The 144,179-nt window shown below is 42.5% G+C and overlaps 1 protein-coding gene across 2 annotated transcripts; it reads left to right on the top strand.

Moving 5' to 3' along the window:
• Window positions 1–65,881: 65,881 nt before the first annotated feature.
• On the top strand, window positions 65,882–138,071 carry Tnfrsf19 (TNF receptor superfamily member 19). 2 transcript variants are annotated; one of them, XM_070003109.1, is made up of 10 exons: window positions 65,882–66,346; window positions 87,643–87,745; window positions 88,826–88,936; window positions 99,934–100,112; window positions 101,697–101,782; window positions 127,371–127,535; window positions 128,643–128,768; window positions 129,668–129,770; window positions 131,362–131,761; window positions 134,420–138,071. In XM_070003109.1, exons 2-10 carry the CDS (start codon window positions 87,677–87,679, stop codon window positions 134,426–134,428), a joined length of 1,248 nt encoding a protein of 415 aa, XP_069859210.1. In that variant the 5' UTR covers window positions 65,882–66,346; window positions 87,643–87,676; the 3' UTR covers window positions 134,429–138,071. The 2 variants fall into 2 exon arrangements, with proteins under 2 accessions (XP_069859210.1, XP_069859212.1); XM_070003111.1 differs by lacking the exon at window positions 65,882–66,346 and adding an exon at window positions 77,326–77,469.
• Window positions 138,072–144,179: the final 6,108 nt, after the last annotated feature.

Genomic DNA, 144,179 nt, shown 5'->3' with positions numbered 1-144,179 from the left:
TCATTAAAGAGTGATGTCCTACTGTATTGAAAGGGTTATAATCTCCATATTAGTGATAGTCTAAGATGGCATTGTGATAAAGGGGCCCTTAAGGTAGCCGAGAAACACAGGCCAGCCTCTACTTCCGGTGAGTGGGTAAGAAACTTCCCCAGAATGCAACTAGAGCTGCAGAGCCTTCAGTGGCAGACAGCATTATCTTACCACTGCATTAAACCCTGGCCCTCCACCCAGTCCACGCTGCCCTAACCCCATGAGCATCTCACTGCTGCCCCTCCCAGCATGCTGTACTCTGGGCTTCTCTCATTCTGCAGTGTTGAACTCCTCTCCCACCCAAAATGCCCTGTGGGCATCTCCAGCTCCTTCTCTTACTCCTAATGCCCTCTTCATTTCTGCTCCTCTTCCCTCCTTTTCTTCTTGTTTCTGGCCTTGGCTGATGCTCCTCCCTTTGACTTGTGGCCTCTGACCTCTGGAGATTCCTGACCTCTATTTGCACCAAGGCCATGCTGTGCCTCTCTCTCCTGTCCCTTAGCATCTCATGGAACCCGAGCCCTCTCCCCTTCCCCCCCCACGCCCCCCTCCACCACCACCACCACAGTGATAGACAGGAATCAGAGACCTTGACAATACCCAGGACTCTGTAACTGAGTATAACTGAATGCTGCCAGTGGCAATGACTCAGGAGACAGTGACAGGAACTTTTTATTCAATGTCAAAAAAGAAAGGAGAAGTGGGAGCTTTGTTTGCAAATCAGCTTCTCAGCTCCAGAGAAGTACTCGAGGAGAAAACAAAAACAGCAACAAAGGCAAGGGGAGGGGGAGGAAGAGGGGTAGAAGCCTCTTGTTTCCATTTCTAGGAGTTTATTTCAATAAACACCATTTTATATGATCATACACGCATAGTTATTGAGCCTTTGTGATGATCCTCTTCTAAGGATATCCTCCTTTGGTCTCACTGTATGAATATCTAGAGTCCTGAATAATTTATTATGCCCAAATGTATTTTTTGTCTTTTTACCCTCCAGTGTGCTTACCTGGAGATTTATAGGCACATTCTAGTCACAAAAAAAGTCTTGTTTGTGAGTTGATCTATTTTGGAAAGGATAAGGAGGAGTACAGAGATGGAGGGACAATGTTGAAAATGAACTGTACAACTTGAGGTAGTGGGGACAGAAGGGTAAAACTGGGAGAGAGCGAGGGAAGGTGTAAGGTTTGCTGAAAGGAAACTGCCATGCAGTCTGTGAGTCAGCAAGGACCCCAGACTCTGCAGTCTCTTCCTCATCTACTGAAGTCACTTCATGAACTGCCCTGGTCCTACCACCGTCAGACAGTGAGAGGTTCCACCGGCTCTGAGATCACTTCCACATCTGCTGTGGTCACACCTCCTCCCCTCCTGTTCCTATATAATCCCCTCAACTGTAAGTCCTACCCTCTTCTCTCCCTCTCTTCTCTGCACACATCCATCTTATGCAGGCCAGCAGTTTGCTCCCCCCGCCTGCCCTTAATAAACTCTTTTCTGCCTGAATTATATGTCAGCCTCCCTTCAGCCAACCTTGCACTTGTATCTTTAGCCTAAAGTTAAAGGCACAGAGGAGAGAAACAATGTGAAGACAAAGATGCCCATCTTCTCATCTTGTTCTAGTCACACTATCAGGCTAGCTGCAGGTCTAGGTGAGGAGTCAGTGTTTTCAGCAAAAGTGACCTTCTGGTCTCTGAAAAGTAGCTTAGACAGCTGTAATGGTGACCCACAGAGCACAGGAGTTACCTGTAGCAAAGCGCATGGGAGACTAATAAAGCTTTGCAGTATGGTAACCTCCAAAACCATTACTTTTTTTTTTTAATTTAATTTTATTTTATTTGAGAACATACTGTACAGAGGGGCTACAATTACATGGGCAGGATAATGCATACATTTCTTACCAAGCATTGCAGCCTCCTCCTTTGTTTACCCTTTACCTCCCTTCCCAGCCTCCCCCCTCCCCCCACCCAATTATACCCCCTTCCCCCCCCCCACACCGACATTGTAAAGCTGGTTTTGACATGACATTTTGTACTTCTCATTGTTGTAACAGGTCCACCTGAATCCTTAAACGACTTGTTTGTCCCCATCTCCTCCACATGTTATACTGACATCAAATATAGTGAAAGCGGGGGTTACACTGTGGGAGAGGGACATACAAAGCAACAAAGAAATAATCTTATAAATGCGTTAGAAACACATGCATGAAAGAAACGAAAACATTAAAATACATATTTAAGGATTCATTTTCCTAACATCACATTATCTGACCTTTTCCACTTGACTCATACCTATACTAGATATTGCAAATAAGGGAAACCATGGGACCTATGCTTTTTTGGGCCTGGCTTACTTCACTTAATATAATTTTTTCCAAACCTTTCCATTTCCTAACAAATGGGGAAATGTCATTCTTTCTGATGGAGGCATAGAATTCCATTGTGTATATATACCACATTTTCTTGATCCATTCATCTACTGAGGGGCATCTGGGTTGGTTCCATATCTTAGCTATGGTAAATAATGCTGCAATAAACATAGTTGTGCTGGTAGCTTTAGTGTGGTCTTGTTTGTAAACATTTGGGTAAATGCCCAAAAGTGGGATTGCTGGATCATAGGGGAGATCTATGTGAAGTCTTTTGAGGAACCTCCATACTGCTTTCCAAAGTGGTTGGACAAAAAACCATTACTTTTTATGTCAGCTAAGAGCAAGTGAAGTTAGCAGACTAGGGCTCAACAAGAAGAAGTATAAGTAGCTTTTTAAAATTATATTAATCATACTTATATTAATTATATTTATTACAATTATTTGATCTATTATGTAGCTATTAACTATATTTTTATTTATATCAATATCAAAATTTTGAGTTTTCACTTAAGTAATTTTGCAAATAGAATGGCATAACTTCATGCTTCATGACTTACAATGTCATAAGTTTGGGTAGAAAATAAAAAAGTAGAAAGTAGAAAGCAATTAAATGCCCCAATACAGCAGGGTCTCCAAAATCTACTTTTTGTGTTTTCAAGGGGATAGCAGGGATTTTTTAATTAAAGTAAAAAGCTGTGTGTTCTACCTGGCACCATGTAGGAACTTGGTAGTTCAATATAAGCCAATTTTTTTTCCATATTTCTATTAGAGTTTTCAAAGAAACAAAACCAAAGGGACATGATAGGTATGGCAGGTAGGTAGGTTGGTAGGTAGGTAAGTAGGTAGGTAGGTAGGTAGGTAGGTAGATGTTGCTAACTGCAACCAGGGATAGCACAACAGGATAACAGAACTGGATACCAGAAATGAGAAAGGAGACAGAAGATAGAAGAGCCGGGTACTAGAGGATCCAGCACTCACGGGCTTCTGAACCCTTGCTCCTATAAGTTAGTTATCTAGTTCAGTACAGGGAAAATTATCACTGGTACAGGCAGAAAGCAAGGTGTTAATCTATCTTGTGGTTACAATCATTAGCGTAAGACATAAATTGTGTACACTGTCATAACTCCTAATAGCTAGGGAGCATAGAGAAGCTATGCCTGTAACACAAACATTCATTTTATTCCCATTGTCTCAAGCATTATAGGGCCAATCAACTGTGACTTAGACACCATCAGGTCCAATTAGTTGTAACTTATACATTTTCTTTCCTTGCCTGTTTTGACCTTACTGAAGTCCAGTTCTCAGCCTTCTAAGTACTGAGGAGGTGGCTTTCCAACCTGTTAACCCTTTCCTGATCTCACAGCTTGGCTCCATAGTTCCCTAAGATGGATAGACAGACAGACAGTAGATAGATAGATAGATAGATAGATAGATAGATAGATAGATAGATAGATAGATAGATAGATAGATAATAAAAGATAGATAGATAGATTGGATAGATCATAGATACATTTATTATTCCTACCATCTGCTTTCTGCAAGCTGAAGAATCAGGAAAGCTTGTGATACAACTTAGTGCAGGTCCAATGGCCTGGGATCCCAAATAGTCAAGGATACAATTTCTAGCCTAAGGCTGAAGACCTGAGAACCATAGGGGTAGAAATGTGAGGAAACGAATGTTAGAATCCTAGAGTCCAAAGGCCTATGTAACCCAGTGCTCTGGTATCTGAGAGCAGAGGATGGTAGCTTCCTCAGTTCTAACACAGAGAAAGAGAATTCATCCTTCCTCCATCTTTCTAATCTAGGTGGGCCTTCAATGAGCTGGATGATAGCCATCCACATTGGCGAGAACAGTCTACCAATTCAAATGCCTATCTCTTCTAGAAACACTCTTACAGACATAGAAATAATGCTTTCTGGGCATCTCTCAGTCCAGTCAAATTGATCCATTCAAATGAATCAGGATAATAGCATGATAATGGTGATTTTTTAAGGCAGAATATAATCATCACCTGTAACTCTGTATGCAATATGAGAAACCCTGGCTACCTTAGAATTGGCCAAACCTAGGACCATTCAGCTGCCTTTACTGACTTATTCCAGATCAATCTCCTTCCTTCTTCTCAGGCTTACTGTAGCTCAATACCCTTTGATAAGGATCATTTAAAGCACACACACACACACACACACACACACACACACACACACACACACATACACCAAATAACACAACACAATGAATACCAATTGCAAGGCGACTATAAGCTTCTCCCCTAGTTTAGTGATTAGCTCTATTGGTGACTCCTCAGAACCACTTGCCGGTGGACGGCACCTGCTTCTGATGTAGTGGTGGCAGTGAATAAATGATTTAAAAAACAGAAAATAATCAAACTGCCTTCACACTTTGTAAGCCTTGAGTATGCTAATGATAATATAGCATCAAAATGTCTGGTATGTGGAAAGCACTCAATATGTGCACTATTATTCACATTATTGTTGCCCATTTGTAAGAACTCTTTCTTTTCAAGGAGACTACCTCAAATTACTAAAACATGAATTTAAAATGCCACTGGGATTTGTCGTGTGTGTGTGTGTGTGTGTGTGTGTGTGTGTGTGTTTGTGTGTGTGTGTGTTTGTGTGTGTGTGTGTTTGTGTGTGTGTGTGTGTGTGTGTATAAGAGAGAGCGAGTGTGTGTGTGTTTCTGGTCCTGAAGCTTGAACTCAGGGCCTAGGAACTGTCTCTAAACTTCTTCACTCAAAGCTAGTGCTTTATTACTTGAGCCACCAATCCACTTCCAGCTTTTGGCCCTTAATTGGAGATTAACTTTCTTGCCCAGGCTGGCTTTGAATCTCAATCTTCAGAACTCAGCCTCCTGAGTAGGTAAGACTATACGTGTCAGCCATCAGTGTCTGGCTTCTCTCTGTCTTCTATCTGTTTTTTTTTCCCTCTCTCTCTTTGGCCAGCTCTTCACTGGAAGCTCTGAACGACAAAGGCCCCTGGCTAAAAAGGGCATCCAGAAACTTCTTGGATTGACTCATGCTGGCTCAGGTTACCCAGCTCTGTCCAAGCCCCAAGCTCAAGACTTGAGGAAAGGAACAGCTCCTACTCAGATTTAAGTAAAGGAACTCCTGAAGAAGAAGGGCCTCTCTTAGAAACCGGAAGAAAGAGAGGTCAGCTACCACCTTGGCCACCATCTAACAATAGTATCTTTATTACATGCAACTCTTTACCATAAGACAGGCCGTCCTTATTCATCCATATTCATTTCTCCACATAACAAGTGATTAATTTCTCATCTACTCTGGGCCAGTCATCTCTGCAATGCCATTCAAGGTAGAATCTCAACCTCCTGAATTTTCTTATATTCTTTGTTGTGTATGTGTGTGCTGGTACTGGGGCTTGAACTTAGGGCCTGTAAACTGTCCCTTAGCTTTTTCATCAAGGCTTTATATTCTAGCACTTGAGCTACAGACTCCATTTCTGAATTTGGTAGTTAACTGGAAATAAGAGTCATATGGACTTTCCTGCCTGGGCTGGCTTTGAACCTTAATTCTCAGCTCTAAGCCTCCTGAGTAGCTAGGATTACAGAGATAAGCCACCAGCACCTGACACAATTTTATTTTATTCTTAAGTCACCTACCTGACCAAACAAATACACTTAATAAAAAATTATTTGCCTTTAAATATTGACAGCTGATTTGACTTCCTGCAGTCTTTGCCAAAATTCTACTTAAAATTTAATCTCCATTCGAGTAGTAAGAACATACAACCTTAACCTAATTACAGTATTTGGAGGTGGGAAGAGACTAAGGTTTCATAAAATCTTAAGGATGAGACCTAAATTCATGGAACTGTGGTGTATGGAACTGTGTGTGTGTGTGTGTGTGTGTGTGTGTGTGTGTGTGTGTGTGTGTGTGTGTGTGTGTGTGTGTGTGTGTGTGTGTGTGTGTGTGTGTGTGTGTGTGTGTGTGTGTGTGTGTGTGTGTGTGTGTTGGTCCTGGGCTTGAACTCAAGGCCTGGGCACTGTCCTGTAGCTTTTTTACTCCAAGCTGGTGCTCTACCATTTGAGTCACATCTCTACTTCCGGATTTTGGGTGGTTCATTCAAAATAAGTCTCAGGAACTTTCCAGTCTGGGCTAGCTTTGAACTATGATCCTCAGATCTCAGCCTCTTTAGTAGCTAGGATTACAGGTATCCCACTGGACAGTAGCTCTTAGAAAGATGGAGAAAGATATGAGCTAGGCTCTCGGTCTTTCTCTCACCCAGTGAGGGTGTGCACTGCCTTTAGGACCCTCAAGAGAGCCCCCACAAGCAACAAAAACCTCACCCACGTGTGACTTCCCCATCTAGAATTCCTCAGCCTTCAGGTCATGAACAAGTAAATCTTTATCCTTTCAGTTACTCAGTTTATGACCCTCAACTATAACTCTGACTTGCTGAAAGAAGCAGATATTGCTTTGTGAAGGCCACTTTGTCAAGAAGACAGTATCTTCTCTTTTGAGTATGTATTAGTCCTGGGACTTGAACTCGTGGTCTGAACACTGTCTCTGAGATTTTTATTTTTTCCTCTCATCGTTAGCACTGTATTACTTGAGACACTGCTCCACTTCTAGCTTTTTTTCAGTGGTTCATTGGAGATTAGAGTCTCAGGGACTATCCTGCCTGGGCTGGCTTTGAACAGCCATCCTCAGATCTCAACCTTCTGAGTAGTTAGGATTACAGGCATGAGCCACCTGCATCCAGCTAGAGACAGTGACTTCTGATGACCCAGGAACAGCTGCATCAGGTCATGGGGTGACATAACTCAGTAAATCTTCAACAAAGGACAGCCAGGCAAGTGTTGGCATAGCCGCACCATAAATGAGTGCTTGGAATGTGGCTAAAAGTCACTCATCAAAATGTGGAGCCAACTTGAGGCTGGGCAAACAGCTGCAGAATCACATGAAGACTGAAGGAGAACAAGCCAGCAGCAGAAGCCCTTCCACACGCCTGTCCCTGAGGTCTCCTGGGCTACTTCTTCCTTCCTAGTACTTATTCCATTAGCAACCTGTTCTCACCTTGCCCTCGCCTTGCACTGGTCCTTGGACTAGAGGGTGAAATAAGAAGCACAGTAAGGGGAATTAATCTCTCAAGCGAACATGGTGGCTACGGACTGTATGTAACTAGATGTATTGGCCAAAGGTTAGGGAACATAAGCACAGAGATGCAGAAAATAACTCTGCCTGTGGAAGTCAAGTGATGATGAGAGATTGTAGAAAACACTCCCTCCCCCACCATGGGTGGTCAAATACACCAAGAAAATGCTGAAAGTTTAGTTCCAACTTCAAAATTAATATTCATTTTATTGAGCTTACAAATGCTAAAATCGAATTCTTTCTTTTAGTACTGTTTAATCCAATGTACACATCTTATTATTTTATAGAATGAATAATATATATGAATAGTATGAATACTGGAATTTTAGCAGTCTCTTAGAAAGAAACACTTACAACTTAAGGATAAGTAGCTCAAATTTAGAAATGGAAAAACTCAACGCTCCTTGTAAGGGTGAAGCAATATAATAACTTAAAAAACAAAGTTTTTCTAAGAACTGAAAAAAAAAAGTACAGCTGGGAGGCAGTAGCTCATGCCTGTAATCGTAGAAAATTGGGGTGGGGTGGGGGTGGGGAGATTTGAGGTTTCAGGTTTAAAGCCAGGCTGGGCAGACAAATCTGAGAGACTCCTATCTCCAACCAGCAAAAAGCCAGAAGGGAACTGTGGCTTATGTGGTAGAGAAGCAGCCGTCATTGAAAATCCCAGGCAAGAGTTCAAGCCCTAATACCAGTGTGTGTGCTCACACACACACACTCAATTGATGAACTACATGATTACTGCATTCATAAGTTCATTGGATTTAGTAGAAGTTTTTAGTAAAGTTTCAGTATATATTAGAAAGACTTCCAAAGAAAACAAGTTAATGTAAGTTATTGAATAACGTGTTAATCGGATACCATGTTTTAAATGAGGCTGGTCTCTTCAATGTGACAATTCTTGCCTTTTTTGGTGTGTGTGTGTGTGTGTGTGTGTGTGTGTGTGTGTGTGTGTGTGTGTGTCTGTCTGTCTGTCTGTCTGTCTGTCTGTCTGTCTGCGTGTAGTGCTGGTACTGGAGCTTGAATTCATAATGGTTTTCATTTTTTACTCAAGGCTAATGCATTATTGCTTGAGCTATACTTCCACTTCTGGTTTTTGGCTGATTAGAGATGTGTTCCCAGGCTGGTTTAGAACCTCCATTCTCAGATCTCAGCCTGCTGAGTAGCTAAGATTACAGGCGTGAGCCACTGGCGCCCCTTTTGTTACTTTAAACTTTACAAATACAGTTGGTCTTTCATATTTGTGAGTTAGACATCTGTGGATTCAAACAAATGTGGATCAAAAGTACACAGGAAAAAATGCTATCTGTACTGAACAGATTTTTTTCTTGTCTTTATTCTGTAAATAATACAACCATTTACATTTACATTGTGCTAGCAGTACAGCTAGCATTGATTTATGGTAGGCAAGGAGATATGTTCAAGTCCTACGCAAATGCTAGAGTGGTTTGTATGAGAGATTTGAGCATTGGCAGATAATAGTATTTGCAGGAAACCAAATTTTCTTAAAAATGAAGGACTGACTCTATTTAACACACCAAATATGTACAATTTATTTCTCAGCACTGAAACTATAAATGCCAGAATGGTGATTTTTTTTTGGGGGGGGAGGGGGGTTGGTCATGGAGGCTGAACTCTGGGCCTGGGCGCTGTCCCTCAGCTCTTCAGCTCAAGGCTAGTGCTCTACCACTTGAACCACAGCACCACTTCTGGCTTTTTCTGCTTATGTGGTGCTGTGGAATCAAACTCAGGGCCTCTTGCATGCAAGGCAAATGCTCGACCACTGAGCCACCTTCCCAGCCCCTGTTGATGGTTTTGATCTTCATAACAATTTCTATATTAAATTTGTACTTTCTCAGAGGCAAAAGATTGTTACCCAACCAAGGAAACAAGTATTCAACTAAAAAGACAAATATGTAACTCCAAGGGTTTTGGAGTTGCTTTTCAGCTTGGGAAGATACCTAAGAAATGGAGACCTGAATTCAGAGGCCACACATAGCCAGGTCCCATTGTCCTATGACCCCAGCCCCCATTCTGAGCCACCAAAAGACCCCATCTCTCACAGAAAGAGATGGCCAGCTTGGAGCCCATGTTTTTGAGCCTTGTTTGACTCATCCCTCTAATTCTTTCTTTTCTATTTTTAAATTATCAGTCAGTAGTTGTACAAAGGGGTTATAATTCCATAAGTCAAGTTATGAGTCTAATGCTTTTTTATCAATATCACCCCTTTCCTTGTTCTCCTGTTTTCCTCCTCTTGTCACTCTCCTCAAGTTACATAGTTCATGTCTTACCTAATATACATTAAATATAATGACTACATTTGCTCACCCTTCCTCCCTCCAGCCCTGTGCCCTGTCCATTTGCCCACCTCCCAAAACAGGCTTCTACTTCCTAGCATTCATTTTGATAAATAATACATTAATTACCCACAGGTGTTATACCTCTGGATTTCTCCCCTGAGAACACCCTCTTTTAGTCACTTTTTTAATTTTTTAATTTTTTATTTTTTGCCAGTCCTGGTGCTTAAACTGTGGGCTAGGTGCTATCTCTGAGCTTTTGTGCTCAAGACTACTGCTCTACCACTTGAGCCACAGCTCCACTTCTGGCTCTTTTTGTAGTTTATTGGAGATAAGAGTCTCATGGACTTTCCTGCCTAGACTGGCTTTGAAGAGTGATCCTCAGATCTCAACCAAAGTAGCAAGGATTACAGGTGTGTGTGTGTGTTTGTGTGTGTGTGTGTGTGTGTGTGTGTGAGAGAGAGAGAGAGAGAGAGAGAGAGAGAGAGAGAGAGACTGGTGCACAGCTTACTTAACTAATCCTTTACATTGCTTTTGTTCTTTTTTTTTTTTTTTTTTTTTTTTTGGTCAGTCGTGGGGCTTGAACTCTGGGCTTGGGCACTATCCCTGATTTCTTCAGCTCAAGGAGAGCACTCTACCGCTTGAGCCACAGTGCCACGTCCAGTTTTCTAGTCGTTTATTGGAGATAAGAGTCTCATGGACTTTCCTGCCCAGGATGACTTTGAACCACGATCCTCAGATCTCAGCCTCCTGAGTAGCTAGGATTATAGGCGTGAGCCACCAGCGCCTGGCTTTTACATTGTTTTGGATGTCTAAGATTATCAAGATGGGACCAGACTTGACTGAATTTTCTGCATTGGATAATATAATTAGGGACACACCTTCTATATTTTTAGAAGGAGAAGACATTGAGGAGGTCTTATGGAGAAGGAGGCATGTGGGAGGGTTAGAAGCCCTTACTTTGGGGACAGTGAGCCCCACGGAATGCTAGAGCCATTCTTGCTTCCTGTGACATCACAATGGTAGGCTGGAATCAGCCATAGTCGGGAAGACCTTGCACAGTGGAAATGGACAGACACCATGAACAAGGGTTTTTCAGGAAGTTAATTGGCAAACACTTACCATGATGCCACTTCAGCCAGGCTCATAATGTCTCTGACCAAACTCTGAATTTCAGCAAGTCAGTTGGTTATTCTTTACTTCCCATAAAATTTAGCCTAGGCTGTCAGGGTGTTGAAGAGCTGTACTGATTCTCTGGCAGGAAAGTCTAGACTAATAGGAGATAGCCGGAGTCATCTGATGATATTAGTGGCAGGTGTTCAGGGGCAAGCTAAACAAGGAAGTGTCTTCCATAGGAAAGTGGAGAAATCAATGGCTTTTTTTCTGTTTTTTAAATATAATTTTATTGTTATTCTTGCCTCCTCCATAAGACCTTTTCAACATCTGTTCTATCAGACTATAGAAGATATGTTATTATTTCAGCCCCCTATTGTAATATTGTACCATTTTATAAGTCAGGTAATGAGTACAATTCTTTTTGGAGAATGTCACCCCTTCATGATGACTTCTTAACAATTGTCACCTTTAACTTCTTTAGTAGTCTTGATATCTAGCTTTCATTTGCTTTCTCTAATATCTTTTATATTGTTACTATTGTTCTTAATTGTTTCTTTGCTTTTCTGTGCTGGTAGTGGGGCTTGAACTCAGGGCCTGGACACTGTCCTTTAGCTTTTTTGATCAAGTCTGGTGCTCTACCACTTGAGCCACAGCTCACTTCCAGTATTTTGCTGGTTAATTGGAGATAAGAGTCTCACAGACTCTCTTGCATAGGCTGGCTTTGAACCATATCCTTTGATCTCAGCCTCCTGGGTAGCTAAGATTACAAGTCATTGCACCAGCTTTGTTGATTTTAGTTTTTAAAAACAAATGTAACTTGAGGGTAGGTATGGACTGGGGAAAGGGAGGGGGGAAGAGTGGAAGCAGACACTGATCAAGATGCATTGTATTTCATAGTCTGACTTGAATTGAAATCCCTTTGTACAGTTACACCTTAAAATAAAATAACTGGGTACCAATGGTTCATGCTACTAATCATAACTACTCAGGAAGATGATATCTGAGAATTATAGTTCAAAGCCAGCCCAGCAGGAAAGTCCATGAGACTCTTATCTTCCATTAATCACCAAAAAGCTGGAAGTGCAGTTGTGGCTCAACTGGTAGAGTGCCAACCTTGAGCCAAAAAGCTCAGGGACAGCACCTAAGCTCTGAGATTTAAGCTCCATGATTGGCACAACTGTATACATACACATACATACATACATACATACATTTATACATACATACAATACATACAGAGTATAAACCTAATATCTTCATTCCAAGAGCATCCTCCAGGGCACCCTGCTTTCTCCCAGCTCCTCCTGTGGAAGAATTGCTAAGTTAGGTATGTATCATTTGAACTTTCCTTTGGCCAGTCCAGTATTTAATAAATAACTTTAACCCTTAAAAATTTGATCAATACTTTAAAGATGGAAGATTATCCAACACAAGACCCCCACTCTCAAGTGATCCGAGCTCAGGCAAGGAAGCAGCTGCTGCTCTTTAAATGGATTGTGTTGGCTTCAGTGCAGGCAGCATGCACTCAGCCTGTTTCTCTCACTCAACCATTTTCTCCCTAGAATCAGTATTGAAACTAACCATGGCTTTCTGCTAGAATGGCAGGACAATGGGCCTGAGGCTGGCCCTGCTGACATCACTTAGCGACACTAACAGTTGTCAGGATGGCAGTCTCTACTCTTTCTAGAACTGTACTGAGTGACCTGAAGCCACAGATAACATCAACACCTGCCCAACACATCCTTCACCCGCTTGGCCCGATCCCTCCTCTAGAGCAGGTGGGCAGATGGCCGCGATGGGTGGACCCTCATGTGGATGTGGTAGAGGGGGGGCCCCTCATTGTTCAAAACCTCTCTTCTACATTCTTGCTAAAGATTTCTGGTGGTCTCCAGCCAACTTAGCTCATTACCTTTCCAGGCAGACTTTCTGAGTCTGAAGACTGTTTTCTGAAATAAGAAAGGAATCAGATGCTACATTCCCAACATCAAGATTATACTGTATTCATTTTTCATCACTAACAATGAACAGACATAGATACTGTGAGAGCCATTTTGTGTGTATGTGCGGGTCCTGGGGCTTGAACTCAGGGCCTGGGCACCATCCCTGAGCTGTTTCGCTTGAGCTTATAGCACTCTACCACTTGAGCCACAGCTTCACTTTCTGATTTTTTTGTTTGGGTTTTTGTTGTTGTTGTTGTTGTTTAGTTAGACACAAACATATCATGGACTTTCCTGCCTAAGCTGGCTTCAAAACACAATCCTCAGTTCTCAACCTCCTGAATAGCTAGGACTACAAGTATGAGCCGCCAGTGCCCAGGCCTGTGGTGGCCAATTTTGGGTGACAATTTGGAGGTTTAGAGATATGTGGATAAACTTGGTAAAACATTATTTCTGGGCATGTCTGTGAGGGTGTCTGTGAATGATTTCCCTACTTCCTCTTTCTCTCCTTTCTATCTCAACGTCTCTCTCTGTCTCTCTCCTTTCATTCCTCTCCTCTTATTCTTTCTCTCTCTCTCCCTCTCTCCACCCCTCCCTCGGCCCTCTTTATCCTTCCCCCTTTCATCTTCTTTCCTTGAGGTAGCTTATTCATCTTCTCCCAACCCACAGACATCTGATCTACTCATTGTATCTTTGAACTCTTGAGACTTACTGCCACAGGCTACCATGTCCACCCGTCTTCTCAGGCCTTCAGCTTCTGACATGGAACTGTACCATTAGCTCCTCTGATTGTCAGACTCTCAGACTTGAGACTTAACTATACTGTTGCTTTTCTGGTTACATGGCTGGCAGATGGTAAACAGGGCAGCTCCTTAGCCTCCACAATTGCACAAGCCAATTCTCATCTCTCTTCGGTAGTTTTATATAATCTATTGGTTCTATTTCTCTGGATAACCCTTACTATCACTGGCACAACTTTCTTGTAATCTACATTATCAGATCAGAGTCATTTACATTGCTGTTCCTAATACTTTTTTCTTTTTTCCTTTTTTATTGTGTGCCAGTATTGGGGCTTAAGCACAGGGATTTTTGCTCTTGCTTGCCTCTTCTGCTCAAGGCTGGTACTCTACCACTTGAACCATAGCTCCACTTACAGCTTTTTGGTGGTTAATTGGAGATAAGAGTCTCATGGCCATTCCTGCCTGGGCTGGTTTTGAATTGTGATCCTCAGATAAATCGTCCTTATTTCTTCAATCAAGTTTTTTTTTTTTTTTTTTTTTTTGTTGGTCGTCGGGCTTGAACTCTGGGACTGAGTGCTGTCCCTTAGCTCTTCAGCTCAAGGCGAGTGCTCTACCACTTGAGCTACAGCGCCACTTCCGGTTTTCTGGTGGTTTATTGGAGATAGGAGTCTCACGGTCTTTCCTGCCAGGGCTGGCTTTGAACCGCAATCCTCAGATCTCAGCCTCCTGAGTAGCTAGGATTACAGGCATGAGCCACCAGCACCCGGCTCTATTCAATCAGGTTTTATTAGTGGGCCAGGCACTGGTGTAGTGGCTCACATGTATAATAATCCTCACTATTCAGAAGGCTGAGATCTAAGGATTGTGGCTCAAAGCCAACCCAATCAGGAAAGTCAGTGAGACTCATCTCCAATTAACCACCAGAAATCCAGAAATGGAACTGTGGCTCAAGTGATAGAGTGCTAGATTTGAGCAAAACAGTCAGAGACAGTACCTAGGCCCTAAATTCAAAACCCAGGACTCACACAGAAAAAAGAAAAAAATATATATATTGATAGGAGGTGTGACCAGATGGTGGATTTGAAATATGTGCCATTTTTTACTCCATAAATGAGAAGAATCTGGTGACACAGAAGAGACTAGATTCTGAACAGAAAAAAGAGGAAGAGAACCAGGAACCTTGAAAGAGGTGGCAGAGAGGCAGAAAACCACAGTGGAAACCCAGCAGAAGAAAAGCAATGAAGAGATGTAAGCTTGTCTCTTGCTCCCCAGAAGGGACAAGGGGAGTCGAACACTTTGTTACAATGTAAAATAGATGCTCCATTGTAAAACAGCTGAGATGTAGCTTAGTGTCAAAGCACTTGCCATGGGAATGCCATGTCCTGGGCTTAATCCCCAGAGCCAAAAGTAAAAAGAGAAAATAGGCTGTCCAACCTGCAAGGCTTAAGCCCAGCCCAGAGTTCACAAAGGACAGTCCAACTTGCAAGGCTTAAGCCCAGTCCAGAGTTCACAAAGCATGGGTGACTCAGTGCAGGAGTGGATTCTGAGCTCCTAGCATAACTCAGACTCCACCTATTGCTGGAGTCCTCTCTCAAGATGGCGGCTCTCCTTATCTCAGAGGGTGACAATAGGCATCATGGAGATCACAATCCTCCTGCCCCTGGTTCCATGCCTTGGCCTAATAATATCTATTGTAACTAAATGGTCTGCTCAAAGAATGTGAATAATCACTCTCAATCTATGTTGTTTCTCGAAGGTTCTAGAATTTCTCCCTAAACCCTAACCTACTCAAGAGCATAAAAAGTCATGTGTGTGTGTGTGTGTGTGTGTGTATGTGTGTGTGTGTGTGTGAGAGAGAGAGAGAGAGAGAGAGAGAGAGAGAGAGAGAGAGAGAGAAAGAGAGAGAGAGAGAGAGAGAGAGTATAGGCACTGGGGGGTAAACTCAAGGTCTGGACACTGTCCCTGAGCTGCTTTTGCTCTACCACTTGAGCTATAGCTCCACTTCTGGTGTCTTACTGGTATTTTTTTCCAGTCCTGACACTTGAACTCTGGGCCTGGGCACTGTCCCTTAGCTCCTTTTGTTCAAGGCTAGTATTCTACCATTTGAACCATAGCTCCACTTCCAGCTTTTTCTGTGATTAATTGAAGCTAAAAGTCTCACAGACTTTCCTGCCCTGGCTGGTTTCAAACCATGAACTTGAGATCTCAGCCTCTTGAATACTTAAGATTACAGGATGTGTTGTACCAGGCTTTGCTGGTAATTTGGAGATAAAAGTTCTGTGGATTCTCCTGCCTGGAATCATGATCCTCAGATCTCATCCTCTTAACCTAGGATTCTAGCCATGAGCCATCAGTACCAGGCTCACTTAAATTCCTTCTGGTGGAGTTGTTGGCTTTTAAGAGAGACATGATGCCTCTTTTATTTGTAAATTTAGTGATGCCCCAGAAACACACTCTACATACTGTGATTTATGCATCTGGGCTCAAATTTTTGGTAAAAGTTCCATCTCCTACGTCTTCAGACAAGTGCATTTCCAAGCCTTTATTATCCCCTCTGCCTATGTTGGAAGTTCAAGGCCAATCTAAGAGAGAGAGAAAGACTGAGAGAGACCCTATTAAAAAGTGTATACATCTTTATTAAATGCTATTTACAAAGCTCTGTGTGTGTGTGTGTGTGTGTGTGTATGTGTGTGTGTGTGTGTGTGCGCGCGCGTGCGTACTTTGCTTGGGTTTGGATTTGAATTCAGGACCCCATGCTTGCTAGGCAAGCTCTTCACTACTTGACTTAGGCCCCAATCCTTTTGCTTTTAGTTTGCTTTTCAAATACATTCTTGTGCTTTTGCCTCAGCCCTTGAGCCTTCTACTTCTGCCTCTCAACAGGGACTATAGGACTGCACCACCACATCTGGCTGCAAGACCCTGACTTTAGTATGTGACACTATTTATTATCTCATTTATGTCTTCCTAATGAGGACACGGGTGAACATGTAGTTACAGAGGGGACCATCTCACACAATAGGTGAAGAGCCTGGCCTCGCCCTCCTTCAACAGGACTTAACGCCTCACTCTAGCCTCTTTTTCTTTTTTTGGGGGGGGGGGTCTGATCATGGGGCCTGAACTCTGGGCCTGGGCGCTGTCCCTCAGCTCTTCAGCTCAAGGCTAGCGCTCTACCACTTGAGCCACAGCGCCACTTCTGGCTTTTTTTTTTTTTTTTGCTTATGTGGTGCTGAGGAATCGAACCCAGGGCCTCAGGCATGCAAGGCAAGCGCTCTACCACTGAGCCATCTTCCCAGCCCTATCCTCTTTTTCTATAGCCTCTTTGTTCCTAACCCACAACACTGTGCAGATCTTAGAAGGTCTTGGCAATATCACTACCCAGAAAAGTCAGCATGATATAAATAAAGGGAGTGCAAGATGTGAAGGTAGGAACAAACAGGAGCTTAATCTAAGCTCCAGCACTGAGCCATGTGACCCAGGCCACCCACATCATCTCTCTGCTCTTTGCAAGGGATAAAAGGAAGACAGAAGCTGGGAATGCAGCTCAGTGGTGAGCATTTGCCTAGCAGAGATAGACAGACACATACATACATACATACATACATACATACATACATACACATTTACATAGAGATGATAGAGGAATGGATGATAGAGTGATTGATATGGTCATTAGATTGATATATGTATGTAGAAACATAGATACATAGGTGATGGACACATACATAGATACATAGATAGATTGATACATATAGAGAGCGATGGTGGATAATGGATAGATATGATAATTAGACACAAATACATAGATGTATACACAAGTAGATACATAGATGATACATAGATAAGATAGATACATAGATACATAGACACATAGATGATGATGATGATCAATAAACAACAGATAGATAGATACATAGATACAAAGATACATAGATGACCAATAGATATGATAGACTGATAGACGGATAAACAGAAAAACAGCCTCATAAATCCACGCTGTCATCTTCCTCTTAGACACAGGATTGGCCTGCATCTCCGTGCTGGGCTGTAGGAGCATGCAGAAGCGCGGGTCTTCCCTCCTTCACTCGCCTGATGATGTTTTGTGCCTTTGAGAAATAAGTCTCTCATATGAAACTGATTACAACAAATTCTGATTGTTCAGGTCATTATCTCCAAAAAGAGAATCTAATTGCTCCTCAAGTTGAACATTTAAACCAAACATTTCAAGAACGTTAACTAGCAGAGGAGGAATGGAAAACTTATTTTCTAATTTTGGAAAGCAGTCTTGTCACTTTGACTTTAAATTTAGAAGCCATCTCAACAGTGGGACAGGTAGATTTAAAGAAGGTCTGATCAGGACAAGTTCTGAGTGATTGCCTGGGACCAGATTAAGGTAGATAAAGAAGACAAGCACAAAGGGTATCTTGGAAAATTGCAGACAGGCTCATTCATTGGGAGACCCTGGTCAGATTGATTGACTGATGGATTGTGTGTGTGTGTGGGGGGAGAAGATGTAAGGAAAAGAGAAGAAGAGAAGAAGAGAGGAAAGGGGAGAGAAGGAGAGGGGAGGAGTAGCAGAAGAGTGGAGAAGAGAAGTAGAAGAGAGGAGGGGAGAGGAGAAGGGAGGAGAGGAGACGCAGAAGAGAGGAGGAGAGAAGAGAAGCAGAAGAGAGGAGAGGGGAGGGGAGGGGAGGGGAGGGAAGGGGAGGGGAAAGGAGAGGAGGAGAGGAGAAGAGAAGAGAAGCAGAAGAGAAGTAGAAGAGGGGAGAGGAGAGAAGAGAAGGGAAGGGAAAGGAAGAGAAGAGAAGAGAAGAGAAGAGAAGAGAAGAGAAGAGAAGAGAAGAGAAGAGAAGAGAAGAGAAGAGAAGAGATATCAAGGAGAAGAGATGAAGACCAAGCCTAGAGCCTCACACGTGGCAGACAAATGCCCTACCCCAAATCATATCCCACCCTTTGACGTCTTTCTCTTTTTGTGCCAGTACTGGGGCTTGAACTCAAGGCCTGGGCATTGTCCCTTAGGATTTTTTTTTCTTCAAGGCTAGTGCTCTAGCCACCTTTCTGGCTTCTTGATGATTAAGTGGAGATTAAAATCTCACAGATTTTCTTCATCAGGCTGGCTCTGAACCATGATCTTCATATTTCACCCTCCTGAGTAGCTAAGATTATAGATGTATCCACCTGCAACTTGCCAGTCACAATTTTTTCTGAATATTTCCCATCCATGATTGATTGAACCCAGGGATGCAAACCCCACAGATACAGAAGGCAGGCGGATTACCAACACCTACATCCCGTACAGGCCTCGGACTTGCCTCCAAGTCTTCCCTTGGCTCTGCGCCCTGCAGGCCTCACAAATAGGACAATGATCTTACTTTCAACCACAGGAGGGCGCAGTGGTCTCATTTTAGAAAGATTTTTTTCCAGCTCAAAGCTGCTGGTTTGGGGGAAAATACCATGATTATTTTATTGTTTTGTTTTAATAATAGATTGTCCTGATAGAACCTCAAATGAGAATAGCTCAATACTAGTGTGCTCCAACTCTTTTGCAAATGTGAAAGCAAAGTGTAGAAAATTGGCCTCAGATGCAGGAGGCTGCTGCTGCTAAACTCATTATTTTTCCAGAGTCTAATCTTGACCTTCACACCTCTGCAAGGACACCGTGTGTGTGTGTGGGGGGGGGGGGGGGGGAAGGGATCAGTTTTGTGCCTGGAGAAGAGGAGACACAAAAACTCCAGACCCAGATGGGGAGGACTACCCAGTTCTACTTCAAAACACAAAGAAGAGCCAGCACTGATGGCTCATGCCTGTAATCTCAGGAGGCTGAGATCTGAGGCTTAAGGTTCAAAACCAGCCAGGACAGGAACATCTGTAGGATTCTTATCTCCAACCAAAAGGCCAGAAGTGGAGCTGTGGCGCAAGTGGTAGAGTGCTAACCTTGAGCAATCAAACCAAACCAAACCAAAAGGTGCAGGAACAGAGCCTTCCTAGGCTCTGAGTTCAAGCCTGAAGATGGGCACAGAAAAAAAAAAGTAAAGAAGAAAAAATATTCAAAGAAGAACGAGGCATCATGGAGAAGAGAGACAACCATACCTTCAAGAGAAGAAATGTCTACGTACCTCTCTGTTCTCCATTTTTCTCCAATCTGAAAAAGATTTATCCCAATCCAAATTAATTCCTCAAATGTCACCATGGTTGCTAGTTTTCTGTTAGGCCTTTTTTTCTTTTCTTAATCTTGGCTCAGTGTAGTGAAGGCTGAATCAAGAGAAAGAAAAGCTTGCCCATGAATAAGACACACAAGGATCTGCCCAGAACGGTATCATCTCGCAAGTTCATCATCTCAGCACACAGCTCTCACATTCCTGCCGTCCTCCCTTGGCCCCCTTCCCATCCTCCCCTGGCCCCCTTCCAATCACAACGCCATCCACTGTGCAGCGAGCCAGGCACGTTTCTTCTCATCATTAATCCTGCCCTCAGCCAGGTGTGTAGCCAGACAGCACACAGACAACAGGACTAGCTGTGCATGGCTTTAGATGGGAATTTGTGTAGAGGAATTAGAGTCCTGGGACGCTATTCGGATTACTTCCCAGGTATCCAGCTTAGTAGGCATGATGCTGTCCTGAAAAGTGTGTATGTCCAAGATCACAGCACGTATAAACCTGAACCCATATGCACATACCAGTGACCCACACAACACATGTTATGGACAATCAGATGTTATCAGGAAAGTCTTTGTGATACTGTTTTTGTTTCATTTTCCATCCCAACTCCTCCCCCCCTCCCCCAAAACGTAACAACCAACTAAAGGAGAATTTCCTACATTTTCTCCTAATGAGAAGAATGCTGAACTGGGCACTGACAGCTCACAGCTATAATCCTAGCTGCTGTAAAGCCTGAGATCTGGAGGATTATTGTTCAAAGCCAGACTGGGCAGAAAAGTCCAGGAAACTCTTATGTCCAATTAACCAGCAAAAAGCCAGAAGTAGAGCTGTGGCTCACATAGTACAGTATCAGCCTGGAGTGAAAAAACTAAGTAACAGCAACCAGACCCTGAGTTTAAGCTCCAGTACTCACTCACTCACTCTCTCTCTCTCTCTCTCTCTCTCTCTCTCTCTCTCTCTCTCTCTCTCTCTCTCTCTCTCTCTCTCTCTCTCTCTCACACACACACACACACACACACACACACAGAGGGACTACATTGTTGTAAGGTTCAATGACTAATTTAACCTTTATTATTTGGTCAATAGGCTTGGAGTGGGAGAAGGAGAGGAAAGAAGATTTTTTGCAAGATGGATCGTCAAGCTGGGAGCTGGTGGCTAACACCTATAACCCTAGCTACTCCAAACGCTGAGATCTGAGGATCATGATTTGTGATTCAAGGCCAGCAGGGGACAGAAAAGTCTATATGACTCTTCTCTCCACTTAACCACCAGAAAACTAGAAGTACCACCACTATGGCTGGCACAACACCCAGGCCTCTAGTTCAAGCCCCACAACCAACAACAACAACAAAAAAGATGGATCATCAAGAGAGAACTTCAGGCAGGGTCCCAAAGAAATCCTGGACGCATGGAGAAATACAGAACATTTTACAGGCCTGAGTAGAGGGAGCCCAGAGGATCCTTTCAGAAGTCCAGCCAGAGAGGCAATAAGGAGTCAGCTCACACAATGGGCCTCTTTATACCACACAAAGGAACTTGGATGTTTTTTTCTTCCCCTTGCAGGGATAAGGAAGTCATTGAAGGACCCTAGGGAAAAGCAGAAGATTAGACTTTTCTCTTTAGAAATAAGAGCTCCTGACGAGTTAATGAGCTTGCATTTCTTTTCTTATATGCTATCCATTGTTTCTTTGTGTGGTCTTTAGACTCTATTATGGATTGAAATACCCTAAGAGATGAGAGTCAAGAGGTTGTGCCATTTAACCACCCCAGCCAGAGCTGTTATTCACTTTTAAAATTCTTATTATACTCTCTGCTCTACCTTATTGATGTAAAATTGAAAAGTAAGATAAAGAGCAGGCAAGCTAGTTTGAGAGAAACGTCTGTGAACTTTTTCTGGTAGTTTCCAAAAACGCCAAAAGATTACAGGGCAATCAGTATGTCCTACTAGACCAATTATGGAAAAATCCAGAACGCATGCAATCTAGCACAAACTTTATAAACCACAATAGGTTTTTGGGTTTTTTTTTTTCATTTTATTTTGCGTATTGAAGTGTTGACATATGTTCAAACCCAGAGATTCTGGGCTTTGTTATCTGTGGTATAGTCTTGTGGTATGTGTGTGTGTGTGTGTGTGTGTGTGTGTGTGTGTGTGTGTGTGTGTGTGTGTGTTTGCTCAAGGCTAGTGCTCTACTACTTGAGCCAGTGCCTCTACTTTTTTATGAGTGTGTGACTAACTGGAGATACGAATCTCATGGATTCTCCTTCCCGGACTGGCTTCCAACCATGATCCTTAGGGCTCAGCCTCCTGAGCTAGGATTACAGGCATCATCCACCAGCACCTGGCTGGAGTGTGATTTTCTAACAGGTGTTTCAAAGCTGCTTTTGCTGAGAAAAAAGTTGACTCCTGATTTGGGCCCCCAAACTAACTGGAAACAACATAAAGATGAGACAGCTTAGACTCCTCTGTTTTGTACCTATTGTAACCACTCCATGGGTCCAAGTCTGAAAGAGTCAAACTTGATCCCTAACTTTGCAGCCAACACAGAAAGTATAAGGCAGCTAAACAACCTTGGTCTTTGATTCTGGCAAGAGAAGAATTCAGACAAGACTGAAGTGTAAGTTAAGATGATAAGGAAAGTGTTATATCAAGAAATACAGCAAAAGCAAGACTTTAATGGCTATCTTGTAAGGTATCTGTATGATGTCAGGCATGCACTCCAAGATCAAAACAACTTTTTAATTAATTGTTTTTCCCCTGTCCTGGGGCTTGAAATCTGGGCCTGGGCACTGTCCCTGAGCCTCTTTGTGCTCAAGTCTAGTGTTCCACCACTTGAGCTACCAAGCCACTTCCGGCTTTTTCTGAACAGTATTGGAGATAAAAGTCTCACAGACTTTTCTGCACAGCCTTGCTTCCAACCATGATCCTCGGATCTCAGCCTCCTGAGTAGTTAGGATTACAGGTATGAGTCACTGGGGCCTGGTTTACAGCAGCAGTTTTATACCTAGCACATAGAAACTCCTCTACCCAGTTCCTCACTGGTCTGAGCACTACTGGGATTGCCTTCCCTTCCAGATACTGCCTATGCTAAATTTCTATTGGATAATTTGAATACATACGTGTCTTGAGATTGGTTGAATTTTAGAAGAAGGCTTTTGTCTATCTCCACCTATGTTTGTTCTCCTGCAGCAGGAATGCTTGCTTGATTTCTGGCACCCACACCATTTCCACCCATTTTCTCATTTTATTGCAGTCTATTCTTCCTCTTGCTAATTGGTCCAGCCCTCTTCAAATCCATCTTGTTTATCTATGGGCATTCCAATGCATATTTGTCATATCCTCAAGTGGCTATGCAAGCCACTGTTAATTTCCCATTCAGAATCAAATACCTTGACTTGAAAATGGACCCCCACTGGCTTCATTTCTAGTACTCATAATGTCTTTATATGTGGTGTATGAGAGCACGTGGCCAGACTAAAAATCTGGAATTCCAGGAGTTTGGGCCTGGAATCTACAAACTCTCCAGTTTCAACCTGAGAACTGGGACTGTTCAACATCATCCAGACTTCAGTGGTCTTAAAAGTAAAATCCTGGGCTGGGAAGGTGGCTCAGTGGTAGAGCGCTTGCCTTGCATGCATGAGGCCCTGGGTTCGATTCCCCAGCACCACATAAGCAAAAAGAAAAAAGCCGGAAGTGGCGCTGTGGCTCAAGTGGTAGAGTGCTAGCCTTGAGCTGAAGAGCTGAGGGACAGCGCCCCGGCCCAGAGTTCAGGCCCACAACTGGACCCCCCCCAAAAAAGTAAAATCCTTTAAGTCCTGTCATGAATCAACTGTTGTACAGATGCAGGTAAGATACAGAAAAAGACAAAGCAAACTACTGAGTATCATTATAAACAACAGCAATTCTTGTAACAAAACCTAAAATCTCCAGATCAGTGTGGCTATTTAGATTCAGTCTGTTGGCACTTGCATCCTCTTAAAAGAGTCAACTAAAGATGCTTTTTCAGGATACCAGTGGCTCGTGCCTATAATCTTAGCTGCTCAGGATGCTGAGATATGAGGACCAAGGTTTGAAGCCAGCCCAGGTAAGAAAGTCCATGAGACTCTTATCTCCAATTAGCCAGCAAGAGGCTGGGAGTGGAACTGTGACTTAAGTGGTAAAGCACTAACTAGCCTTGAGCAAAAAAGTTCAAGGTCAGTGCCCAGGAACTGGCACACAAAAGAAAGGCTTTTACTGGGCCCGGTGTATCAACTAAAAGTCCCCAACTTTGTGTCTGTGTCCTTTGATTTGAGTTCTTCTCTGCTGCAGTTCCTTTGCAGTCACTTTCCTTTTAGCTTGTTTGATCTAGTTGGATTGTTGATGATGATATTCAGAGAAATAATGTAAGTTAAGCTTTCCTATGTACTTCTTTGTTCATGCCAGTACTAGGGCTTGAACCCAGGACCTTGGGCTCTCATTAAGTTTTTTGACTCAAAAATGGTGCTCTACAATTTGAGCCTCATCTTCACTTCTGGCTTTTTACTAGTTAATTGGATATTAAAGTATTTTAGATTTGTCTGTCTGGGCTGACTTTGAACCAGAATCCTTAGATTCTTAGTCTTCTGAGTAGCTAGGGTTACAGGTATGAACCACCAGCTCCAACCTACAGCAGAAATTTTGATAGTGACTACATTGGAACTTTAGATTATTTCATTTATCGATACATATTTTATTATCTTTATAATATTTTAAGAAATGATTTTCTCATATAAGCCCTGAGTTCCAGTAACAGGAAGGAAGGGAAGAAGAAGGAAGGAGGAATGGAAGGAAGGGAGGAAGGAAGGAAAGAAGGAAGGAAGGATGGAAGGAAGGAAGGAAGGAAAGGAGAGAAGAAGAAAGAGATCAGGGATTTTCTGAGGCTGGGAGTAAAATTATGAAGAGATTGCAGATGGCCACTAGGAGCCTTTTGGAATGAATGTGAGGAAGTTTCTAGAATTGGTTTTTGGCTATTTGCACCACTCTAACTTTACGAAAGGTTCATTCCATCGCACATTTAAGTGAGTGTTATGGTCAAATATTTTGCATCGATCTGTGATTTAGAAAAAACATGCAAAATTGATAGGATAAGAAGAGATAAGAAGACACATTATTTAGCATTAGGGTATTAAGTCAGGATTAAGACAGGTGTTTTTAAGAATGATCCAGGTATCATGGGACCCGGGGACAAAGCAAAGGCAAGAGGCTGCTGTTCACCAGCATGCTTTTCTCCTGTTCTGCACAAAATATTGCAACTTACTATTATGTGTTTTTATATACACAGGAGAAGAAAAAGGCTTAGTCTGTTTGAAATCTTTTCAGGATTCATATCTGAAAAACAATGCTCTCTGGGTGAATGAGTAGAGATTTGTTTTTTGGTTCTTAAGGGCCAGGGCCAAGTGGAAAACTCTTTTACATGCCACCATTGACAACTGGATGAGGGCGAGAACTCAGCTGAGTCTGCTCAAAAGTCCAGGCCACTCCCAAAATAGAATGGTAGAAAGGAGATGGAGCAACTGGGCCAGTGGGGAGTGATATTTGGTACAGCTGGGTAAAATGGTTGCCATGGATCCACAGAGTCAACACAAATAATACCCAGAGAAGCAAGAACAAACAAGGTGACCTGGTAAGCCGAAATGTTATCAGCTGTCATGATCTGCTTACAAGAGAATCCTGCCAAGATGACCTTTCCCAACACCTCCTGATGCCATAGTGTGTGTGTGTGTGTGTGTGTGTGTGTGTGTGTGTGTGTGTGTGTGTGTGTGTGTGTGTGTGTGTGTGTGTGTGTGTGTGTGTGTGTGTGTGTGTGCGTGCTGGTTCTGGGGCTTAGACTCAAGGCCTGAGCATTGTCCTTTTGCTTTTTCACTCAGAGTTAGCACTCTCTCACAACCTCACTTCCCACTTTCTGGTGGTTAATTGGAGATAAGAGTCTCACAGACTTTCAGGGTTTCCTGTCTGAACTGGCTTCAAGCCAAGATTCTCAGATCTCAGCTTTCTGCGTAGCTGTGATTACAAGCATGAGCCACTAGTATTTTAGACAGGAGGTCTAGGGGAAGGGATTAATGTAATTCTCATAAGACCAGGTGAATTCTTTTTTTGGGGGGGTGGGTCAGTCCTGGGGCCTGAACTCTGAGCCTGGGTGCTGTCCCTCAGCTCTTCTGCTCAAGGCTAGCGCTCTACCACTTGAGCCACAGCACCACTTCCCGCTTTTTCTGCTTATGTGGTGCTGAGGAATGGAACCCAGAGCCTCATGCATGGGAGGCAAACGCTCTACCACTGAGCCACCTTCCCAGCCCCACACGTGAATCCTTAAGAGCAGGTTTGTATAAAATAAGTCGGACACAGATCTGTCATGTCAGCACTCAGGAGGCTGAAGGAGGAGGATGGTGAATTTGAGGACAGCCTGGGCTATACGGGGAAACTGTCTCAACCACCTGCACTCATACACCAAACTCACAACTAACAAGCCCCCAGCCTGCCCTCACCACAGTTTCCTGCCTCCTCTATATCTCCTGCCTCCTGACTCATCATGTGACACTGCCTTTCATACTAGTTTCCCCCTGGGTCACCATCCCTCCTGTCCACAGGAACTTCAGAACTATGGGCAGAACAAACCTGTTTTCTTTACAATGTAGTGAACTTTAGGTGTTTTGTTACAGCAACATGAAATAGACTAAGACATTCATCTCTGGTTATGCCACACCTAATTGACTAGGAGAAACTGGTTGACACCTCCATTGGGCAGGGCTAGCCTTTTCTGGCTTTCTGTTAGATTAAAATAATAATAATAACAAATGACAAGTGTGGTTGATGCCCCTCCCTTTCCCCACCCTGCCTACCTCAGAAGACCCAGGCGATTATTGAACAAACTCACCACAGACAGGAGCAGAAGGATGCTCATCCTGCACAGTTCCCCAGGCTAGCTCTCCCTAAGTTTCCCAGAAGGACAAGTTGTTCACATGCCCAGCAGTGCAGGAACAAGATGGCCACTTCCTTGCTGCTTCATTCTTCTCTAATCAATGGCGAGTTTCAGAAAGGCACACCCTTTGCTTGCTTGCTTTCTTTATTTTGGGGGTTGGGGAGCTGTTCCTGGAGCTTGAACTCAGGTCCTGGATGTTTTCCTCAAGGCTAGCACTCTACCCCTTGAGCTCAGCTCCACTTTTGTCCTTTTTTGGTAGTTAATTGGAGGTAAGTTTTATAGACTTTCCTGCCTGGGCTGGCTTTGAACTAAGATTCTCAGATCTCAACTTCCTGACGAGCTAGAATTACAGCTGTGAGCCACCCATGCCCAGCCCACCCTTTGCTTCTATGGTTCTCAAATCCCTTTATTCTTCAAGAAAAGAAATGACAAATCGGATACATTTTCACAGTTCTTCCTGTACTTAATTGTCTTTTATTGTCTTTCAAAAGAGTTTGACTCCCCCCCCCTCACTCTCTCTCCCCTCTGTACTTTATGGTCTCATATTTACTGGGGTTACATGGTTGGTTGGTGCTCTCCCACTTGAGTCATGCCTCCAGCTATGCTTTTTCCTAATTACTTTGGAAATGGAATCTCTGCCCAGGCTGGTTTCAAACTGCAGTCCTCTGGATCTATGCCCTCTTGAGTAGCTAGGGGACAGGCATGAGACACAGAGCCTGGATTCAAATTTTTTCTATTCTACCAATTCTTTCATTTAAACCACTTGAAGTTCCATTAAAATGGGCTGGGCTCTGGTGGCTCAAACCTGTAGTCTTAGCTCAGGAGGCTGAGTGAGGATCACACTGCAAACCAGCCCAGACAGGAAAGTCTATGAGACTCTTTTATCTCCAAGTAACTACCAAAAAAAGGGGGAAGTGGTGCTATGACTCAAGTGGTAGAGTGTCAGCCTTGAACAAAAAAGCTCAGGGACAGTGCCCAGGCCCTGGTGTTCAAGCCCCAGGACCACCAAAAGAAAAGAAAAGAAACAAAAAAGAAAATTCATTAAGAGTCATGAGATTCTGGATTGAAAGAGCCGACCAAATAAGCCAAGCAACTAACATAATTATATCTTTTTTGAAATGACAGGACAAACAGAAGATCCTGAAAATACCATAGCAGAGGCCAGACTTAACAGAACACTTTGAAATTCTATAGGCAAAGGCTTCCCATTTTGGAATGAAATACACACACCAGCTTGCAATTTAAAGTACATAAGCATTATATTGAGGCTTGATATTGAGACTTGAACTCAGAACCTGGACATTGTCCCTTAGCTATTCACTCAAGGCTGACCATCTACCACTTGATCCACAGCTCCACTTCAGGCTTGTTGGTGCTTAAGAGTCTCAGGGGCTTTTCTGCCTGGACTGGTTTTGAACCATGATCCTCAGATCTCAACCTCCTGAGTAACTACGATTACAGGTATGAGCCACCAGTGCCTGGATTCTTGGTTGATTGATATGGAGTCATGTACAAGTATGAAACTGGACAGTGAAACTGAAGTCTGCCCCCCTGAACGTGATCAAGGGATTCTTAAAAATTTTAATTTTATTTTGTTGTAAAGGTGATGAACAGAGAGGTCACAGTTACATAAATGAGGTAATAAGTGCATTTCTTGTCAAACATTGTTACCCACTCCATCATTTTTCCCCCACTACCAGCCACAACATTCGTTTCTTAAATTCAAAGAGCAATTTATTTGGTGAGTTATTTTTATTATCTTTAAGTAGTTGTATGTAGCACTTTCAATCCAACATGCCATCTTATGAATGTAATACATCTTGATCAATGTGACCCCTTTAAAGGTTTAAAAAATAATTTTTGAATTATCTGAGAATCAATGAAAAGAGATCCCAAGTGGAAGGCGTTCATGAATGGTGACTTTGTGCCACCCTGATGGGACTTTTTTCCTTGGTGAATCTCCAAGTCTTTGCCACAGGGCAGTAAGACTACACCAAATGCTTCTGAGTTCTTCCTTCTGCAGACAATGAGTTCACCCAGCACAGTTCAAGCCAGTTCAATCCTTCATCCAGGAAGACATTCACTTCTCCATCCTTTTCTTCCCAAGTAATAAACTCTGTTCATTCTACTCCATGCTAATTGAAAGGTGATTTATGAAGCCACACATTGCCTAGACATTTCCCACCAATTGGTCTTCTTGGAATTTAGTTGACTTGGTGACCTTTGACCTCAGCATCCTGAGCAACACCAGTGAAGTTCGGATTTCTAGATTTATCCAGCTGCTTGTCATTGTTGGAAAGAGAGCCGTGTTTTTTCTTTGTCATTTTCTAGATGCTATAGAAAACAGAACTTCTCAAAGGTGATACTTGTAGGTGGGTGCGTGAGCGTGCATGCACAGTACTAGGGCTTGAACTCAAGGCTGGGCATTGTCCCTGAGAATCTTTTGCTGGTACTCTACCACTTGAGCCACATCTCCACTTCCAGCTTTTTGGTATGTACTTGGAAGTAAGAGTGTCAGATTTATTTGCACAGGCTAACTTCAAATTATGACTCTCCAATCTCAACCTCCTGAGTAGCTAAGATTACAGAGGTGAGCCACAGGCACCCAGCTCAAAGGTGACATTTTGAACTCCAAGGAGGTTATGCACACTGACCATTTCAACAATATCATTTTAGGGACCTTCTTGTATCCCACAACCACTTCTAAAGCAACTGCCCAAGGCTGGGGCTCTGAAGCCCTGCTAGGGTTCACAGATCAATACAACCCATGCCCTGGGTTTTATCAGCACCACACTGCAACACATAGTAAGTCACTACCCACCCCCATGGCACAAAGACTATTGGATAGGGTAGAGAATCTGAGCCTCACACAGGGGGAGGGGGATAGCTTTCCACCTCAGGGTGGTTGTTATCTGAGCCGGAGCTCATAAATTCTCACAGGTGAATCTTCAAAAAAGAAACATACCACCAGGTGCTAGTGGCTCACACCTGTAATCATAGGTGTGAGATCTGAGGAGTGAAGTTCAAAGCCAGCCCAGGCAGGAAAGTCCATGAAACTCTTATCTCCAATGAACCAGCAAAATGCCAGTGGTGGAGATGTAGTTCAAGTGGCAGAACACCAGCCTTGAGTGAAAAAAAAAATCGAGAAGACAGGGCTCTGAATTCAAGTTCCATACTTGCACAAGAGGAGAGAGGGATGGAGTGAACAAGAGAAAGAGAGAGAGAGAGAGAGAGATTGCCATTCTTGATTCTAGGTGTGCATATAACTGTGTTTTAATTCCCATCCCCACAACCTCAGTTTCCAGCGATAGTATATCAAAGTACAGTGGTGGAGATAGGTTGAATCTGAAATAATTTTGGATGACTTTTTTATATGTTTGAGCCCCTAGAAATTTAGCTCAGGCTTTTCATCACAATAAAAAAGAAGGAAGGAAGGAGGAAGGGAGGGAGGGAGTGCAATATTCTTTCAAATGGGAAGATTAAAAAAAATGGTCTTCTGAAATCCTATCTGAGATATCCATTTCAAAGACACAAAGCCAAATACTATATACTTGGATTGTTCCAGAAGTTTTAAACAGTCATTAAAGTCACACCTGTAACCCTAGTTACTCAGGAGGCTAAGATCTGAGGATCACGGTTCAAAACCAGCTTGAGCAAGAAAGTCTGTGAGACCCTTATCTCCAATTAACCACCAAAAAGCTGGAAGTGGAGCTGTGGTTCAAGAGATAGGGCACCAGCTTTGAGCAATCAAGTTTAAGGACAGTGCCCAGGCCTGGAACTCAAGCCCTAAACACACACACACACACACACACACACAAATTTAAATTGGTCTCTGGCAACAAATATCCATCAATAATATTATTTTAGTGGGGTTTTCTTCTGTTTGTCTTGTTTCTGGCTGTGTGAGTGTGTGTGTGTGTGTGTGTGTGTGTGTGTGTGTGTGTGTGTGTGTGTGTACACGTGCACATGCATGCCAATCCTGGGGCTTGAACTCAGGACCTGGACACTGCCCCTGAGCATTTTGCATAAGGCTAGCACTCTACCACTTGAGCCACAGCTCTACTTTTGGGTCCCTGGTGATTAATTGGAAATAACAATCTCACAAATTTTCCTGCTGGCTTCATACCAAGATCCTAAGATCACAGCCTCCTGAGTAGCTAGGAATACAGGTGTGAGCCTGCACCTGATTGGTTTGGTGTTTTAAATGGATCTAGGATAACAGCAGCAGCTAGTCACTTTACAGCACAGAAAACAATGTTCTAGTTCTAATGAACACAATCCAGAATAATCTTCTCTTCATGTTATGAAGAGAAAAACACCTGTGCAAATCTCCTGGCACAATTTTGAACTTGTTAACAAGGTGATGACAAACAATTGGATGGAATTTAGCAACAGGAGCTCCAACTTCTCTATAAACAAAATGATTTTAATCTCCCCAGCCTGCTATAAATACTCGGCTTTGGTGGATCATAATTCTTTGCCAGTAGGTGGTGCAAAACCCATATTGTAGATCTGGGTACGGGTGGCTCATACCCATAATCCTAGCTACTCAGGAGGCTGAGATCTGAGAATTATGGTTCAAAGCCAGCCCAGGCAGGAAAGTGCGTGAGACTCCTATTACCACTTAACCACCAAAAAGCCACAAATGAAGTTTGGACTCGAGTGTTAGAATCACCAATCTTGAACAAAAAAAAGTGACAGCACCCATGTCCTGAATTCAAGCCCCAGAACCAACTCCCACCAAAAAAATTTAGTCAAAAGCAACCAACTGCTGTTGCTTAGATTCAGAAATAGTGGGCTATAGGATGTCTAGTGGAAAAGGCAATTCAGTCATAATGTAAAATGATCATAGAATTTTTAATATTTTAAGATCCATTTGAAGCCACGGACTTATGTCTCACACCTTTAATCCAAGCTATTCAGGAGGCTGAGATCTAAGGACTGCAGTTCAAAGCCAGCCCAGGCAGGAAAGACCGTTGAAACTCTTATCTCCAATTAACCACCAAAAAGATGGAAGTGGAGCTGCGACTCAAGTCGTAGAGTGCTAGCTAGCCTCGAGGGACAGTGCCCAGGCTCTGAGTGCAAGCCCTAGGACTGGCACAAAAAAGAAAAGAGATCCATTTAATGATTTCCTACGTGACCCCATTCAAATTTCCTAACTCTTAGAACTGAAGGCATGGTTCAAGTGGAAGAGTACCAGCCTTGAGTGCCAGCCAAAGAGTGTGAGGCTCTGAGTTCAAGCTCCAGTAGTGGCACAGAAACAATGTCTGAACCTTTGCATGCCAGTGGACTTCCTTATTTACTGGGCACAGTCTAGGTTTATCACCTGTCATGAGAGGCTATAGGGAAGCCAATGAGCCATAAGCCTCAGAGAAAAAAAAGTATAAACTAGGTTCCGATTGGACTTATTCCCTGTGCCATGCAGTGTGCCGGTGGCTTACACAAACTTTAAGAAAATAGCTGCTACGGAACAGAGAATTCAAACCCAAACCACCTGCACCTCAAAGAAGGCACGGGGACACGGCTGCACACACACGTGCTCACAGACAGAGGTGCATGCTCCTACATGCATGCACACTCATGTGCTACACAACACACTTGTGCCCATACACAGAATACACATGCACATATAGAACTTATGCATGTGTATTCATACATTCATGCACGCGCAAGGTACAGACTAGCATGCATATGTGTGTGAGTACATGTATGTGCTATTGTGCACTACACAACATACACATACACACTCTCATACATACACAGAACACACATGCAATGCACACATGTGCATGCTATATTTGAACACTCGCATGCATGTACATGTGTGTACCCACTCACACCTGCACACATATACCCACTCATGCACACACAGATGTAGATACCCACGTATCCACTCATGGGCATGAATGCATACTTGTGTGCACACGTGTACTCCTGCATGCATACACATGCACACACACGATCTACTTTGCAATAGGACATTGTGGTTGGCGTCACAGAGCCAGCTGGCTGCTGAAGAATTGAGGACATATTTCTGTCCAGTGTCTGTCTCCCTAGGATCCAGTTTTCAGCCTCATGTGGGAGCATGGACTGGCTTTACCTCCCTTTCCTAGTCACACCTAGGCCTAGGCACTCCTTGCTGAGCTCCATGCCCTCTCTCCAGCTTTAAAGTACAACCTTGATACCAGCTTCCCAACTCCTACCCCACCCCCAGTTCACTTCTTCATCTGCCCTGGAAGATTAGCTTAACCTGCCTCTGACCTTCCTGGGCCTTGCCCATTAGGGCTTCCCAGGAGATTGACCCAGGGCCTACAACTCACCTGTAGCCCTTTACCTTAACTGGCTCTCTACTGTATCTCTTTCTTTCTCTCTTTTTCTCTTTCTTTTTTTCTTTTGCCAGTCCTTGGGCTTAAACTTAGGGCCTGGGTGCTGTTGCTGAGCTTCTTTTTGCTCAAGGCTATCACTCTAACATTTGAGCCACAACTCCACTTCCAGATTTTTTGGTAATTTTCAAACGTAAGAGTCTCACAAAGTTTTCTGCTCAGGCTGGATTTGAAACCATGATCCTCAGATCTCAGCCTTCTAAGTAGCTACGAGTATAGGTGTGAACCACCAGTGCCTGCATTTCTATCACTCACCTTTCGCAAGGGATTGAATCAGTTTTCATTCATCATCTACCCCTATCCCCACCCCCAAAAGTTATTTCCTCCAACCTAACTCTGACTCAACACAGAATTGACAGCTACCTGAGATTGATGATTTCCTACATGACTCCCAGTAGAAGCCGAAGTCCTTGGATATTTGTGTTCTTAACGTGCTCTTTATATATAACAGTGATGCTATTGGTCTAGAATCCTCCTGTGTACTTTAGATCATCCGAGATGAGATGCTGCTTACACTCAACCAAACAAAATGCTGTGTAAATAGTTGTTACATTGGGTTGTTTGAGAATAGTGACAAGGAAAAAGCATGTTCAGTATGGACACAGCTGTTTAAAAAACAATATTTTTAGATTGGGAGGATGGCTTAGTGGTAGAGTGCTTGCAAAAGGCTCTGGGTTCAATTCCTCAGTACCACATAAGCAATAATAATAATTATTTTTTAACTATATTTTCCTCCTTGATTGGTTGAGACTGAAGTAACTGGTTGAGTCTGAAGATGAACAAGTGGAGAATACAGAGGGCCAAGGGTACATGCTCTGAAAATGCAGACTTTTTTCCCTTATGTTTAGTACTGGAACTTGAACTCAGGGCATGGCTATCTTATTTGGCTTTTTCATTCAAGGCTGGAACTCTACCACTTGGACCACAGCTCTACTTCTAGCTTCTTTTGGTTAATTGGAGATAAGAAGAGTCTCACAGACCTTCCTGCCTGGGCTGGCTTTGAACCATGGATTCCAGATCCAAGCCTCTTAGGTAGCTAGGATTACATGTGTAAATCACCAGTGTCTAGCAATAAATGTAGCTTTAACTTTACCTATTGTATGATTATAGGCTTCATCTATAATCTGGTAAAGTCCAGTTTGTAAGGTCCACTCCTGGATGGCGAGCAGACTCCACCCTCCTCGCAGCAAAGTCTCCACCCAGTACCTACATTACCTAGGCAACTGGCACACCTGGAAGAGGTCACATCTGAATTTGATGTGGCCACACCTTTCTCCGCCCATACCCTAGATAAGGCCTAGCCCAGGCCCAGATGCTCTCTCTTCTCTTTTCTAGCTCTTTTCTCTCTTTTCCAGCTCTCTCTCTTTCCCAGGCCTTTCCCAGCCACATGAAGGGCCAAGATGGCCTGGTACCAGCCAGAACGATGAATAAACCTACCCCTTACCTGAATACCACGTGCGTGGTGCTGTTCTTACTCAGCTACCTCTTTTTAAAAACCTAACATAAATGGTGCCATGACTCAGATAAAAGGCTTAAAGTCAGGATAGGTGGGGTTCCTCTCTGTTTTTTTTTTCTTCTTCCCTTTTTTCTGTTTGTTTTTTCCCTTTTTGCTGAGGAATACCCACAGTTCTGACGGCCTTTTGCGAACCTGTCTGCTGCAGACACAGCGCATCGATACCATTGCTGGCCTTCACATCCAAGTCTTTGCCAGCCACGTGGAGTGCCAACCTTGCTTGGTTCCAGCAGGTCTACTGAATAAACATACCCCTTACCTGAATACCACGTGCTTGATGCTGTTCTTACTCGGTTACCTCTTTTTAAAAACCTAACAGTTCACTTACAGTAAAAAAGAAAGTGTTTTTGTTTTTTGTTTAGCAGTACTGGTGCTTCAACAACAGGCCCTATGCTTGCCAGACAGATTCTCTACCACTTCACTACTTGAGCTATGCCTCCATCTCTTTCTGCTTTGGAGGTGTGTGTGTGTGTGTGTGTGTGTGTGTGTGTGTGTGTGTGTGTGTGTGTGTGTGTGTGTGTGTGTGTGTGTGTGTGTGTGTGTGTGTGTGTGTGTGTGTGTGTGTGTGTGTGTGTGTGTGTGTGTGTGTGTGTGTGTGTGTGTGTGTGTTTTCTGGGGCTTGAACTCAGGGACTGGGCATTGCACTGTCCCTGAGCTTTTTTTTTTTTGCTCAAGGCTAGTGCTCCACTACTTGAGCCAAAACTCAATTGGTATTTAATTAGAGACAAAAGTCTCACAGACTTTCATGCTAGGGCTGGCTTCAAACCACAATTCTTAGATTTCAGCCACCTGAGTAGCTAGAATTACAGGGGTGAGCCACCAGTGCCTAGCTGCCTTGGTTATATTTTAAACAGGTCTACAATTCATCCCAAGGTTAGCCCCAATGCATTTCCTCCTATTTATGACTCTTTCACAGCTGAGATAACAGGTGTATGCCATCATACTCCGCTTTGTATTGGTTGAGAATGGAATCTTTTCACTGGGTGCAGCCTTGAATCATGACCCTCCAGATCTCAGCTTCCTGACTAGATAGGATTACAGGTATAAGGTCCTGTGCCAGTTGAAGAATATATTTAATATTAACATTTTGCTCTATTGACATTTGCAAATTACTTCCCCCAGGGAAGATTTAACCCTAATATGTTCTAACAGCACATTGAAGAACGTAAATATTTGATGTAATACACATTTTGTCATTTTCATTGCTGATTCCACTTGAGCCTAATTATTCTACTCAAGTTTATCATATTGATATTCTAGATACTGTAGGACCCATCTCTGCCCTCCCCTGCCCTCCCCCCATATACTAGGATTTGAACTCAGGGCCTTGTGCTTGCTCTACTACTCAAGTCTTGTCCCCATCCCTTTTTGGTTTCATTATTTTTCAGATAAATTCTGTCCTGTATAACTGGAATTACAGGCATGAATCACCATGCTTAGTGTATTGAGATGGGGCCTCCCTAACTTTTTAACCAGGTTGGCCTTGAACAGTGACCCTCCCCCCAATCTCTGCCTCCTAAGTAGCTAAGGGTACAGATGTGAGCCACCACGCCTGGCTTATTGTCCATATTGTCCATAGGATTTGGAATATATTTATTAAGGACAAATGAAGAACAAGTCACTGAAATCAGGCTCAGGTGAAAGTAATACAATGAAAAGCCTTAGCGCTCAAGGATTTTATTATCTGGGAAAGAACAGAGATGGAGGACACACAGCTCCCTGTGAAAGCAGAATGCGGATGTACCTTCTCAGAGGTATGAACAAGCATTCTAGAAGTTCTGAGAAGAGTGGCAGTTCTCTCGTGGACTGCAGGACTAGAGATCAGATTGTGTGCAAACAGGAAGATCTGAGACTTCAAAGAAAACCAAAATGCAAATATAAATAAGCCTTAACACCTTAGTCAAGTTTTCCAAAGTAAAAATCTTGCAGTCAGCCTCACACAGCCCAAACAAATCCTGGCTCAGCCAGCCCCAGCCGCTGCTTCCCCTCCAGTCCAGAAGAACCAGGCCGAGGGGACAGAAATGCCTCACAGCTGCGGGGAGCTTGGAGAGTGGAGTAGGGAGCTGGGGATAAGTGAATTCACAGCCTCTCCCCGGCCTTCTAGAACCAGAAGGAAGCCCCTGCTCAAAGGGACAGGGCATAACTCACTCCAATGGTACCTCTCACTTCCTCCATGAAGACCAAGGATGGAAATAACCCCTGGCCAATTAGTTACTGATAGCTCATGCCTGTAATCCTAGCTACTCAGGAGGCTGAAATCTGAGGATCTCAGTTTGAAGCCAGCCTGGGAATTTAAGTCTAGGAGATTCTTCTCTCCAATGAAGCAGCTAAAAGCCATAAGTAGAGCTGTGGCTCAAGAGCTAGACTTGAGCAGAAAAAAACACTTAGGAACAGTATTCTGGCCCTGAGTTCAAGCTCCTGGAGCCAGAAAGCAAGAAAGAAAGGGAGAAAGAGAGAGAAAGGAAGGAAGGGAGGAAGGAAGGGAGGGAGGGAGGAAGGGAGGAAGGAAGGAAGGAAGGAAGGAAGGAAGGAAGGAAGGAAGGAAGGAAAAAGGAAAGAAGGAAGAAAGGAAGGGAGGGAGGAAAAGGAAGGAAGGAAGGAAGGAAGAAAGAAAGAAAGAAGGAAAGAGAGAAAGAAAGAAATAGACAAAGAAACAGAAAGAAAAAGGAAGAGAAAGAAAGACAGAGAGAAAGAAAAAGAAAGAAAGGAAGGAAGGAAGGAAGAAAGAAGGAAAGAAAAAGACAGAAGGAAGGAAGGAAGGAAGGGAGGAAGGGAGGGAGGGAGGAAGGTCTCTCACAGCCTCACCATAACCATGCCGGGTGGCTGGGTGTCAGGAAACAGCTCTACCCACCAGCATCCATTCCTAGTGGAACAATCTGTGATTTCTTTTGAAGTCCTGGGAGGTCCAGTGCATTCTTTCAGAGCCTGAAGCTATTTTGTTTTGGTTGTTGCCTGCTGGGAAGGTACCGTGACAGCCTCTGAAGACAGAAGACAAAGGCAGCTGGCCACCTCTTCCTGCCCTGGGCAGACCCAGCTGAGCCTCCCCACAGGTGACTATCCCCTTTCAAAGAGCAGTGCTTTGGGAAGGATGCCTGCTTCCCCATCACCCATGAATCCCGGAACCAGGGTGAGCAGGGGGCACTTTTAGGACTCTGTGATCTTCACTATAAGATGGACCTTATAGCCAGGTCGAGTTGAAGCCAGATAGATTAGGGAAAAATGAGATCTTGTCAGCTAACAGCATATACAGGAGATATTCCCTCATGTACTTCCCTTAAGATTAGGGGAACAAAAGTCATTTTAGGGAAAATGAAGCCAAATAACTTAAGGAAACTGAGGCCTGGTAAAGGCAACTCAGAAATATGACATTTAAAAACATAGAAGTGCCATCTTTGCTTCAAAGAGAGATAACATGATACATTCCTTCCTGAGGGATGCATTCCTACCCCCAAGAATTAACACTTGTCTGACAGAATGTGTGCCTTGCTGAGAAAAACGTTTCCCCAAACATAAGCCATCTCCTCTCCCCAAAATGCAGATAGCAGGACCCCCTTATCTCAAGGATATGGATCTGTTTTGTGGCAGGATGAATTCTTACCTGGAAACTCAGAAAGTAACACCAGGGTGATTAGAGCAAAGACAAAGCACCCATCTTTACATATAAATATGTAAATACCCCAACAACCACAGAGCAGTGTGTGTCTTTTTATCTCTCTGCTACAGTGTGCCCCTGCCCTTCTGCTTGTCTGTTTGTTTGCCTGCTTGTTTATTTACTCAATAAAGCTCTGCCTGGTTTTCTTACCATCATGTCTTGTTCAGAAATTCTTATTCTGTGATCAAAGTCAAGAACTCTAAATGAAGAGTTCCTACATTTAAAGGAAAACTTCACTAAACCTCATCTGCATTTGGTGACAAAATGACTGACATTTCCATTCATGTTCCTCATTGGAGATACAATAGTTTCTCACCAAAGATGGTGCCATTTAAACATGTGTGTGGGGTGGGGGGTTTAAGGGAAGAATGCAAAGAGGGAGTGTGGGTAAATACAGTCATAACATACAATGTACGTATGTGAAAATAGAACCAGGTAAATTGAGGGAATGAGTGAGGTTGGAAGAGATGGGGGAGAATGATGAAAGGAATGACATTGATCACGATGCATTGTACTCACAGATATGTTGAATTGAAACTCCTTTGTACAACTACCTAATGATAATTTTTTAAATTTTTTTATTGTGAAAATACTGTACAGAGGGGTTACAATTACATGGGCAAGATAATGAGTACATTTCTTATCAAGCATGGTTGCCTCCTCCTTTGTTTCCCCTTCCCATCTCTTCCTATCTGTCCCCCCGCCATAAGTTGTAAAGTTTGTTTTTCAACATAATGACTTGTACATCTCATTGTTGCAATGGGTCTGTTAGGTTTTTAAAAAGAGGTAGCCGAGTAAGAACAGCACCAGCACACATTTCAGTAGACCTGCTGGTACAGGCAAGGTTGGCACTCCACGTGGCTGGGAAAGGCCTGGGAAAGAGAGAGAGCTGGGAAAGAGAGAGAAAAGAGAGAGAGCAGAGAGAGCTAGAAAAGAGCAGCGAGAGAGGGTCTGGGCCTGCGCTAGGCCTTTTGTAGGGTATGGGTGGAGAAAGGTGTGGCCACATCAAATTCAGATGTGACCTCAGCGGATGCAGATGTGACCTCTTCCAGGTGTCCCAGTTGCCTAGGTAACGCAGGTACTGGGTGGAGACTGCTGCGAGGAGGGTGGAGTCTGCTAGCCATCCAGGAGCGGACCTTACAGGGTCCACCTGTATACCTATTTAAACGGTAATTTTTTTAAAATAAATTTTTACTGAGCATCTGTGGTTCATGCCTGTAATCCTAGCTAACCCAGGAGGCTGAGATCTGAGAATCATGGTTCAAAGCCAGCCAGGACAGAAAAGTCTGTGAAAATTCTTATCTCCAATTAACTACCCCAAAACAGTGAATGGTGTGGCTCAGATCTGGGACAGTACCCAAGCCCAGAGTTCAAAGCCCTAGGACTGGCACAAAAATAAAGAAATAAGTGCATACATACATACAAACATACATGGATACATAAATAAGTTTTCAGAAAGTAAAAGCTAGTAGCTTCCAAGTTAAAAAACATAAATAAAGATTCTCAAGTATCTTATTGGAAAGTTCTAGTACCCAAAGTCCTTATTTCACTAAGAATTTTTGGAAAGTTCCTTCAGAGTTCTTCTAAGACATTCAGAACACTTCAGTTTGGCTCAACAGTAGAAAAGGGTTTCCCCACACACCAGCGGCTCATGCCTGTAATCTTAGCAGTAAGGGAAAGACTAGGTCTCAGTAACTCACCTTGTGAGCCATCCTGGTGCCTAACCAGGTGATGGTGGCTGTCCACCCAGCTTCCAAGGCCTAAAGGTGTGAAAAGCCATCCTTTGAATTTCAGATAAACCATGTGGTTTAGAACCAAAGAGGATATGTAAATGCATCATGTTGTTTAGTCCCATGAATATCTGACAGGCAGGGGTGGGGATTTGGATGATAGGCTATTGGGCCTGTCAGTCCTGTGCCTGGAACTTTGGAGACTCTCCAGTTTGGACACTCTGGGACCCTGCCCCCAGCCCAGACCCAATTTTAGGGTGCTTTGTCTGGTCTCCTGGACCTGCTCCAGTCAGCATGATATCCCACTTCAGCTCTCCAGTGGGGTTGATCTGGGTTGTTGGCATTGTTTTTCTGCTCTTTCTTTCCTCTCCTGCTCTCATGACTCAATTTTCTGACAATGGGGCTGCAGGTCATCGTGACTCGAGTCCAAGACTCCCAATTCAACCTCTGTATCTCACTGACTGGATTCACCATACAACAAATTACTTAGGAAGCTGAAATCTGAGGATCCCGGTTCAAAGCCAGCTAAGGTAGTAATGAGACTCTTATCTCCAACTAATCACTAAAATGTCCAAAGTAGTAGAGCACTTTCCTTGAGCACAAAACTAAGGGACAGAATCCTAGGCCCTGAATTCATGCCCCAGGACCAGTGAAAAAAAGAGAGAGGGGGGAGGGAGAGGGAGAAGGAGGGAGAGAGAAAACAAAAGAAAGGAAAGAAAGAAAGAAAGAAAGAAAGAAAGAAAGAAAGAAAGAAAGAAAGAAAGAAAGAGAGAGAGAGAGAAAGAGAGAAAGAGAGAGGAAGGAAGGAAGGAAGGAGGAAGGAAGGAAGGAGAAAGAAAGAGAGAGAGAGAGAGAAAGAAAGAAAGAAAGAAAGAAAGAAAGAAAGAAAGAAAGAAAGAAAGAAAGAAAGAAAGAAAGAAAGAAAGGTTACATAGATGGGAGAGGTGGGGAGGGCTTTAATAGTGTTAACAAAACAGTCTAAAGAATTTTGCTGAGGACTTCACTTAAACCAGTAGTGATAATACACACTGTCATCAAAGCTAAGTACCGCTTGGGGCTTTTGAATTTCTCCCTTAGTCGCTCATCTAATGTTTAATCTTACCCTTTGCTTTGATGTATGACTTTATTTTGTAATCACTGTTGTTTAGAGCTGCTACAGGATTTTTCAGCTCCTGTGCATTCTTTCAATCCTCAGGGTTTAAAAAAATAATCTACCTATGCTCAGTAATCACTAGAACCATTCTGCCAGAACAGAATAGTGGGATTAAAATCCCACACATGAGAGAGATGATCTAGGAATATAGTGGAGACACTTAAATGTGTATTCAGTAGAAGATCAAAGATAGGTACAAGTTCCCTCAATTCCAGATTTGTGTTCAAAGCACTTTTCTCTGCCAGCTATCAGCTAGGTCCTTGGTGAGACCTAGGGTGCCCCTGTTCTTCAGATAATTCTCCCCTACTGTCCTTTGAACACTTCCACCCTACAGAGAGGCTGGGTGAGCACCCTGAGAGGTCCTTCAAGAAACAAACATAGGAAAGTCAAGCTGATAGATATTTTCAGAACAAAACTCCTCTGCCCTTAGGACCTCTCTGCTCCCCTTTCCCGTGCATGCACCAGCCTCGCAGCTGGGGAAGCCCCTGCCACAACCACCTTCAGAGGCACAACTGGGAGACTCACAGAAACGCTGGGGAACCCAGCTCCTGAGCAGTGATTGTTCTGGGGAACTTTTCACGCCACTGTCATGTCAACATGCTAGGAGCAGACAAACCCTCGCAAGTTACTCATAAGCATGAATTTAATCAAAATTAGGACTTCAGTAAACCCAGTATACCTTAAGGTGCAAGCATTTTAAGAAAAAAAGCACCTGGGTGCTGGTGGCTCACACCTGTAATCCTAGCTACTCAGGAGGGTGAGATCTGAGGATCATAGTCTAAAGCCAGCCCAGTTAGGAAAGTCTGAGAGACTCTTATCTCCAATGAATCACTGATTCCAAAGAATCAGAAGTGAAGCTGTAGTTCAAAGTGATAGAGTGTTAGCCTTGAGCGGGGAAAAGCTCAAGGACAGTGCCTAGACCCTGAATTTAAAAGAAAAGAAGGAGGAGGACAGGAGGAGGGAGAAGAGGAGGACGAGAGGAGGAGGAGGAGGAGGAGGCGAAGAAGAAGAAGAAGAAGAAGAAGAAGAAGAAGAAGAAGAAGAAGAAGAAGAAGAAGAAGAAGAAGAAGAAGAAGAAGAAGAAGAAGAAGAAGAAGAAGAAGAAGAAGAAGAAGAAGAAGAAGGTGTCAAAGGGTGAACAACTGTAGTAAACTTGTGGCTGTGAATGGGAGGGTAAAACTGGGAGAGAGCAAGGGAAGGGGTGACATTGTCCAAAAAGACATGTACTCATTACCTGGCTTACATAACTAACCCCTTCGTACATCACCTTTATAACAAAACAAAACAAAAAAAAACTTTAAAAAGAAAAAAGGAATCAGGCACCAGTGGCTCAGCCTATAATCCTAACTATTCAGGAGGCTGAGATCTGAGGATGGCAGTTTGAAGTCTGCCTGAAAAGTTACTGTGAGACTCTTATCTCCAATTAACCACTCAAAACCCAGAATTGGAGCTGTGGCCCAAAGTGGTAGAGCACTAGCCTTGAGCAAAAGAGCTCAAGGACAGCGCCCAGGTCCTGAGTTCAAGCCCCATCCACAACTAACAAAAAAGGGAAGTTGACCTCTATGATAGCATTATATCATTATAATGAAATAATAATAATTCTCCAAAGTATACTCCAAAGCAACTTCCTAAACTTTAACTTACTGGAGCCTAGAAATGAGATAACAAAGTCAAGGGTGATGGTGATGATGGCAATTGATAATGGTGATGGTAACAGTAATGGTGATGATGGTAATAATGATGGTGATGATAATAATGACGGTGATGGTAATGGTAATGATGGTAGTGGTGATGGTGATAATGAAGGAGATGATGATAGTGATGATGATGGTGATGGTGAATGATGGTGATGACAATGGTGATGATGGTAATGGTGGTGGTGATTGATGATGAAGATGATGGTGATGGTGATTATGATGATGGTCATGGTTATTTTAGATAAAGTTACTGAAGATCAAGGAAGTCTACAGTCAATAAATAACAGTGATCATCATTCTGAGTCTTTCCCACTCTGCACCATTACTCTACGTCAAAATCTGGTAGAGTTATTACTACTTTGGAAAAGGTAAGTTACTTGCTCAGTTACACAGTAACTTTAAAGCCCTTGATTCCTCTGGAAGCTCAGCTATACAAGGATTGTATTTCCAAGCTATTCAACCTCACTAAAACTTGGTATAAAGTAAAAGAATAATAGTATCTCTCCCATAGGTATTCTCAGAATTAAATTACCGAAGCCCACGATTCTCAATGTGAAATACCCAACCTATCTTGACAGCATCTCCTTGAGTCTTATTAGAAATGCACATTTCTGCTGGGCACAGGTGACTCAAGCCTGTAATACTAGATACTCAGGACACTAAGATCTGAGGATCATGGTTGAAAGCCAACCTGGGTAGGAAGGTCCATGAGACTCTTATCTCTAATTATCCACCAAGATGTGGAGCTGTGGCTCAAGTGGTAGATTGCCAGCCTTGAGTGATAAAGCACAGTACCCAGGCCCTGAGATCAAGCTCCAGTACACACACACACACCTACATTGAAATGCCATCTCGCCCCAGTCAGAACGGCCATCATCAAACAAACGAACAACAACAAATTCTAGCAAGGATGTATGGGGATAGTAAACACTAATACATTATACCTGGGAATGTAAACTTGTATAGTCATTATAGACATCAGTAATGAAAGTTCCTCAAAACACTAACACTGCAACCATGCTTGCTTATTTCAAAGTGAATTAATACTTGGGGTTTTATTAATTCCCAAGGCCACATTTTATAGTCCCTAGAGCCCAGATTTGCTTCATAAACAGTGAGAGCCAAACATCTAATTACTGTAAAAGGTAATGAAAAGAGAGCAAAGATCACTAGGGGATTTTCAGAACATGTACTAAAGAGCTTTGTAGATTAAATCAACTTCTTTGAGTTACCTTCAGAAGTAAAAATCAAAACCTCTGTTAGACTCCTGAGGATCCAGCCTTTTGTATACCTGGCTTTCAGAATCAGACATTGCTACTTAACTGTGCTATTGAGGTCTGTGTCTGTGTAACACAGAGAAAGTCACCAACTAGAAATGGTGAAGGAACACATCTCTTCTGTGGCATCCACCATTAGAGCTCCCAAAGGTTCTGTGATGTGAAGAATTTTGAAATTGGTGATCCATTTTCCTTCACCTAGCATATTTCCTCTGCAATGTCATATGCTTTACCTAGAAAAGGAGACATTTTCCAAGAGGTATCTGTCTTTGTTCTGAAAGTGCTAAGGATTACTCTCTTCATGCTAATGTCTTAGTCACTGGTGAGTCACGTTTAGTTAATTAACGCCTACTTATGTGACAGGCACCAGTGCCTCATGCTTAAAATTCGAGCTACTCTGGAGGTTGAGAGATCTAAGGATTGTGGTACAAGAGTCCATGAGACTCTTAACTTCAATTAACCACCAAAAAAATCCAGTAGGGGAGGTGTTGCTTAAATGGCAAAGTGCTAACCTTGCGCAAACAAAGCTCAGGGACAGCATCTAGGCCCTGAGTTCAACTCCCAGTACTACCCCCAAATAATATTGAATGTACATAGGTGAAAATGAAATCAGAAAGCTAGAGGGGATAAGCAGAGTTTGGAGAAATGGGAAACAACGACGGAAGGGGTGACATTAATCAGGATGCATTGTACTCATAAACTGATTTATTGAATCGAAACTTCTTTGTACTAGATAATTTCAAAATTAAAAAAAAATACTCATGAATCCGTTCTTAGCCAACTGCTGTGTTAAGACACAGAGAGCAGCTTGTTCCTGGTGAGAGACAGGACGTACAGGAAGGCATTGCACATCTCTCTCTGCCATTTCCCTATGGTCTAACTGATAGAAGTGATTTCAAAGCAGTCTTGAACCACACTTGTGAAAACAGCCATCCAGCAAGATTCTGCTGCTGTCAGATTACTCAACTCCTTGAGCTAAGACTATATGTAAGAGTTCATACAGCTAACATTAACCATTTTGGATCTAGAAGCAGATATTTTGCTAGGCATAAACCAACAACAATTTTTTTTGTGTGTGTGTGTGTCTGGTCGTGGGGCCTGAACTCTGGGCCTGGGCACTGTCCCTCAGCTTTTCAGCTCAAGGCTAGTGCTCTACCACTTGAGCCACAGCACCACTTCCGGCTTTTTTGCTTATGTGGTGCTGGGAATCGAACCCAGGGCCTCAGGCATGCAAGGCAAGCGCTCTACCACTGAGCCAACTTCCCAGCCCCCCAATAACAATTTTTTAAAAACCAGTTTCAAAGCCATCAGGAATTGCATTTAGGAAAGCAATGGTTTCACAAGGGTTTTGGGTGCTTTTGCATCTGAAAGCAAATATCAAGAGCTCAGTGTCTCCCTCCCATGCTCTGCACTGCTTAAGCCTATGGAGCAGAGAGCAGGGCAGAACTCAATCTATTTATCCTAGAATGTGCTGGGTGCCCCCTAGCCAGAGCATATGTTACCACAGGTTGTTCAGGGATGAGGTCAAACAGGAGCCTCATACATCTTTGCAGTACCTCATGAGTTCATGTTCCTTCTTTGTTCACAACACCTACTCAGGTGGGTGACGGCCCTGGGAAAGAAACCCTGATAATTGCTACCTATGTAACCAGTCATGAATTGGTATTCAAATTTGTATACAGGGGTTCAGTCATGGTGGCTCATGCTTTTAATCCCAGCTGCTGAAGAGGCAGAGATAAGAGACTTACAATGTAAGACAGACAAAAAAGTTAGCAAGACTCCCATCTCAAAATGGGTCCAGTGACATACCCCTATAATCTGAGACACACTGGAGACATATCTAGGAGGATCACAGTGTAAGGTCAGTCCAGGACCAAAGTGCAAGACTCTGTCTACAAAATCAAGTGAAAAGAACTGGATCATGTCTCAAATGGTAAAGCGCCTGACTAGTAAGCACAGGGTCTAAAGTGCTGTCAAAAAATTTCAATATAGCATTCAACAGATGAATAAGCAGTACACAAATATGTGAGGGAAATTGGCAAAGCATAATGGATAAGCAGTTAGTTCACAGAAGACATATAGATGGCTAGAAAGTATTTGAGCTGGCACTGGTGGCTCACTCCTGTATCTTAACTACTAAGGAGGCTGAGATCTGAGGACTGTGGTTCAAAAGCCAGCATGAGCAAGAAAGTCAGTGAAACTTGTAGCTCCAATTAACTTCCAAAAGGCTAGAAATGGAGTTGTGGCTCAAGTGGTAGGGTGCTAGACTTGAGCAAAAATCTCAGGGACAGCATCCAGGCCAAGTTCAAGCCCCAGGATTGGCATATACAGCCACACGAAAAGTATTTGAAAATTCATTCAATCTCACTAGAGTAAAGGAAATTTGGCTACAAATGATGAAATATTCCTTTCTATGCATTAGCTAGCCAAAGTTCCAAAGCAAGCATCAGCTGAGGACTAAAGAGAAGCCAGCTTTTGGATGATTATTGAAACAAGTCCTGTGGAAAGCAGTTTTACAATGGCTGGAATACCTCTAAATTGTGGATTCATATTCCCTCATATACATACACAGTGAAATTTAGCACAGTAACAGTGGAAGGCTGGAAACCACCTAAATGTCCATCACTATGGAAATGAATAAACATTTCCATCCCCACAGCAGAGATGTTTGGTCCCCTTTGTCTTAAATCCTGGCACTTTGGGCCACGCTTGGTGGACAGTTGATGTTTGAGGCCTTCTTACTGAATGCATGAAGAAATGAATTCTAGGAAGATTATTCTACAACAGAAAAGATGGTCTTTATGAACCAACATCAATGAATCTTCAAGAAAAATGGCCACATGGAACTGTAATTGTCTCTACCAAATACTCCAGAGAAACTAACCTGTAGGCTTACAGGTACTACTCAGAAATCATTTTCTGGAGTGTGAGGAAAACTTTCTCCTCAAGAGCCATAAGAATAGACACAATTTGTCCGCTGATCTTTAAAACAAAGATCAAAGTTCATTTGCATGAGCTCTGTTGCTTTAACAAAAATCAAATAGAGCCAGACATTTGTGGCTCACATCTGAAATCCTAACTACTTGAGAGGCTGGGATCTGGGGATCATTGTGTGAAGCTAACCAGGGTAGGAAAGTCTATGAGAATCATCTCCATTTAGCCACCAAAAAGCCAGAAGTGAAGCTGTGGTTCAAGTGATAGAGCATTAGCCTTAAGTTAAAAAAAAGGCTTCAGGTTCAAGACCCAGTATCGGCAAGTGTATTGGCTGAAATACAGTAGATTTGAGTGCAATTCCTTAGAGAGCCAAAATCAAAGTACAGCAACAAAAAAATACCAGGAAGTGGGTACTCAAAAGGGTTGGTATGGGGTCACAGGGAAAGAAGGTAGATAAATGAAGAGGAGAAGGAGGGGAAATACAGACAAGAACCCAATGTATATCCTATAAAATTAAGAAGAATGAGGGAAGGGGCTGCTAGGGGAGGGGTGGCTGAGAACATTGAAAGGGTCACATTGATCATCAAGATGTATTATATTCATAGACTGCTTTGTTAAGCCTGTACAACTACTTAAGGATAATAACTAATAATAATAATAATAAACAAAGAATTAGTCATTTACTTACTCATTCTCTCTTTTTGCTCCCATGTAGAAGACATAGCTCATGCCAAAAATGGCTTCTAAGTTCTTCAGGATATTGATTTAGTTCTGAAACTTACCCTAAGAATAGGTCTGGCTCCAACCCCAATTCTGAGAAGCACCTCATTATTTTTGCACACTTCTTCCCTTTTGCCAATTCTAGAAATTAAAATCTTGCTTTAGGAATTATACGTATAGTTAGTACACCTGCCTTGCTGAGAATTTAGACCAACACATCCCCTCTGTATTGACAAGCTTGTGATGTTATAAAATGCCATACATTAGGTGACTTAAGCAGCAGAAACTGTTCACAGCTCTGTAGGATGGTTTGTCAAAGCTCAAGGCCAGTGGATTCAGTTCTGAGGCAGGCCTTCTTCCTGGATTGTAGGTAGCCGCCATTTTGCTATGCTCACATGACTGCTTTGTGCTCTCAAAGCAAAGAGGGAGAAAGCAAACTCTCTACTGTCCTTTATAATGGCATGAATCCCATTCTGAGGGGCTCTACCCCCATCTACCCCCATAAATATAATTACTCCCAAAGAACCCCCTCTAAATAGCACCAGACTGGGCATTAAGGCTTCAATCTAAAGTTGGGGGAATATAAATTTCAGCCTCTAACCATCTCCCAACTGTGCTCATATGTCATTAATTATTCCACTTAAATTTTTTCACCTAGCTCCAGTTAAGCCAAGCAGAAGAAGGCAGAGTCAAATCTGCCAGCTGAAGGTGAGTGACATCACTCCACAAGTAAATGTCACACACATTTTTATTGTTTTGAGGAACACAAACAGCTGTACTCTTTCTGTTACCATTACCTGTGACTTCTCCTCCTTCCTTCCTCCTCCTTCCCTCCCCTCTCTTTTCCTCATCCTTCTTTCTTGCTTTGAAATGAGATCTTGCTGTGTTGTCCAGGTTGGTTCAGAACTCATGGACTCAAGAGATCCTTCTCATTCAGCCTCTGCAGTAGCTGGGACTATAGGTATGTACTGTATAGCTAGCTCTTAACTATAATCTTGAGAAGACTTTAGTGGTAGTGGAAAAGAAAGACCTGAGTTGGATTTATACCATGGAACACTTCAACAACAACAACAACAACATTCAGACTGTGATCTGTTTTTCCAGAGACTCCAGTTAGAAAGTCAGAGTAATGTTTGTTGAAAGAAGTTGCTATCATGAAGAAAGTACAAAGCAAGGCACAAAATAATCGAAGTAATGACTTGTGTGTTAAGATCAAAAGACCTGGCAGAGTAGGAGGCCAGGTAACGGTGGAGAGAGAAACCTAGACTTTGATAAGAGTCTATAAGTATTTAAGTGTTGACACAGAAAAACAAGTCCTGGAGGTGACATTGTGGGATGCAGTAAGGGTAAAACTATATGTAGAACAAAGGTCTAGAAGATTAGGAAATACTCCTAATGAATAATTGAGATTTTTCCAAACCTATACAATATGAAGTATTAGATCCACCAAGTTCCAGGCAAAAACTAACCCTGAATAATTTTCTCTGTTTGCGAATCGCTGCATCCCGCTGTCTTTCTGGCCTCTATGAACCCATCATTTAATACTTATGATCCCATCTTCCTCTGCTTGACACCTACATCTGCCCCCAGTTGTGTGGGGGCTATCAGTGACACGGCAGTTTCCTGCCACGGTTTGGATCTAGTTTGAGGGTCTTCCAAGAAGTCCATGTACTGGAAAGGAGGTCCCCAGTGTGGTAGGCAGTACTGTGGGAGCTTTAAGTAGAACCCACCAGGTGCCTGTGGCTCATGCCTGAAATCCTAGCTACTCAGGAGGCTGAGATCTGAGGATCAAAGCCAGCCCTGGCAGGAAAGACCACGAGACATCTCCAGTTAGCAAGCAAAAACTGGAAGTGGAGATGGCTCAAGTTGTAAATCACTACCTTGAGCCAAAAAGGCCTGGGACAATGCTAAGAACAAGAAGAAGGAAAGATGGAGAAAGGAGGAGGAGGAGGAGGAAGAGGGAGGGGAAGAGAAGGAAGGAAGGAAGGAAGGAAGGAAGGAAGGAAGGAAGGAAGGAAGGAAGGAAGGAAGGAAGGAAGGAAGGAAGGAAGGAAGGAAGGAAAGAAAGAAAGATGGCATAGAAGGTTCCTTCTCCTCCCCCTGGGAAGTCATGAGGAGTCCTTCAAAGGGACTAATCTATGCCTCAGGGGTCTTTGAGTTGGTTCTCTCGGTGGGTTGTTATAGAAAGACGCTTGGATCACCCTCCCTTAGCTCCCCTCTCTCTGCTTTCCAGTCTAGGTGCTCCCATTGCCAGAAGCTGAGCCACTTGGGGCTGAACCTCCCAAATTGTGAGGTAGATAAACCTCTTTTCTTTGTAATTTAACTGTCTTGAGTATTTTGTGGTAGTAACACAAAGCCTGCCAATATACTTTTTTTATTTTGCAGAATCTCATGTAGCAAAATAATATAAACATGTAAATAGGAAATCTATCATTGCATGGATCCCATAGGTAGCACCTTGGTCAATCAAGGGGTAAATCATTTGCAGTTACATAATTGTCAGAAACAGAAGCAATTTCAAGTCTCAGGATCAGATGATTTTTCCATGATACTCAAATCAGACAGCAGAAAAGAGAATAAACGACTTCACCGTGGACTCTGGTTATCATCTGATGTCGTCTTCATTTGTGTAGAAAAATGCCATAAATGCAATAATTTCCATTTTGTGTGTGTGTGTGTGTGTGCTGGAACCAGGGCTTGAACTCAGAGCCTTGTGCTGGGCTTTTTTACTCAAGTCTTAAATGCTACCCCTTGAACCACAGATCCACTTCTGACGTTTTTGCTGGTTAATTGCACATAAGTATCTTTCAAATTTTTCTTCTTGGGCTAGCTTCAAAACTCAAATTCTCAAATCTCATTTTCTTGAGTAGCAAGGATTACAGGCATCAGCCACTTGAACCTGGTTCAATGTCTTTGTTCTTAAAGCTATGAGCAAGAAGTTGTAAGACTTTTTTCCCCTTTGTCCAATTGCCAAATTCCCACATTTTATCATTGCTTAACTTAAAATTACCAGGTAGGTTGGTAACTAGAATAGCACTTGTCCTAATGGGACATGACCTTGGAGAAAGGCATCATTGAAGGTCACCCCCTCCCCATGGTTTTCCACATCTACAAACCAAAGGGCAGCTCTGTTCCACCCAGCTTCTCCACTTAAATCCCACTCGTGGGTCCCACCTGAGTCTGAAGGAGGCCACTGAGTAATCAGGAGGTACAATAGCATTCAGGCACCACTTGGGACACGTTCTTAACAAATGAAGTATCCCACAGAGAGTTGAGATTATGAGGACTCTGTGTGTGTGTGTGTGTGTGTGTGAGAGAGAGAGAGAGAGAGAGAGAGAGAGAGAGAGAGAGAGAGAGAGAGAGAGATACCTGCACCAGTACTGAGACTTGAACTCAAGGCCTTATACTCTTGCTTAGCTTTTTTTTACTCAAAACTGGTGCTCTACCACTTGAGCCATAGCTCCATTTCCTAGTGTTTTCTGGTTAACTGGAAATATGAGTCTCACAGACTTTTCTTCAAACCACAATCCTCAGATCTCAACCTCCTGAGTAGCTAAGATTATAGATGTGAGCCACTAGTGTCTGAGGGTCTCTTTTGACTAAGAATTTTTATTTATTTATTTTTATTTATTTATTTTTATTTTTCTGGTCGTGAGGCCTGAACTCTGGGCCTGGGCGCTGTCCCTCAGCTCTTCAACTCAAGGCTAGCGCTCTACCACTTGAGCCATAATGCCACTTCTGTTTTTTTCTGCTTATGTGGTGCTGAGGAATCAAACCCAGGCCCTCATGCATGCAAGGCAAGTGCTCTACCACTGAGCCACCTTCCAAGCCCCTGACTAAGAATTTTTGACTGACGGACAGTGAGTGTCAGCTATCACATCAGATATGACAATTGGCCCCTGGTCTTAGAGCCCTCTGGCTTTCTGAGTGGTCCTTATACCCCTGAGCTACACCTGGGACCCAGAGATGAATATGGCATCATTTCTACCTTCAAAGAGTCCAGGGCTACATAAGCAAAATAAGAACGATGGTATAATTGATGCTAATAAAATAAAATTAGAAGGCCTGGGAATGTGGTTTAGTGGTAGAGTGTTTGCCTAGTACGCATGAAGCCCTGGGTTCCATTCCTCAGTACCGCATAAACAGAAGCTGGAAGTGGAACTGTGGCTCAAGTGGTAGAGTGCCAGCCTTGAGCAAAAGCAGCACAGGAACAGTGCCCAGGCCCTGAGTTCAAGCCCCAGGACTGGCAAAAAAAAAAAAAAGAAGAGCCAGGCCCTGGTGGCTGATGTCTGTAATCCTAGCAGGCTGAGATCTGAAATCTAAAGATCAAGGTTCAAAGCCAGTCTGAGCTGAAAAGTCCCTGAGAAGCTTATCTCCCATTATCTACCAAAAGGCAGAAATGGAGCTGTGGCTCAAGTGGTAGAGAACCAGCCTTGAGCAAAAAAGAACAGCGCCAAAGCCCTGAGTTCAAACCCTGGTACTGGCACACACACACACACACACACACACACACACACACACACACACACACACACACATGCTCGCACGCACGCACGCACGCATGCACGCAAACATGTACACACAAATTAAATAAAGAAACCCATGGTATAGTGTTTCAAGGTGCTGTAACAGAGCCAAAACAGGGTTCTTTTTGTTCTTGTTGTTAGTTGTGGGACTTGAACTCAGGTCCTGGGCACTACCTCTGAGCTTTTGTTCTATACCACTTTGAGCCATAGTATCACTTCCAGTTTTCTGGTTGTTAATTAGACATGAGTTTCACAGACATTCCTGCCCAGGCTGGCTTTGAACTGTGATCCTTAGATCTCAACCTTCTGAGACACTAGTATTCAGGCAAGAGCCCCTGGAGCCTAGCAAAAGAAGGTTCTTAACAGGGTATTCACGGATGGAGAAAGGGATCATGAATCCTGGCCAAGAGTAGAAAAGCTTTTTCACAGATGAGACATTCCCAATTGTTCTGCTCTCTACGCCCCTCCCCTCTCTCTCCATATTCATAAATATACAATATTTATATGGAAAGTCTTTCAAGGATTTCTATGATACATATTATTAGGTGATTTGCTTTATTTTATTTTGTGCCAGTCCTGGGGCTTGAACTCAGGGCCTGGGTGTTGTTTCTGAGTTTTTAATGCATAAAGTTAGCACCCTTACCACTTGAAACAAAGCTCCACTTCTGGCTTGTTGGTAGTTAACTGGAGAGTTAACAGATTTTCCTGGTGGCAGCCTAGCTTTGAACAGTGATCAGATATCAGCCTCCTGAGTAACCAGGATTATAGGCCTGAGCCATCGGCACCTGGTATGACTTGCTTTTTTTAAAGACTCAGAAAAAGTCATGTACATCTTTCCATGCATATCTACCTTTGCATTTTTCCATAATTTAACTATTACTGTTTTTGACAGCTTGATTTTTTAAAATTGTTATTTGCTTTTAACATGGGATAGAAAGTAAAACAGTCTACCTCCAGGAGTACTAGGCTTTAAATGTTTACCCCAGAAATTCACATATTGGAAACTTCATCCTTAAATGTGCATGTGGCTGATATTTAAAGGAGGGGCTTCTGGGAGGTGACTACACTTAGATGAAGTCACGAGGGTGGGGTCCCCACCATTCCTCAAAGATACAGGGGCCTGAGCCAGCATGCTTGTTCTGTCTTGCTAGGGCTGCTGCATGTAGGTCAGGGTGGAATGTGAGGGCCTTATCACAGGCAGATATCAGGCTTTTAGACTTCCCAACCCCCAGATAGGTGAGCCAAGTAAACTCCCACCCTCTAGCAGTGATTCAGCCTCAGGTACTTGTTATAACAGCAGAAAACAGACAAGGAGAGAGAGTGCCTTGTCACACAGAGTGTGGGAATCTAGATGGATCTGTGAGGCCATGCTTATACCCACTGGGACTGGGGTCCTCTGCTGGCTGGCACCTTCCTGTGGTGCCCAGCAGGCTAGCTGATCATGGATAAAGGCTCCAGTTCTTTCTAAAAAAGCATGATCTTAATAGAAAGCCCACCGATTGGGAGAAGATCTTTACTAGCCATACAATGGACAAGGGTCTCATATCTAAAATATACTTGGAACTCAAAAAATTAAACCACCCAACAACAAATCCTCAAAGAAACAACTGCCCAATAAATAAGTGGGCGAAAGACTTAAAGAGAAGCTTCTCTGAAGAAGAAAGAAGGATGGCCAATAGACACATGAAGAAATGTTCAACATCCCTAGCCATAAAAGAAATGCAAATCAAAACAACATTGAGATATCACCTTACTCCAGTTAGAACAGCAAAAATCAAGAACTCTAACAACAACAGATGCTGGAGGGGATGTGGACAGAAAGGAACCTTACTTCATTGTTGGTGGGAATGTAAACTTGTTCAACCACTTTGGAAAGCAGTATGGAGGTTCCTCAAAAGACTTCACATAGATCTCCCCTATGATCCAGCAATCCCACTTTTGGGCATTTACCCAAATGTTTACAAACAAGACCACACTAAAGCTACCAGCACAACTATGTTTATTGCAGCATTATTTACCATAGCTAAGATATGGAACCAACCCAGATGCCCCTCAGTAGATGAATGGATCAAGAAAATGTGGTATATATACACAATGGAATTCTGTGCCTCCATCAGAAAGAATGACATTTCCCCATTTGTTAGGAAATGGAAAGGTTTGGAAAAAATTATATTAAGTGAAGTAAGCCAGGCCCAAAGAAGCATAGGTCCCGTGGTTTCCCTTATTTGCAATATCTAGTATAGGTATGAGTCAAGCGGAAAAGGTCAGATAATGTGATGTTAGGAAAATGAACCCTTAAATATGTATTTTAATGTTTTCGTTTCTTTCATGCATGTGTTTCTAACGCATTTATAAGATTATTTCTTTGTTGCTTTGTATGTCCCTCCCCCACAGTGTAACCCCCGCTTTCACTATATTTGATGTCAGTATAACATGTGGAGGAGATGGGGACAAACAAGTCATTTAAGGATTCAGGTGGACCTGTTGCAACAATGAGAAGTACAAAATGTCATGTCAAAACCAGCTTTACAATGTCGGTGTAGGGGGGGGGAGGGGGGTAAAATTGGGTGGGGGGAGGGGGGAGGCGGGGAAGGGAAGTGAAGGGTAAACAAAGGAGGAGGCTGCAATGCTTGGTAAGAAATGTATGCATTATCCTGCCCATGTAATTGTAGCCCCTCTGTACAGTATGTTCTCAAATAAAATAAAATACAATTTAAAAAAAAAAAAAAAAAAGCATGATCTTCAGGCACTGGTGGCTCATGCCTGTAATCCTAGCTACTCAGGAGGCTGAGATTTGAGGATTGTAGTTTGAAGCCAGCCCAGGCAGGAAAAGTCCATGAGACTCTTATCTCTAACCATCAAAAAAGTAGGAAGTAGAGTTGTGATAGGGTGCTAGCCTTGAACACAAAGCTCAACAACAGTGCCCAGGTCCTGCCTGAGTTCAAGCCCCAGGTCTAGCACCAAAACGTAAAATAAAATAATAAATAATAAAAATAACATAATAAATAATATGAATAATAGAATATAACATAATGTAAAATAACAATAGTATGATAATAAAATATAAATCATAATGAAAAATAAGATAAATAATAAAATAATAAATAGCAACATAAAATAAAAAGTATAATCTCCTCTTTCTTTCAGATTAAATATGCATTAGTCTCCAAGGCCCCGTGAGTTCTGGTTGCCCTAAAAGTCCCACAATTTGTTGCAAGTATTCTATATTATCTAAGACGGGGAGGAATATTGAGGCAGCTGCTGGCTAGGAGTACTCCTTTGTTCACTTAATTCCCTTTGGTCCCATACAGAAGGGGCAATGTGTCATTCAGGGCCGTTTTCTAAGCCCCTCTTCTCCTAGGCCTCCTGCCCCCCTCCCGCCCCACCCCTGCACTGCTGTGTCAGAATAGCCAATCCCATCCTGTAGAACATGCATGACTCCCAGCTCATCTTCTGGGTAGCCTCCCTCTCTGTAAAAGGCTCAAGAAAATGGCTCGTGGAAAAAAGAAGCAAAGGAATGGATACCTCTCAGTGCCTCCCTCCTAGAAACAAGGGTGATGATGTGATCTCCTCTCATACTTGACAAATGCATCATTTCCCACAAAGGTCCATGGCCAGTGATCCAGGCTATGTGCCCTAACACCTTGACTTGGAACCTGACAAGATAATAATGACCTTGACTGAACAGGGCGAAAGGGACCAACCTTTCTTGGGCTGACTTCTGTGACTATGGTCTCATGAGGACTCATTGGGGTACCATTTTTACCCTATACAACCAACACCTGACACATGAGTAGCTCTTCAGAGGTGGAGTAGGATCTGCAGGCTGGAAGAGATTGAAATAGGGGCCAGTGGATAGGGAAGAATGATAGGTACATGTCAGCAAGCTCTCATTTGTTTATTCAATCAACCAATGCTCTCCAAGTGCCCACTGCAGGCTATGGGATACCCAGTGTGCTGAGCATCAGAAGTATATGACCAAGAAGGACAGAGTGTGTGCTGGAGTGAAAAGCTTAGTGTTGCAAAGGAATCAGGCTGGAAGCTCAGTGGGGCCAGTGACACAGAGCCATAAAAGGGAGCTAGGTCTCCCCCTGCAGGCAGTGAGGGGGATGACAGTGTCAGGTAGATTTCTGGTGATCCAGACTGATGAACAACTAGATTTGGGGGGAGAGGCATGGGGAAGAGAACTGCTTTTGTTTGTCTTGATGGAAAATACAATGACCAGGTAGACATGTTGTTGCTGCTGCTGCTGTTGTTGTTTGTTTGTTTGTTTGTTTTTTGCTCTGGGGCTTGAACTCAGGGCCTGGGAACTGTCCCTGAGCTCTTTCACTCAAGGCTAGCACTACCACTTTGAGTCATAGCTCCACTTCTGTATTTTTGGGGTGCTTAATTGAAGATTAGAGTCACATAGACTTTACTGTCTAGGCTGGTTTCAAACTGTGATCATTAGATGTCAGCTTTTTAGGTACTTAGGATTACAAGCATGAGCCACTGGTGCCTGGCTGCAGGTAGACTTTTAAGCCCAAGATCAGTGGTGAATCCCAACCCATAGTATGCCATCATATGCAAAGAAATTGTTTATACAACATCACAATGTCCTAAAAAAACACTACCATGCTAAGACATCCTTCAGCTATAAAGTGAATACTTTGTAACTGCTCCACAGGGACGTGGTAGTGTTGATAGGGCTTGATGTGGTACGGGGTGATGTGTTTGGGGAGGTATGTTTTGTACATGGTGTGTATGTGTGTAAATGACAGAGGACTCTAGCTCTGAGAAATCAAGCTTTCCTGATGTGCCAGCCAGAAACCAAGGAAAAAAGGAAATGTAAAATGTTCTCACTCGTATTGGTGCACAAGAGTGGATAAGTGGGGAAGGAATAGGAAATGGGGACATTAGAAGGGAGACTAGAAAGGCAAACAGACATAACGAAAAAACCCAGATACAATGCAGTAAACCCAAGGAATTTGCATGGAGAATTGCCTGTCCTGATTGATTGTGAAAGATAAAAACACACAACACGCACACACCCACATCACTCAAGCATACATACACAATACACAGCACAACACGCACAAAACACAGCAGGTGTGCAACATAACATATAAACAACACAATATGCATATGGGATATACAACACACAAGCAACCCACAGCACATGCACAGCACACACAGGACACACACACATATGCACAGGTTTATAATGCAAGTAGTAGTTTGGAGATAATACAAAAATTGTTACTTATAAAAGTCATTGTTGCAAATTTGTAAGAATAGGCTGGGTAATAGAATAGAGACAGGACTCCCTAATGTGGGAACACAGTTGGCCAAGAATCACAGGGAATAGTTTCCATCTCCACCGACAAGATAAGAAGAAATGCAATTGAAACCAGTGGCAATACTCTTTGCTTAATCGAACCCAAACTCTACCAGTACTGATAACTCTATGCCAGCCGAAATGAAGCAGACGTCTTTGCTGCCTCTGCCTGCAGTGGCATTGATTGATGTGACCTCTGTGACCATCATGTAGTGTTCTGGAACATTCTAAATGTGTGTTGTCACTGGACGTAACAAACTTCTAGGAATTTTTCCTAAAGCCGTAGCAGCACACACAGGCACAATGCTATCATTGACAAGAACTAACTATTTGGAAATAACTAGAGCGACTGAATAGCATACAAGAGCTAAGTTGGAAACTACAGGGCAAAACACAGTCATCTCATTCAGCACACTACCATGTGTATGTGTGCTGGCAATTGTGCTGGTGTGTCTGCATAAGGTGGGTGTATTTGCATGAGACGCGTGTGTGGTGTGTGTTAGCTGTTTGCCATGGTCTGTATGGTGTGTGGGCCTTGAGATGCATGTGTGTGATGTGTTTGTGTAGGAGTGTGTGTGTAAGGGTGTGTAGCAGTGTATGAAATGTTGTATATGTGTTCTGTCTTCATGTGAGGTTGTGTATGTGTGTGTGTCTGTATGGTGTGTCTGTATGCAGTGTGTTTCTAGGGGTGTGATGGGTGGAGGGAGGCTCCCATTTCCCTCACATGCCCTGGTCTCTGTGTGTTCCTCACTGTTCCCTGGCTGGCTGGCTGGCTGGCTGGAGTCATTTCTCTCTCACACTAGTACTTCCAAGAGAGGCTGCACCTTCCATCTTCATTCTCTTCCATCCTAATTGTCTCAGGACAGGCTCTGGCTCTGCAACCTCCCTCCTTAATGCAAAGTCCCCCAGAAGGAGGAAGAGGAGACAGTGTCAGTACACTCGCCTCAAGAGGCACTGGCGAGATGAACAGAGGCTCGCCATTTCCATATGAAATATCATACTGCTGGAGTGCATGTATGGTCCCAACCAGAAGGTTAAATAAACAGGGGAAAAAAGAGTGCTCCTGGCAGGAGCCGCAGCATGTAGGGAACTTCTCTGTTTATTCACAGCTCTTCAGGAGGAAGGAGAGGAAACATAGCACAGCAGTCCGTGGCTGAGCTGGGGGCCTGTCCCCAGTCAAAGGAGCCACTGTCTGCAAGAGGCAGACTTCTTGGGGACCAGGGGCAAGAACAAGGCTTTATAAGAGTCTTGCTTTAATTATATTCATCCATACAATTTGTTCCAAGAGGAATAAGTTAGAACTCCCAAGTGTTTGTGTGTCTGTGTGTTTTGTTTTGTCTGGGTGCCGGTCCTGGGGCTTGATCTCAGGGCCTGAGTGCCATCCCTCAGCTTTTTTCTCAAGGCTGGCACTTGACCACTGGAGCCCCAGCTCCACTTTTAGCTTTCTGGTGATTACTTGGAGATGAGTCTCACAGGCTTTCTTGCCCATGCAGCCTTCAAACCATGATCCCTAAATATCAGCCTCCTAAGTAGCTAGGATTATAGGCATGAGCCACTGGTGCCTGGTAGGTGATACTTAAAAAAAATTCCATTTTTTTCTGTAATTTTCTCTTTTTCTGTAATGGAATGTAGTGTTTGCCAACAGGAAGAGGCAGAACTCAAAATTTAATGTTTTAAGGTAATATAAATATTTATTAAGGCATTATGTATTATAGAGGAAAACAGAAAAATAGAAATTCTGAAAAAGGAAAAATAAGCAAAATCTACCAGAATAAAGGGATAGGTTTACAGATATTGAAAATAATGTTGAACAAGAGTATTTAAGCCATGTACCAGTGGCTCATGCCTGTAATCCTAGATCAGTGGAAAACTGAGATCAGGAGGATCACAGTTTCCAAATAGTCAACTTTTGTAAGTCATTCATAAGACTCCATCTCAACAGAAAAAGAGGAGGTGTGACAGCACTCACCTGTCATCCTAGCCATAGCAAGAAGTGTAAACAGGAGGACGAGAACCAGTCCAGTCTTTGAATACCCCATCCAACGCTTATAGCTTGGGAAATATTTGCACTGGATGCGCTGAGATTTATATTTGACATTTTAATTTGATAAGATATGTAAGATGCATTCATTAAGAATAAAGGCAAGAGCTGGGCACCAGTTCATACCTGTAATCCTAGCTCCTTAGGAAGCTGAGATGTGAGGATTGCAGATTGAAGACAGCTCAGGCAGGAAAGTCCATGATGCTTTTTTCTCCAATTAACCACTGAAGAGTGAGGAGTAGAGCTGTGGCTCAAGTGGTACAGCACTAGCCTTGGGTAAAAAAGTTAAGAGGTCTTGAGTTCAAGACCCAGAACAACAATGGAGGGAAGGGAGAAGGGCGGGGGAAGGGGAACAAGGATGAGCGAGAAATAAGAAACACAGGAAGAAGAAGAGAGGTAATTTGTTCCAAGTGATGGAGTTTAAAAAGACACAGTTGCACTTGATGACAACACAGACTTCCTCCACCAAGAACATCATCCATGCTTGGGTATGAAGGAGCTGTTTTCTCAGTCCTGATGTGAAATACAACACAGGGCTCTGCACGTGGGCTCTGCACCTAGTCTCAGCCGCCCTTCCACACCACAAGGTGACCAAAGTGCAACTTGGCAAAAAATAGGCTATGCTGTTTATGCTGAGACCTGGCCCCAGGAGATCATAATGGTTCTTTAGCCAATGAAAGCACATATGCAAATAGTTGCATAAGAATACAATGGAGCTGGGGATTTTCCATTGCTAGGGGTACGGGAGCAACACATTGCTCATACATATGTGGTGATGTATAGGACATAAAATTAAATATCGTCTATAGCAGTTGATAACAATAATAATCAGGTGCCTTACTAATCTATGTATTTATCGTATCATACCTTTTCTCTTTTCCCTTCCTTTCTTTTTTGGCAGTTGGAGCACTTGAACTCAAGACCTTACCACTTGAGCAGATGCTCTACCACTTGAGCCACGCCTCCAGCCCTCCTTTTTGCTTGAGTTATTTTTCAGAGGATCTCATACTATTTCCTCAGGCCAGCCTTCAATCATGATCCTTTTACCTCTACCTCCTGACTAGCTAGGATGTTAAAAATGTAGTAGCTTGATATTAAAAATGTGAACTTGCTAGGTTTTTTGCCCAGGCTGGCCTCTAACTTTTATCTGCCCATCTCCATCTTCTATGTAGCTGGGATTTCAGAATGATAGTCATTATTTTAGAAGACTAAGCTTATTTTCAAAGATTACTGTGAAATAGCTGATCATGTTGTTCTGCTAGTGGTCCCAATTTCTTATACTGACCTTGCTACTGGGGCTTCTCTTGGCTTGCTCTTGGCTGGTGCTCTACCACTTGAACCATACCTCCAGCCTGGCTTTTGCTCATTGTTTTGAAGATGGAGTTTTATGAACTTTTCCATTTAGGTTGGCTGTTAACTTTGTTCTTCCAGATCTCAGCCTCCTGAGTAGCTAGGATTACAGGTGGGAGACACTGGTATTGGCTCTGATCTCTCTTGATTATATTTTTTTTCACTAGTGCTTGATCTAATCTTGAGATAGTTTGCTCATTATGGTCCTAGAGGCAATAGATTGCACCACATGTGTGGATACATATACATCACATACATATAAATCATATACATATACATCATATAAACATACATGTGTCAAATGATCCAGGTGTATAGTAGACCATATCATCAATAAACCCTCTCTGTGAGTCTGTGATACATTTCTCAGAAAAAAAATCTCCAGCCAGGTAATCCTACCTACTCAGGAGGCTGGTATCTAAGGTTTGCACTTCAAAGCCAGCCCAGGCAGGAAAATCCATGAGACTCTTATCTCTAATTAGCCACCAGAAAACCAAGTGGCATTGTGGTTCAAAGTGGTAGAGTGCTAGCCTTGAGTGAAAAGGTCTATAGAAAACACCCAGACCCTGAGCTCAAACCCCACAACTGGGGAAAAAAATCCCCATCACTAAAGGACATCCTGAGCATCCTGACATCTTTCTTATAACCAGCTCATCAGATTTAATCTTACTTTATCTGGGTTTCTTAAAGATGAAAAAAAAGCCTAACCAAGAGTCCTCATTATTATTATTATTATTATTGTTATTATTATTATCTTTAAGTAGTTGTACAAAGGAGTTGCCATTCAACAAAGCAGTTTATGAATAAAGTATCTTTTTCTTCTTTGCCAGTCCTGGGGCTTGAACTCAGAGCCTGGGCACTGTTCCGAGCTTCTCTGTGCTCAAGGCTAGCACTCTACTCTTGAGCCACAATGCAGCCTTTTCTGTTTATGTGGTACTGAGGAATCAAACCCAGGATTTCATGCATGCTAGGCAAGCACTTTACCACTAAGCCAAATTTCCAGCCTTGAATATATCTTGATCAATGTCACTCCCTTTAACAATAGTCCAATAGCTATGTACACATGACCACATAAATGATCCTAGTCAAAATGATCTTCACTATATGGAAATGAGAGGGTTGGAATTTTGGGGGGGGTTGGTGGTTATTTTTCTTCCCCCCTTTTTTCTAGTGTACTGTTTGCAGTTATTTCATTTTTCTTTTTTTTCTCCTCTGATTTATTCCCCATGATCACTGTTTTTATTTTGGTACCCTTTGTCATATATAAGTTTATCCGACTTGGGGAAGGGAAGGGGAATCACAGAAATGATTGGAAAAGTGTGAATCAGTGCAACAGCAATTCTCACTAGATCCTATGTTGGAAATGAGCTTTACAACTTGTGGGGAGAGGGGAGTCAGGGGGAGGGAAAAAATGAAGAGAAAATGAAGGAGCAGGTAACATTGCTAGAAAAGAAATATTCTTATTACCCTTCTTATGTAACTATAACCCCTCTGTACATCACCTATACTAACAACAATAGCAAATCATTTTCATCCACAATGATTCTTCTCAATGTACAATCAAAAGATAACACATAGTCTTGCCAGGCACTGAGGCTCCCTATTGTGGAGGCTGAGGTCTGAGGATCACTGTATGAAGTCAGACTGAGCAGGGAAGCCCATGAGATTCTTAGCTCCAATTAACCACCAAAGAGCTGGAAGTGGAGCTGTGTATCAAGTGATAGTGTGCTAGCCTTGAGCAAAGAAGCCCAGGCCCTGAGTTCAAGCCTGGGAACCAACACACACACACACACACACACACACACACACACACACACAGACAAAAGTTCAGGCTGCATCTCACAGTGAAGGGGAGTTAGGAATTGAGGCACAGCCAATGAGCCCCAGGGCAGAGGGTCTGTCTTCACTAGAGACCAGCTTTTAGCCACACAACAAGGCTGAGCCTCAGTCTCCCTTCATGATACCTATGGGAGGTTCTGGGCCACAAAATGATCACTTCAAAATAATTTCCAATGACCTTATAAACTCTTTCACTGAGGCTGCTATGACATTGTAAAGTGAACAACCAGCCTTGTTTGGTGAGACTTGGGGATTCACTGGACTGGTGTGTTCATTTGAGTCCTTGCTCTTGGGTGCCCCCTGTAGGCTTCCAGAGGAACTCTCAGCATGCTATCCTCACACCTTTCTATTGGTAGGAAGCTCTGTAGAGGCAATTGTTTGTGCAAAGTCTTCCAGAGTGTCTGTATGCCTTCCTCAGAGTACCTAAACACTTTGTTCTTGAGTGGGTTGCAAGCTGACAGAATATGGATGCCATTCTGGTGGAACACTTAGAAAACGGGTGCATGCCCTTTTAGGAGTATTATTGCACAATACAACATTTCCTTTTAGCGTGTTGTGTGTGTGTGTGTGTGTGTGTGTGTGTGTGTGTGTGTGTGTGTGTGTGTGTGTGTGTGTATGAGCATGCCCAAGTGCATACCAGTCCTGGGGCTTGAACTCAAGGCCTAGGTGCTGTTCCTTAGCTTTTTTTGCTCAAGAATAGTGCTCTATCAGTTGAACCACAGCTCCATTTTCAGCTTTTTCTGGGTAGTTGGAGATAAGAGTCTCATGACTTTCCTGCCCAGGCTGGCTTTGAGCCATGATCCTCATATCCCAGCATCATGAGTAGCTAGCATTCCAAGCATGACTCACTGGTGCCCAGGAAATATTTTTTTATGAGTTCAAGGAGCTCAGAAGATGTCATGTGTACCCAGGTATTATTAAGGAGCCATAAGTAGCAAATAAGCTAGGTCAAATATGACCTGAGCTCTATGGATCTTTGAGAAGCTGCAGCAATAGAAAGATTATGAAAGAAACATTGGCACTGAAGATGTATAGTGCTTGTCAGGCTGTGCTGGGTGCTGCCTCCATCCTCAGAAGGTGCACCCACACGCTCACCACTAGTGATTCACTCCTGTAATGGTAGCTACTCAGGATACTGACATCTAAGGATCATGGTTCATAGCCAGCCTGAGCAGGAAAGTCCATGAGACTCTTGAATTAATTGCAAACACACACACACACACACACACACACACACACACATACACGCACACACGCACACACGCACACATACATATTGGAAGCAGAGCTGTGGCTCAAGTGTTAGAGTTCCAGACTTAAGCAAAGCAACTAAGGGACAGCACATAGGCCCTGAGTTCAAGTCCCAGAACCAGCACAAAACAGAAAGGAAAGAAGGAAGAAGAGGGGAGAGAAAGGGAAGGAAAAGGAGAGAGAGGGGGACAGAGAGAGAGAGAGGAGGGGGAGGGAAGGAGAGGGGGAAAGGGAGAGAGGGAGAGAGAAGGAAAGGAAAGGAAAGGAAGTAGAAACTATACTATTAAAATGTTATACTGAATTCAAATTTCCCCAAGGATCATATAGGTTTGGAGGTAAACATACCATAAACTTCATTTTCAAACATCATACCATTGGTATATCATACAATTGATTCATTGCAGTAAAGGAATATTTTACATTCCAATTTACATTTTACATTTTACATTCTAATTTACATTTTACATTCTAATCTCCTCTAAGTTTTACCAAGGCCATCCCAAAGTTGATAAATGTATATTATAAAATTGGCAGGGTTTTCTTTTCATTTTCAAATAGTGGTTTCATTTCATAAAATGAACAAATTCTCTGAAATTTAGAACTGCACCGAATTCTGGATTGCAATGAGTCTGAAATTCTTCCTTGTTTTCTATTTTATTACATATTGAAAATAAAATGATTTGACTGTGTTGGAATCATGGTTAAGGAAAAAAAACCAGTAAGAAAATTCTAAATAATTCAAAACATGGGCAATTAGACCAAGATGGAGACTTCTTAGACATTCTTAATCCCAACACTGAATTTGGCAGGAGCCCTGAAAGACAAAAACAAAAAAAAAAGCTAACTTTAGAGACTCACAGCAAATGATTTCCTCTAGCAAGTTTTCTTTCATGCATTTAAAAATGCTCAGGAAGGCCAACCCTGTAATCCCAGCCATAGCAGAGGTAGAGAAAGGAGGATCAAGACTTACTTGGATCAAAGCTAAGGGAGGCTGAGGTCTGGGGGGTCACAATTCAAAGCTATCGGGGCAGGAAAGTCGATTAAACTCTTATTTCCAGTTAAACACCAAAAAAGCCAGAGATGAGCTGTGGCTTAAGTGGTAGAGTGCTAGCTTTCAGCAAAAGAGCTCAGGGACAGCACCCAGACCCTGAGTTCAAGCTCCACAACCCCCCCCCCCCCAAAGTTCATGAATTATATCTATGAACTAGGCATAATTCAAAATTGGGTTTTCTGAATCACAAATTTAGATTAAGTTTCTGCCCAAGGTTCCAAGGAACAGTTTGTCAGAGACCAGTCTTCTAAAGAGCTCTGCTGTTCTCTTCTTTGCTTTAATGAAAAGCACTATTTGACAGTCAGATTGTAATCACTGGCCACTTCAGAAAAACAAAAAAATTACTTAAAAAGACTTGTTCCATCGGGGAGCAGAGGGAGAAGCAGGTTAAAAAAATCTTCCTCTTTGTGTTGGCAGTGTAATACTTCTGCTCCACTATTCTGAATGCCTATCTTTGTGGGAAATGGTGATTTTTATCAGCCCCGTGGTAATGAAATCCTGTTATCTGGGGCCTCCATCCACCTGGGATCTGGTCCTTCACGCACCCCCTCCTTCAAGAAAAATCCTCCACAGAAGGGTCTGGAGGAAGGCACCGCAGACACATGTGACTGGAAATCAGGCAAAGTGGCTTCTCTGGAGCTCAGCTTCCCCAGAGCTTGAGTAGAGAGCTCCTGCGGGTCCCAGGGCTTTGAATGACGTCATAGGATCTGTGGTTGAGCAAGATGAAAGGGCTACAGCAGAGCCCGCTGGCACTGGAAAGGCTTTCCACCCCGTCCACAGCCCAGCTTGCCAGATCCAGCCACTCCACTCAACCTCGGGGAGGCCACCAGCCTGGCCTCTGGGCTGAAGAAAGAAAGCAGAGAAAGGAAGAAAGAACACAACGTGGTCCCCATTTAACAAAGAAATGTGCAGAGTGGAAGGCGGGAGGGTAGCTCACTCCCTGCTTGCAAGAGAACTTTCCTGATCTCTCTTGCCTGCCTGGGAGCTCAGCCGTGGCCTTTGATGTCTAACAACTGATCGCCGATCAGATTACAGGCATTTCATCTTCCCAGCTCGTCTGCCTTTGATCTGCATGGTTAATTTCATTTTCCTGGATTGGAAGTTTTAGTCTGAGCTTGTGCTGACACACATTTTTTTTGGTGGGGGGGGAGGTGGGGAGTGGAGGTAAGAAGCATTTGGCATAGGAGTGTTGCCAAGAAGAAACGAAAGCTGCCCGAAAGGGGGTGAGTACTCTGAAAATATTTCTAAAACAGAGCTTTAGATTGTTCTTGTAGCTTTCACTGTCTTTCCCCCCCCCCCTCCTCCTGCCATGTGTTCAAAGAGAAAGCAGGGTTTTTCATCCATTAGGAAGAAAAAAAAATATTTCTGTAGTGCAGAATCTTCCAGGATGTGATGTGCATACTGCAGTCATTATGTAGTTGTTTGTACACTAGAGTTGGTGATCTGTCATGCAAATTTTATCCGGCAAAGAGTTGTTCAGACAGTGCTAAATTGAGCTTTCAAGCAAGGGAGTCTTTCCCTGCAGTGTGTACTCTGAGATTGTTTTGAGTAAACAGACAGAGGTGCTTTGCTTCTTTAAATATGTGTGTGTGTGTGTGTGTGTGTGTGTGTGTGTGTGTGTGTGTGTGTGTGTGTGTGCTCCCCTTCCTTTTTTATATAAAAAGACAAAATGCATCACTGGCAATGCAACCTTTTTAGTTTGTTTATTCTTTCACCTTCAAGGTATAACCCAATCAAAGACATTTCCTGATGCAGTTTGTACACTCCAGAGAATCTTCAAACAAACAAAAAAAAAAGATGAGCAAGACTTTGATGTGAAAAACTGGAGAATTCAAAAACAGTGAGGGGGAAAGTTGAACTAGGTTTAGCTCTGAAAAAAAAATCCTCTAGCTATTTTCTGTAAACTTTGGAAGTAGTACAAGCCTTATTTAGAGAAACAAGTTTCCTATTCCAAAATGAACATTTACTTGAAATTTATAGTGACAGCTGTTCTAAGTTGCAATTTGCCAACTGTGTATGAAACAATCTGGGTAACCAACAGTTATTATGTTACAAAAGAAATATTTTAGTCATATTCTCACTGTCATGTCCTAAAAAGCCAAATTATAATGCTGCATTGAATTCAAAGGTTCAGTTACTTCTTTGTGAATTTAATGACAGAGACAGAGAGAGAGGGAAAGAGTAAAATCTTTACATTGAAATGCAAGAACTCTGTACAGAAACAGTTGGGAACTTTCGAGTTCACATTGGCTTGTTTTAATATTCCAATCCTAAATTTATTTGGGCAAAATGTTTAATTACCATGACAAGAGACTATTTAATGCTAGCAGAACCACAAAGAAACTATTTGGGGCAAGACCAAGTTTTCCTTGACTCTGAAATTCTGAGGAAACAGAAAAAAAAATCTAACAAGTCTTATTTCAGAAAGTAATTGATTTTTCTCAGCCAATTAATTGCATCACATTCTAAACTTCCTTCTAATATCGGAGGAGGGTAATTAGTATTATCTGCTTAATTTCAAAGTTTGGATAGTTGGTAAGTGGAGATTACGTACAGCTATACAGTATCTGTACATATTTTGAAAGTATAAGAATTTTTTTCAAGTTTTAATTTTATTATATGTAATAGTTGTGCAAAAGGGTTTCATTTCACCATGTCAGTTTATGAGAACAATACATCTTGATCAGTGCCAGCCCGTCCATCATTCTCCCCATTTCTCCGAACCTCACTAAATTATAAGAATTTAACTTCAAAGATTTGCTTCCTCTACTAATAATGCAAACAATCAGGCTTTTAATATATGGATTAAAAAATGTTTGTCCAAAAATTCTCCTATAAGTTAAAGAAAAAAGTAGTGTTAACATTCACGTCCAGAGAAGAAAAATTAGCAGCTTTTAGAACTTGTTCATTTAGTTCATATTTGGGGTTTTGAATTTTTTTTAAAAAAATGACTGTTTATTCTGCTACCAGGTTCATTTTAACAAACATACTTCTCTCCCCAGCACAAAACAAAGGAGAGAATTAGCAATTATCTGATTAATGTAGGCTTTGTAGGAAACTAGCTTAGACAAGTCAAGTCCTTGAAAATCCACTTCAGTGACTGAATTAATTGAGTTAATTGTTTACTTCTTATGCCTTTGTGGGGAGACTCAAGGGAGTGCTTTTGGGATTTTAAGGAAGCTGGCTATTGCTAAAGGAGCAGGTACTGTCTCAAAGGACATTTCTTAATTAGCTGTTACAAGATGACCCTGATAATGATTTAAGAGATAACATCCATCATAGTTCTAGTGAACAAAAGGGTTATATTACATTTTTTTCAAAGCACTCCTATCTATGGCTTCAATGGCAACTTTTGTTACTGCAGAGGGCAAGGCTTCCAAAAGACTCTTATTTCTAGTCCTGATTCTGTCACTGATCAGCTATGTGACCTTAAGAGAGAGACTCCACTGCTCAGTTTTCTCCTGAGTGAAGCAAAGTGGGGGGAGGGAGGGAGTAGGAATCAGATCACTGAAATAAGTACCAGTGGAATTTTTATAGCCATTGTACAGATGAGGAAATTAAGCCAATGGAAAAGTAGCGTGGCTCTCTGAGCTAAGGTCACACAGCTCATTTTTGGAGTGCTCCTCCAGTATTCATTTCAACCTGCCATTACACCATCTATGGTCAATTTTCCAACTCATCAGCTAAGACAAAAGTTGGGAAACTGCCAGGCACTGGTGGATCACGCCTGTGATCCTACCTACTTAGGAGGCTGAGATCTGAGGATCATGGTTCAAAGCCAGATGAATCCCATCACTGCCAAAAAGCCAGAAGTGGAATTGTGGTTCAAGTGGTAAATTATCAGCCTTGAAAAGCTAAAGGAGAATCTGGGTGCTGGTGGCTCATGCCTGTAATCCTAGCTACTCAGGAGGCTGAGATCTGAGAATTCCTGGTTCAAAGCTAGCAGGGGCATGAGAGTCAGTGAGATGATTATCTCCAAATTAGCCTTAGAAAAAGCAGAGTTGAGCTATGTCTCAAAGTGGTGGAACACTAGCCTTGAGCAAAAAAGCTCAGGAACAGTGCCCAGGCCCTGAATTCAAACCCCATGACTGACAAAATACAAAATCCTAAGGGAGAGCACAAAGGCCCTGTGTTCAAGCCCCCATACTCACACACACACACACACACACACACACACACACACACACACACACGTTGTAGCACTGATTAGAGATTGGGTCAAGAGGTAAAAATAGCTGTTTCCAATCAAAGTTTCTTTTATTCCCAGTATTGATGTATCAGTGAACTGGCTTTATCTGATGTTTTCCCAACAGTTCCTCTGCTTTTGTATTTCTAAGCTGTCTCAACAGAATGACTGCTACACATAATATATTATAGCACTAAAAATAATTGAATAAAACATCAACTGTATTGCCAGGCCTACAGTCCTAGCTACTCAGGAGGCTGAGATCTGAGGATTGTGATGCAAAGCCAGCCTGGGCAGGAAAGTCCATGAGACTCTTATCTCCAATTAACTACCAATTAAAGCTGGAAGTGGACTTATAGTAAAGTGCTAGTCTTGAACAAAGAAACAAAAGCTCAGGGACAGTGCCTAGGCCCTGAGTTCAAGCCCCAGGACCAGCCCTCCCCCCAAGGAAAAAAAATGACTGTATCAATGTCACATGAAATTAGGTGTGTATGTAGGAGTTTGGCATGATATAAGAGCATATCTTTGTGTGGTTTTTAAAAGTAGATATTTTCTTAGGAGATGTCACGGGAAGTTTAATAGTCAATTATAAGTTATTATTCCTCAAGGGACATTTGCAGTGGACTTTTGGTGAATTTAGTTTGCAGAATTCAATATCCATGATGTATTTCCAATCATGTTTGATTGTATTAAGAATGCTGAGTGCATTTGCTATGAAAAAATTAATTTAGCTATTGGTTAATTTTGACACCTATGTATCTGTATTCAAGGCAAAATAAATGCCCCTGACACTATGTGTTGCCACCTTAACAAAGGCTTGTATAAATCCTTACATTCACTGATATTTATTAACTTATCAGTTATTAACTAATTTAACACTATATATTGAATCCTATTGGCCAGGCCTACTAACAACATATTTTTAAACACTCTCTCATTTAAACTCACAGCTAGTGAATCATCACTTTACAGATGAAGAAACTGAATCCTTGAATAAATTGGGAGAAAATCAATGGGCTAATTAGGTGGTAGCTCTATGCTCAATCTATCTGATTTCAAAACCTGCATTCTAGTCAGGTTCAAGTGGCTCACGCATTTAATCCTAGCTACTTATGGGGCTGAGATCTGAGGATCCCAGTTCAAAGCTAGCCCAAGCAGATGAGTTCCAGAGACTACTCTTCAATTAACCACCAAGAAACTAGAAGTTGATGTACGGCTCAAGTGGTACAGCACCAGCCTTAAGCAAAATGAGACTGTGAGCAGCTGAGTTCAAGCCCCAGTACCAGCACTTAGTGAATGAATGAATGAATGAATCAATCAATCAACCAATCAATATGCCCCCTTCTACAGCAACCCTGAAGCTGCCCAGTCAGCCTATTCCTTCTGTTGCCTGGGTGGAGAACTCTGTCACACTTTGGGTGAGGAAGAGGAGAGTGGGCATAATCGCTGTCTGTAAACTCTGAGCCAAGTCTGTCTAATGGGTACATATTCTGGGCCAAGCATTGTGAACTCACAAAGAGTGAGCCCAGTATGAAGGATATAACTTGTAACAATGTTGTTCTATAAATGTCATGACGTTTACATCAGTTGGACTAAGCAGGCCACCTCCTTAGTTTATAGACTAGCGGTAGGTGAAGATTACATCAGAAATCAAGGAAGGTAGATTTTGATCCTGGCTGTATTATTAACTTGCTGGGTGACCTTGTGTCTGTCATTCAGCCTCAGGCTTTAAAGTCCTCCATAGTCTTCCTCTGATGGTCTATAATTGGCAGCAGTGGGTGTTGGGAATAATTTAATTGGGCTTTGTGGTGCCCTTTCATTATTTTTTAAAAATTGTATTTGGCAAACTTGATGACCCTTTGAGAGTCTGATTCCCAAATGAATTCATTCAAGAAATTTAAACTGGGTGTTGGTGGCCTCATGCTACTCAGAAGGCTGAGGATCAAGGTTTGAAGCCAGCCCTGGCAAAATAGTCTGTGAGATCCTTATCTCTAATTAACCAGCCAAAGGCCACAAATGGAGGTATAACCAAAGCAATAGACTAACAGCCTTCAGCATAATAGCTAGGAGACAGTGCACACGGAGTTCAAACCCCAATAACGGCACCAAAAAAAAGAAGGAAAAAAGACAGAAATTTGTGCTCAGTACCCACTGTAATTAAACCAATTATAGACTTTATATCAATCTGATGAAATTGAGTTTTTTCATGAAGCTTACATTTTATTCCATTTTCCCAAAGAATAATGACTTAAAGTAGAAATTTCTTCTTTAGTGAGTCCAGCGAAACCGTTTATCACCTGAAACTATTCATTATTTTTAATCAAAATAATTTGTTATTGCATTCATTCAAATTTTAAGGTAACCATCCTAAAAATTGTCCTAAAACAGTCCAACATTTTATATTCTTTCAGATAGAGTTAAAATCTAGCTTCAGAATTTATAATCATAAAAGTAAACACCTCCAGCTGGTGCCAGTGACTCATTCATATAGTCCTAGCTACCCAAGAGGCTGAGATAAGTGAATCATAGTTCAAAGCCAGCCTGGGTAGGAAAATTTGTGAGACTCTTATCTCCAGTTGACCACCAAAAGAGCTGGAAGTGGAGCTGTAGCTTAAGTGGTAGAGTGCCATCCTTGAATAAAGAAGCTAAGGGAGAGCTCAAGGCCCTGAATTCAAGCCACAGTACCTTCACAAATAAGAATCCTCGTAGCACAGCAATTTAGCTTTCCTATTCAAATTCTGTAATGATAGCCAGTGTTTCAAAGGGAGCAAAATCTTCCCCAGCCTTAGGATGCTTACATCAATGTCATGCTACTGAGCTTGGAACTGCCATTAATTTTCTAGCTGGTTTTTGCTAAGACACTGTCCTTAGACCGTATAAACACTCAGGGTGAGGGAGAGTGGATGATATTTATGTCACTTAAGTGGCCTCTTCTCTAAAGAATAAGACTCATCTAACAGCTAGAACGCAAAGAAATTTCATTACTCCCCATCCCCGTTTTCAGTTGTCATTTATTGACTGTTACTAAGTACCTTATACCCCTCAAAACGCAATATACTGGTGGCCCACTCCACCAATAACCCTAGCTATTCAGGAGGCTGAGATCTGAGGATCACAATTCAAACCCAGCAAAATAGAAAAGTCTGTAGGACTCTTATTTCCCATTAGCCACAGAGCTGGAAGTAGACCTGGCAGAGGGCCAGACTGGAGTGGAAAAGCTAAAAGTCAATGCTCAGGCCCTGAGTTCAAGCCCTAGTACCAGCACAAGACAAAAACAACAACAAAAAACCCCCCACCAATATACTACTATTGAGTGTGGTACTATTTACTAAACACTTACTATGTGCTGGGAGTAGCCCAAGTGCCACCAGTGAAGCAATTCATTTTACACATGGAGACTAGGAGATTTGGAAAACCAAGGTCATCTAACTAGGGAATGCCATGTTGCCACCAGATTATCTGATGCCAGAACCTGTGCATGTTCACAGTAGGGCTTCTCTCCACAGCTCCCAAGACAACTGGCAAGGTCAAGTCCACACACAATGATTCTGGAAATAATGAAATAACATAGCACTGCTGTCTCTAAATACAAAAGAAGGTCAGAGAGGATAGGAGTGATTGGTGAGTTCAGAGAAGGTAGTTCCTGAGTGGGCAGACTGAAGTCTAATAGGAAACATTTATTGAATGTATGTTTGATAGATTCAGACTATCAGAAATGCAAATTGGAACAAAAGATGTCCATTTCCAGTTGGGTGCCAGTGCCTGATATCTGTCATTCTAGCAAGTCAGGAGGCTGAGATCAGGGAATCGAGGTGCAAACCAGCCTGCGCAGGAAAATCTATGAGGCTTTTACCTCCAGTGAACCACCAAAAAGCTGAAAGTGGAGCTGTGGCTTAAGTGGCATAGCTCCATCCTTGAGTGAAATAGTTAAAGGACAGCACCTAAGCCCTGAGTTCAATGACCAGTACTGGCACAAGCATGCATGCACGCACGCACACGCACACACACACACACACACACACACACACACACACACACACACACACACACGAAAGAAAAAAGGGAAAAAAGAAAAGAGAAGAAAAGAAAAAGATGCTCATTTTCTCAGAAGAAAGTTAAGTCCACAGGTATTCTTTTTTAAAAATTTTATTTATCATAAAGATGCTGTACAGAGGGGTTACAGTTACATGAGTAAGGTAATGAGTACATTACTTGTCGAATATTGTTACTCCTTCCCTTGTTGCTGTCCCACTATTCCTTCCTCCCCCCGCCTCCCACACTCCTCCATACCCCCCATCCCCGCCAGAGGTTGTAAAGTTCATTTACAATATGCTGTCCTGTGGGTATCATTGTTGCAATGGGTCATCCTGTGTTCTTGTTTCAGAGTTTTGTTATTCCCCTTTCCCTCCCCAGATTAGACAAATGTATATACAAGATGCAGGGCACCAAATCAAGTACAGTGACAGCAGGGGATATACCATAGGGGGAAGGACATACAAAGGAAAAAAAATCATAGTACATTTAAAACAACAACAACAAAGACAGACTCTGTGTCCATATTTTGGGGTTCATTTCACTCAGCATCATCTTATATGGTCATATGTGCATAGTTTTTGAGCTTTTCAGCTCATCTTCACAGGTATTCTTGACGGAAGGCTGAATCATTATTACAAACTTTGAAAGAGAAGAATGGCAACCCAGAATTAAGGGGAAACGGTGGGAGTCCTGAAATAGGAGACAGGAATAAGAGAGGTGAGCAGAAAGGAAGCTTCTAGAACCAAAGAATAGCAAGTTCAGAGTACATATGATGTGAGGCAAGCAGACTAGCTTGGGCAAAAGATAAAGCATGGCGTCTAAAGGAGAGAAAGATAAGGTTGAAAGTGAGGCTGGAGACCAAGTGTGGAAATCTTTGAATGAGAATCCAAGGAATATGGTAGCCATTCTTCCCAAGGGAGACCTTTCCGGAAATCTGAATACCAAACAGTGGCAGCCAGGAAAGGAAGGTGACAGGATAGAGGGCTGTGACAAGGTTCTTGGGCAGAGCAGGAAGGAACCTGTACTGTGATGGAAGGGTGGCTATCAAGAGGAAAAGAAGAGGGCTGGGTAGGTGGCTCAGTGGCAGAGCGCTTGCCTTGCAGGCATGAAGCCCTGGGTTTGATTCCTCAGCACCACATAAGCAGAAAAGAGACGGAAGTGGTGCTGTGGCTCAAGTGATAGAGCGCTAGCCTTGAGCTGAAGAGCTGAGGGACAGCGCCCAGGCCCAGAGTTCAGGCCCCATAACCGACAAAAAAAAGATGAAAAGAAGAAAGTGAATGCCTGAGAACTTGCACAGGAAGAGGCAATAATTGAACTTATTAAGGATGAACTGAATAGGCACCAGCAGCCAATAGCTCATGTCTGTAATCCTAGGTACTCAGGAAGGAGGCTGAGATCTGAGGATCACTCTTTGAAGGCAGCCCAGGCAGGAAAGTTGATGAGACTTTTCTTTAAAACAAACAAACAAACAAACAAAAACTACCAAAAAGCCCAAAGTGGAGTTGTGGCTTTAGTGATTGGTGCTAGCCTTGAGTAAAAGGCAGCTCAGAGACAGTGCCCAGCCCCTCCCACATTCAAAGGACAAACTGGGTACTCTGTGTATTAGGCTCTGTGATATCAAGAACTAAGAAGTCTTCAGAGAAGCCAGGTGCAGTTGGTTGGGCTCACACCTGTAATCTTAGCTACTCAGGAGGCTGAGATCTGAAGATTAAGGCTCAGAACTCACCTGAGCAGGAAAGTCCATGAGACTCTTATCTCCAACCAGCAAAAGGCCAGAGTAGAGGTATGACACAAATGGCAGAGCACCAGCCTTGAGTGAAAAAGCCAAGTACCCAGACCCTGAGTTCAAGCCCTAGGACCAGCACACACAAAAAAGAAGTCTAGAATTTCAAGGTCTAGTTGGGAAAAGAAACATAATAGAAGGATCAGTTAGGCCTCATGTGGGATGAGCAAGTTTGTTATGCACACTGTGTGTCAGGAATATTACATCATGGATAGATAGGACAGAAGAAGGTACTTTTTTGTGTGTGTGTGCCGGTACTAGGGCTTACATTTAAAACCTGGGAGCTGTCCTTTAGCTTATTTCACTCAAGGCTGTTGCTTTACCACTTGAACCACAGCTCCACTTTCAGCATTTTGATGAATAACAAATTAAAGCCTCACAGAGTTTCCTGCCCTGTCTGGTTTAAAACTATGATCCTCACGTCTCTGCCTCCTGGAGAGACAGGATTATAGTTATAATCCAACACCGCCTGGCAAGATACTCTATCCTTGAGAGCCAAGTAACATCTTACATATCATTGGTAAATCATTATTGTCATAAGTCATATTCTGAATGTGTTAGATTTCAAATATACAACTTGGCGATGCTTAGGAATAATAATATTGTGGAGGATTTCTTCATCACTCCTGAGAACAAGCACTACATTGAGTTGGGGGGTGTAATTAAGGACTACAACTTATTCATCCATTCATTTGGTAACTCACCAAGTGTTTATTGAGGGACTATAATGGACTGGGATTTAGGAAAAGCAGCTCAGGCCTACTAAAAGAGAAGTGTAATGAATTAGGAAGGCAAAACCAGTCCATGAGAAATGCCCGTATGTTTTGTGATCAGTTCCACTAGCATCTTTTGTGATCACTTCTGCTAGCATCTTGGGTGTGAACGATTCTTATCTGTTTACCTACTCACTGAACAGACAGAACAGCTGCTTACATTTCTACTGTTGAAAATGGATATATGCCCATATATGTATGTGTATGTATACATACACACATATATGTATGCATATACACATACATATATGTATACACATGTGTATATGTACAAACATGCACACTTATACAATATAATCTATACATAGACATACATAAATATACATGTGCATAAATATATACATACACATCTGTGCTTATACATACATATATATTACATTCATGGTTCTTTCATCCCCTTTAACAAAATGACATTGTTAGCTCAGCTTCACAAACAGAAGCTCAGAAATATAAATAATCTAGCCAGCCATGGATCATGCTTATAAATCCTATCTCTTCAAGAAGCTGAGATCTGAGAACTGAGATCACAGTTCAAAGCCAGACCAGGCAGCCTAGGCAGGGAAGTCTGTTTCTCTCTAATTAACAAATAGCTGTAAGTGGACCTCTGGCTCAGGTGGTAGAGCTCCAGTTTTGAATGCAAAAGCCGGGTGATTTTTGGTGGAGGGCCTAAGTCCAAGCCCCAGTACCAACACACACACACACACACACACACACACACACATTAATAACCGGACATCGCCCACTAAAAGTGAAGCCATACCCTGTTGCTACTTTCTCCTGCCGGGCACAGAGGCAACCCTCACAACTGGACTGAACTGGTCTTGGACATATTAAGAGGTGGACATCTCACTGCCTGGCAAGAGGATGCACCTCTACTCATCACGAGTGACGATCTAGTGAGCAGGCCCTGGAAGAGTACCTGTTGGAAAGTATGCAGCCGTGAATCAGTGGTGTGATGTCACCACCAGTCAGCAGGGTATCATGACCTGGATCGTCCCAAGCTGAGATGCAAAGGAAGACTCCCTTCCTTCTCTCCTAATTCAACCGAGAGCTCTTGGGGGAAGGGGGAGTCTTGGCTTTCCCATCCCCAATACACCTCCAACCCACATTTATTCACCCCAGAGCTGTACCCACAGCCCCTAACCAGCAGAGCTTTTGGCGCCAGCGAGGGGGCGTGGCTGAGAGGGATGTGGCTGATTGGTAGGAGGGACTCCTAGAGGGTAGAGCCGCCCCTGGGCGTGGCTTGGACTGGGGGTGGGGAGCGGCTGGAGAGGGACATGGCTGATTGGTAGGGGAGACTCCTAGAGGCGTGGCACCGCCCCGGGGGGCGTGGCTTAGTCTGAGGGCGTGGCGAGGAGGGACGCAGGGTGGGGCGGCCGCGGTTGCCCAGCTACTTGCAGAGCGGGAGCCCGCTGCTCTGGAGGTGTTCAGCGTGCACACACTGGCAGGAGCTGCATCCTGCGTCCCAATCCCTGTGCCCTGAACCCCCATCCGCGCGTCACGGATGCTCCAACTCCAGCCGGAGCCTGCAGGGCCGGTCAGAGAGATATGGACTAGTTGATTAAGAAGGTAGGTGCCCCTCTCCTTCCGGCGGATCCTGAGGGGTAGGTGGGACACTCCCCCCAAAAGAGGCGGCAGATGCCTAACGGAGGGAGAGCGCTCAGATTGGGGCTGCACACGTGCAGGGGAGGAACAGGGGGTCAAGGGACCCCGGGACACCGGGGGGTGTCAGCCAGGGGCAGCAGGGAAGGGGACATTGGACGTACAGAGTTCTGACCCCAGTGGCTGACGGGACCAGAGTGTGGATTCGTCTCTCCCCCGCCCCCCAATCATGCTGGAAGAAGGATTTGACAATGCATACTCTTATCCAGGGATCTTGTAAATGGGAAATCTGCGTGTCAGGCAAACATCTGTGAATATCTAAATATAAGTATAGAAATATCTGCATCATACCTGCTTACCATGGTAGGGAAGCATTCCCCTCCTTCACCAGTGCCCCAAATTGACATACCCTGAAATACTGGTCTTTGGAGCATGCATGCATCTGCAGGCCCCACTGCAGCATTGAAGCCCAGAGGGTAAAAAATAACGATGAGAGTTATCTGTAAGAATCATACTCCAACCATGCAGAAAGAAAAGACAGAAATGCCCACAGTATTTGCTAGAGCATTACTAAATAGAGCCTGCAATAACAATTTTTTATGTTTATTGTAAGTAGTTGAACAAAAGGGTCTCAATTGTTGTTCCGTGTCTATACCGGGGCTTAAACTCAGGGCTTAGGCACTATCCCTTACTTTTTCCACTCAAGGCTGGTGCTCTACCACTTGAGCAACATCTCCACTTTCAGCTTTTGCTGGTTAATTTGCTGGAAATAAGAGCCTTCCCTACCCCACCTGTCTAAACTGTGATTGTCAGATCTCAGCCTCCTGAATAGCTAGGATTTACAGGCATGAGCCACCAGCACCTGCTTAACAAATAACTTGTTGTTGTTGTTGTTGTTGTTGGTTGGTCAAGGGGCTTGAACTCTGGGCCTGGGCGCTGTCCCTCAGCTCTTCAGCTCAAGGCTTGCACTCTACCTCTTGAGCCACAGTGCCACTTCCAGTTTTCTGAGTGATTTATTGGAGATAAGAGTTTTATGGACTTTCCTGCCCAGGCTGGCTTTGAACCAAGATCCTCAGATCTCAGCCTCCTGAGTAGCTAGGATTACAGGTGTGAGCCACCGGCACCCAGCACAAAGCAGTTTTTAGTACAGTGCATCTTACAATAACTTTAGAGAAAAAGAATTTTAGTTAATATATTCTTGGAGATCAACTTTGGCAGAAACAAAATCCTGTGATCTCTTTTGATAGTGGTTAAAAAAAATCATCAGGATTACTTACATCACTGTAAAAAAAAAAAAAGTCCCTCTTGTACCAGCATTTTGTTTGCAAACAAAATAAGCATTCTCACTATTCCTTTAAGTAAAATACTTAACTCCATGTATTTATAAAGGTGAAGTTTTTTATTCCAATGACAGGCTGTTTGACTACAATACAATTTCTTTATATAAACAGGAAACAGATATTGTTCAACAAGACTTATGTAAACAGAATTTACTCCAGTGTTGTTATTTCATGACTAAATACTTAAATGCAAAAAGGAGGATTATATTGCCTTAGCTCCGGATTTGTTTCAAATATTTTCTGAGGAAGAATTTCTCCTTAGGCATTTTTGCCATTGATGATTTCGTGTAGTTTTAAAATACATCTTTTACTTCAAGCACTTGTTACTGAATTTAAAGATATGTACCTAGCCAGGTACCTGTAATACTAGCTACTCAGGAAGCTGAGATCTAAGGATTGAGATTCAAAGTCAGCTTTGGTAGAAGAATCCTTGAGGTTCTTATCTCCAATTAAGCAGCAGAAAGCTGGAAGTAGAGCTATGAGAGAAGTGGTAAGAGCATCAACTTCAAGGATAAAAAAGGAACAGCACCCAGGCCCTGAGTTCAAACTCCAGAACTGGCACAACTCACCCCCCCCCTTCAAAAGTCATGCACCCAGAGAGGTAAGAAGTCCTAATGTGGAAGGCCATTTCTGACATATTCATAGATACGGATAACTTTAAAAAGCTTTTTTTTGTATATCTATTAAGTTGTCCTGAAAATAACATAAAATGTAGGAATGCGCTGTGAAAGCAAATGATTTGGCCTCAATATCTTCAGTGTAAGTCCTTTACTTTTTAATCAATGCAAACGTCTTCTTGTGTCTACGTTATTTTTTTTCCATGTTGCCTCAATATATTCTGGGACAACTGTGAAAGTTGTTTGTTTCCTTGAGCTAATAGTGGAGTCCAAGCTAGAGTCTGAACTTGAGAATTAAGGACACATGAGGGTTCTAGAGCACTAGCAAGTAGAATGTAAAGAATGGCTCCTGTTGGCACAGTTGAATAAAGGTCATTGGTATTATTTAGCTAGCAATAAAAGGTTTTTGGTTTTGTTTTAATTTTGTTTTTGTTTCAACACTGGGGCTTGAACTCACATGCTTCCATAGCTTTTTCATTCAAAGTTGGTGTTCTACTACTGAAGCCACACATCTACTTCCAGCTTTTGCCAGTTAATTGGAGATTACAGTCTTGAGGACTTTTCTGCCAGGGCTGGTTTAGAAGCTCAGTTCTCAGATCTCAACTTCTGGAGTAGCTAGGATTACAGGCATGAGCCATCAGGGCCTAATAAGAGGTTTCTAACAAGACAGAAGCTTAATTTGGATGACTAATGAATAAAATGATTCTGAGGTTTATTGCATACATGTATTTTAGAATGGAAAATCCAGTCAAGCAATGCTGCATACTCTCCTTGATATATTAATCTTATTAGATTTTAGAGCATATTGGAACTCAGGAAGAATATTGTATTCTCATTTTTCATTTATTTACAACTCTGAAGCCACACTTAGTTTAGCTCATTCTCTCTGGACTAATTTTGCCCTTGGAAATTACCAGTACAGGCCATGTGCCAGTGGCTCATGCCCGTAAGCCTAGGTACAGGAGGTTAGGATCTGAGGATCATGGTGTAAAGCAGCTCAGGTAGGAAAGTCCATGAGACTCTTACCTTCAATTAACCACCAAAAACGTGAATAGGAGCTATGGCTGTAATAGAGCACCAGCCTTGAGAGGTAAAAGCTAAGGGACAGTGCCCAAGCCCTGTGTTCAAACCCCAGGGCTGATCTGAAAAACCAGTGATCAGTATGTCAATGAAAAGTTCTGCGCTGCCAGGCATTGGTGGCTCATGCCAGCAATCTTAGCTACTTTTGAGGCTAAGATCTGAGGATAGCTGTTCAAAGCCAGCCCAGGCAGGAAAGTCCGTGAAAGCCTGAAGTGGTAGAGTGCTAGCCTTGAGCAAAAAAGCTCAGGGACAGCACCAGCCTAAAGCTCATGCCCCAGGACCTGTACCAAGGAGAAAAAGCAAAAAACGAAAAACAATAACGAAACTGTGCCTCTTTAATGCCATCACTCCTAAGTCCTATTAAAGCTGATTAATCGAAATTAAAGTGATGCACTTAAATTTCTGGAAATGGCCAACATGTTTTACTGATATTCACTTCAGGTTGAATAAGAACAGTCACGTTGACTAAAGGTACACTCCAAATAAATGAATGCTCAGCTGCTTAGGGGAGCAGAGGGCCACAGAGCAGTTTGGTGTCTTTGTTTCCCGGCAGCTGGCTGTGGAATGATCCTAGACTGTAAAGAAAACTTGAAGCTAAAGAGAAACAAGCCCCATGGTGACTGCAGAATTTCTTTCCATGACTTCCTTCCTTCCTTTCTTTTTTTAATGTGTGTGTGTGTATTATACGGGGGCTTAAACACAGGACCTGAGCACTGTCCCTTAACTTTTTCACTCAGGGATCGTGCTGTACCACTTGAGTCACAGCTCTGCTTCCAGCTTGTTGAGAGTTCAATGGAGATTAGTCTCACAGACTCCTCTGCCTGAGATGGTTACACACCTTGATTCTCAGATCTCAGCCTCTTGAGTAGCAAGAATTATAGGCTAAGCCACTGGCCACCCGGCCTATTCCTCATCCTTTATCTGATGAAAATGTTTGCATTGAAATGTAAGGGGTTGGAAGCATGGTTCACTTGGTAGAGCACCAGCCAATGAGTGAAAGCATACTGAGTTCAAATCTAGGTCGAAAAAAAAAAGGAAAGAAAAGTAAGATTCTTAAACAAAATTGCATTCTATTCTAGTTTATTCACACGTCATAAACCTTTTAAACTAAAGTTTTGACAACCTGGGCTTCAAGAGAACAGCCAGCCAGCAGCAGTTCTATGAGACGGAGGAGCTTGTAAGACAGGAGGTTTTAGGCACTCTGCGGTTGGTTTGAATGGGTCTAAACATGAGGAGATTTTAAAAGAATGAGCTTGCTTATTCTGACGAAACTCCAAAGGATATAAAAAGTCACTTTGGACTCTATCCACACTTTCTTCTAAAATTAAAACGTATACAACTGTGGGTTTTTTTTTTAATTTTACTTTCTTAAATATTTTTTTTTCCAGATCTAGTACTTGAACTCAAAACAGGATGGTGTTCTATCACTGGCGCCAGGCCCTCAGCCCCTTTATATTTTGTTTTTATTTCTTTTTCCACTACTGGGTCTTGAACTCAGGGCCTGGACATTGTCCTCTAGCTTCAAAAATTATTGTTATTATAAAAGTGAAATACAGAGAGGTTACAGTTACATAAATCAGGTACTGAGTATGTTTCTTTTGGAAAATGTCATCCCTACCCTTGCTCTTTCCCACTTTTTCCCTCTCATCCCACCAACAAGTTGTATAGTTCATTTTCAACATAGTGTCCAGTGAGTACCATTGCTGCATTTGTTCACTCTTTGTCCCTCCATTTCTGTGTCTCCTCTCCCACTCACAAAGACATATAAATGGACACATAGAACAACAACAAAAAAGGAAAACACAGTAAAAAAGAAAAAAAAGGAATCTCTTGTTTTTGTTTCCTGGAGTTCATTGTGATAAATATTATTTTGTGTGATTAGATGCACATAGGTATTGTGCCTTTCTGGTCCTCCTCTAAGAGATTCCTCCTTTGGTCTCACTGTGTGTGAATGCCTAGAGACCTGTATAATTTATGTCCATTAGCTTTTTCACTCAAGGCTAGCCCTCTACCTCTTGAACCTTCAGGCTTTTTGCTGATTAATTTGTGATAAGAATCTTGTCAGATTTTTCTGCTCAGACTGGCTTCAAAGCATGATCCTCAGATCTCAGCCTCCTGAGTAGCTAGGATTACAGGTGTGAGCCACCAGCACCCGGCTCTATCAATTACATTTGAATCTCCATTGAATTACATTTGGTCTCCACCACTTCCTATATTTGTAGACTTTCACCTTTAGTTTCCTTCCTTCCTCCTTTCTTTTCTTCCTCCCTCCCTTCCTTTTTTCCTTCCTTCATTCCTTCCTTCCTTCTCTCTGTTGCTTGCTTGTTTTCTTTCTTCCTTTCTTATCTTTTCTTTCTTTCTTTCTTATCTTTTCTTTCTTTCTTCTCTCCTTTTGTGCTGGTCCTAGGGCTTGAACTCAGGACCTGGGCCTGAGCTTTTTCATCCAAGGCTATCACTCTACCACTTGAGCCACAGCTCCACTTCTGGTTTTTTGGTGTTTAACCGAAGATATGAGTCTCACAGATTTTCCTGTCCTGGCTGGCTTTGAACAGTGATTATCAGATCTCAGCCTCCTGAGTAACTAGGATTACAGAAATGAGCCACCAGCACCCGATGAAAGTGTTTGATAAAAGCATCGACACAATTCAGCTTTGGAAGTACTTAGTTCAAACTTTGGACCAGGTCTTAGTCTTCTAGCACTGGCCATAGGCTTCATTGTTCTGAAGGTCTTTCAAGTACAGCCGTATATACATTGGATCTCTGGATTCTCAATCATAGAATTACATGGTCAATAGTTGCTCACACTTACATAACTCTCAGTAGTTTTCAGAAATAGTTTCTTTTTTTTTTGTTGGTCGTGGGGCTTGAACTCTGGGCTTGGGCACTGTCCCTCAGCTCTTCAGCTCAAGGCGAGCGCTCTACCACTTGAGCTACAGCGCCACTTCTGGTTTTCTGGTAGTTTATTGGAGAGAGGAGTCTCATGGTCTCTCCTGCCAGGGCTGGCTTTGAACCGAGATCCTCAGATCTCAGCCTCCTGAGTAGCTAGGATTACAGGCATGAGCCACCAGCGCCCGGCCAGAAATAGTTTCTATCAGCGGCCCTCCATGATGCTTTATACCTGCTCAGCTCCTCCCTCCTCACTGCGGTGTTGAGAGCTGGTATAGGCTCTCTGCCCCTGTAGAAGTGAGATTCTCAGTGGTGCCATGGTTAAGTGGTGTTCTCAGCAAATGGCAACACCAATAGCAGCAACTGTCACCATTAAGATTTGTTCTGTCCTTGGGCTGGGGTGGCCCAGAGGTAGAGTGCTTGTCTAAATTATGTGGGGTTCTGGGTTCCATCCCCAGAATCCCACCCCCACATCCAAAAAAATTATTTTGTTCTAGTCACTGTGTTTTCCTAATTAATCCTAACTACATCATATACATTTTTGTTGTTCTTGTTGTTTTATTTTTGTTTTTGTGCCCGTATTAGGGCTTGAACTCAGGGTCTGGGCACTGTCTTTAAAGGCTTTTTCAATCAAGGCTGACATTCTGCCACTTGAATCTGCACTACTTCTGGCTGTTTGGTAGTTAATAAAAGGTAAGAATCTCTTGGATTTATCTGCTCAGGCTGGCTTTGAATCATGATCCTCAGATTTCAGCCTTCTGAGGAGCTAGGATTACAAATATGAGCCACTTGTACCAGTGCAATTTTTATCTCTATTTATCTTATACCAATGCATGAAAACCATGCATCATGGGACATGCTAAGAAATGTCTCCTTTTTTTGGTCATTTTTCCCCTAGTAATTAGGGAATGTTCAAATTTATTTTTCACATTTATTGTTTGATTGTGATATGTATTAACTTAAGTTACTAAGCTCTTTTTTTCACTTATGGGGTTAAATGCCTTGGCATTACAGGTTGATAAATCTAAATCCAAAATCTGGAATGCTTCAAAATTCTGAACCTCTCTGAGCTCCCAGATTATATCAGACATGGAAAATCCCACACCGTGAAACTTTCTTTCATGCACAAAATTAGTAAAAACACAGTATAAAATTACCTTCAGGCTATGCATAAAAGTAATATACACGAAACATCAAATGGATTTCATACTGAGGTTTGGGGTTCATGCCCAAGATACCTTATTAGGTCTATGCAAATATTTTGAACTGCAAAAACAAATCTGAAATCTGAAGTGCTTCTTGTACCAAGCATTTGAGATAAGGGAGTCTCAGCTTGTAAGGATTTTTTTCCATGTGAATTCTATACAAATCATATGTTTCTAACTTACAGACATTCACACCTTCTTTATTTTTTTTTTCAAAATTTAAGACCATGTCAAGAAGGAGGGATGGAGGCATACATACTAGGGGATAGAATTTTCTCCTGGGCTTCATTCTGTTGTCTATGGGAGGAATAGATGGATGGTTAGTTACTGGCTGATTTGTTTGAGAGTTACCAGGTGAGAAAGAGCAGAGAAAGCTTGAACTCACTCAAAATGAGCCAGTTATTCAACATTCATGGTATGATAAATGTCAACGTTGTCTTTTGACCCTCCAGGCGGCTGAAGTGACTGCTTTTGCTTCTCTGGCCTGTCTGAGACTCGGCCCTATGAAGCCCCAGAGTCAACAATAATTGTTGTCTTCCAGAATAATCTTTGGAAGATTTCACTTTAAAAATAACCATGCCACTAGGTGCAGTGGCTCATGCTTATAATCCTAGCTACTCAGGCAGCTGAGATTTGAGGATCAAAGTTTGAAGTCAGCCCAGGGCAGACAGATCTATGACTTTTATCTCCAATTAACCAGCAAAAAGCTGGAAGTGGAAGTGTGGCTCCCGTGGTTGAATACCAGCCTTGAGCAGAAATACTAAGGGACAGTGCTCAGGCCCTGAGTTCAAGCCATAGGACTGACACATAAACCAAGTACCAAGCATTTTTCTCTCTATTTCTCTACATGTTAGACAGGTCCACCAGATAAAGCCTCATTAAAAAAAAAACAATAAAAACCTCTTCTCTTGGTCATATGTGTATTTGTAAAAATAAACAAGAGATCAGTGATCTGCATTCCTATATCATTCCTGATGACAACTGAAAGACTAGGTTTATATTTTGCTGAAATGTTGAAGCAGGACCCTCCACTGCTCACTTGTTAGTGACTTTTTGGTGTTTTCAAACAAATGCTTAGCCAAGCACCTGGTGGCTCATGCCTATAATCCTAGGTGCTCAGAAGGTTAAGATCTGAGGATTGTGGTTTGAAACTAGCCTAGGCAGGAATGTCTGTGAGACTCTAATCTCCAATTGACCACCAAAAACCCCCCCAAAACAGCCAGAATTGGAGTTGTGGTTCAAGTGGAAGAGCTCTATCCTTGAGCAAAAAAACCAGGCCCTAGGACCTGCACCAATCCCTTCCCCCCCCCCCACCACCACATACACACACACAACAAAAGCATGCTTATTTTTCTGCTAATGAACAATTGACCCTATGTTACTCTGAGGCCAAGTTCACAAATGCCAAACCTTAGCTGTCTGCTCCTGAATGAAGAGGAAGTGCTAGTCTCCAAGCATAGATTTGTTTACTTTTGGGGGGCAATTTCTGGGACTTGACCTCAGGGCTATGAGTTCTCACTTGGCTTTTTCACTCAAGCCTGGGGCTCTACCACCTTTGGCAAGCCTAATTTGTTTTCTTTTTGTGCCAGTCCTGGGACTTGAACTCAGGGTCTAGGTGCTGCCTCTGTGTGAGGTTTTGTTTTGTTTTGTTTTACAAGACTAGTACCAAACCGCTTGAGTCACAGCTCCACTTCCGGCTTTTTGATGGTTATATGGAGAGAGTCTCATAGACTTTGCTGCCTGGGCTGACTGAATTGTGATCCTCAGATCTCAGCTTCCTGAGGAGCTAGGATTACAGGCATGAGCCACCATCACCTGCCTGGCAAGCCTAATATTTTGACTGAACATCTCACAGAGTGCTTCAGGGTAAATATGACATAGTAGACCTAACACAGGAATCTGAAAGCGGGCTGACTGTGTGCATCCAGCTCTGCTTCTTATGAGCTGGGTAATCTGGGCATGTTTCTTGGCCCTCTTGGATTTCTTGGCGTCCCTTTACCCATCTCTAAAATGGAGACAATGGTATATTATATTGACCTAAATGAGTGGCAAGGATTAAGCGAATCAGCATGCTACAAACAGTACATAGCTCAGAGTGGTTTTTGGTTGTTTTAGTACTTTTCAACTTGCTATTTCTTGATTATCTTGCCTGATCCTATAAATGGGAAATTTCTAGGTCATTGATTAGGTGGGAGTCTTTTCTGGCTGAAGACCAGACACTGTAAAGACTGGGGTAGAAAATCAAGGCTGGTATTCCCTGGGAATTCAGAGACAGCAGGAGATATAAGGTATACTTGAGGAGAATATCAGTTCTCACTTGAAATTTTTAAGATTACATATTGTCTATGGTAGCTTCTTAAAAAAGGCTCCCTTTCCAACATAAATAATATTTAATATCTTGTGTATATATAGAAAATCGTAAACAGAACTGATCAGCAAATGGTTCATGCCTATAATGCTAGCTAGCTGCTCAGGAGGCTGAGATCTGAGGACTTAGGTTCAAACCTAACCCAGGAAGAAAAATCTGAGAAACTCTTTTTTTTTTTTTTTTGGTCGGTTGTGGGGCTTGAACTCTGGGCCTGGGCGCTGTCCCTCAGCTCCTCAGCTCAAGGCGAGCGCTCTACCACTTGAGCTACAGCTCCACTTCCGGTTTTCTGGTGGTTTATTGGAGATAGGAGTCTCATGGTCTCTTCTGCTCGGGCTGGCTTTGAACTGCGATCCTCAGATCTCAGCCTCCTAAGTAGCTAGGATTACAGGCGTGAGCCACCAGCGCCCGGCTCTGAGAAACTCTTAACTCCAATTAATCATTCAAAATCTGGAAATGGTGCTCTGGCTCAAGTGTAGAGTGCCAGCCTTGAACAAGAAAGCTAAGGGACAAAATTCAGGCCCTGAATTCAAGTTCCAGTACTGGCACACACATACACAGACAATGATAGACATTCTATACTAAATTCATTTCATGGTCATTGAAGTTTTGAAATGAACCATCTCTTCCTTCTTGCTTTGATTTAGAACTCCTCAGGGACAAACATACCTGACAAGCACCATGGCTTTCCAAGTATTCCAAGGATATCAGAAAGCATTCTTCTCCATTGTGCTTTTGCTAGATTGTCTGGTAAGTAAATGTGTCTTTTCTTTCATAAGGGGATGGTGAAAGAATTCATGTAAATATATCTAGACTTTTTTCTCTTAATGAAATTTTTAATGTTCTCATTTTTTCACCTACCATGGCTCTGAACTGCAATCCTCAGATCTCAGCCTCCTGAGTAGCTAGGATTGCAGGTGTGAGCCACCAGTGCCTGGCTTAAGACTCTTTTCTTTTGATGATCCTACATTATGTTTTATTTCTTTCAAATTGTACTCGATCAACTATGCATTTAATTAATAAGTAAGAGAGTTCTGCTGAGCCATACGGTGGGTACCAAGTGTTGCCACTTATTTTATTTAAGCTGGAGTGATGTCATATTACTTATAATGTTAAGATAATAACACTATCTTCAGTTCTTAAGGCATACATCTTATCACAACACATACTAGGTGCTAAGTTCGAGCTCATGAATTCTAATTTATATCTCAATTCCTAGCTTATCGGAGGCTGAGATTTAAGGTTTATGGCTCAAAATCAGCCCAGGCAGAAAAGTCTGTGAGACTTTTATCTCCAATTAACCAGCAAAAAGCTAGAAGTAGATTTCTGTGGCCCAAGTGGTACAGCATTAGCCTTGAGCAAAAACCTTAAAAAAAAAAAAAAGAATACTAGGTTCTAACTTCAAGCCCCAGTACTGTAAAGAAAAGAGAGAGGAAAAGGGGGTGGAGGGAGGGAGGAGGAAAAGGGAGAGAGGGCTGAGGAGAGAGAGAGAGCAAGAGAGAGAGAGAGAGAGAGAGAGAGAGAAAGAGAGAGATTATTGGAATTTTTTAGCCTTAAACCCACCTTGAATTCTTCCTCTCAGCTGCCCAATAGATTCTAAAACTCTTTGAAGAAAAAGTAACATCCTCACAAATCTTCCTATTGAAAGTGAAAATGGTTTGTAAGGAATGACTTCTCATTACTATTATAAGCATGACGCAGAATTTCTGAGGATTTTGAGCTTTCATTTGGGAAAACAAAAGTATCCTCAGCAGCGCTGTTCAGGCATTCCTGGTTCGACTGGCACCAGCTTGAAGATAACATTTTTGTTCAACCATTTTTTTTTCCTAGTCCTGCAAAGTGCTGGGTGAAACCGGAGACTGTAGACAGCAGGAATTCAAGGACCGGTCTGGAAACTGTGTCCTCTGCAGACAGTGTGGGCCAGGCATGGAGCTGTCTAAGGTACACATTGATTTCATGGGAAAGCTGCAGAGCGGTGTCAGTAAAAATGTGTTCTTTTTTTAAACTAAAATTCTTTTAGTTAATTATTACTAAACTTTTGGATACGACAATGGAATTCCTGATTCATGATGTCACTTTAGCCAAATATTTGTACAATTCCCTTTTCAAAACTTCTGATTCATATACCTTCTTGAAATCAATAGGTTCTATCAGCCAAAAATTCAACAAGATAGCCGTGGTGGCATATTTCAATGTTTATTAGAGTGTATTTGGGCTAATTTAAAAGACTCAATATGCTATTGAAAGTTTAACAATAAACCATTGATCACAGAATATGCTTATATTACCTTTTTATTAAAATTAAGCCAAGAACTGAGCACTAGTGGCATATGCCTATGACCCTAGTTACTCAAGATACTGAGATCTGAGGATTTTGGTTCAAAGCCAGCCAGGCAGGAAGGAAAGTCTGTGAGACTCTTGTCTTCACTTAATTGCTAAAAAGCCAGAAGCAGAGATGTGGCTCAAGTGGTAGAGTGCCAGCCGTGAGCAGAAAAAGCTAAGGGACAGTGGCCAAGTCCTGAGCTCAAGCCTCAGTACCAGTACACAAAAAAATGAAAAATTAAAAAAATCTTAAAGGAGCAGAAAAATTTGATTGATTGATAGACACTCTCTAATGTCAACTCCTATAAAAAAAAAAACCTACAGTAATCAAGACAGTATATAGCTAAACAATAGACAACTAGTTGCTGGCAGAGAACAGACAAGTAGGCCCACATAAATAAAGCTAATCGATCTTTGATAAAGGAGCAAACATAATATAATGAGGGAAAGGATGGTATTTCCAACAAGTAGTACTAAATGACCTAGATACCACATTCTAATAACTGAATCTAGACAAAAAAACTTTACAACAAGCCAAGTGCTGGTGGCTCATGCCTGTGTTCCTAGCTACTCAGGAGACTGAGATCTGATGATTGAAGTTTGAAGCCAGCCTAGGTAGGAAAGTCCCTAAGACTTTTATCTGCAATGAATCACCAAAACCTGGAAGTGGAGCTGTGGTTCGAGAGGTAGAGCACTAGCCTTGACCAAAAGAAGTTCAGGGACAACTTCCAGGCCCTGAGTTCAAGTTCCAGAACTAATGTACACACTCACACACACACACACACACACACACACACACACACCAACAACAACAACAACAACAACAACAACAACAAAACCTAAAGCTTGGAAGCACTTTGGGCACTCAGGCTTCCTTACACTTCCATCTGTGGATTTGTTACTCTTACTTGTTATTTTTCCTTAGAAGGCATTCAATTCTGTTTCTCTCCAGGTGTCTAAGCATAGTTGGGAGGCAGGAAGGTCGATTCACTGGAAGGCGCTATGACAGCGATCTGTAGGTGCCCTGCCTTACAGCTAGTTTCTAGAAAGTCCGAAATGAACCGAGTCCTGTTCTTCCAATAAATACTGCTCCTCCAATAAATACAGCTGCTCCTTTACATTGATGCCTCACTCTTCCTTTGCCACTTTCTAAAGATCACTTACTTGAATCTTTCATGAAATGTAAATACTATGGATTTATGACTGCTATGGGTTTATGTTTCTTTCCTTCCTTCCTTTCTTCCTCTTTCCCTCCCTCCCTCCTTCCCTCCCTCCTTCCTTCTCTTCCTTCCCCTTCTTCCTTCTTTCTTCCTTCCTTTTTTCCCTCCTTCCTTCCTCTCTCTGTCTCTGTTTCTCTCTCTGTCTTTCTCTCTCATTGTTTGATAGTTGAGTGTTCTACCCCTTGGCAATAACCCCGCCCTTTTGCTTATTACTGTGTTCAGAGAAAGTCTCCTATTTTAGCCTCAACAAGGGCATCCTCCTCCCTCTACCTCCCAAATGTAACTGGGATTTACAGGCTGGGATTTATATGCGGTGCATAGCCAGCCCCTCCTATTTTTTTCTCTTTTTTTGAGATGAGGGTCTCACTATGAAGGCTGACTGGCTTGAAACTGGCTATATGTGGCTCAGATTGGCCTCCAACTTTCATTTCTCCTGCCTCAGCCCCCCAAGTGCTGGGATTATAGGTGTGTGTCACTATGCCTCGCTAAATGAAAGTGATCTCTCCATATAACAAAAATGGGTTGCCTCTTACATTGTGTTTTGTTATTCCATACTCTAATATTACTATGTATTATATGTATCATGAGACCAAGATAGGTGACAATGATTAATTCTGTTGTGATGAGCCAAGTATTACCTCTGTGCCATTGATATATTACATAATAGGATTCTCTCACCTCACCTCTTAAAGAGAGGTAATTACTTGCATTTTTTAAAATTTATTTTTGTCTAATACTAGGACTTGAACTCAGGGCCTCATACTCTCTGCTTTTCCACACACAGCTGTCATTCTACCACTTGAGCCACAGCTCCACTTCTGCCTTTTTTGGTGGTTACTTGGAGACAAGAGTCTCATATACTTTCCTGCCTAGGTTGCCTTTAAATTGTGATTTCAGCTCTCAGCTTCCTGAACAACTAGGATTACAAGCATGAGCATCAGTGCCCAGCTGATTACTCCTAACTTTTCGATAGGGGGAATAATTCCTGTGAAGTTAGCTAATTTGTCATTTGTCCTTTGTAAGTAGCTGTGCTGGGGATCGTGGGTAATGATCCTTCTTAGGTTTGTTTCGGTTTGGGTTTTGGTTTAGGTGCTGGGGATGGGACACGGGCCCTGGCATAAGTGAGGCAAGTGGTCTGCCACTGAGCTCACCTGCCCTTTGTCTCATTCGAATACTGCTCTAGTGTCTTGCTACCCAGGAGCTCTGTCTATGATGATGATGTATCACTTCTGCAACCCAATATGGGAACCTCTGGCCACTGCAGTTACTGAATGCTTGAAATGTCTTTAGCCACTGGCAATGAGAAACTGGGTATTTCATATCATTTCAGTCGATTACACTTAAGTGTAATGAGGTCCTGCCTGTTGAGCTCCACGGTTCCAGAATGACAAACTTCTAGAAGTCTGGGCATAGGCTGAGTACTGGTGGCTCACACCTGTAATCATAGCAATTCAGCAGGCTAAGATCTGAGGATCGTGGTTCTAAGTCAGTTAGGGAAAACAAATCAGAGAGATTCGTATCTCCAATGAGCCAGAAGTCAGAAGTGGAGGTGAGGCCCAAGTGGTAGAAGTACAACTTTGAAGGAAAAGATGAAACAAGAGCCTGAGATCCTGAGTCCAAGTCCATGAAAGACAGACTAGAGACAGAGACACAGAGAAGCAGAGAGCTAGATACAGAGAAAAGAGAAAGAGAGAAGAGAGAAATAAAAAAGAAAGAGAGGGGGCTGGGAAGGTGGCTCAGTGGTAGAGCGCTTGCCTTGCATGCCTGAGGCCCTGGGTTCCATTCCTCAGCACCACATAAGCAAAAAGAAAAAAGCCGGAAGTGGCACTGTGGCTCAAGTGGGAGAGTGCTAGCCTTGAGCTGAATTGCTGAGGGACAGCGCCCAGGCCCAGAGTTCAGGCCCCACGACCGGACACCCCCCCCCAAAAAAAAAACAAAAACAAAAAAGAGAGATGGCTTGGTGCCAGTGGTTCACAACTCTAATCCTAGCTACTCAGGTGGCTGAGATCTGAGGATCTTAGTTCAAAGCCAGCCAAGGCAGGAAAGTTTGTGAGACTCTTATCTCTCCAATAAACTATCAAAAAAAAAAAAAAAAGCTGGGAGTATATCTGTGGCTCAGGTGATAGAGTTCTAGTCTTCAACAAAAGAAGCTCAGACAGCCCCTAGGCCCTGAGTTCAAGTGCCAGGACTGACAAATAAACAAAGAAGAAAAAGGAAAGAGAGAAAGAAAAAAGAAGGAAGGAAGGAAGAAGACAAGGAAGGAAGAAAAAAGCAAGAGAAAAGAAGAAAGAAAAAGAGAGAGAAAGGGAGGGAAGGAAGGAAGGAAGGAACAGGGTCCATTCTGGCTTAGGATCACATAGTATAGACCCACAGTCTGTTTCTGCTTACTCCATGAGCCCCTCTCCCCAAGGCATTATGGGTAGAGTAGCCCAGTCCCCTTAGTCCCTCTGGATCCTGGGCTCCCACAAAGCCCTCACCCCCTTTCTTCTCTAGTTCTTCCTAGGTACTCACCCTCTGGTCACTAGTTAGCTTTACTGTTAGCTTTTTAAAAATATGTCAGGTCACTGAGCCATTTGGAATCTGTTTAAAGGACTTTATCCCAAGGCACTATATTTATTTATCTCTTCTATTGCAGAGTTGCATTTTTTGAATGCTTCTAAGGAAGACTGAGAATGTTTTGCCAATCACAGAGTGAAATGTTAAAAAAAAAGAAAAGAAAGCTGTACTTACAGCCTAGCACCCATGGCTCATGCCTGTAAATCCTAGCTACTCAGGAAGTTGAGATCTAAGGATCAAGGTTCAAAGCCAGTCCAGGCAAGGAAGTCTGTGAGATTCTTAGTTCCAATAAATTACCAAAAATCCAGAGGTGGAACTGTGGCTCTAGTGGTAGAGCACTAGTCTTGAGAAGAAAAAAAAAAAAAAGTACTCAGGGACAGCACCCAAGCCCAGGACTGGAACAGAAACCACACTCTACTCACTTTGCTTCCTAATATTTGTTGGGCATGGGACCCCTAAATATGTGTGACTTAGCCATCAGCCATCCTTAGATCAGGACAATAAACATAACTTTGCAATTCATGAGAGACAGTGGTTTTTGCTTTTTGAAAGAAACCTCATTATTTTGTGCCAGTAATGAGATTTGAACTCAGGGTCTTGGAGCTGTCCCTTAGCTTTTTTATTCATTGCTGGCACTTCAACATTTGAGCCACACCTCCAGTTCTGGCATTTTGCTGGTTACTTGGAGACTTTTTATAGTCTCCTAGACTTTGCTGCATGGGCTGGTTTCGAACCATGACCTTTACGTCTCAGCCTTCTGAGTAGCTAGGATTACAAGTGTGAGTCATAGGTGCTGGGCATGAACCACATTAGACTTCAAGACTGACTGCCTAGAATTGGTACCCCTCCATGGCTCCTCCTCCTGCTCAGAATTAACGCCAGCAATGTGCTTTTAACTGATCTCCTCGCAGTGGTAAATGAGGAAACTGGCTTTTGCTTTAGCCACTTGAAACAGGCTTCAAACCTCTGGCATAGTTTTCAGAGTTAGCTTTTCTAACCAATCATTAGGATATCTTTTAGTTAATGTGAAAAAAATTAACCCTTGAAAACAACAAAATACCAATCCAATTTTATATTTGCAAAGATATCCAATTTTTGAAAACTATTAAAGTCACCAAAAATGAATGTAATTTGCCAAGATAAAAGGGGAGGGACTGATTTCAACCATTTAATTACAGTACTGCACACTTTATTTATGTTTAATTCCACATGATGGGGCTAAGGTTGTTTGAGTGATATTAACAAGCTCTCACTTGTCATTTTTCGTAAAAACTACTGTGGGTTTTTATAAACTGAAAGTTGGAGAAGAACATTACCTCCTTAAGGTTAGTTTTTATTAAAGAAATTTAAAAAGCTGGTTTCTGAGCACCGGCTACATAAATTGAATTTGTTATTTCCATTTGCTCTAGATTTTCCTCCACCCAAAACTTCCCCAAAACAAAAAATTTCTTCCCCATCTACGTTGGGAATGGAACATTGAACCTTTCAAAGTTCAAAGAACCAAAGCTAATAACTTTTTGGCTATACAAATAAATACTTCATTACACCCAAGGCAAAAATGTACTTTCCCCAAAGGTCTTCTAGATGCTTCCCTGTGGTTGGGCTGTGGCCTTCCACTGTGGACATAAAACCAGCTGGTGTTTTTTTGTGAAATGCTACAGTTTCAGAGAGAGAAAGGGATTTCAGGGAGACTGCTTGACTTGAGTCATGTTGCTACTGGACAGCCATCAAATGGGGCTTCAAAATCCTGGGCAGGCAGACAAGAACTACCTTGCTAGCTAGGGGGAGGGAAAGAGGAGGGGGAAGGAGGATACTGGATGGTGATCCAAGATAAGGAAGGCTGCCCAGTCCCCACTTTTCTGAGATCCCATCTGTCTCCCCCAACCCCTACACCAAGACCCTTCTGCACAGGTACTGCCTAGCTAGTGACTCATGCCTGTAATACTAGCTACTCAGGAAGATGAGATCTGAGGATTGTGGTTCAAAGCCAGCCCAGGCAGGAAAGTCTAGGAGCCTCTTAACTCCAGTTAATCACCAGAAAGCTGAAAGTAGAGCTATAGCTCAAGTGGTAAAACAATAGCCTTGAGTACAAAAGCTACAAAAGAATGTAAGACCCTGAGTTCAAGTCCCGGTACACACACACACACACACACACACACACACACACACACACACACACACACACACAATGGATTCCCTTCAAGTAAGGACAAGCCTTCTAACAAGGCTTCATCTTAATATTGTATTATTATTTTATCTCTGTATTTTCTTTTCTTTGTGCCAGTACAAGGGGTTGAACTCAGGGATTTGCACTCTCTCTCAGCTGGCTGAAACCAACCATCCAGCAGGGTTTGTACTGAGACAGGCAGGTGAGGTGTTGGACACCATTTGGGGATGGAGGAGGAGGGACTGATGGAATAGGGAGGAGGGAGCACTCTGGCTGAGATCATTTGACAGGGTTCTGTGGCAAATGGGCTCCTGAAGACATAACCCAACTGAAACGGGCTTCAGAGAGCCTAACCAGCGTCTGATCAAGCAGCGTCTTTGCCAGGAAGCTACAACCAAACATAGCTCACTCCTATACTTACTTACTTGTCTACCTGCTGCAGAAAGTAATATTCTAGGTAATTTCTCTAGGCGCTACCCATCCTACTTAAAAGTTATGTGGGGGAAAAAACAAATGATTTGAACCTGTTTTCCCTATGTGCACATCAAGGCATCTGGTCAAATGCAAGTGGCCATATGTATGCAGTTCAATTCCTTCTCTGTCCCGGCTGCTGATCTGCTACATGGTAAGCAGCTCTAGGCACAGTTATAGGCTCTCAGAGTGTCCTGGGGAGCACTGTATAAGATGTTCAGGGGAGCACTCTTGCAAGATACACTAAGGTGTATCCCTGGGGAGCACTCTCCAAGGTGCGCTGGGGAGCACTCTGCAAGATCCACTGGAGAGCACTTTGCAAGATGCACAGAGGAGCACTTCTCAAGATCCAATGTAGAGCATTCTGGGATGCCTTAGGGAGCACACTACAAGGAGTACTAGGGAGCACTCTGAAAAGTGTACTAGTGGATGGGGAGCACTCTGCAAGATGAACTAGGCAGAGACAACCAAAGCTAGCTATAGAACAGTGTTAAGCATCCTATAGGCTCTTTCTACCAGGTTGCTCCCCCAAACCTGAAACCAGTGTTTTCCTGTTAGAAGGAGTAGGAAGTAAGGGTCTGGGTGGAAAGAAAGCTGTCCTGCTGAATTGAATGACAAACTCTGATAGGTGTAGTCATTTTCTATGTACAAAGAGGGAAAAAAGGAAAATGAGCAGAGATGGTCTCTAGCAAGCGGGGAGATGCCCATGTTTAAAGGTCCGGGCCAGTGCTAGCTGGGACTGCCGTAGTTAGGGGCTTGTATTCTCTCTGAGGTCTTCTGCTCCCCTTTTCACTCCACAGCTATTTACTGCATTTAATGAAGAGGATTGCAAGGCATTTTAATCACCTGGTTTTACGGAGGGAAATAAAAACATCAAAGTAGACATTTATATTGGGGGTAATTTAATATTTTATATGCAGTTTACTTTGTAGTCTAGATTACCAGTAATTACAGAGTCTCTGTGTTTATAAGGCTTTGAAGTATGACAGTCAACTCAAAAAACTGATCGTGGCCGTGAGCCTCATACTGTAACTTAATTCCTTGAAAACATCTTCTCTGAATTTCTAGTGAATTCAAAATTTCTCCTGGGTTCAGGGTGTACAATGGTCACTTCATGAATGTCTTAGCCTAATACTTGCAAGTGACTGTTTGTTTGTACTGGTGCCAGAGTTTGAACTCAGGCCTTCCTGAGCTCATGTGGCTTTTCCCCTCAAGGCTAGCATTCTACTACTTGAGCCATACCTCTATTTCCAGCTTTTTGATGGTTAATTGGAGATGAGAAGTCTTACAGACTTTTTCCAGCCTGGACTGGCTTTGAACCACAATCCTCGGATCTCAGCCCCCTGAGTAGAAAGGATTACAGGTGTGAGCTACCTACTCACACTTCTTTTCTTTTTCCTCTTTCCCTTTTTCTCTTCCTCTTTTTCTTCCTCCTCCTTCTCCTTCTCCTTTTCCTCCTCCTCCTCCTTTTCTCTCTCCCTTCTTTCCTGTGTTGTAACATAACCCAGGCTGCCCAGATCAAAGCCAGATTGTGAAACACTGGCTCTGCCTGAGACTTGGATGCTTTCTTTTGCCAGTAAACAATGCATCCCTTCCCCTCCCCCAGGGTCACGTGCACATGCTTTGATCCCCCTCTGAGGCTGTGTGTGGGAGGATCTCTTCAGTTCTCAGAAAGCTTTGCAAGCTCACAGCCCTCACGGTGACAGAAGTGCTCAGGAAAACCACACATATGTCCCAGCACAGTCACAAGTGCCAGAGCAGCCACTGCGCCCTCCTGCCATGCCCCCAATAGTGCCAAAGGAATTCTTAGTGAATAACTCACCTCACGCTGGACCTCTCTCAACCTTTCGTGGTAGGCATTGAAGCCATTCAGTGGCTCACATCTGTAATCATCGCTACTTGGGAGGCTGAGAAAGGAAGGATCAAGGTTTAAGGCCAGCCAGGGCAGAAAAGTTCTCGAGACACCCTTCTCAACTCAAGCTGAGTGCAAAAGCTCATGTCTGTTATCTCAAATTACATTAGAGACCAAAATTGGGAAGATCGTGACCAGACTCTAGCAGAAAAGTCCTCAAGACTCCATCTCCACAAAGGGAAGATTAACACAGTGGGGCAAACCTGTGATCCCAGGAAAGATGGGAAGCCTTAAAACAGGCAGATGGTGGCTCCAGGAGGCAGAGAAATAAGACCCCACCTAAAAAGAACCAGAAAAAACCAGCCCTATAATCCTCACTAGTCAAGCAGATTATGGCTTGAAGCCAGCCTGTGCAGGAAAGTCCAAGAAACACTTATCTCCAATGAAAGAAAAGCAGAAGCGGGACTGTGGCTTAAGTGGTAGTATGCTAGCCTTGAGTGAAAAAGCTCAGTTACAGTGCCCAGACCCTGAATTCAAGACCCAGGACCAGCCAAAAAGAAAAAATAAAAGAACAACCAGCTAAAGACTGGGCTGGAAAGCATAATTCAAGTGGTAGAGTACCAGCCTAGCAGGCCACAAGGCTCTGAATTTAAACTTCACAACTGGAAAGGAATAAAAGGGGGGGATTTTAAAGTCACACAGAGCATCCAAAAGGAGAAAAGATATCATTCACCCAAAAGATGAATGAGCTAATTAGTAAAAAGGCTAGACTGATTAGTAGCATTTCTTATGGAGTAGTATACTACCCAGAGCAGTATTGTCTTTATGCTAGTTTGGCCAATAAATACAGCTTAGTTGATTTGGTATATAAAGATGGATGGAGAAATAAATGTACGTACATTTCATGGACAGATGGAGATTTGAACTAGCCGAGACCTGCATTCTAGCATTGTATCCAGGGCTGCCAATGAGAAAACTAAGACCCTAAGAATTTCATCTGCACCTGCTCCCTCAGCCACATCTGTTTGGTATTCTTGGGTTTGCTCAGCCACTCTCTGCAAAGGCCTTGCAATTGCAAGGACTATCACAAAGCACTGGCGGCCACTGTTGTGAGTGAGCACCCAGCCAGACACCTCCCTGTATGTATGAAATGTACATGAAAAGAAACCAGCACAAGATGTGGAGCTCACGCCTGTAGTTCCAGCTACTCAAGAGGTTGGGAATTGAGGATCAAGGTTTGAAGCCAGCTCTGGCAGGAAAATCCATGAGACTCATATCTCTAACCAGCAAAAAGCCGGAAGTAAAGACATCACTCAATTTGTAGAGTGCCAGCCTTGAGTAAAGAAGCTAAGGGACAGCCCAAGGTCTTGAGTTGAAGCCTCAGTTCTTGCACTCTTCCCATCCCCCCAAAATACCTAACACACCCTACAATGTGGTGGTTATAAAGAAACTGCCAGTTCAAACCCTGGCTCTAACTGTACCATGGCCCCTTGTAGAAGGATGCCTCTTTTCTCTCTTCCTCTCTTGCCAGTGCAGCACACAGATATTGCCTTTTCCTTTCCTTCTCTTGTGTGTGTGTGTGTGTGTGTGTGTGTGTGTGTGTGTGTGTGTGTGTGTGTGTGTGTGTGTGTGTGTGTAGTACTGGGTCTTGAACTCAGAGTCTGGGCACCATCTCTGGGCTTTTTTGTTCCAGGCTAGCACTCTACCACTTGGCATAGCTCCACATAAGGCTTTTTTGGTGATTCATTGCAGTCAAGAGTCTCATAGTCTTTCCTGCTTGAGCTGGCTTTGAATCTCAAATCTCAGATCTCAGCCCCCTGAGTAGCTAGGACTACAGGCCCAACTTCTTTTTGAACAAATATGTAAGCATCTTTCTGCGTTTAGGTCTTCAGTTGCTGAGCATGTCAGAACACTCTGGTGCACAGATTTCCAAGCATTCACGCTCATGAAGGAAATCTTTCCCGTGCTGAGCTCCGGCTCTTAGCGTGTCTTCATTCATATGCTTCTTTTCTGCATTGAGCTATAAGTCCAAACAGTTTCCTGACTTAGTTTCTGCACAGTCCCAAGACTGGCTCAATTGGCAAAGAAGATGCCACGATTCTATCCTAATCTAACAAGAAAGCCACAGCAAGTATCTGGAGATCATTTCTTCTTTCCAGCTGCTGCCCCAGAGTCAATGACTAAGAACTCAGTAAGGGAGATGATTAGCCAGAGAAGGGCCACTTCTGTGTAGGAAAGGCAATGCTGGTTAATTATGGCACCAGATCTCCACTTTCTCCCCCTCCAAGTTCCTTTGCTGTTCTTCACCACTTGAAGTTAATGGCTGTCTGTTGCCTGTTTCCCTTGGCAGGAGTGTGGCTTCGGCTATGGGGAGGACGCACAGTGTGTGCCGTGCCGGCCTCACAGGTTCAAGGAGGGCTGGGGTTTCCAGAAATGCAGGCCGTGTCTGGACTGTGCCCTGGTGAACCGATTCCAGAAAGCCAACTGTTCCTTCACCAGCGACGCTATCTGCGGGGACTGCTTGCCAGGGTGAGTGGCCACAAGTGCAGTGTTCTCTATATATGCTTCTACACTGAAAAACACTGATGCTTACCCAGAGGTATCTGCAGAGATCTGGTGGCGTCTTGTCTCCATATCCACTTCAGAGGGTCTGGGGGCCTCTGTGCTTACTTGGTGCCAAGGCGCTGGTGACAAATGGCATCAACAGGTGTGTTAACAAAGAGAGCAGTGTCAGGAAAACCTCCTGAGGTCTTGCAGACCATTGTCAAAGAAAAACTTAAACAGATCAAGAAGTAAATAAGCAACTCATGAAGAGACACAGCTGGGCAGTGGTGTCATCCTAGCTACTCAGGAGGCTGAGATCTGACGATCACGGTTTGAAGCCAGCCCAGGCGAGACAAATCCAAAAGATTCTATGTCCAGTGCATGGCTTTTTCATCTGCTTGTGTGTGTGTGTGTGTGTGTGTGTGTGTGTGTGTGTGTGTGTGTGTGTGTGTGTGTGTGTGTGTGTGTGTGTGTGTGTGTGTGTGTGTGTGTGTGTGTCTACCTCTTCATCTGAAAAATGGGCAAAGAGGAAGTTCCCAGGGGTGGGAATGGCTGAGATCAGGCAGTCTTCTGAGAGGGACAGAAAAGAAGAAATTAAAGACTTGATTCCCCCCACACACATGCTCGCCCCAAAGCTACCTTCTGGGTATTTTCAGAAAACCCCTGGAGATTTCCTCATGCTTAACCCCATGGCTGTCATCTGAGCCCCAGGACTGGCTTCAGTTTCTTCACTGTCACCTCATTCTTTAAGTAAATACATCATTTAGGGGCAAGTTAAAGATAAACAAACACTTGAATGACTGTTTCACAGTTTATTTATGTGATTAGTTTTAAATTACATCCTTTCCAAGCCAGCATTCATGAGAAGAGAGCAGGTGGTTTGTTTCATAGTGATTGGCACTCAGGTCTTTTGAGAACATTGTACACACGGATCATGGTTCCAAGCCAGCCCAGGCAGGAAAGTCCTTGAGACTCTTATTCCAATTAACCACCCAAAAGCCATGAATAAAGATGTAGCTCAAGTGGTAGAAAGCCAGCTTTGAAGGAAAAAAAGCTAAGGGAAAATGCTCAGAACCTGAATTCAAGCCCCAGTACTAGGACAAACAAACAAACCCCAACACTTGATTTATAAGGTGTTTGATACTTTCATTTGCATCAGAAATGCCCCCAAATAGCTGATTTCTTATTCTCCCACTATTACATCATCCCAATATAGAAAAGGGGTACACTGAGGAGAATCATAAAGTTATTGATACTTCAGATGTATTTCCTGCCTGCCCAGAATGGCCACCAAAGGATTTGCCTGTCTACAATTCTACTGTATTTCAGCTTTTGCATGTGTGTTGGTACTAGGCCTTGAACTCAGGGCTTTGCACTTTTACTTAGCTTTTTGGCTTAAAGCTGGTGCTCTACCACTAGAGCCACACCTCCACTTCCTTTGGGTGCTTATTCTTTAAACCATAGAACTAACCTTGGAGATCATGGATAATTTGTGTTGTTAACTCATGTCACTATGACTGTCAACTCAGATAGCAGAGCTAATCAGAGTCATTTTCCTTTCTCTTCTAGATTTTATAGGAAGACAAAACTTGTTGGTTTTCAAGATATGGAGTGTGTGCCTTGCGGTGACCCCCCTCCTCCATACGAACCCCACTGTGAGTGATCGTGTTCCAAGCTGGGCACAGGGGACAACCAGCCTTTTACCGTGTTATGTTTTAGAATTTTTTTTCTTCCCTTGGCAAATGGAACAAAAATTAGATACCCTGCTTTCTAAAAGTGGTCCTCCACATGAGTCTTCATTCCTTCCTTTTTCTTGTTGAACAAAAATCAGTGAGAAGAGAAAGCTCCTTGTGTACTAGGAATATGGCTTTACCTAACACAATGGAGCCTTGTCTCTGTGAGTTAACATTAGTTCATCTCTTTGATCCTGTGCTTTCCTTAGAGATAAAAGGTATTTGTTTCCAGTTTTCAATCTGCATGGATTTGGCACAGAAGAAAGGATGACTGTTCGCCCTCTTAGTGCTAAGTATACAAACCTGGCCAACAAACCCTTCTCCCAGGTTATATTATGGTCACCAGTGTCCCAGCAGGAATTGGGGGAAAACTATGCCTCATCCTCAAAGAAACCGTGATGACCAGGCAAGATGGTAAAGGAACATGCTCTCTTCCTCACAAGAGCTACACTGGCCTTTTGTGAGGGCAATGTTTTGTTTTTTATCTTGTTATTTTGATGCTGGCACCGAGGCTTGACCTCAAGGCCTTGCACTCTTGCTTGGCTTTTTTGGCTCAAGGCTGGTACTCTACTACTTGGGCAAAGCTCCATTTCCAGCTTTTTCCTGGTTAATTGGAGATAAGAGTCTCATGGACTTTTCTGCCCAGGCTAGCTTCGAACGTCAGTCTTCAAATCCCATCCTCCTGAGTGGGTAAGATCACAGGCGTGAGCCACCAGCACCCAGCACTGCTGACTTTTTCTTGTTATTTTCTAAAGATTTCATTCTTTAACTAAAGTGTACAAATCTACGATGTCATAGATAGTGAAAGATGCACTTATTTAATGTGAATAATAATCTATTTCTCCGTGTATGAGACCATTTGGGAAGCAAAATATATTATTTGTCCACATCCAAAATGCAACGTGCTCAGGAGAGAGAAGACCATCTGGAGCTGTAGTGAACAGCACTGGTGCTTATCTTTCTTCTAGAAAGTTGGAGTCTTTCGCTGTTCCTAGGGATCTTTCCAAAGCACAGCTGATCTCTTCATAGGAGAGTCTGGCATGGTTGAGAGGAAATTATACACTGTGCCTTATGTTTTCCTTCTTCTCCTTTGGGTTTTTGAACTTGGGTACAAAGAGTTTCTTCTGAGGTGTATGCCCTCAGGCTATCCAGAAGGGATACGTCAAGGATGGGGCTTGTGTCAAGGGTCAGGAGGCAATGCAGAGGCTGAGACTTCCTGGGTCTCAGGAGTAACCCTGTGCTGCTGACTTACCTCTTGGCTCCTGGCTTATAACACTTTTTGGGTGCTCAACTCTCCTCTCATGGTTCTTTGGAGCTGCTGTCTTATGCATGCAACAAGTGACTGTCCTAGATATGTGGTGTTTAGTAGAGGCTGTGTGAGTGGTTCTAAGATGAACAGTGAAGGTAATGTGGCAGACATACAGCCCCACTCAATAGCCATCACGGGGTGTTGGGGGAAATTTCAGAATGTAATCTAGAATGTCTAAAACTGAGCGCTGGGAGTGTGGCTCCAGTGATAAAGGGCATGGCTCAAATGGTGCTAGAGTTTAACTGGCAGGAGGCATGGCACAAGTGGTAGGGGTGTGGTTCAGGTGATGTGGGCATGGCTCAAGTTGTAGACAGCCTAGACAGCCTGCCTGGCAAGCTCAAGGTCCTGAGTTCAATCCCCAGTCCTGTAAAAAAAGAAGGAAGGAGGAGCTGGGAAGGTGGCTTAGTGGTAGAGTGCTTGCCTTGCATGCATGAGGCCCTGGGTTCGATTCCTCAGCACCACATAAGCAGAAAAAGCCAGAAGTGACACTGTGGCTCAAGTGATAGAGTGCTAGCCTTGAGCTGAAGAGCTGAAGGACAGTGTCCAGGCCAGAGTTCAGGCCCCACAACCGGCAAAAATTTTTTTTAAAAAAGAAGGAAGGAAGGAAGGAAGGAAGGAAGGAAGGAAGGAAGGAAGGAAGGAAGGAAGGAAGGAAGGAAGGAAGGGGAAAGGAAGGAAGGAAGGGGAAAGAAAGAAAGAAAGAAAGAAAGAAAGAAAAGGAGTCTAAAACTGAGCATCATGGTATGTGTTTGCAATTCTAGTTACTCACAAGGCTGAGACAGGAGGATCAATTGAGACAGCAGTTCAAGAGTAGCATAATCAATATAACAAGACCTTCCCAACTTTAAAAAATAGAGAAGATTGGAAGTGTGGCTTAGTGACAGAGCTTGCCAACGTACATGAGGCCCTGGGTTGTATCCTCAGTATTGGAAAAGACAGCAAATGGGGAGGAGGAGGAAGAAGAGGAGGAGGAGGAAGAGAAATGTCTTATGTAGAATTTTCAATCTTTGCAGCTAGTAACAAGGTGGAACATAACTGGGAACTGTTTGAGAAGGCTTGGATTCCTGATTTGCTCTGTACTGATGTGCAGCCTCAGGCAAATCATCACCCCTCTTTGAACCTCTGTTTCCTGGCCTGGAAAATGGGGATACATGCGCTCCCTACCTGCAGATTTGGGAGAGAACCAAATGCAGAAGTATTGAGTGTCAGCCACAGGGACAACCAATGACCTCACTTCCTCTTTTCCATCCACCACAGCTATTTACTTTGCAAGGCTGCATACAGACCTGTGGGAGGTCATCACAGTGGACCGGGCTCTGAGATCCAGCTCACTGGTGGGTGAGCAGGGAGAGACACTTCATAGGAGCTACCATGAAGCTAGAAGTTTGATAAATTCCTGCCATAAGACTCTTGAGACGCAGGGCACCTCCCCCCCCCAACTCCGTCTGCTTTCTTGTCTTTCCCATTGCCAAGCCTCACACCCCACCAAAAGAGCACCCCTCACACACACTCCTGAACTAATAATGGATTTGTGATGATCAGTGGTCGCACAGGTCACTAATTAGTCATAATGACCGATTGGGCATGGGGCACAGTCTAAGTAGTGCCATTAATACAAATTACCATTGAGTTAAAAGGTCCTTTCTAATGGAATCCTGGCTGCAGGCTCTGCTCCAACTTCTTCCACACCTAATAATGGAACGCACAGAAGAAATAGAAGAAGGAAGAAAAAAAAGCAAGAAATTTTAGAACCATATCCTTCCTGCCTTGGGTCTGATAAGAAAGGCAGATTTTTGTGTGATTTCTTTGAGCCATATTTACTTTTTTGGAACAAATGGCTTTGAAAAGCATTCAAAGTGGGTTTTCACCAGGGTATAACTATATTGAACGTGTGTTTAACCTAGATGTTTGCTTTGCTCTTGGGGGCTTCGTAAAACAAGCCACGTGATTCTAAAGATAGTAAGCAATCAGTGAATAGCTCGTGTGGGAGGAAGGGAAGGCCAGCGGACAGCCACGGGGCCCCCAGACACTACAGGAATGTCATCTGGCTCAGGACCCCGTCAACAGTCACTTTCCCTTGTACCAAGAAGTATTTAGTTGTGTTGTGAAAGAAAATTATGATTTTTCCAAAGAGAATTTAAAGTGTTTTCTTGTAAAACAAATGCAAATAGTTTAAAAGGACTAGAAATATGTCCCTTTTTTGTTTGTTTATGCAGTCCTGGGGTTTAAACTAAGGCCCTGGATACTGTCCCTGAACTTTTGTGCTCAAGGCTAGCAATGTACAGCTCCACTTCTGGCTTTTTGAGTGGTTAATTGGAGATAAGACTTTCATGAACTTTCTTACCCAAGCTGGCTTTGAACCTTGATCCTCAGATCTCAGCCTACTAAGTAGCTAAGATTACAGGCATGAACCACTTCCACCCAGCTATATGTCCCTTTTTTTTTTTCTTTGAACCTCTACTGGGGCTTGAACTCAGGGCCTGGGTACTGTCTCTCAGTTTTATTTGTTCAAGGCTGGTGCTCTACCATTGAACCACACTGCTACTTCCAGCCTTCCAGCTTTTTGCTGATAACTGGAGATAAGAGCCTCATGGACTTTCCTGTCCTGGGTGGCTTTGAATCACAATCCTCAGATCTCAGCCTCCTGAGATTATACATATGAGCCACTAGCACCCAGCTGAAATATGGGTTTTTTTGCCTTTTTAAAAATGTTTTTATTGTAAAAATAGTGTACAGAGGGGTTACAGTTACATGAATAAGGCAATGAGTACATTTCCTGTCCAGCATTGTGACCTCCTCCTTTGTTTTTCCCTTACCATCCCTTCCCTCCCCACCTCCCCAACTCCTCCCTCTCACCCCCCCCACTAAGTTTTAAAGTTCATATTGAACATAGTGTCTTGTACATCTCATTGTTACAATGGGTAAACCTATATCCTTATTTCAGCATTTTGTTATTTTCCTTCCCCTCCCCAAATTAGAAAAATGTATATACAAGATGCAGGGTACCAACATCAAATAGAGTGACAACAATGGTTATACCATGGGGAAAGAACATAGAAAAGAAACAAAAAAAAATCACATAGTACATTTTAAATACGTTAAAAACAATAGCAAGAAAGAAAAAACAAGTTGTGTCCCTGTCTTGGGGTTCATTTCACTTAACTTCATCTTATATGGTCATATGTGCATAGCTTTTGACATTTTCTGCTTGTCCTAGACTTATACTAGATATTGCAAATAAGGGAAACCATGGAACCTATGTTTCTTTGGGCCTGGCTTACTTCACTTAATATAATTTTTTCCAAGTCTTTCCTTTTTCTAACAAATGTAGTGATATCATTCTTTCTGGTGGAGGCATAGAATTCAATATATATATGTATATATATATGATATATATATATATATATATATATATATATATATATATATATATATATATATCACAGTTTCTTGATCCATTCATCCGCTGAGGGGCATCTGGGTTGGTTCCATATTGAAATATGTTCTTATTGAAGGTAGCTTTTAAAGTTTAATAGAAAAAAATAGGAACAACAATAGTCCCACTAAACAAAAACATTTCTAGCACCAAAGAAGTGCAAAATACAGGGGAAATAACTATTTGGGAGAGTTGTCTTTTATCTGTATGATTTTTTGTAAAAACAAAACCAGATATAGGGCTAGGTCTGTGACTCAGTAATAAAGTATTCATGAAGTCCTAAGTTTGATCCCTAGCGTGGGTGGGAGGTACCTATCCTAGGAATAGAAGTCAGGGCCTGGATGCTATCCCTGAAGTTTTTGCTCAAGGCTAGCTCTCTACCACTTGATCCACAGCTCCACTTCCAGCTCTTTTGGTTATTAATTGGATATGAGTCTCACAGGTTTTTCCTGCTCTAGCTGGCTTTGAACCATTATCTTCAGATCTCAGCCTCCTGAGTAACTGGGATTATAGATGTGAGCCACCAGTGCCTGGCTTTCTATTTATTATTTTTGTCCTTTCCCACTTCAAATATAATGTTTTGCCATATGATTCATGAGCATCTGGCTTTATGTAGTACTGAGCCACACAAGTACTTGAACTAAGGTACTGTCACTTGTGGATACCTCTTGATATTATATAGAACATGACCACAAACATGTGCATGTGTCCAAAGACACTGCAAATCTGTTCGTTAGACTTAAAATTTACAGCAGTAGTGTCTGGTGTGTACTTCTTTTAGAAAACAAAAAGAGCTGGATACTGATGGCTCAAATTTGTCATCCTAGCCACTCAGGAGGCTGAGATCTGAGGATTGTGATTCAAAGCTAGCCCAGGCAGAAAAGTCCATGAGACTCTATCTCCAGCAAAAAGCCATAAGAGGAGTAGTGGCTCATTTTGGTAGACCTCAAGTCTTGAGCAAAATGTAAGCAAGAGCTCAAGGCCTTTGAATTCAAGCCCCCACATGTGTGTGAGCGCGCACGCACACACACACACACACACACACACACACACACACACACACACACATACAATGTAGAAGGAAATTTAGAAGGAATCTGGTAGTCTTCTTTAATTTAAATTTTATTATAAAGGTGATGAGCAGAGGGGTTACAGTTACATAAGTAAGGTAATGGATACATTTCTTTTTGAACAGTGTTACCCACTCCCTCATTTCCTCCCATCCCCCCCCAACTCCCCAAGTTATAAGGTTCATGTCCAACATACTATATAGTATGCATCATGGTTGAATTGGTACACCCTTTATCCCACTGTTTCTGTGTTCCTTTTTCCCCTCCCCAAATCAGATAAACTTATATACAAGACAAAGGGTAGAGAAATAAAAAAAACAGTGACGACAGAGACTAAAACAAAGGGAAAAAAAGAAAGAAAAAACTGCAAACAATACAAAAAACCCTCTCGTTTCCATTTCCTGGAGTTCATTTTGATAAACATAATTTTTATGTGGTCATTTGCACATAGCTATTGAGCCCTTGTGATCCTCTCCTGAGAATATCCTCCTTTTTTCTCACTGTGCAAAAGTTTAGAGTGCTGTTTAATTAATCAGCTTCAGGTGTAATTATTTGTCTTTTACTATCCAGTGGATTAACTTGTAGATTTGTAGACATATTATTACAATGAGGGAAACCATGCAGTCTAGGTGGCTTACTTTGCTTAATATAATTTTTTTGCAAATCTTTCCATTTCCTTAAGAATGGGTGATGTCTGGGGCTGGGAAGGTGGCTCAGTGGTAGAGTGCTTGCCTTGCATGCCTGAGGCCCTGGGTTCGATTCCTCAGCACCACATAAGCAAAAAGAAAAAAGCCGGAAGTGGCGCTGTGGCTCAAGTGGTAGAGTGCTAGCCTTGAGCTGAAGAGCTGAGGGACAGCGCCCAGGCCCAGAGTTCAGGCCCCATAACCGGACCCCCCCCCAAAAAAAGAATGGGTGATGTCTGCTGGGTGCCCATGGCTCACGCCTGTAATCCTAGCTACTCAGGAGGCTGAGATCTGAGGATTGCGGTTCAAAGCCAGCCGGGGCAGGAAAGTCCGTGAGACTCTTATCTCCAATAAACCACTCAGAAAACCAGAAGAGGGCTAGCCTTGAGCTGAAGAGCTGAGGGACAGTGCCCAGGCCCAGAGTTCAAGCCCCATAACCAAAAAAAAAAAAAAAAAAAAGAATGGGCAATGTCATTATTTCTGATAGGAGCATAGAATTTCATTTTGTATATATATAGCACATTTTCTTTATCCATTTATCCACTGAAGGGGCATCTGGGTTGATTCAGTATCTTAGCTATGGTAAATAATGCTGCAATGAACATGGTTGTGCTGGTGGTATTATTGTGGGCTGGTTTGTGATTATTTGGATAAATGCCCAGAAGTGGGATTGCTGGGTCATAGGGAACCTCCATACTGCTTTCTAGAATGGTTGAACCAGTTTATGCTCCCACCAACAGTAGTAGCTTTCCCTTTATCCACATCCCTGCCAGCATCTGTTATTATTTGCTTTCTTGATAATGGTCATTCTAACTGAGGTGAAGTAGAATCTTAATGTTGTTTTGATTTGCTTTCTTTTATGGCCAGAGATGTTAAACATTTCTTCATGTGTCTATTGGCCATTCTTATTTGTTTTTTGGAGAAGTCTTTAAGTCTTTAGCCCACTTATTAATGGGGTTATTGCTTCTTTTTCTTTTTCTTTTTGCCAGTCTGGGGGCTTGAACTCAGGGCCTGGACACTGTCCCTGAGCTTCTTTTGCTCAAGGCTAGCACTCTACTACTTTAGCCGCAGCACCAATTTCGGCCTTTTCTGTTTATGTGGTACTGAGGAATGCAGGGCTTCATGCATTCTAGGCAAGTACTCTACCACTAAGCCACATTCTCAGCTCATGGTTGCTTTTTCTTTCAGGATTTGTTTTGGGGAATTTAATTTTTTGAGCTTTAAGTACATGTTAGATATGAGGCCCTTGTCTGATGTATAGCTAGTAAAAATCTTCTCCCAGTCTGTGGGCTTTCTGTTTATCCTGCTAGCTGCATGCTTTTCCATGCAGAAACTGCAACTTAATGTAATCCCACTTATCCAGTCTGATTTGTTGTGTTTCTGAATCTTCTTAGGGAGTTTCAACTTGTGCCAAGGAGCCATAGTGTTTCCCCTATCCCTTCCTGTAATGTTTTTAGAGTATCTGGTCTTACATTGAGTTCTTTGATCCATTTGGAATTGATTCTGGTGCAGGTGATATATAAGGCTCTAACTTCAGATTTCTACATGTATATAGCTAATTCTGCCAACACCATTTGTTGAAAAGGCTGTCTTTCTTCCATTTGATAAATTTAGCTCCCTTATCAAAGATTAGGTGGCCATAGGTCTGTGGTTTCATTTCTGGCTCGTGATTCTATTCTTTTGGTCCTCAGGCCTGTTCATGTGCCAGTACTAAGCTGGGTTTGTGTGTGTGTGTGTGTTTTAACCAGTCGTGGGGCCTGAACTCTGGGCCTGGGCACTATCCCTCAGCTCTTCAGCTCAAAGCTAGCATTTTACCACTTAAGCCACAGCGCCACTTCTGGCTTTTTTTTTCTGCTTATGACATGCTGAGGAATCGAACCCAGGGCCTCATGCATGAAAGGCAAGCACTCTACCACTGAGCCACCTTCCCAGCCCCCCAAACTGTTTTTATAACTACAGCTTTACAATAGAGTCTGAAGTTTGGTATTGATATTCCTCCAGCACTGTTCTTCCTGCTTGGATTGTTTTTCCTATTCAGGGTCTTCTATTATTCCATATGAAGTTTTGGATTGCTTCTTCTATTTCATTAAAGAATGTTGTTGGGCTATTGATGGGTATTGCATTGAGTTTGTAGATAGCTTTTGGCAGTGTTACCATTTTCATGATGTTAAACCTCCAAATCAAGAAGCATGAGAGGTTTTCCATTTCCTTAAATCTGCTTTAATTTCCTTTTTCAGGTTTTTAAAGTTTTCAACATAGTGGTCCTTAAATCTTTGGTTAAGTTAATGCCTACGTATTTTTTTTGAGGAGTTGCTTTTCTTATTTTAGCCTCACTCTTCTCATTGTTGGCGTAGTGAAAAGCAACTGATTTTTGTAGGTTAATTTTATACCCTGCTACTTTGCCAAAGTTTTGGATCAGCTCTGGTAACTTGGGAGTTGAGTCAATGGGGCTCTTTAAATACAGGATCATATCATCTGCATAGAGGGATAGTTTTACTTCTTTCTGTATTTGATCCCTTTTATGTTTAACTCTTGCCTTTTCGTCTAGCTAGGAATTCCAATACTATATTGAAGAAGAATGGAGAGAGTGGACATCCTTGTCTTGTTCTTGATTTTAGAAGAAATGTTTTTTAACTTTTAACCATTTAGGTGTAATACTAGCTGTAGGTTTATTATATTATTATTATAATATATTGAGGAATGTTCCATGGGTTCCTAGTTTCTCAGATTTTCATCATAAAGGGTATTGAATCTTGTCTGATACTTTTTCTGATCATGTGGTTCTTGTTCCTGCTCCTCTTGATGTATTGAATTACATTAATTGACCTGCGTATATTGATCTAGCTTTGAATTCCTGGCATGAATCTTGTTTGGTCATAGTATGTGGGGTTTTTGATTAGTGTTGAAGTCAGTTGACCAGAATTTTATTGGGAAATTTTACGTTGATGTTCATTAAAGAAATGGTTCTATAGTTCTCTTTCTTTGATGGATCTCTATCTGGTTTTGGGATGAGAGTTATGCTGGCCTCGTGGAATGAGTTGGGTAGTGATCTTTTGCTTTCAGTTTTATTGAAGAGTTTTGGGAGTATTGGAGTGATTTCTCCTTTGAAGGCCTTATAGAATTCAGCTGTGAATCCATCTGGTCCTGGGATTTTCTTGGATGGGAGGTCTTTCATTGCCATTTCTATTTCATTTCTTGTTATGGGTCTATTTAGTTGGTTTGAATCTTCTTGGTTGAGTTTGGGTATACCATTGTTTGCCAAGAATTCCCCTACTTTGTTAGCATAGAGGTTTGCAAAGCATTCTCCTACAGTATTGTGGATCTTGCTTGGTTCTCTTGTGATATTCCCATTCTCATCTCTAATTTTATTTTTTTTAATTTAAATTTTATTTTATTTTATTTGAGAACATACTGTACAGAGGGGTTACAATTACATTGGCAGGATAATGCATACATTTCTTACCAAGCATTGCAGCCTCCTCCTTTGTTTACCCTTCACCTCCCTTCCCAGCCTCTCCCCTCCCCCCCACCCAATCATACCCCCCTCCCCCCCCACACCGACATTGTAAAGCTTGCTTTGACATGACATTTTGTATCTAATTTTATTTATCTCAGTGTATTTTCTTTTCTTTTCTTTTCTTTTTTGTTAGATTTGCTAAGTGTCTGTCAATTTTGTTAATTTTTCCAAAGAAACAATTCTTTGTTTTGTTGACTCTATGGTTTTGGGGGTCTCTAATGTTTCTGATTTAATTTTAATTACTTGTTTCTATCTACTGGCTTGTTCCTCTTTTTCAAGGAGCTTAAGGTACATCATTAAATTATGATTTGAGATTTCTCCAATTTGTTGATGTAGGCACTCAGAGCTACAAATTTTCCTCTGAGTATTGCCTTTTCTGTGTCCCAGAGGAGCTGGTATTTTGTGTGTTTGTTTTTGTTAAATACCATAAATGTCTGAATTTCCATTCTGATCTCTTCAGTGACTCACTGGTGATTCAACAATGTGTTGTTCAGTATTCATGAGTTACAGGATTTTCTATGGTGGCTTTTGGTGTTGAGCTGAAATTTTATTCATTTTAGTATGATAGAATGCAGGAGTAACATCAATATTTCTGAATTTGCACAGGTTTGCTTTGTGACCTAAAATATGATCTGTTTTGGAGAATGCTCCATGTGCTGCTGAGAAGAATGCATATTCTGATGTTGCTGGGTGAAATATTCTGTATATGTCTGTTAAATCTAGTTGGTCTATGCAATTAGTTATTTCTGTGGTTCCTCTGAGTTTTTGCCATGTTGATCTATCCAGAGGCAACAGTGATGTTTTAAGGTCACCAACAATCAATGTGTTTGGTTCTCTGTGTGTTTTTAGGGTAAGTAGTATTTGTTTGATGAAGTTGGGTACTCTAGCACTTGGTGTATAGATATTTAGACTTGTTATATCCTCCTTTGGAGAGATCTCTTTATTAGTATTTAATGTCCTTCTTTGTCTCTTCTTACTAATTTCATTGTGAAATCTATTGTATCTGATATTAGGATTGCAATTCCCGCCTGTTTATGGGGGCCATTGGCTTGATAGAGTTTATTTCAGCTTTTCACTTTCAGAATATGTTTGTTTGGTTTGCGTTGTTTTGGTTTGGTTGGTCATGGGCTTGAACTCAAGGCCTGCATGCTGTCTCTGAGCTTTTTCACTCTAGGTTAGTGTTCTACCACTGTGAGTCACAGTGGAAGAATGTTTCCAGAATGTTTGTTTTTGTAGGCATGGTGTATCTCTTGAAGACAGATGGATCTTGCTGTCAACTAGTCAATCTATGTCTTTTGACTGGAGAGTGAGGTCCATTAATATTGAGAGTTAGGACTCAGAAGTGTTTGGTAGTTCCTGCCATGTTATCCACCTTCTTAGAGGCTATGCCTCATCATTTCTTACTATACTTATCTGGTTCTCTGGTAAGGGGCCATTTCTTTGCCAATATTGTGTTCTTGTTGGTTTTCTATGTGTAGTTCATCTTTAAGTATCTTCTGTTATGCTTGTTTGGTGGAGATAAATGTTTCAATTTTTCCTTGTTGTGGAGGGTTTTTATTTGTCCCTGGGTTATGAAGGAGAGCTTAGGTAGGTACACTATTCTTGGTTGGTAGTTGTTTGCATTTAAGGCATGGCATACCTCATTCCAGGCTTTCCTTGCTTTCCTGGTCTCAGCTGACAGATCAGTAGTTATTCTGATTGATTTTCCTTTATAGGTAATTAACTTTTTCTTGCTGACAGCTTTAAGAATTCTTTCCTTGGTCTGGTAGCGATATGTCCTGTTCTGGTCTGGCCTTCTTGGTGTTCTAAAAGCTTCTTATATCTGAATGGGTCAATCATTTTAGATGTTCAGGAAGTTCTCTGCTAGGAGTCTGTGAAATATATTTCCTATCCATTTAGCTTCCTTCTCTTGACCTTCCTCAATACCTATTAGCCGTAATTAGATTTTTCTAACTGAGTCTTAAAGTTCCTGTGAGGATTTTTCTTTTTTTTTTTCTTGCCCTTAGAAGTTTTATTTATTTATTTATTTATTTTAAATTTTATTTTATTTTATTTGAGAACATACTGTACAGAGGGGCTACAATTACATGGGCAGGATAATGCATACATTTCTTACCAAGCATTGCAGCCTCCTCCTTTGTTTACCCTTCACCTCCCTTCCCCGCCTCCCCCCTCCCCCCACCCAATTATACCCCCCTCCCTCCACCCAATTATACCCCCCTCCCCCCCCACACCGACATTGTAAAGCTGGTTTTGACATGACATTTTGTACTTCTCATTGTTGCAACAGGTCCACCTGAATCCTTAAACGACTTGTTTGTCCCCATCTCCTCCACATGTTATACTGACATTAAATATAGTGAAAGCGGGGGTTACACTGTGGGGGAGGGACATACAAAGCAACAAAGAAATAATCTTATAAATGCGTTAGAAACACATGCATGAAAGAAACGAAAACATTAAAATACATATTTAAGGGTTCATTTTCCTAACATCACATTATCTGACCTTTTCCGCTTGACTCATACCTATACTAGATATTGCAAATAAGGGAAACCATGGGACCTATGCTTCTTTGGGCCTGGCTTACTTCACTTAATATAATTTTTTCCAAACCTTTCCATTTCCTAACAAATGGGGAAATGTCATTCTTTCTGATGGAGGCATAGAATTCCATTGTGTATATATACCACATTTTCTTGATCCATTCATCTACTGAGGGGCATCTGGGTTGGTTCCATATCTTAGCTATGGTAAATAATGCTGCAATAAACATAGTTGTGCTGGTAGCTTTAGTGTGTTCTTGCTTGTAAACATTTGGGTAAATGCCCAAAAGTGGGATTGCTGGATCATAGGGAAGATCTATGTGAAGTGTTTTGAGGAACCTCCATACTGCTTTCCAAAGTGGTTGAACAAGTTTACATTCCCACCAACAATGAAGTAAGGTTCCTTTCTGTCCACATCCCCTCCAGCATCTGTTGTTGTTAGAGTTCTTGATTTTTGCTGTTCTAACTGGAGTGAGGTGATATCTCAATGTTGTTTTGATTTGCATTTCTTTTATGGCTAGGGATGTTGAACATTTCTTCATGTGTCTATTGGCCATCCTTCTTTCTTCTTCAGAGAAGCTTCTCTTTAAGTCTTTCGCCCACTTATTTATTGGGCAGTTGTTTCTTTGAGGATTTGTTGTTGGGTGGTTTAATTTTTTGAGTTCCAAGTATATTTTAGATATGAGACCCTTGTCCGTTGTATGGCTAGTAAAGATCTTCTCCCAATCGGTGGGCTTTCTATTGATCTTGCTAGCTATGTCATTTGCCCTGTAGAAGCTCTGCAACCGTATGCAATCCCATTTGTCCAACCTTTCTTTGATTTGTTGTGTTTCCGGGTCCTGTGAGGATTTTTCTTGTTTCTTGGATTTGATCTGAGTAATTGTCTGTTCTGTCTCTATAATATCTAACCTATCTAGATTCTAGAGACTCTGTCTTCTGTATTGCATCATATAATCTGATGTCAAGGTTTTCTACTTGGTTTTTTATTTCCCTGTCTTCTAATTGATCATTTTTGATGGCTTCAGTCTCTTTGTGGAGCTTTGTTTTAGATCTTGTATGGAATTCTTTACTTCCTTGACTTGATTTTCAGTGTCTTCTCTCATACTGCTAGCTGAGTATGTTTTCATCGCATTCTCTTTCTTTCTCTTGGAATTCATTCACCTTTCTGTTTGTGGATTCCATAAATTCTTCACATAACCATGTGCAGGCTTTCTATCTTCATTCAACATATTTACCAACAATGCTTTTAAATCATTTTGAGAGCTAACTTCTGGATCATTGATTGCACTATTACCTGGTAATTTTTAGGGGGAGTCAAGGTTCCTTGACTTGCCATTTTCCATTTGTTTCTATAGTTTGTTCTGCTCATTTGGGAATTAAAGCAAATCCAATACCACAACAGAACATAATTTTAAGTCAAAAACTAACCCAGAGCCCTGTAATTGCACAGACTTTAGAGGTTCAAAATCATAGATAAATATTCCTCTATATAACTTTCCTTTTCTTTGTGGTTCAGGAAAAGAGATTATATATAGTCGTAGCCAGTGAGCAAATCTGTTATAAGGGATGAAACAATCCAAACGGAAAGGATAGCAGAATGATCCAATTAGACACAGTTACAATGGAAACAAATACAGTCTAACTCACTGACAAACAATTAAGGATCAACAGACTAAAGAAAATGAAGAAGGAAAGAAGAACCAGAAATAAATAAAAACAGACTAAAGTACAATTAAAAGAAATAAGAGATATAATGAAAAATAGAAGGAGGGCCAAATAAGAATAGAGGAATAAAGAAAAAGAAAGGAACAGAGAGAAGAGAATTAAGACACTGTCCCTCAGTGTTTTGGACTGTCAGCACTGTGACAAGTCTGTGGCTGGCTGGGATATGAGCTCACATTCCTGGTCTTTACATTCCTGCTAGAGGTGAGTGGAGAGCCCACGGGCACGCTGTCTCTGTCACTGACTCCAATGCATTTATCATAGCTCCCTACCACCAGCAGACACAGATCTATCTTGTTATGCAAACTGCTTATAATTTTCTTCATTGGTATAAATCTCTGTATAATTATAGTTTACTTGGTGTGACTCAGAGATGCGGAGAGCTTGGGGGGGGCCCTAAAACTCTGCTTCTTTGGAGAAAGCTCTGTCGGCCCCCTGTTAACTTTCTGCCATCTTGCTTGTACCATTCCTGGGAGTCAGCCTGCAGGTCCTAGGATTTCTTTAAAGGTAAAAGAGGAATTGGAGATTCCCTCAGCTTCTCCCACTTCCCTATCCCTTACTCCCACTCCCAAAATTCTAGCTGGCTCAGCCCTGAAGTTAAGAAGGCCAGTCCTGGTATTTCCCCAGCATCCTCCAATTCAGCCTTTATTGAATCTGATTAGAGAAATTGACCATTTCATTCACACAATCCAAAGATACTCATAAGGGCTCTCATTTTATTATGCAATCAGTGGGCTTCCTGTTTCTGTAGCAGTTTTTTCTGATGACTTGGCTAATACTTAAATGGCCTAATTTTCTAGAACACTTCCTGGAGCCTTACAGTGTGGGTTCACAAAGCCAGGATGGACTAATGAAGGGCTCCATTTACTGAGGGCTTTGAAACAGTCTCTAGTCCTCAGACCAAGACTCCGGGGTGTCGGGCCAGGAGACTGATTGCTGGTGGGGATGCTGATTTTAGAGACACACTTTGGGGACCATCTGAGAAGAATGCCACCATTGCAACTTCTGCCCTTACTCTTGCTGTCTGCGGTTCTTTGCTTCCCTCTACTTTGTTTCTTTCTTTTCATCAGTGTTAGTGCTTTTATTTTTAATTTTGTGCCTTTAATGGAACTTGAACTCAGACTCTGAGTGTATCCCTGAACTTTTTTTTTTTTTTTTTTTGCTCAAAGCTAGTGTTCTACTACTTGAGCCACAGCTCCACCTCTGTTTTTTTGGTAGTTAATTGGAGATAAGAATTTCATAGACTTTCTTGCCCTAGCTGGCTTCAAACCATGATTTTCAGATCTCAGTTCCTGAAAAGCTAGGATTACAGGTACAGGCCATCGATTCCTGGTACAACTTCATCTTTTTTATTGAAAAGTCTTCAGAAGGAGTGTTTATCAAAGGTTGTTTATGTAGACACAGTTGACACTTCAAAACTCAGTGAGAGGGCTGGGAAGGTGGCTCAGTGGTAGAGCGCTTGCCTTGCATGCTTGAGGCCCTGGGTTCGATTCCTCAGTACCACATAAGCAAAAAAGAAAAAAGCCAGAAGTGGCGCTGTGACTCAAGTGGTAGAGCGCTAGCCTTGAGCTGAAGAGCTGAGGGACAGTGCCCAGGCCCAGAGTTCAGGCCCCACGACCGGACCCCAAAACAAACAAACAAACAAAACTCAGTGAGAGTTTTTCCTACACAGGCCCCAACACTACAGTTCTTCGTGGAGAACAAACCTGTAAGAGCCTTAGCATCCACTTACATATTTGATAGACTAATTGATTAATTAATTGATGATTGATTAAAACAAAGTTTTACTGTATAGTCGAACCTGGCTCTTGAACTCAGGATCCTTCTCGCTGTGCCTCCCAAGAGCTGGGATTACCAGCATGCACTACCACACCTTGCTCTCATGGCTGAACCAGACCAAGACAGGGATGGCAGAAAGAACTGAGAGGGGGAACCCAGATCAAAGTAGAAAGCTGAATGTGACAAGACAGGAAAGGGAAGCCTGCAATCACACAGGGGACTCAGTCACAAAAGCAGTCACAGAAACCCAAAACAGACTGTAATTTTGTGACATTTAGTATTGAGTAAACAGACCAACTCACCCTAATGACTGACCCCTGAGGTTTTTCTCTCTAATGCCACTCAGTATGATAATTACAGATCTCCTTGTTTATTCTGGACCTCAGGAAAGGGTGGGAGGAAGATCACATTACACTGTGAAGTCTTTGCTCTCTCTCCTCCTCCTTTCTCTGTCCCTTCCTCCTCCTCCACCCCCCTCTTTCATCATGCTAGCTACCCTAGGCAAGTACTACAACACTGAGCCACAGCTCAGCTAAAGCTTTTTCCTCCCTCATTAAAAATTTTTTTTACTGTTATTAAAAAGGTGATATACAGAGGGGTTACAGTTACATAAGTCAGGTAATAAGTCAGTTTCTTTTTGAGCAATGTCACCCCTTCCCTTGCTCTCTTGTAGTTTTTTCCTCCCATCCCCACCTACAAGTTGTATAGTTCATTTCAACATAGTGTCTAATGAGTACCACTGCTGCATTTGTTCACCCTTTGTCCCTCACATTCCCCAAGACAGATAAATGAACAAATAGGCAAAAGGAAAACTAAAAACAACATAGAAAAAAAACCCCTTGTTTCCATTTCCTAGAATTCAGCTAAAGCCTTTTTAAGAAAACTGAGAGCTATCACAATTCATTCAGAATTATTTCCATAAAAATTAATATTAAAGCTTATTTATTTATTTATTCATATGGCCAACAATTTTTTTTTTACTGGAAATACATAGAAAAGTGGCTACAGCAAACTTCTCATTTTCTGAGGATGTTAAAAACACTGGCTGGAGCCCAGCCCTAGAGACTCATGCCTATAATCCCAGCTACTCAGGAGGCTGAGACTTGAGGGTTGTAGTTCAAAACCAGTCTGTGCAGACAAGCCTGGAAAATTCTACCTCCAATTACCCAGCTAAAAGCTAGGAGCGAAACTATGGCTCAAGTAGTAGAGTACCAGCCTTGAGCAGAAAACGTAAGGGAGAGCACCCAGGCCCTGAGTTCAAGCCTCAGGACTGGCATGTGTGCACATGTGCATGCTCTCTCTCTCTCTCTCTCTCTCTCTCTCTCTCTCTCTCTCTCTCTCTCTCTCTCTCTTCACACACACACACACACACACACACAAAATACCCTTTCTCTCCAAGTGTTCCCTGCAAAGGACCTGGATGAAGAAAGTACAGTATAAGATTACAGCTGGGCTGGATTTGTAGCTCAGTGGTAGAACATGCATGAAGCCCTGGTTTCTATCTTCCCACACTGCCAAAATAAAAATAAAAGTACAAGCATCACTGGGTGCTAGTGGCTCCGCCTATAATCCTCGTGACCCAGGAGGCTGAGATCTGAGGATCCTGATTCAAAGCCAGTCCTGGCAGGAAAGTCAATGAAACTCCTCTAATCAACCACCAAAAAACCAGCAGTGGTGCTGTGGCTCAAAGCACTAGAGATAGCACCCAGACTCTTGTTTAAGCCCCATGACCAACCAAAAATTTTAAAAAATCACACATTCCCTTAGTACCCGCAAGAGACTGGTTCTAGGCTGCACACCTCAAACTCCCAGAGTTCCAAATTCCAAAGTGCACAAAGTGCACACCACTTTTTGTTGTGGGGGGCAGGGGTCCGGTCGTGGGGCCTGAACTCTGGGCCTGGGTGCTGGTCCCTCAGCTCTTCACCTTAAGGCTAGTGCTCTACCACTTGAGCCACAGCTCCACTTGCAGCTTTTTTCTTTTTGCTTATGTGGTGCTGAGGAATCAAACCCAGGGCCTCAGGCATGCAAGGCAAGCGCTCTACCACTGAGCCACCTTCCCAGCCCAGTGCACACCACTTTTATCAATGCTTACCCCCACGCCCCACCCCCGGGGCCTCTTGTCAACATGGATGACCTTCTGCGAGTTTGAGACCTTATGGACCAGGCCGGGCTTGAGAAGGGCCCTGAGCTCCAGAATTCCACATGGATCCTGGCACCTAGAGAGTTAAGCAGCCTCTACAGGCAGAACAGGGAAGGCACTGGCCCAACTTCCAAGTCTTTGTTCTGGTTCCCAGATGGCAATCCTGTCTTGGTCCCATCTGAAGCCTGATTATTTTTTAGCTTGTTTTTCCTCTACACAGATGTTCAAAGCCATAATAATGTATTTCTTCAATGATGTCTTTTCTCTTTCTTGGGGTAGAAGATTAAAAGCTCCATTGTTTCCTGGGTCAAATAAACTCTACAAGACCTTTGTAGGTCGATGGGAATTATACACAGAAGCAAACACATCCTTGAAAGCCAAATTTTTTTTTTCAACTTTATTGTCTTGGCTGAAAAATGCTGTAGATAATCTGTTGCCATTTGTGGCTTGTAGGGCTTTTTTTTTTTTTGGTTTGGTAAGTGTTAATTAGGATATTTACAGTAATTATAGTACAAAACAGCTCTACATATAATCCATCCAGAGATAAGAGGAAGGTGAAGTAATGAGTTCAACCCTGGTATAAGATAGTGGCACTGGGGCTGGGAAGGTGGCTCAGTGGTAGAGTGCTTGCCTTGCATGCCAGAGGCCCTGGGTTCTATTCCTCAGCACCACATAAGCAAAAAAGAAAAAATGCTGGAAGTGGGGCTCTGGCTCATGTGGTAGAGCGCTAGCCTTGAGCTGAAGAGCTGAGGGACAGCGCCCAGGCCCAGAGTTCAGGCCCACAACCGGACCAAAAAAAAAAAAAAAGATAGTGGCACTATTTGCATAGTCTTGGTCACCCCTTGGCTGTGGGTAATGGTGGCCTGATGGTCAATGGTCACTTTCAGCACTGCCTATGGTCGTTTCTTCTTCCCTCCTTCCCTTCCTTCCTTCCTTCCTTCCTTCCTTCCTTCCTTCCTTCCTTCCTTCCTTCTTTCCTTCCTTCCTTCCTTCCTTTTCTTTCTCTTTCTCTCTTTCTCTCTTTCTCTCTTTCTCTCTTTCTCTCTTTCTCTCTTTCTCTCTTTCTTTCTTTCTTTCTTTCTTTCTTTCTTTCTTTCTTTCTTTCTGCTTATTTTCTTTCTTTCTTTCATGCCAGTCCTAGGCCTTGAACTCAAGGCCTGAACTGTTTTGCTCAAGGCTAGTGCTCTATCACTTAAGCCACACCTCTACTTCTGACTTTTTAGTGGTTCATTGGAGCTAAGAGTCTCATGGACTTCCCAGGCCAGCTTCAAACCATAATCCTGCAATCTCAGCCTCCTGGGTAGCTAGGATTACTGGCATGATGTGCCTGGATTACTGCTTAGTCTTTCTCTGACTTGACTTACTACCAGCTTGAATTGCTCAGGCAACACCCCAGTACCTATCCAAGACTCTCTAACTCCTCTCTCTCCATTCTCTCCTCCTACAGGTCCCTACAGGTTTGCTCTGTCCTCTCTCAGGGCTGTTTGGGCATTCTTTCGTCCTATATCCCTTTACTTTAATTTAGCATTTCTATCACATGAGGTGCTTATCTTATAAAGTAAAAGACTTAAAAAAATTTGTTATAAAGGTGATGTACAAAGGGATTACAATTATGTCAGGTAATGAATTTCCTTTTCTACACTATCTTCCCTTCCCTCACTCTCTTCCAGTCCCGCATTCCAAAAAAAGACTCTTATTTTCATTTTCTTTTGTGTGCCAACACTAGGGCTTGAACTCAGAACCTTCTTCTCTTACCTTTTTTTACTCACCAGTAGGGCTCTCTACCACTTGAGCCACAATCCCACTTTCAACTCTTTGCTGCTTCATTGGAGATTCTCACAGACCTTTCTGCCCAGGCTGACTTTAACCATGATCTTCAGATCTCAGGCTCTTGAGTAGCTAGGCTTACAAGTGTGATCCATTGGCTCCTGGTTTGTCTACTGCTTTAGAAATCCTGTTTCCAAATCTTTGAAGCTTTCTCCTCTTCTCCTTCCTTTCTGCCACTGCCCTTGTTCTTTCTGAAGTTCATGGATACAACCCTCTACCTGACCTGGGTCCTGCTAATCCAGGGTACCGAGAGCACTACCGTGACAACTCTGATCCGGGAGCGTGCCTAGCTCACACAAAACTTTATTGTTTGGGAAGCTGTGTCCATCTCCATCTGTCTCCATCTCATTTTCATTTTCCTGTATATCACCTCCTTATATCTTTGCCTTTATAGATTACCTGTCCATATGATGGAACAGATTGTAATTTGGGAGTAAAAGGGGTAGGGACTACCACATGATTATAAAACCAGTTAAGATCTGCAAAACTAGATTTGTTAAGATTTTATCTAGTAGCAGTTTGGACTTCTTAATTATAAGTAAATAGAAATGTAAAGATTAAACAGAAATTACATTGCATATTTAAGTCATATACAAAATAGGAGCATATTAAAAAGGGGTGGAGGTAACTGCCCTTCATGCCTGTAATCCTAACTACTCAAGAGGTTGAGATATGAGGATTACTGTTCAAAGCCAGCCTGAGCAGGAATCGGTGAGACTCATTTCCAATTAATCACCAAAAAAAATCTGAAAGTGGAGTATGGCTCAATGGTAGAGTGCTAGCCTTGAGCAAAAAGCTCAGGGACAGGATTCAGGCCCTGAGTTCAATTTCCAGAACTGGTACACAGAAAAAGGGGGAGAAAAATTAGCAGAAAAGAAGGCAGAGAAGAAATCTGTATTTTCTCATACATATATTTGGCCAGTTCTACTGTCAATATTCCTGCAAAATAAACACAGTAAGAAGGACAAGGCACACGGCCTGTGGTAATTCTCTTTGTGACAAATCGATTTGACTTAGTTCAGTCACAAAAGGGGATTCAGCCACACAGGCAAACACCTTCAACATCTGGAATACTAACTTGGGAAGAAAACTCCATTTCAAATAGAAAGGGAGTGGCTCACACCTATAATTCTAGCTACATAGGAGGCTAAGATCTGAGGATCACAATTCAAAGCCAGACAGGGCAAGAAAGTCCATGACACTCTTAATTCCAATTAACTACCAAAAAGCTGGAAATGGAACTGTGGCTCAAGTAGTAGAGCACTAGCCTTGAGCAAAGAAGCTCAGGGACAGTATCCAGGCCCTGAACTTCAAACCCCAGGACTGCTACAAAAAGAAAGAAGAAAAGAAGGAAGGAAGGAAGGAAGGAGAGAGAGAGAGAGAGAGAGAGAGAGAGAGAGAGAGAGAGAGAGAGAGAGAGAGAGAGAGAGAGAGAGAGAGAGAGAAACAAACAAAGAAGAGAGAGAAAAAGACCAGGTACCAGTGGCTCATGCCTATAATCCTACCTACTCAGGAGTCTGAGATAGGAGGATCTCCATTCATAGCCAGTTCAGGCAAGATAGTGCATGAGACTCTTATTTCCAGTTAATCACAGAAAGAACTGGATGTAGAGCTGTAGCTCAGTAGTAGAATGCCAGCTTTGAGGAAAAAGAAGCGCAGGGACAGGATCTCAGCCTCCTGAGTAGCTAGGATTACAGGTGCAGCCACAGGTACCCAGTCACATTTTTTAATAGGTATGGCTACAGATTGAGGCACAAAGAGAAAAATCTCATTTTGCAATTTTACCTATTTTAATAATATCTCTCTCAATTATTGAAACAATAACACCGAAGGAAGACTTACTTCTTTACGTCTATGAATGAATATTTGGTATAAAGTGGATTTAAAAAAACAAAGAGCTTTGTTACTTACTAGCTGATTTCTTTGTGGGATATGTGGAATTCATAAGTTGAACGTTACCCTAGATACTTTTATTTAGCCAGTTTAGATTAACAAGATAAAATCTACCCTCTGAAACTATGTCTCAATTAAGATCATAAAGAATTTGTTTAATAATTTTATTCTTATTAACAATCGTGGTTAGAAATAAGATTCATCAGAGGTTTTCATTTTGTTAAACCTTTCCTGGGCTTTGTGATGATGATAATGGATAATATACTGCTTGGAACAACTGGGAAAGCTAAAATACTTTAGTGAAAGAGAGGAAAGAAAAAGACGGACAGACGGACAGACAGACAGATAGATAGATTTTTTTTTTCTTTCCACATGCCAGTCCCAGGGCTTGAACTCAGGGCCTGAGCACTGTCCCTGAGCTTATTTGCTCATGGCTAGTGCTCTACCACTTTGAGCCACAGCACCATTTCTGGGTTTGTTTGTTTGTTTGTTTGTGGTTAACTGGAAATAAGAGTCTCACAGACTTTCCTGCCCTGTCTGGCTTCAGACTGTGATCCTAAGTTCTCAGCCTCCTCAGTAGCTAGGATCACAGACTTGAGCTAGTGGTGCCTGGCTAGTGAGAATTTTTTTAAGTCTAAATTGTGTGTTTATGGCTAGAATTTTTCATTGGTTGCCTGTGACAAAACAGTCACCAACAAACAAACCTGGAGTTTTCAAAGTGACAGGCTACACAGCTGGAAGCTAGTGTGTCATTTCCCAGTGCTGATGGAAACAGGTGCTAGTGGAATCTTAAAATGGGAGCCTAACCAGGCACTAGTGGCTCACTCCTGTAATCCAAGCAACTCAGGAGGCTGAGATCTGAGGATCCTGGTTCAAAGCCATCCCAAGCAGGAAAGTCTGTGAGACTCTTATCTCCAATAAACCACCAGAAAACCAGAAGTGGAGCTGTGGCTCCAAGTCGTAGAGTGCTAGCCTTGAGCAAAAAAGCTCAGGGAGAGCGCCCAGGCCCTGAGTTTAAGCCCTACAACTGACAAAAAAAAGAGCCTAGACAGAAAGCATAATTATTTCCATTACAACTGGATCTTCCATACTATATTTATTTAACATTCATCTAATGATACCTTTCGGATGTTAAAAATAACATCTCAAAACTAAAAGCTTCAAAGTCCTATGTTGGTTTTCACCATTGTAAAAATGGCAGTAGCCTCCTTAATCTTAAGGATAAAGCAGGTTGAAGTTGTGCAACCATATTTATGTTTTAAATCATGCCAAACCACATTGTATATGCTAGCAGATTAAAAAAATTGATTTTCCTATACACAAAGTTTGAGCCAATTATCCTTTGTGTGTGTGTGTGTGTGTGTGTGTGTGTGTGTGTGTGTGTGAACTGTATGTAATATATATGTCTTATATATGGGAAGAACAGAGCATAAGATAGAAAAGAGAAGGAAAGAGGAGGAGAAGGGAATGGAGGCAAAGAAAGGAAGGCCAGGGAAGAGGAGGAGAGGGAAAGGAGAACAGGAAAGGGGAAGAGAAAGGAAGGGGAAAGGAGGAGAAAGTTAAGCATGTGATAGGGCTAACGTTTAACTTCAGCCCTGCCTGTCCATGGTCCTGATTCTGAACATTTTATAATGGCCTTCAGAGTAAGTTTTGTCACAAAACAAGTAAACCATGCCAGGCCTCATGCTTGGTAGGCTAGTGGCTCTACCATTTGAGCCATGCCTCCAGCTTAGTATAAAATTTAAGCTCGGAAGACAATCCTCTCTTTAAAGTAATTGCTGAAGCACAATATTCAAGAGTCTGAGAGAAGTCAGTAATTGAATTGGTTGAAATTAGACATGCATTCAAATTCAGGAAAGGTAAAAGTTTCTGAAGAGTGGAATGTTGTTAAAAGTACTGTTAGAAGCCTGAACAGATTGAGTCCCAGTTCTTTTCAGGAATTCAATGTATTTAATGATCTATGAACAGAAAATGTAGAACATTGCTCCAGGTCCTACTTAGGCCAGTTTCCCATAGCTCCCATCTTTATGTCTATATAACAATTAGAGCTAGAGCCAGGCTCTGGTGGCTCACTTCTCTAAATCTTAGCTACTCAGGAGACTAAAATCTGAGGCCCACAGTTCAAAGCTAGCCCAGGCAGGAAAGTTCATGAGACTCATCTCCAATTAACCACCAAAAAGCTAGAAGTGTAGTTCTGACTTAATTAGCAGAGCACTAGCTTGGAGCAAAAAAAAGCTTAAGAACAGCACCTAGGCCCTGATTTCAAGCCCTAAGACTGGAATACTCACCCCGCATGTGCGCACGCGCACACACACACACACACACACACACACACACACACACACACACACACACACACACACACACACACACACACAAATTAAAGCTAGTAATGATAAGCCCATTTTCCATAAGAGAGATGCTTGTGGAAAACATGGTCATCAACCCATACATAGAAAGAAAGATCAGGAATGCAGGTCCAGAGCCCAGTTACCCATCAGGACCCTGAGGGTTTTAGAGGTAACCAAATACCTTGATTGAAAACAGAGTTAAAACTATATTAAGCTGGGTGCTGTGTCTCATACCTGTAATCTTAGCTACTCAGAAGGCTGAGACCAAGAGGATCACAGTTTGAGGCCAGCCCAAGCAAAAAGTCTGTGACATGAGTAGTCCTAGCTACTCAGGAGGCTGAGATCTGAGGATTGCTGTCCAAAGCTGGCCTGGAAGTAGATTTGTGGCTTAACTGGTAGAACCTAGCCTTGAGCAAAAGAAGCTTAGGGAGAGCACCCAAGCCCAGAAAAAAAAGTTTGTGAGACCCTTTCTCAACCAATAGCTGAATGTTGTTATATATATGTGCTATTCCAGCTATGGTAAAAAGGATAAAATAGGGCCAAGTACAATCCATGGTCCTGGGCAAAAAAAATAAGACTCTATCTCAAAAGTAACCAATGCAGAAAAGAGCTGGAGGCTTGTCTTAGGAAACCATGCCACCATGCCTGTTCAGCACACATGAGGATCTGAGTTCAAATCCCAGTTATCCAACCCCTACTCCTAAGAAAACACTTGCATATTTTTCTTGTTCCTCTGTAGACACTGCTACCTGAGAAAAGCAAAAGCAAAAGGGCATATTGGAGGCAAATTAATTAATTTAGTTACAGATTAATATAGCGGCAACTAGATGTCATGAAAACGACTATCCCTGTGCCCATTTTGGGGAGTTGGCAATTCCCTTGGCCCCAGGGCTACTATGTGAAGTCAGAGAGATACACAAATCAAACCAGCAGACCCAGATTTCTGCTTCTGTGGATCAAAAGCCCATCTCTACCTCCTGATACACGCAAGGTGGTGTACAGTATTGTGGGAACACTTTTTACACATTTTAGGGTATAGAGTGGAGATGCAGCATTGCAGAGATCTTCTAAAAGAAGAAAGTACTTGAACATCTTAAAGCCTGTCAGGCTGGTTTCCTTGGGTTTTTTGTTTCTGCCACATGAAGACTGTTTGCTGACAAGGTCTGTGAGCTTTGGTATAAACCTGGCATTTCTGGGGTAGCCAAGGGTATAATGGTCCTATTTCTGTGCCTTTCAGGTACCAGCAAGGTCAACCTTGTGAAAATCGCATCCACAGCCTCCAGCCCTCGAGACACAGCCCTGGCCGCCGTGATCTGTAGTGCGCTGGCCACAGTGCTCCTGGCCCTCCTCATCCTCTGTGTCATCTACTGCAAGAGACAGTTCATGGAGAAGAAGCCCAGCTGTGAGTGCCAAGAGCTGACTGTTTGCTTAATGGGTTTCTGTTGTTCTTGTTGTGCAAGTAGTGGAACTTGAACTCAAGGCCTGGGCATTGATCCTTAGCTCTTGCTTTACCACTTGAGCCACAGCTCCACATCCAATCATTGTGTGTGTGTGTGTGTGTGTGTGTGTGTGTGTGAGTGTGTGTGTGTGTATGTGTGAGTGTGTGTATGTGTCCTGGGACTTAGACTTAGGGCCTATATGCTGTCCAGAGCTTTTTTTGCTCAAGGCTAGTGTTCTACCATTTGAGCCACAGCTCCACTTCTGGCTTTTTGATGATTAATTGGAGATAAGAGTCTCATGGACTTTTCTGCCTGGGCTGGTTTTGAACTGAGACCTTGAGATCTCAGCCTCCTGAGTAGCTCGGATTACAGGAGTGAGCCACCAGTACCCAGCTTCATTTTGAGCTTTCTTAACACTTCTTTTGTATTTGCATTTCCATGTGAGAAGAAATGCAGACAGTCCTCACCTTACCGTAATTCAGCCTAACAGTTTGTCAGCTTTACCGTAATGGTAAAACTTCCAAGGTTTTGTTTGTTTGTTTTACTGTATGAGATATGCAATACTGCATTATAATAGGCTTTGCATTGCATGATTTGCATGTATTGCCCAACCACTGCCTAATGGAAATGTTGGTACATAGGTATGAAGTAGGCAAGGCCAAGCTACAATGTTCAGTTGATTAGACGGTACAACTGTCTTCAACTTACAAGAAGTTATCAGAACATCAGGAGAAACTGTCATCGAAACAAACATTAAAATATTAAAGTGTAAAACTAAAAAACATTTAATGACAGCTAACTGTTTTCTTTAAAAAATACAAACGCAGCAAGACATTGATGGCTTCACGTCTATAATCCTAGTGACTAAGGAGCTGATGGCTGAGGATTGCATGCAGTTCAAGGCTAGCCTGGGCAGAGAGGCCCATGAGCCTCTAATCTCCAATTAAACACTAATAAATAAATAAATAATAATAAAGCAAGATGAGTGCTAGTTCATATTATGATGTTAACTCAGGCTCCCGTTAGAGCAATTGTGTCCATTAACAGAATTCTCTCCTTCCCTCTTTTAGGGTCTCTGCGATCACAAGATATTCAGTATAATGGTTCTGAGCTGTCGTGTTTTGACAGACCTCAACTCAGTAACTACGGGCACAGAGCTTGCTGCAAGTGCCACCAGAACTCGGCCCAGACCTACGGTGAGTTTTGTCCTGAAGGACTTGGCCCTTTGGGTCGCCCAGAGTAATACAGAAAAGAATCACTCCACATACATCACAGTGGACATGGCTTTCTAATGGCAGCAGTGTGTGTGTGTGTGTGTGTGTGTGTGTGTGTGTGTGTGTGTGTGTGTGTGTGTGTGTGTGTGTGTGTGTGTGTGTGTGTGTGTGTGTGTGTGTGTGTGTGTGTGTGTGTGTGTGTGTGTGTGTGTGTGTGCCAGTTCTGGGGCTTGAAATCAGGGCCTGGGCTCTCTTACTGGGCTTTTTCACTCAAGGCTGATGCTCTACTACTTGAAACACATCTCAGCTTTTTTTTTTTTTTTGTGGCTAACTGTACGAGTCTCCCAGACCTTCCTGCCTGGACTGGCTTCCAACCATGTTCTTCCTATCTCAGCCTCCTGAGTAGCAGGGATTGCATGCATGAGCCTCTGAGCCTGGTGCTGCTCACATTTTCTTATTTTCCCCCTTTATGGTGAAAGAAAATCCCAGATAACATGACTGAGTTTTGTGGTTAAAATCTCTCTGGTCTCTTAATGTGAGAATGTTCTTTCATCTTTCTGGTGATGTCAAACATCACCAGACATGGATGTTTGTAATAAAAGATCAGACAGAAATTTTGCAGGACACTCATCAACTTCAGAAATCAAACTCAGATCAAATTCAGAAATACAAGAGAGGAGACATTATTGGCCTTCTCAGTGTACCAGATCAGCTGGCATAGAGTCCTTCTACCCTGGGCCTGGATAGGATAATCTGAGCCATTTAGTTAAGGAAGCGTCTCCCAGGTCTCTGCACTATAAACTTATTGCTGGCCTTGTAATTAATCAATGTGCTGTGGAGAGAGACTCAGACTGAAACTCACTCTCTGCTGGCTTTCGCAGGGCCTGTTCACCTGATCCCCTCCCTGTGCTGTGAGGGAACCTGTGGCAGTCCCCGCTCAGCTCTTGGTTGTGGGGTGCATTCGAAGGCCGCCCCTCATGAGAGGTAACTGCACACTTGATGAACCATTTTGTATTTGCTTTTTCAGGGATGTATTCTACTGAGCTGTCAGTTTACATGGGAAAGTACAGGGGCGCTTTTTTGATATTTCTTGTGATATTGTGGGAATTGGAAGGGGAACAATCAGTTGTGGTTTTTTGTGGGTTTGGGGTTTTTTGTTTGTTTTTTGTTTTTGTTTTTGTTTTGTCTTGGACTCAGGGCCTGGATCCTGTTCCTGAGTCTTTTCACCCAAGGCTAGTACTCTACCATTTTGGGCCACAATTCCACTTCCAGTTTTCTGGTGGTTATTGGAGATAAAAGTCTTTTATGGGCTTTCCTGCCCAAGCTGGCTTTGAACCACAATCCTCAGATCTCAGCTTCCTGAGTAGCTAGGATTACAGGAGTGAGCCACCAGTGTCTGGTTTGTTTTTGTTTTTGTTTTTACTGTTCCTGGAGCTTGGACTTAGAGCCTGGGCACTGACTCCAGGCTTTTTGTTCAAGGTTACTACTCCACTTCCAGCTTTTTGGTGGTTAATGGGAGATAAGGGTCTTATGGACTTTCCTGCCTGGGATGGCTTTGAACTTGATCCTTAGATCTCAGCTTGTTGAACAGCTAGGATTACAGGTGTGATTACCACTGGTGCCCAGCCAAGAAGGGTACAATTCTTTGGCAGGAATTAGAAAGGGCTCTCATGTTCGCTAATACCTAGCATCACTGTTTATATTTTTTTTACTGGTTTGCTTGTTTGTTTGCTTATTCTTTCATTCATTTATTATTTTTGTTGCTAGGAGTAGGGATTGAACTTTAGGCTTCACCCTTGCTCAGTTTCCTTGTTTGCATGGTGTTCTACCACCTGAGCCATGCCTCTAGCCTAGCTTATTTTGTTGGTTATTTGGAGATGGAATTTTGCAGACTTTTCTCCCGACATTGGCTTTGAACCATGATCCTCCAGATCTCAACCAGAACCTGAATAGCTAGGATTATAAGCATGCACACCTAGCTTGTATTTTTTGTTTTACATTCATGACATCTCTGTCATTGAGAAGTCATGTTTAACATGTTGCATACTGATGATGTACTATTTTAGAGTCCTAGAACAGCCATCAAAGAAACTTAGCTAAGACCTAGGAGGAACAGAGAAAGAAAGAAAAAGAAAGAAAGAAAGAAAGAAAGAAAGAAAGAAAGAAAGAAAGAAAGAAAGAAAGAAAGAAAGAAAGAAAGAAAGGAAGGAAGGAAGGAAGGAAGGAAGGAAGGAAGAAGAAAGAAAGCAAGCAGGGAGGGAGGGAGGGAAAGGGGATGGAAGGAAGGAAGGAAGGAAGAAAGGAAGGAAAGAAGGAGGGATGGAGGGAGGGAGGGAGGGAGGGAGGGAGGGAGGGAGGGAGGGAGGGAGAAAATAGCTTTGACCTTGGAAACTAATAATGCCAGATGTAGAAAATCAGGCTTAAGATAGTAAATCACTACTGTCTGTTCATCAGCAGTCTGACTTACTACCTGCCAGTTGCTCTCTAAGACATGAGATTATAGCAGACACATTGCATTGAAGTTGTGTCATTTGTTGCCACCAAATACTCAAAGATCTTTTCTACATGTGTTCAGAAGCACAGCCCCGCTTGGGGAGGCGATGCCGGCTCTCTTTGGGACCCTTTCCCGGTCCACGTGTGGTGAATATTCTGACGCTTGGCCCCTGATGCAGAATTCCATGGGTGGCGATGACATCTCCTTGTGTGACTCCTACCCTGACATGACTGGGGAATGTCGTCCCCTTGATCCAGACAACGAAAACTCAGTATCTTTGGATTCAAACAGTCAAGAAGTGGTTGGGGGAGCTGTTCTCCTTTCAGCTCATTCTGGAAGCTTCTCAGGACCTACTGACTTCTCCAGATACAAGGATACAACCATGGACTCCACGCTGGCTCAGGATGCACTGACTGCTCAAAGCCAGCTAAGTCAGGAGGTTGGTGACACCATGCAGTTAACCACCCTGCCGTCCTGTCAGGTAAGGCACCAGTTTGTGGTAGACTAGAATGTTCTAATTCAGTTCCCAGCGCAAAATGTGGGGATACTTGGGGAGGTTTTCCATTGTTCCTCATTTCTTTTTTTATTGATGGTAGTGGGATTTTTGAACTCAGGACTTTGCACTTGCTAGACTGGTGTGCTATCTCTAAGCCACGCCTCCAGCCCCGGTTCTCACCCATTATTTTTAGGATAGGGTCTTACTTCTTTCCTATCCCATCCCAGACAGGGACTGAAAACAGTGTATCAAACCTCCCTCTCTATGAAAATGGCCTTACATGATTTTTTTTAAATCCTAGAACCATGATCCTCCCAACCTTAACCTCTCATGTAATAAATCTATTATGTAAATAAAAGAAGCCCAGAACACATTCATAGATGAGGGAAGGAGAAGAGAGTTGTTGTTAAACTCAGTTCTAAATAACCAGGCTGTGAATGGAGGATACTAGAGTATTGTGCATAAAGATATCACACGAGCCAGGCAGAGGGGACAAGCTCATAGCTGGGCGGGCTTCGTGGCACACTACATAGCGAGAGGCAAGGGAGAGGCAGGGTGAATGGGGCACTTGGCTGTGTTTTGTCTGGATGAGGCTGTGCCGTTGCTGAATTTGCCTTTCTGCACCCTGAGAGCAGAGAAAGCTCTGGACACATACTGCTCATGCGCATGCTCCTGCATGTGCAGCCCCTCACTCCCTGCCACCGCCCCACCCGCTTCCATGAGACTTTGCATATCAGACACACGGCTAACGTCAAAACATGGTGCAAGTGCAGGTGTGTTTCTTGTATAATCTGCTGCAAAGTAATCTAAATGTGCCATGTTTTTGTCTTCTTTTGAACTCCCAAGAAAGTTTCTAGAGAATTTATAGAAGCAGAAGAAGAAGAAAAAAAACCTAGTTGGCTTTGAAGGGGAGAAAAATGTTGTTTTGGTCTCCACATGGAGGAAATGAAGAAGAGACACACAAAACAAATTAAGCCAATCAACACAACCCACATACACCTGAGGCCTATTTTTTTATATGAGATTGTTTACTGATGTTATTTTTGAGTCATCCCATAGTTTGTACAGCTTTCATGATGATAAAGGAGACAAAAGATTGCTTGAGTGTAAGTCTCAACCAAGAACGGACTATGGCTGGCCGCTAGTGGCTCAACCTGTAATCCTAGCTACTCAGGAGACTGAGATCTGAGGATCACAGTTTGAAGCCAGCCCAGGTAGGAAAGTCTGTGAGACTCTTATCTCCAATAAATTACCAAAATGTAAAAATGGAGCTGTGGCTCAAGTGATAGAGTGTTAGCCTTGGGTAAAAGAAGCTCAGGGACAGTGCCCAGGCCCTGCATTTAAGCCCCAGGACAGAAAGAAAGAAAGAAAGAAAGAAAGAAAGAAAGAAAGAAAGAAAGAAAGAAAGAAAGAAAGAAAGAAAGAAAGAAAGAAAGAAAGAAAGAAAGAAAGAAAGAAAGAAAGAAAGAAAGGAAAGAAAGAGAGAGAGGGTGAGAGGGAGGGAGGGAGGGAAGGAAGAAAGGGAGGGAGAGAGAAAAAGAACAAAGAGAATGAAAGAAAAAAGAGAAAGAGAAAAAAGGAGAGAGAGAGAAAGGAGAGAAAGAAAAGGAAGAGAGACTACTAGTTTCTGAAAAGTACTTTCTCTTCTACTGCATTTAATAAATCAGAAATCTAGTGAATGAACCTTTAATGTTCAAAAGAAAATAGGAAGTGACAGCTATTACAAATCTCTATGGGGTATGGATGTCTTCTATCAAAGGACCAACCAAGTGTTTTGTTGTTATTGTTGTTGTTTTGCCAATCATGGGGCTTGAACTTGGGGCCTAGGTGCTGTTCCTAAGCTCTTCTGCTCAAAGTTAACTCTCTACCACCTTGAGGCACAGTTCCACTTCCAGTTTTCTGGTGATTAATTGGAGATAAGACTCCCACAAACTTTTCTGCCCCAGCTGGCTTTGAACCGTGATCCTCAGATCTCAGTCTCTTGAGTAACTAGGATTACAGGCGTGAGCCACTAGCACCCAGCTCAGCAAGTATTTTAACTCAACTTGCTTTATTTATTTATTTATTTACAGACTACTAAGTTCACATTTCTTCCTAACAGGCTATTTTCCAAGACAGAGGACATAGTTCTTTCTTCTAAAGAATTTCTGTTTTTTTGACTTTATAACAGAATTCAGAATTCAGGAAGGCACTGGAGTACTGATTGGGTGACATACATAGGAAAGAAAAAGCCACACAACACTTTAGTTTTTATTTGGCGAAAGGCTGTGATTTCTAACACACTGAAGAAATAAGTTTTAAATGTCTGAACGAGATTGACAATCAGCAGAAGAATTTGTTATTGAGTCATCATGATTGTTGTGGGTTATAGTTTCATCTTTTAAGTAAACTTGGCAAATAAGAGCAGCTATATGTTGAAATTATAACGTTTATCTTACTGTCAGAGGACAAAGTTACTGGTATATTTGCATTTTGCTAGATTCCCTTCTTGTCAATGAAGTATTAACGCATGGATCTAACTAATAACTACAGTTTTGCATACTCAATTAATTATAGTTATTCGTAATCAGTTTTTGCAATGTTCACTTAGTCATTTTAACATGGAAGTCTTGTCTTAAACGCTTACCTCTGTGACTGTTTCAGGAAACTTGAGGTAGCCTTCATCCTGCTGTGGAAGTTATATGTCTGTGCCAAAGGACACACCCCATCTGAGGCTTACACACTGAGCCAGCTGGACCTGTGTGGCTCCTAGGAAGAGAAAATACATCAGAACCAAAATGATGACATTTTAAGCCTTTCAACCAGTTACTTATGAGCCAGACCTGAAGCTTCAACAAAAAGCAAGATCAGACTCCAGACTGATTTGTAACCCTTCTCCAAACCAGAAGTCACATGATTAACTTCAAAGACTAACAGATTTTCCAGCCTATGCAATTACCAGTACCAAGGCACAACCTGGTATTCCTGCTTGTTCTCATGGTAAATGTGTTCTGAGTGCAGACAGTCCACAGCATCTATATTCATGGACATTTTCTTTCCAAAAACAACCCCTGATTGCTTCTTCTCTTCCCACAAGTCCATGACAGATTCCCTGCCTTAGGTTTTAATGTGTCATGGGATTCAAGGTGAAGATCCTACTGGACGAGATCCTGACAACCTTTGTGGCTAGAAGTGACTTTATACCACCAATTTATACCTTGAACTCATATCAGATGAAGTTCTCTAACCTAACCAGGAATCAGAGGAGAGCCTCTGCTTCATGAACACCTGCCAGTGGTAGGAAGAGGATCTGGGTTACAAGATGTGAGAATGTGGTGGGGAAAGGACAATCCTGCTGTCAAAACCATGTAACACACAAGCTGTAGATACATGAGTGAACATATTCCTGTGACAGTCAGTCAATATGGAAGTATTCGTTGCATCTGCCCCTAGATCATAGCTTAGAAGGCCCAGAATATCTTTTATAGAAAGGCAATATTTATAAATGTAGTAATCTTTTATTTGCATTGCATCTTTATATTAAAGGCTTTAGGAATTTCAGCATATAAGAGTACCCTACCACTGAGGTAGTCTTGATTGAGAATACACTGTGGATGAGAGCCAGAGGAAAAGCTCACATTGTGGTTGCTGTTCAAGAGAATACCACTCTGGCTTGGTGGAATTTGACTGGGACATCCTTCAAATATTTTAAGTTTACTCTGCAGAGTCTCCTATTTTAGTCTGGTGATGGTGGATATCAGGTTTGGGGTTCACCAGGCATCAGTGGCTCAGCTATGCAGAAGGCTAAGATCTGAGGATCAATGTTTGAAGCCAGCCTAGACAGGAAAGTCCATGAGACTCTTGTCTCCAATTAAGCATCAGAACAGCCAGAAAAGGAGCTGTGGCACAAGTGGTAGAGTACTAGCCTTGAGTGAAAAATCTCAAGGACAACACCCATGCCCTGAGTTCAAGCCCCAGGATCAGCACCAAAAAAAAAAAAAAAAAAAAGCATGGAGTTCTATTAATGTATTCCATTGACACCATGTAGGGTTTGTGTTCCTTTTCTCCACTAATTAAAGAATTTAAAGGGCAGAAGGAGCAAGGTCCCTATATATAGTAGGCTCTGGGAACCCTTCTAGTACATTTTACTGTTCCTTTTGCTTTCAAATAAACATGCTTTAAACAGTAAATTGTACTCCCGGTACAAGAAGGGTTCCCAGAGCTAAGTGTCCACAGTCTCTCTCCCAGGGCCTTCTATATAGGGTCATTGCCTCCTCCTCTTTAGGGCATACTCCTGGTCGTTTTGGTTGAGAGGTGGACATATGCTGCAGGAAGTCTCATGATTGGTTCCCTCACATTTAAGCATGAGTGTGGAAGGGCTCCTGATTGGATGGAGGTTAGGGCCACAGACATGAAGGGTGCATGCATCTTGCTGAGTCATCCCCACCTTCTACATGTTGGAGCAGATGTTGGCCACCATCTTCTACCTAGTCAGGGAGGCCTAACTCACCCTCACCATTAACCACTACTTTGCTATGTACACACTAGAACTATCTTTAGGGCTAAGTAGGAAATGAGCCCAGTTTAATCTGAAGTAGAATAAGACCCATTTGTTCTTCACCTAGAGACCCAAGAGGACTTCATTGAGCAGATTTTGCCCCCCTCTTTGAGCCTACATGATCAGATTTAGCCTTTGACTTTTAATTGCTTGCTATTATTCTGTCAGTTATACTTTGAACTTTGACCTTTGAACTTGCACTTGATAGAATTCACTAAGATAGTTGCATTGAAATAGCCCACCTAATTCAAAGTCTTTTACCAACATTTAAACTGAATGTTAAAATTACTGTTTTACCTGGTGCTGGTGGCTCACATCTGTAATCCTAGCTACTCAGGAGGCTGAGCTCTGTGAGGATCATAGTTCAAAGCCAGCACAGACAGGAAACTTCATGAAGCTCTTATCTCCAATTAAATACCAAGAAGCTAGAAGTGGAACTGTGCCTTAAGTGGTAGAACACTAGCCTTGAGCTGATACTCAGGCTCAGGGATAGTGCCCAGGCTCTGAGTTCAAGTTCCAAGACTGATATGCACACACACACACACACACACACACACACACACACACACACACACACACACACACACACAAATTACTCTGTCTTTCATAGGACACAATACCTTGTCATGTTTTACCTTACTCTTTGCAAAGCATTAGTAGAATTTATCAAACCTCTTCCTGTGGCTACTTCTATATTAATAATTGTAAGTTCTAACTCATTTGTTCCTGGAGCTTATTACAACTTCAATTCTTTTACTTGAAATGGGTAATCAGAGTGGTCCAAGGAAATCTACATTGATTAGGTCTACCTAGTGCTCAAGAAAAACATGATTTGCTTTTTTTTTCTGTTTCCAGCCTAAGCCAATGGTCCTTACTTTGTTATGTTACAACTCCTGGGAGAATATCTTTTGAGTAACTCAAATAAAACATTGAGGCCATGACAGGTAACATCTATGACAATGCAAGCTAGGTTTCTCTCAGTGGCTTGTATTATAACTCACATATATCTGCCTCCATTGATATGACAGAGAGATAGCATTTGCATAACTGAACATAGTTTCCCCACATCGGGCCATGGCAAACAAAGACACACAGGCTGGTAAGAGTCACACTTTGGCCTCATACCCTGAAGCATCATTCTGGATCAGTAGAGAAATGAACAGGATTAAACATGGATTTCATTTGATACTGACTTTGAAAAAGTCCAAGTTATGTGTATCAACATAGAAATGTGTTACCACCACCTACTTACTCTCCATCTATGTATTATACATTTATAAACACTTGAGGAAAACCTCGTACTGCAGTTACACTGTTGCTGGAACACCCAACAAGCCCAGCTCAGCCCAGGAAGCCCAACTGGGGCTGCTGTCAAGAAACCTACTTGAGATGCTCATGCATGTGGAATGCTCCTCACACTGAAGAAGCCATTAATGAGGAAGAGACAAGGATTTCTAAAGCAACCTAGTAAAGTCACATTTCCCCCCTCCCAATTTTGTATATATGGAATATATTTTTCAATAGAGATTTTTTTACTTTAGATAAAACATTCATGTTGCTGTCACTTAGGTTCAGTGTTGTTAGCGAAGACAAAAGGGAAGGAAAAACTAACTCATTGCTTTGGGAATAGTTTGAATCAATTTAGGTTTTATGATTAGTTTGTATACTGGAATTTATCTGTTTGTAAATTTTCCAATACAAATAATTTTGTAAGACTTTTTAAAAACTTGTGAATAAAACTGATACTTGTTATTCTTATTTACCTGTCCAATAAGAGAATGACTTTGTGGTTATAAGTGTGTTGGTTGAGTTGGTTTTTTTTTTTCTTAACAGAAGTACACACTAAGATCACTCCATGTCCTGCTCCTGCTCTTTTAGATAAGATAGAACCCTCTTTGCTCCTTCTTTCCACCCTAGCATGGTAATTTGAAGTCTTTACTAGTAAGCTAGTTATCTCCTTCAGGAAGATCAAGCTCCTGAAGGATTTTCTGCATTACCTTGAGAAGCTAGAATATTAAGACTTTATCAGAATCTTCCTCACCTCATTTTATGACACAAAAATGGAAAGAAGTTCATTTGTTTTTAAGTTTTATAGTCCTGTTTTGGTGTCTCATAACTACAGTCCTAGCTACTCAGGAGACTGAGATCTGAGGATCATGGTATAAAGCCAGCCCAGGCAGAAATCTGTGAGGCCCTTTTCTCCAATTAAGCAAAAGAAAGAAAGACAGAGAGAGAGAGAGGATAGGGAGGGAGATAAGTAGAGCTCAAGTTCAAGTGGTAGAGCATTAACATTGAACAAAAAAGTCAACCCAGTACCAACACACACACACACACACACACACACACACACAGAGTTTTTTTAGTCCTTTTCATTGGTGATCAGTTTAGTGCTCAGTTGCTGAAGAGTAGACTAAAAGAAAGATGAAGGAATATCCAGAAAACAACAGCACTTTCCCCTGGAACTTTCATTTTCTTTCCCCTATCCACCTTCCTTTTTTCTTACTCTTTTTCTTTCCCTTAGCAAATCATTTAAAGCCATTACTAGATTACCAGAGTTTACATTTCTTGGGATTTTGTGGGTTGGTCCTTTGTTGTTGTTGTATACTTCAGAGTGACACTATGTTCTCCAAGCTGAGTCGCTGGTGTTAAGGACACTAATTCCATGGAGAGAGGATACTGATTTTTTTCCCCATTCCCATCCCATCCCAGCCTCACCCCAACCCTCAGCTCACATGGACTTTCCTGGTATCCATGGAGATTAGTTCAGCTTAGGGGTAAACCATAAATCCATCAACTCTCAGAAAAATAACTCCAAACTTATGAGGCTCTCAGAGGAGGTCCTAAATAATGTGTAGCAGTATCAGCCACTGACATAATTAAGGTCTTTACAGTTGACTACTTGCTGTTCTGAATTAGTCCATCTCTCCCATTTTAACTTGAGAAGGTACTGTCTGGTTTTTTTTTTTAACCAATTTGGCACCCACTGAGGTATGTAAGTAAAACTTAAGTTATTCACATCAATCATTTTCCAACTAAGCGGTGGTCTGAGAATTTCCAACATCTTCTACTCCCCCTCCTAAATCTCAGATCTACCATGAGATTATATGGACATAATCATGTGTGATCAGGGCAATAGTTCACTAAATGGTATCACATGTCAACCAAAGGAAAGCTTCTGTTCCAAAGAATGAGTGGGCTGTGAGCCAGGGGCTTTAAAAACCACCAGAACTATTTAAATCAGTGGGATTTATGGCTGAATTTGAATTAGCTTTGCCAGAGACTTGAAATTTTTTAAGCTTTCATTAAAAACACCTTCTCTAGAATTGTAGGTGGTCTTCTGGAGTAAGTTTTGCTTATTAATCAATAAAGACAAGATTCTTCCTCTCCCCTTCCCTTCATTACTAATGGCATTGACTTGTCCTATTTCAAACTGAAGTAGTTGCATCCTACCATTTTACTCAATTACTTAACCAGCAGAACTTGGGGTGAGGGCTAACAGTAGGCAGAAGATCTATAGGGAGCTCCATCAGCAATCTCTTAGTAGCAGGCATTATATCACCACTTCCCCAGGTCAGTTTCCCTGTAGAAAGTGCTGGAAAGCAAGATGAATTCCCCTCTGAAGACTCACTCTGGTGAGAGGCCATGTCCTAAGTCAATCTTGAGTTCAAGCATTCAACACATGTTCACATTTGCTTTGTTCTAAACGTGATAGCAGGATTGAAGCAGACACTGGGAAACAGGAAGGTGACAGGCATTGTCTAGTTATTAAACAAGTCTTAACTGTAACAATGTGCAAACATTCTTGGGCACGGAGAACCTGCACACATCTGGGGATTCTCACAGCTCTGAGAGCTCCAACAGTGTCCCCAGAGCAGGTGGAATGGAAGGAGCTGTAACTGCAGGAGATAAAGGCCCAGCTTGCAGTAGGGACAAACATGGCAGGGCTGGAGCATGAGGTGGCTGAGGCCCAAAGCTTCACCCTCCAGAGGACATTGTCTCCACAAATGACACAACATGAAAACTAAAGTCTCTGCTCTTCCAGAAGCTTGGAAATCACACAGATCAGGTTGGAGCTAGTCTCTCTTTTCAGGCAGAGATCCTTACTGATGAGAAGGGACTCTTGTCCAGCCTAGTGGTGCACAGTCCTCCTGGTTGGAATCCTCAGCTTGGGCCCTCTCATCTGGGTTAGCTCGGTCACGTCTTGGCCTCCAGTAGACAGTGCTGAATGTTTGGTGTATGTTGAGGACTGAGCCAAACCTTCCATTGCCATCAACAAGCATCCCACCAAGGTGAATACCCAAGGTGAGACTGACCCCTTCCTACACTTGTGGACAGCACCATCAGTTGTGGCCTTTCACCTTGGGGTCCTGCCAACCTACTACACTCCTGGCCACTCTGCCATTAGTTCTGTGTCAGCCTTTACAGTGGGCTGTTCTTATTTACCTAATGTTCCTGTCCGTTTCTAAATCTCAGTCAGGGCTGAGAGATGACATCTTGCCTATGTTTTCCTCACTCCCCAGCCTTGTCCCTGAAAGGCCATTCCTCCTGCTGTTTGGTCCTTTTCTCAAGATCTGAATCCCCAGGAAATCCAAGGACTGGGGGACTGGCCTCTGCCTGCTGCCCTTGCAGCCTCTGGGCCCCTTGCTCCACTGAAGTACCTATGCTCCAGGCTTGCAGCCGCACTGATTGGTAGCCCTGAAGCCATAGGCCGCTTCTGACCATGTCCAAGACCCTTGAGCTACACAGAACTCAGTGAGACACCTAGCTTATGGACCCACTAGAGGTTGATTGCTAGTTTGAAGGAGCCCCAGAAACCTCCAGTGATCCACTTTTCACATGTACATGGACTTTTGTAATTTTGGAGGAGGAAGGACCAGAAGCAAGCAGCAGCAGCAGCAGCAGCAGCTCTCCAATAGTGTGGATAGACAGGGTGGCATCTTACTGCAGAAGGAGCATGTTGTTCTAATGCCACTGAAATCTGTCATCACATCTCGAAAGATAAAGGCAGGGTCTGCCTTGTCTTTGCAAATGGAAGATTCTAGAAGAATGACACCAGCATGAGAAGTGGGAGAAGAAAACTGCTGTCATCTTCATCTCTAGACTTACTCCTGTAACACAGGCCCCACACAGGCCCCAGAGAACTTGGTGCTGTCCAAGGGACCTGATGACCACTGACTGTCCCTGGGCTGCTTCTGCTCAAGGCTAGCACTCTACCTTTTGAGCCACAGAGCCATTTCCAGCCTTTACTGAGTATTATTGGCGATGAGTCTCACTGACTTTCCTGCCTGGGCTGGCTTCAAACCATGATCCTCAGATCTCAGCCACTGGCACCTAGTGAGCCAATCACTTTTATGTGCTGCAAAGGATTAACCTGCGTATGGTCTTGACTGAGCCACAGTTCCCAGATGTACAGTCAAATGCCAGTCATCCCATCACCACAAAGGTTTTTTTTAGATGCAAATGATCTGTAAGCCCCATAGACTTTGAATAATAGAGGTGAAGGAGGTTCAGAGGACAGCACATCCTCAAGGGAGAGGGAAATCTACGGATGCTGCCTGTAGAGCCTACGCAGAAGCTTGAGCTCTGCCCTTCAGTCCCGGCGCCTGCAGCAGTCAGACTAGCCATCACACATTGATGTGTGAGTGAGCGGATTCCCCTAAACCATCCTCCAGATAGACAAATAGAAAGATATATCAAAAGATACGTATGATAGCTATGCATGATGATAAGATATGCATGACGGACAAATGATAGATTTGATAGATAAGTGATAGAATTAGGCATGCTAGAGAGGACTGATAGGATTATGATAGATATGTCTGCATGCATGATACACATGATAAATATATGTAGATTCATATATTAATATAAACATACATAGGAAAGGTAGGAGCAGCTCTGTGTGTGTGTGTGTGTGTGTGTGTGTGTGTGTGTGTGTGTGTGTGTGTGTGTGTGTATTACATGCACAGCACTAATAGGACAAACTAACAGTGTTAGAAATAGCTCAGGATGTTGGGGTGTCACATAAGAAAAAGGACACCAACTTGAAAGGAACTTGGCAAAGCAAAGTTTACTTCTGCAGAAGGGTGCATTATCAGCCAAAAATTTGGTAGGTAAGCAAACAGAGCCAGGCAGGCTGCTTCCTTTTTATCCATAATCCAGCAGGCCCTGCCCCTCTGCTTGCATTGGCTGAGTTCAGGGTCAGAATCTGCAAATGGATGTGACTTAATGAACAGGATGCAACTCAAATTCAAGGAGCTTCTAATAGACTGTCTTAATTAAAGTGCTCAGGGAAAAGATGTATGTACCTAAAATATAACTAAGCAGGAACCCTTTAGAAATACAATTTGTAGGGCCGGGAAAGTGGCTCAGTGGTAGAGCGCTTGCCTTGCATGCCTGAGGCCCTGGGTTCGATTCCTCAGCACCACATAAGCAAAAAGAAGAAATACAATTCTCTCAAGATCAACCTAGTTTTCTGATGATTAATTTGAGATAAGAGTCTCACAAACTTTCCTACCTGGGATTGCTTTGAACTGTGTTCCTCAGAGCTCAGCTGCCCAAATAGCTGGGATTACAGGCATGAGCCACCAACACCCAGCTTAAAATAGGATTTTGATGAACAAAATCCCAGAGTTGATAGTCCCACTACTTTCATACAGATTTTTTTTCAGGTCCCCAGTAAGACAGAGTGAAAGACTGAATTGTAGCCATTGTAGCCAGGTGTTGGTGGCTCTCACCTATAATCCTAACTACTCAGGAGGCTGAGATCTGAGGATCACAGTTCAAAGCTAGCACCAGCAGACAAATCTGTGAGAATCTCCAAATAACCATCAAAATGCTATGTGGGAGGCATGGCTCAAGTTATAGAATACTAGCCATGAGTAAGAAAGCCAGGTAAGAACAGAAGAAAAGCAAGTTTGCAGTTGAAAGGTTTCAAAAGCTATCCAGGATTCCTGGAAGTCACTTGATTCCATTTTTCTCTCTTGAAACAGTAGAGAAGAAAAATGTGATAGTCACATGCAGTAGAATATTATGCAGCCTTAAACAGAAAGAAGACTTTCCTGATACATGATGCTATATAAATGACCCTGGAAGACATCATGATATTAAAGAAACCAAACTCAGAAGTACAGATGTGTGTCTATGCTTACATAAGGTGCTCCAAACATACAGTCAGAAAGTAAAATGGGTTTCCTGGGTGTAAGGAGAGGAAAAGGAGGGATATGTACAGTTGGTTGAGGATGAAGAAAAGGTTTGAGGCACAATATTGCAAATGCACAGTGGACTGAACTTACAACTAGTTAAAATGGTAAAATTTGTGTCATATCCATTTTACCACAATATATATTTTACTTATACATGTTTCTAAATTTTAATCAACATAAAATAGCATATATTTACCATGTATGTTATGATTTTTTTCCAGCAAAGGGATTTCAACTCAAGGCCTTGCGCAAGCTAGGCTGGCACTCTATCACTTGAACCACATCTCCAGTTCAGCTTTTGCCTGGTTATTTTGGAGATGGAGTTTTCTATCTGGGCTGGCATTGAACCATGATTTCTGGATCTCAGCTTCCAGAGTAGCTAAGATTATAGGTATGAGCTACTGGCACCAACTAAATTTCTTTTTTTTGGGGGGAGGGTCCGGTTGTGGTGCCTGAACTCTTGGCCTGGGTGCTGTCCCTCAGCTCTTCAGCTCAAGGCTAGTGCTCTACCACTTGAGCCACAGCTCCACTTCCGGCTTTTTTCTTTTTGCTTATGTGGTGCTGAGGAATCGAACCCAGGGCCTCATGCATGCAAGGCAAGTGCTCTACCACTGAGCCACCTTCCCAGCACCAACTAGGTTTCTAATAGTTCCATATACAT

The sequence above is a fragment of the Dipodomys merriami genome, unplaced genomic scaffold, assembly GCF_024711535.1.
Source record: "Dipodomys merriami isolate MVZ:Mamm:240054 unplaced genomic scaffold, mDipMer1.0.p SCAF_6, whole genome shotgun sequence".
Taxonomy (NCBI): Eukaryota; Metazoa; Chordata; class Mammalia; order Rodentia; family Heteromyidae; genus Dipodomys; species Dipodomys merriami.
This window is presented reverse-complemented; position numbering and strand designations above follow the sequence as displayed.

Coding starts and splice junctions, on each gene's coding strand:
- Tnfrsf19 (XM_070003109.1), top strand. CDS start 87,677: ATGGCTTTCCAAGTATTCCAAGGATATCAGAAAGCATTCTTCTCCATT. Junction 87,746..88,825: donor TGCTTTTGCTAGATTGTCTG/GTAAGTAAATGT, acceptor TTTTTTTCCTAG/TCCTGCAAAGTGCTGGGTGA. Junction 100,113..101,696: donor TGCGGGGACTGCTTGCCAGG/GTGAGTGGCCAC, acceptor TTTCTCTTCTAG/ATTTTATAGGAAGACAAAAC.